At 53.8% G+C, this 107,005-nt stretch overlaps 7 protein-coding genes across 10 annotated transcripts in view; 5 read left to right on the top strand and 2 right to left on the bottom strand.

Moving 5' to 3' along the window:
• The first annotated feature begins 3,218 nt into the window (after positions 1-3,218).
• DVL3 (dishevelled segment polarity protein 3) lies at positions 3,219-37,214 on the top strand. Of its 2 annotated transcripts, XM_082486961.1 has the most exons (16): positions 3,219-3,407; positions 23,344-23,413; positions 28,913-29,034; positions 29,433-29,539; positions 30,121-30,256; positions 30,544-30,637; positions 31,040-31,109; positions 31,406-31,545; positions 31,743-31,819; positions 32,249-32,316; positions 32,677-32,727; positions 32,849-32,998; positions 33,828-33,959; positions 35,119-35,286; positions 35,905-36,117; positions 36,406-37,214. In XM_082486961.1, exons 1-16 carry the CDS (start codon positions 3,241-3,243, stop codon positions 36,828-36,830), a joined length of 2,190 nt encoding a protein of 729 aa, XP_082343087.1. In that variant the 5' UTR covers positions 3,219-3,240; the 3' UTR covers positions 36,831-37,214. The 2 variants fall into 2 exon arrangements, with proteins under 2 accessions (XP_082343087.1, XP_082343088.1); XM_082486962.1 differs by lacking the exon at positions 32,677-32,727.
• Positions 37,215-39,556: 2,342 nt separating this feature from the next.
• Positions 39,557-69,527, top strand: AP2M1 (adaptor related protein complex 2 subunit mu 1). Its single transcript, XM_082487250.1, has 11 exons — positions 39,557-39,608; positions 51,787-51,899; positions 57,396-57,661; positions 59,091-59,173; positions 63,442-63,577; positions 63,674-63,815; positions 66,183-66,302; positions 66,821-66,956; positions 67,719-67,816; positions 67,954-68,065; positions 68,410-69,527. The coding sequence occupies exons 2-11, from the start codon at positions 51,826-51,828 to the stop codon at positions 68,542-68,544; spliced, it is 1,302 nt and encodes a 433-aa protein (XP_082343376.1). The 5' UTR covers positions 39,557-39,608; positions 51,787-51,825; the 3' UTR covers positions 68,545-69,527.
• A 506-nt stretch (positions 69,528-70,033) lies between these two features.
• ABCF3 (ATP binding cassette subfamily F member 3) lies at positions 70,034-81,120 on the top strand. Of its 2 annotated transcripts, none has more exons than XM_082486965.1 (21): positions 70,034-70,170; positions 70,331-70,478; positions 70,561-70,640; positions 71,002-71,054; positions 72,847-72,944; positions 73,061-73,183; positions 73,456-73,722; positions 73,914-73,994; positions 74,538-74,597; positions 74,936-74,992; positions 75,187-75,209; positions 75,936-75,991; positions 76,141-76,341; positions 76,585-76,661; positions 76,887-76,931; positions 77,224-77,356; positions 77,934-78,022; positions 78,226-78,317; positions 78,944-79,076; positions 79,446-79,533; positions 80,199-81,120. In XM_082486965.1, the coding sequence occupies exons 1-21, from the start codon at positions 70,098-70,100 to the stop codon at positions 80,355-80,357; spliced, it is 2,136 nt and encodes a 711-aa protein (XP_082343091.1). In that variant the 5' UTR covers positions 70,034-70,097; the 3' UTR covers positions 80,358-81,120. The 2 variants fall into 2 exon arrangements, with proteins under 2 accessions (XP_082343091.1, XP_082343090.1); XM_082486964.1 differs by having other exon boundaries at positions 70,999-71,054.
• A 531-nt stretch (positions 81,121-81,651) lies between these two features.
• Positions 81,652-85,332, top strand: LOC309674933 (PHD finger protein 13-like; the record flags this gene model as incomplete). Its single annotated transcript, XM_082487123.1, has 5 exons — positions 81,652-81,795; positions 83,273-83,365; positions 83,532-84,144; positions 84,463-84,501; positions 84,613-85,332. The coding sequence occupies 5 exons, from the start codon at positions 81,652-81,654 to the stop codon at positions 84,837-84,839; spliced, it is 1,116 nt and encodes a 371-aa protein (XP_082343249.1). The 3' UTR covers positions 84,840-85,332.
• Positions 85,333-86,774: 1,442 nt separating this feature from the next.
• Positions 86,775-89,902, bottom strand: LOC309674879 (uncharacterized protein). Of its 2 annotated transcripts, none has more exons than XM_082487057.1 (2): positions 89,815-89,902; positions 86,775-88,663 (listed from the first exon to the last, which is right to left on the bottom strand). In XM_082487057.1, the coding sequence occupies exon 2, from the start codon at positions 88,637-88,639 to the stop codon at positions 87,506-87,508; it is 1,134 nt and encodes a 377-aa protein (XP_082343183.1). In that variant the 5' UTR covers positions 88,640-88,663; positions 89,815-89,902; the 3' UTR covers positions 86,775-87,505. The 2 variants fall into 2 exon arrangements, with proteins under 2 accessions (XP_082343183.1, XP_082343184.1); XM_082487058.1 differs by lacking the exon at positions 89,815-89,902 and adding an exon at positions 89,176-89,192.
• Positions 89,903-96,615: 6,713 nt separating this feature from the next.
• VWA5B2 (von Willebrand factor A domain containing 5B2) lies at positions 96,616-105,254 on the top strand (the record flags this gene model as incomplete). The annotated part of the gene is made up of 21 exons (XM_082487031.1): positions 96,616-96,754; positions 97,183-97,344; positions 97,709-97,934; positions 98,038-98,192; positions 98,647-98,778; positions 98,892-99,016; positions 99,151-99,327; positions 99,410-99,520; positions 99,649-99,851; positions 100,160-100,274; positions 100,350-100,535; positions 100,638-100,788; positions 100,865-101,154; positions 102,304-102,529; positions 102,618-102,962; positions 103,049-103,186; positions 103,274-103,393; positions 103,634-103,711; positions 103,931-104,000; positions 104,222-104,330; positions 104,646-105,254. The coding sequence occupies 21 exons, from the start codon at positions 96,616-96,618 to the stop codon at positions 105,252-105,254; spliced, it is 3,867 nt and encodes a 1,288-aa protein (XP_082343157.1).
• Positions 105,255-105,669: 415 nt separating this feature from the next.
• ALG3 (ALG3 alpha-1,3- mannosyltransferase) overlaps positions 105,670-107,005 on the bottom strand; it is a 2,405-nt gene continuing 1,069 nt past the window's right edge. Inside the window, 5 exon segments of the mRNA XM_082487215.1 lie at positions 105,670-106,045; positions 106,150-106,294; positions 106,483-106,559; positions 106,810-106,976; positions 106,978-107,001. Coding sequence (XP_082343341.1) covers positions 105,856-106,045; positions 106,150-106,294; positions 106,483-106,559; positions 106,810-106,976; positions 106,978-107,001 — 603 coding nt within the window. The 3' untranslated portion in view covers positions 105,670-105,855.

Raw genomic sequence — 107,005 nt, 5'->3', positions numbered from 1 at the left:
GGCTCTTGATTCTTTGTTCCAAGTAACTATTCCACTTTTGTTCTTTCCATGTGCCTTCTTCCTTTGCTCCATAGTAGCCGGCTTCATGGTGTGAGCTGCTTTCTTACCCAGGGGTTGAGATCCAAGGGGAGAATGTTGCCAAATATCCTTCAGGCCTCGGTGGGGTCTGTGGTGGGGTGGTTTTATGGGTGCTGAGAATAGAATAGCAAAAAGAAGACAAAGTGTAGGACACTTCATATTCTCCAGAGTGGAGTTCTGGCATGGTGCAGCATCCTTATGGGTGGGTAAGTGTATACTGTTTAAAGGAGCATTAATTGCATTGCTTAAGTATAGGGTGGGCTTGATGCTTCCTGTTGCTTTCAGTCAAGATTTGTATTTGTTTGGAAGACTAGAAATGCCTTTGAGAGCAACCTTGATTGCGCAATCATTGTTAGCCATCTTTCTGAGCAATGTAAGCAGCAAGTACTTTTATTTTTTCTAAGGCCATAGTAGTCTACTTGTCTGACTTCCCATCTGACATATGTGGATGGACAGATGTCACCTAGTGTTCCTGTATCAAACCCATAACTTCAGCTAACAACAGTGCACCTTTTAGAAAAAGGTAATAGTTTTGTGTTGCTTAAAGGTGTAAGTGATGGAAGTCCACCTCTGCTTTAGGCTGTTCCGAGATTCACTAAAATGCCTAGAGTCTGTATGCTCTGTAAGGGGAAGCAATGCTATCAATGTTGCAATTTTTAAATGTAGACATAAGCCAACAGGCTGTTCAGAAACCCTTTCTTGTGGAGCTAGAGTGCTCAACATAGTCCCCAACCGCTTATTTCTTCGTCTCTGTGTTCTTAATCTCTGTTCATTAAGAGTGAGTCATACTTCACAAGACCTCTGCAAGCAGTTAAGTCAACCTATCGATTGAGTCTATTCAACACTCACCCTGTTTTAAACAAAAAGGCAGTGATAACAATGAGATTTCACCTACTGCCACCCTGGGAGTGTGTGGCACCTCTCCTCTGGGCTGCATGTGCTCCCTTGAGTGCTCAGCACTTCAGAGAGTTGCCCTTTGGGTAACAAGGGTGTCTAACACCAACAATACAGGCTCCAAGCTGTATCCACAACTGTGCTGGGAGGTGGGCAAGAGAGCGGCCCTGTCAGAAGAAGACTATCACTCTTTCACATGGGCCCAGCTTTTGACACAGGGAAGCATTGCAAAAAGGCTTAAAGATTAGCTCTGTCAGGGTTGACACAATAAGAAGCAGCTTAAACTAAACTTTTCCTTTCCTGACCTGGATTCTTCTTTCCAGATGCGCCAGCTTTTACCACAGAGCTCCCAGCATGAGGAAGTGACAATCTTCCAAGAGCTGATGTGGAAACACGGGAGAGCCTCACGCCTCTTGCAACTTCTGCTTACTTGAGGTCATCCCTTGCTTTTTTTCTTTTTTAATTTAACATCAGGTTCTTCACCCAGTCTAGCAGTGCTGCCCAGATAATTGCTAGCAACGCCTACAGGGCTCTCTCATGCATGAGGAGGCTATTTAGCTCGCGCCTGCCAGCCAGCCGGAGGAGCTTGGCTCTGTTCCCTAGAAGATCTCTCTGGTTCCTCTTCCTGTGGCAGGTGAGTCTGGCGCTGAGGGCTGGTGATCTGGTCTCACACCCTGTGCAGGCCCACAGTGTGGTTCTCCCTCTGGATTTGTTCCTTCTAATCCAGGACGGTGCAAGGCGGTTCTTGCCCGTCCTGGTGGTGGGTGTTCCCCAAGCTCCATCCACCCCAGCTTTGCTCTCGGCTACAGCTCCAGGAAACTGCTGATGGAGACGGTTCCTCGGCACCCTTTGGGTGCTGGCGAGGTGTCCAGAGGGGAAGCCAGCCAGCCCGAGACTGCTGCAGCACAGAGGCAAGTCCTAGGGGCTGGGGTCACAGTGCTGATGACTGTAGGTAAGAGACTGATAGGGTCTGGGGAGGGAGAGGATGGGGAAGAAACCGCAGAGCCAAGGGACTCTGTAGGAGCTTATAGTGCACAGTTGAATAGGCCATGGTATGTGGAAAGGATGCTCATGAAGAGCAGAGGAGGGAGTCACTTGGTGAGGAAATGAGGGTGGGGAACTTGAAGGGACACTGCAGTGTCCAGTGCCTGTGTACTAGGGATGATTGCTGGATGGTGACAAGGCGTTTGGAGGGAAGCCACAGCTGGAGAGGAACTGGGGTGGGAGGTACTGTGCTTCTCTTGTGCAGCAGAGTCCCTGTGTGGGGTGACCATCAGAGACGGCGTACGGGGAGTTCAAAGGGGTCTGGACATGGGAGGACAGGGTAGAGTAGGGTATACCTCATGTTCTGTAAGCTGTGCTTAAGGAGTTGTGGATGTATGAGGAGCATGGGGAAGGCTGGGAGGTGTGTGGAGGAGGACCAGGGCTGCAGAGATGGAGGAGGAGGCCTGGGGTGTGTACATGAGAAGCAGCGGAGGTTGCGGGACGCAGGAGCACGCGTGGCACAGGAATGACCATGTGTGTGAAGCAGCATCAGGGGGTGCAAGAGGGGATAAAGCCGAATGGGGGGCTGGGGGGGCGCTGGGAGGGGTATACGGGCACACCCCAGCTGGGACGGGGATGTGGAAGCGTGGGGAGAAGGAGGCTGTGTGTAAGGGGACGTGGGTGTGAAGTAAAAATCCAAACCCACCCGTAGGCGCTGGGGCTGTGCATGGCAGCGGGGGGGGGGCATGCAGAGGGGGTGCAGCAGGAGCAGCCCCGGGGAGAGGGGTGGGGGTCAGCGCCCATTCCAGTGGGGGTGTGTGTCTCATATCAGTGCGGGATGTCGCCCGGGCGGGCGGGGGTCTGGGTCGGGAATGTGCCAGACCGTGCCCCTCACGGGGTGCCCATTGAGCCCCGGTCCATCGCGGGGTACCGGCTCCAGGCTGCCGGCTGGGGCTGTGTCCGCGGCGCGGTCCCCGCGGGGCGCCGGTTCCGGTTCCGGCGGAGCCGGGGCGGAGGGCGGGCGGGTGGGCGGGGGAGGAGCCGCCGGAGCCCGAGTTTGCGCTCTGGAGGCGGGCGGCGCTGGGACCCGGAGAACAAGGGGCGCGGGGGGACCGGGCGAGCGGAGGCCGCAGCCGGGCCGGGGCGCGGGCGGGGACCGGGTCGGGGCGGGCGAGAGCCGGGGCCGGGGCCGAGGCGGCGGCCGGGGGCGGCGGGCCGCGCCGGGCCGGGGTCGGAGGAGGCGAGGCGGAGGAGGCGGAGGCCTGGCGGCCGGGCAGGGGCGCCATGGCGGCGGCCGAGACGAAGATCATTTACCACCTGGACGAGCAGGAGACGCCGTACCTGGTGAAGCTGCCGATCCCGGCCGAGCGCGTCACCCTCGGCGACTTCAAGGGCCTCCTCAACCGCCCCAACTACAAGTTCTACTTCAAGTCCATGGACGACGACTTCGGGTGAGCGCCGACCCGGGCCCGGCCCGCCGGTCGCCGTGGGGGGGGGGGAGAGGGAGTCCGCCCCCACCGTCCCCGTCGCCGCGTGGGGAGCGGGCTCCCGTGGGCCTCCCGTGGGGGTTGTGGGGGGAGAGCTGGGGACATCCGCCCCGCAGACTGCTCGGGCTGGGGCTGGCTCCCCCCTCCGCACCCCTCTGTCTGCCGGAGGCACCTCGGAGGAGCCCATCGTCCCGTCCCAGGATCGCCCCCTCGCCGTGGTCGGGCAGCGCCCGAGCTTGGGGGTGGGGGGGGCATCTCCCAGCGCGGCCCACGATGGGGGTGTACAGGGGCGGCGTCCCCCCGTGTGTCCTACTCGGGGTTGTCATTCCCCACCGAAGGGGCCTGGGCAGCTCCGGCTGTGCCTGCCTGGGGAGGGTGCCCCTTCCTCCCGCCACCAAGAGGGTGCTGGGGCAGTGCCTTCTCCATCAGCCCTTCCCGGGGAGTGGATTTGGGGACAGTTTTGTTCTCCTACCATCCATTTTGGGGAGGGCCATCCATTTTGGCAGCTTTGTCCTCCACATCTTATCTTTGGGATGAATGGGTAAAGGGGACCAGTGGTGTTCTCCCCTGCCTCCATGGAGAAGGAGTGAGAGCTCTCCACGTGCTGCCCATCTCTGAGCAAGGGCTGCATGCAAGACCTGCTGTCCCCACGTACACGTCCCATCCTCAAGATAAGATGTCCCATGCCTGATCTCTGGGATGGGTCTGTATAGAAGAGGGGTGCAGCCCTGCCTCGCATCCCATCTCCTGCAGGGCGGCCGTCTTCCAACACTGGTATTTTCCTAACTTCTTTTGTGATGCCCTTTGGTTCCTTCCATCACATGTGGCTGTTTGGAAGTGAGGAGGAATATTCTGTCCCTTCTTTGGATGGTTGTACTGACTAATCTTCTGGGGAGCCCCTGCTGTCTCCTACCCTCGTAAAGTTGGTGACTGTTCTGGAGAGCAAGTACCATGTGAAGCAGACTGACTGTAAGACTCTTTGTCCCCACTCTGTTTTGTCCAGTATTCCTACATCTGACTCTCTTCTAGTCTTTTTGAGGACCTCCGTTTTCATCCTGGGAACGTAGCTTCTCTTGGCTTCCACAACATGTGACCTGTTACCATTCCTAGCACTTTGGTATTTGAAAGAGTTGCATGATCCTCCTTCCTCTGGATTTTCCCCCCGCCTCTGAAGATTTAGTGTTTACAGTAGGTCTTGTGTATGGAGGCTGGGACTGCAAAAAGCTTTCAGTTTTATAGTCTTCCTGGTGTCTTCTTATTGCGCCAAATACCTCCCTAGGCTGTGATCTTGGCTCGTACCCTGCGTTGAACAGGGCTGGGCCTGTTCGGGGCTTGGATGGAGATCGGTGTGGCTGCCTCGGCAGGAGGTGCTCTCCCCTCTGCAGCCAAATTATCCCAGTGCCCACGTTCCCGTTAGCTCCAGAGGTGCCAGCTTTCAGATGAGGCTTGAAATTTGGAGTCACTCCTTTGACCACAGTCTGGGATGCTTTGCCTCCCTAAATTCCTCCTGACCCAGTGGAGAGCTTGAGTGCTCTGAAGCTTCCCTGTTCTTTCCAGGCAAATAGAAGTCTCATTTTCCATAAATTTCCTCAGCAATATCAGTTGTCTGTGGATCGTTTCCTGTCCCTCGGCTGTTGAGTAGCGTTGGGTGCTACGAAACAGCTGCCTCTCCCCATCTCAGAGGGGACTGTGTTCATTGGTGGGAGAAGCGAATTCTCCATGCATGCTGTTTGTAAACAAATGCTTTGGGATCCTTTGAAATGTTGTTCTTGAAGTGAATTCAAACTTGTCTTGAATGAAACATTGCCATGTGGGTGGGAGAGTGTCTGCGTAACTATAAACAAAGTTTAGTAATAAATAGCAGTGTCTCGTGTTGGGAAGAGGGGTCTGGTGGCAGCAAAGTTCTATGCGGTGCCTCTTCATCCTCCTCTGTTTCTTTAAGGCTCCACAAGAGGAGGCAGATGGTAGATTAATGAAACTCAACGATAAAGCAGCATAGGGAGTTGTGGATGTTAACTGGGAGAGACGAAAATCACTCGGGAAGACACAGCGAGTTTAGTTGCATCAGCAAAGCATGGGATGGATTTTTTGTTGGGACCAATTCAGCTAATTCTTCTGGGAAAAACGAACCTTTCTGGAAGGGAAGGTGCAGCTGAGAGGGGTCAGAGGCTCCATCTGGGCAGCCTGTTCCTGCGTGATGAGTTGCTCAGTCGGAGCAGCACGCGACGAGGCCTTGTGTGGAACAGAGGGTAGAAAACCTCTCAAGGTGCCAGTATGGATGCCCCATCAGGAAAGCTGTCGTTTCTTCTTTCTGAAGAGCTGAAGAATGTGCTGGTGATTGGCTGGAGTACGGGGGGTGGGGTGGGTGGAAACAGACAGAGCAGTCCAGCCGCGGCCTCATCTCTGAGAAGCCCTGGAGCCCTAGGCACAACTTGAAATAGAATCATAGAATTGTAGAATCCTTTAGGTTGGAAAAGACCTTTAAGATCATCAAGTCCAACCAAAATGTTTTGTGATCCCTGGTAATTGGTGTTCCAGGAAAAAGCAAGCCATTGGTCTGCAGGGAGAGACAGAGATGGAAGGGCAGAAGGTACCTCAGCTGCTTGACTGGAAATGCATGGGCAATTAGTGAAAACCAGGAGGAGATTAACTGTGGCTGTATTCAGAAGCTGTGTGCCAAGGAAGGGCATTGCGCTGTCACACGTGTCCCTCTCAGCCCCTTCCCTCAAGATGCCCTCTGCCCAGTGTGGGGGATGGCCTGGCTTGTGCTGACAGTTGCTAAGCTGGGCTGGTTTTTGTCATTTGGGCAGTGTCCAGAAGTCCTACTCAGGGTAAATAAAGAGTCAAGCTATTAACAGTGGATGGCCTTATGGCAGCTGATCAACGAGGAGGAGACCTGCAGATCCGATGGCTCATGCTTTTCATCAGCAATTGGACCTTTTGCAACATTCCTGTGTCGTAAGACTAAGTTCTCCTCTCATCTCTTGTTGGGAACGGAGGCATCTCACCTTCCAGGGTCAACTGGGGCAAGATGTAGTCCAATGTTTCCTCTCACCTCTATTGCCCAGACTGAATCTGTTTCTCCCTCTTCCTCCTCTTTCCAGGCTGGGGATCTCCAGCCTGGCATTCCCTTCAGCTCACCCCATCCCCAAGGCAGTATTACAGCCGCAGTCTTGGTGTGTGGGATTTTTCATTCTTTTGTTTATCTTGTTAATATTTGTTTGCTCTGAGAATCAGGGCGGTGATGGAGCAGCTTCAGTGTTTACATCTCCTTGGAAATGTGAACTGAGGCTCCCCTGGGTGGCTGTGGAGTTGTCGGGTTACGCCAGGACCCTAGTCAGAGTGCTCAGCCCCAGATTAAGAAGACCTCAGAATGGTGTCAACTCTTGGTGGGAAGGAGGAGAAATGAGATTTCATGCATCTTCCTGTGGAGAGGAGCTGTGAGCAGCAGGAAGGCTCCAGGGTTTCATTGCCTGGTCTACCCAGCATGTAGTGGCCTACAGCCACAGATAGAGAATCCAACCCGAGCCCAGTGGTGCAGAGCAGTGACACAGGGAGCAGATATTTGCCCTTGTTGGCTTTGTGTATTGCTAATCCCAGAACTGGAGATGTGGAAGAGCTACTGGACTGATGGTGGACGTATGGCAGTTCAGAGATGTAGTACAGTCTTCTTGGGCCTGAGATTGAGATACTTTGTGTGGATGTGCCTCACTGTAAAGTGTGGAAATACACTTAGCCTGTTAACCTTGCCCTCATTAGACAATGAAGGTGTTGGGGTTTTTTGGTGTTTTTTACATCTTGAGTCTTTTTATTCAACATTCTACAGGTAAGATCTGTGTGGTCAGCAGGAGAAAGCCTTAGATCAGTGCAGTGCTATGACCGCTTGTGATATCCATGTTCTCCATCAAGCCATCTGCAGGTTTTTCATGGACTTTTCAGGGACTTTTAAACAGACTTTTTACTTTCTGTCTTTTTTTTATTCCTAATCTGTGAAATGGAAATTGTAACAGTGCTCTTGTGCCTTGTCTTGTCTGCTTGACACTGTGAGCTTCTTGGGCAAATATTTGTGTGGATCTCAGCATGACAGAGCTCTTGGTTCTGTAGAGGTGCTGCAAGGACAATACTGTAAATTCTTCTGGGGGCCTGTGTAGTTGGGATGGGAACAATCATGCTGATGGTGTGTGGTAGCTGGTAATTTGCTGGGATGTGGGTTTCAGTGATGTGTAAAGTGTTGCCTCCTGCGTAAGTCCATTGTGAGAAAGGTACCTGTCTCTGGGCAGTATGGATCTTCTCTCCAGCCAGATTGTGTGCATGTGTGCCCCAGCTGAACTACAGGTTTGACTTTTTGTCTGGCCAGGTGACCAGTACAACTCTGAGGATATTCTTATATCAATTGAAATGTGGTTTCTTTTGACTCATTCTTTGCTTGTGATTGGTGCTGCTCGTTTTCTGTCAATCGGAAGGTGTTCCCACAGGGGCATGCTAAAGTTTAATTTAAACTTTGCAAAGCAGTTTCAGTTAAATGAGTGCAATTTGTGCATCCGGGTAAGTCCTTAGCACCTGGCCTGAAGTTCCAGCTTGTCTTTCCATAAATTGTGGAATGCCTGAAAGTTTTAATTTCTTCTGCATGTGGAGAAAGCACGTGGGTTATCATTTTGCTTATCTTCACTTCATGCGGCCACCTCTCCTCTTCCTGCTGCTCCTGCTAAGGGACCATCCCTCCCTCCCTCATCTCACCTACTTGTTCTGCATTGTCGGGAGGACACCAGTGATTTGAGGTACAGTGGTGGGATGGTGCTACTCCTCCCACTGCTGCTGATTTCTCCCTCTTGCAGGTCTCCATTCCAATTTTAACTTCAGAGCTGTGGTGAGTGATTTCCTAGGTCTCAACTGTCAAGTGAAAATCAGTATCCCAACTAATCGCTAGCCCGGTATCTAATCCAGACCTGCTTAATTATCACCTGCTCCCCAAAGCTGGGTACAAGACAGCAATTAGGGCAACACTTTGGAGGCTGAACAAAGCGGGCGCTGCTGGAATTCCCAGCGCAGGGGTCAGATGCCGTTGGTATTTGGCGACCTCATCTCCTGCACACGTGCATGGGGAAATGCGTTGACGCTCACTGAAAGGCTGAGTGATTTATTTTTATTGCAGGATCTTTTTGAAATTGATGCCAGCAGTGACTGTCCTTCTGGCTGGAAGTGTTTGGAGCCAGGGAAGGGATCCTAAACTTAATAAGCAGTGTCAGTCCCTAAGCAGTGGTGAGCCGCTGGCATGGTGCCCCTGCCTTTCCTGCCAGCTCTTTGTAGCATGAGTTGGGGGAGTTTTTATTTTGATTTTTGGAACTTTATTTTTTGAATTTTGAGCTGGAAACTCTGCTTTCTGCAGAAGACCTTTGCTTGTCCCATGCCTCTGGTGGAGAGTGCTTCCATGTCAGTGTGGATTTCATGCAGGGAGAGGTTGGCAAGAGGTCTGTGAGAAAAAGGGCCTCCAAAACTGCGTGCAACTCTCTTGCATGCTAACATCCTTTGTGGTACTTCTGTCCGAGTGACAGCATTGGCTTGGCTGTGAGGTGGCCAATGCTTTTCTTCATCTTCTGGCTCGTCCCTGTCCTTTCTGTGCCACTTAAGGGCAGCACTTAACCGTGTGAGAAGCCACAGCACCCCATCTCTTGTGCTCCCCGCTCTGGAGGATGTATGATTCCCTCTCTGCTCACGTGGGATATGCTGCCCCGGTTAGCAAGGTTCTACCAGAGATTATTTTTTGGACGTTTTGCATGTAGGTTACTGCAGCCTGTGCCTCTGTCTTGTGGGCTGCTGAGGATTTGGCAGAGAGCTGCTAACCACTGTCTGCGCTTGTGGTGGGAAGTTCCTGTAATGCTGCCCGTGCTGGGGGGTGGCCCATCGACACTGGAGCTGATCCTGGCTGTAGCTGCTGCTGGAGGCTGTTTCCAAGTGTCGTGGCGGTGGTGGTGGGAGGCTGCAGCGGTTCCAGGGCTGGGGTGCAGATGGAGAGGGTTAGTTGATGGTATTCGCTCCTTCCCTGGGTTGTATTGTCTGCGCCTGGCAGCGTGTGTCCTGCTGTTCAGACCCAGCTATTACTGACTCCGTAGGTGTCCGACTTCATCTGTTGTGGTTGGAGCTGTGCTCCGAAGGCCACATTGAATGGCAGTTGTAGCCTGGTTTCTTTGCCCAGGGGTGGTGTTCGGAAAGCCAAGTTAGCCAAATCGGGCTGCAGACCAATTTCCCTAAGGCCTTGTCTGTACTATGCAAACAATGAAACTTTACAACAGCTATTGAACTTGTTTGCAGCTAGAGCTGGTCAGAATATATTTTTTTTTTTTGACTGAATGTATTTTCTCCCAAAATATGGTGTTATGTTGAAGCCAGCATTTTTCTTGGAGTGGTATTGTTTTCAATTATGTTTTTGATGAGAATGTCTCTTAATTTTAAGCCTCTCTTGTCATCTCTGAAAGGAAGGTCAAGAAACCTTTGCCCATCCATGAGAATGCAGCTGTTTTGATGCAGTTCTGTGTTTTGAAATAATCTGGAGGACTCTGGTCCTCCAAAGTCATGCACAGAGCGAAAACCTACCTTGACATCTCAGAAATTGCTGTGAAGTAAATCTGTGTGCCTTGACTGTCTGTGGTGCAGCTGTGCTCCAGCGTGGTTCAGTCTCTGAGGTCAAGGCCAAACACTGTTAAAAATGGCTCATAAACCACCATAATCTGGGTTGTGACCTGAGCGTTGTTCATTGTTGCGGGATGATACTGGTGGCCCCACTGCTCAGTCTTCTGGTTCCTGCTGAAATACATCTTTTGAGCATTTCATCTAGAACTTGGCTGTTCCCAAATCCCAGACCTTGGCTCAGCTGCAGAGTGGGTACTGGATCTTCTGGGTGGTGATGTGAGGAGTGATGTTCCTTTCTACACAGCTATGGTAAGAGCAGGATGGCAGGAGGGGAGACAGCGTTTCTTCCTGAGAAGGAAGGTGCTGGCTTGTATAGATGGAGGCAGACAGCCCATGAGCCCAAGACCAGTGTGCTCGGAGCACTGAGCCTTCAGTAAGTCTCTCTTCTCCAGCATGCTCCTGGTCTCCTTCACCTGTGATTTCCTCACCTGGTCTCCCAGCAGGCAGAGTCATCTGGGTCTGCAGCCTTGTGGCTTGAACTCTTGAAGGTGAAGGTAGTTACCCACCACCATGCGTTTGGGGATGCTCTGTGAGTATAAGCAAAGAAAATCTGGTTTCCCCTGCAGCTTTTCTGCTGCACAGATGTTTTTGGCTTGGATCCTCTCTCAGGACCTGATGCCCACCATCTAGACTTGAAGGCTGTATATGTAGAGGTGTATGGAGCATAGTTAAAATTCCTCGAGTCCTTTTTGAGCTCATGTACTTAAAGTGGTGGGAAGCCTCTTGCATGTCTGCATGGCGGTTCCTGAACTGTTCTGAGCCGAGGATATCTGCTGTAATGAAGTGCTACTCCTCCACCCTTGACTGTATCCAAATAGATATAACAATGTTGTGGTTTAGGATATTTGATCTGTGTGAAAGCTGATGAAGGAGAGCTGGGCTTACAGAACACAGCAGAGGCTGCGCCTGCAGGAAATTGCCTTCATGTTGTCGCACCAGCTCTGCATCGTGCTGCACATCTGATGAGGCAGCAGTCAGGGCTGTGTGGTTTTGGTGTTTCCTATTGATTTCCTCCTCTCTCCATCCCTTGTTTGTTATTCAGAGCCTGCCCTTCTGACCTGTGCTGGATGGATGGTGGTTTTCCAGAAGGGGGATGTGGCACCACGTGGCTGTGTTACTGTTTGTCCTGGTGATGCTGGCTTGTTAGGCAGCAGCTGGCAAGTTTAAGTAAAACTTAATCCTGCTGGTGGCTGTCATTGGAAATTTTTGGCCTAAATCCTTTTGTGAAGGCTTTTTGGAAGGCGTTGAAGTAAGGTACAAATCTGGGAATTAGTCTAATCTCTGTGACTTTCTCTGCTTTGTGTGCTTATCTGTGTAATGCCATGGTGGCCTTAGGAGAGTACATACATGAGCTCTTGGGCTGTGAATATCACTGTCTCCAAAGACTGCATTAGCTTGCAGAGCTGAAGTATTAGTATATCCCTAAGCCCCTGCTCTGAAGCTCTTGATTTCACTTGTTTCTATCACTGTGTTGTTGCTCCTGTAGCACAAATATTGAGCCTGCCCAGGAACAGGCTGAAATTCTCCAGAGGCTTTCACAGGCAGAGATGCCTGGTGCTGACCTTCCTGTGCTGTGTAATCCTGTATCGCAGTGGAGGGTTGGGACTGTTGTGGTGGTTGTATCAGTTATTTATTAAAGGACATGTGCCAGAGGCATTGTTTTTCCAGTCACAGCTCGCTACTGAAGGCAGCAGAAGCAGCATTTGGGTAGCCTGCTCCACTAAGTCCTCTGTGTTGGTTATCCCCTCACTGGGGCATCTCTCCGTGTCTCTTGTTGGCTAAAATTTTCTATCTTGCGAGAACTGGAGGAAAAAGAAGATACAGTAAGTGGTGACTGAATCGTTGCAGTGGGAGTCTGTCCTTCTGGTCCTGGCTGAAGATGTGAGCTGAAAGGGGGAAGGCTTCCTTGCATGACTTGGAGCAGAGATCTGTTTCTGGGAGAGCTGGCACCGGCTGCTGTGTGGGAAGGTCTTTCCTCTGCTGGTTTTTGACCTGCCCCTAGGGTTTGGAGAGGAATTTATTTGCTACGTGGCCCCTCTGATCGCTGGCAGCTGTCTCTGTGATAGGCTGGGAACTCAAGGTCTGGGTAGCAGGGGCGGTAGGCTTTTCCTTGTTTTCTGATGGCTGGCAGCTCCTACCATATACAGTCTGGTTCTGAGGACACTGAGGGTCTTCCAAATGGGTCTGTGTTTTGGGAGCTCTGTCTCCACATGGATTATCATAGCGGAGAAGCTGATGCTAGCATGTAGCCTGCCCACTCACTGGGCTTCAGCTTTTTCCCTCAGCATTGCTCTGACCTATTCTAACCTGCTTGAGATTCACAGACTTTTTGTGTCTCACCATCTGCGAGCAAATAGGTTATCCCCTGTACACTGCACTATGCCATGCCAGTGTTGTTGATGACCAGAGGAGTGTCAGAAGTGCAGTGACAGACCTGGCTTTGTGGCAGGGGGAAGGCTGCTGCTGTGCTGATGGCTGTTAGCTGGGTTGGCCCCAGGGCGCAGCAGCTTCTCAGACTGAAGCTTTCTCAGAAGCTGTGACGGATATGCAAACTCTGTATTTCTGTTTGCATGTGGCTAATGAGCTGTCCCAGTTCATTCAGCCCTGCCTAGCTCAACCAGTATTTTAGTGCCATTAGCAGAGAGACTTGCCTGTGGGCCCAGCTGAGGCTGCGCTATACTGGAAGCCCATATAGGGCCTTAATGCAGGAAGTTTTGCCATTGCATGGTGCTCATTTGAATTTTTTCTTACTGGCTTTTGTAGCTCTGAGGAGGGTGGATTTTCATGGATCTAGCTGCACAGCCGAGTCCCTTATGGCAGACCTCCCAGCTGTCTTAGACCCGGAGCTGGTAAATGCACCTTTAGGTCCTGAAGGGGTCCATCTCCTGTGAGATGGATTTTCCTTCCAGAGTTTTGTTTCAGCTGGTGCCAAAAGGTGAGTTGGTTTGGTAAAACTCTTAAGATTATTCCCTGCCCAGGCATCCTGGAAGTGGCAGAGGAGTTTCAGGGTGGCAGCATGTTCTTCAGCTTAGGATACACTCTGTCTGGGTTTCTTTGGGGCAGCTCCGATTTACTGCTGAGGTATGTAACATCTATACCAGGTGTGCATGTTGAGTCTGATGTGTCTGAGCTGGGTCGGACTTGCGTGGCATGTGTCTGTGCTTCTGAATCCCCCATGCAGAAACATGGGAGCCTACTGCAACAGTCTTTCTTGATGTGCTGATATTGCCTGTGTGAGACACTTCAAAAATCTTTTGGTGCCTTCGTACGATGTTGCTTTTGGTGCACTTGGTACCTGTGCTCTGGTGGGAAGTTGCATTCCCGTGTAGTGAGGTGCATAGACTTGAGGTGAGGACTGTGTCTGGCCACGTTATCTGTAGGGACCAGGTGAGCTCCTGGCTGGTCCACACATGGTGCTGGCACTAAGTGGTCGTGGTGACTTTACATGTGACTAAAGGAGAGATGCTTCATGGGATATTGGTACCACCATCATAGATGATTAGGAAGCTCAAAATCAGGATCTTGTTGTAACTTGACTAATCAGCAGATTCGCAGACATCGGAAACAGTCCTATTACAGTACTAATGTGTGACGAGTCTGGTGTTGGGAGTAATTAATGTGTAGAGTGACCAGTTCAACACAGTTACTGAGCTCACAGGATATTTACAGAATGCAGACAGCTTGTGCTGCCTTTTGCTGCACTTCATCCTTGAAGGACCTGGGAGTTGGCAGCTGTGGTTTTGAGATCCTCCACAAGAGGAACATTTCACATCACATGTGATGGTGACTTCTGGGGGTCACTGACTGTTATCCAGCCTTTGCAGTTGTCAGAGATGGCAGGTGGGAAGGTTTTGAATGGTATGTGACAGGGTCAGGCCTGGGAGTTCACAGTGTCAAAGAAAAGCATCAGCTCTGAGTTGGATTTGGTCCTACAGAGGTGGGGTGTGTTGCTGTAGTAATCCAAAGCACCATCCTCTTCTAAATTGTGTGGAAACTTACCCTCTTGTCGAAAAGGCTCCTGAGCCCTGGTGTACAAGTGAGTCCCAGCAGGATCTGGACTGAGTTCTGTACACGGCATCTCGTGCAGACTATGGACTAATGCCGGTCATCGCTTATAGGTGGGCTGCTGAAACAGAACAGCCTGGCTGCTTGCAGAAAACACTTTCCTTCCAGATCGAGACAATGGCTTGCCCCCTGTTTCAGTAGATCTCTGACACTCCTTTGGAGGACTCCTAGGCAGGTGATGGTCTCCCAATTGCCTAGATATTGCTTTGTCCAGTGGAACATCCATCAGGTGTCAGGAGGAGTCCTGTGGGCCAGGCCTGTCATAAAGGAAGGAAAAAGAAGTGAGTATTTTAGTTGCTGAGAGTAAACCAGCAGCTTGGTGGAGACAGGTCACATTTTCCCTGCTTCTTGGCTCATCAGATTCCTTTTAATTTACAGTAATTGATTGACTCCTGCTTTATGGCTCTCATCCACTTTCTGGACCTCTAGTTGAGTGAGTTGTGTACCAGCGCATGCTTGGTTTAGTTAGGACTGGAGCATCTTTCTTGTCTCTTTCTTCCAGCAGTTGAAGAGTATTTGCTTGCTTGCTTGCTGGGTGGTGGCTAGAGGGCAACCTTGGCTGGCCTGGTAAAGGATGCTTGGTAGGAGATTGCTCATTGTGTTGGTCAAGTGCTTGGCCCTGTGTCTGGAAAGGAGTTTGGTGAAGATGACTGGTATTAGCTGAAATAAATGAAGTATATAAAAAGCTACTAAAATGTGCTGTATTTGCTGTCTCTCTGTACAGGGAACTTCTTGTACCATCCCCTGCACCGACACCATCAAAAGCAGCAGACCAGGTGAAACAGCTAGCCTTCCTCTACCTCTGATTGGTTTTGTCTACTGGCAGAACTGTGTAGGAGCTCATCATTTAAACTGTTGTTTTTCTCCAAGTTCTTTCTGGCTTGCTGACAATTTCCTGAGAGTGAAGTGAATAGTTCAGGTTGCGCCACAAATTATCCAGGGCCCAAAGGTGAGGATGAAAAAGAACATGTGTCCCTGTTCTAGCGATGGTCAGAAATGGTTCTTACGAGCATTCAGACCCCTCATGCTGTCTGCTGCCTCCTGCATTTTAGGACCAGAGAGACACAGTATCACTGTTTGCCCTTTTTTTCAGAGTGCTGCAATAGCCTGGGATCGGGGACAAAGTTCTTTCTTTGCCACCATGCAGCTGTTGTAGCTCTGAAAGGCTCTTTTTTGCGTGATTCTTTCTCATTGTCTTTGGCAAATGTTTTGTGGTGGAACTTAGTTTTGAGCTTTATTAACTTGCTGTTGGTTTTATAGGGGTTCTCTGTATGTCTCACAGACCCAGTTAGCAGAAATGTTGCTGATGGTAGCCCAGCTGGATGTGAAGAGTAGGTGCAGTCATCTAGAGCCTGTTATCCTTCATGGCCCCTTCCCACCAGGTAGGAGGTTGGGCTGGTTTCCTTGGGAGACTCTTGCAAAGTTGTACTGGGAGAGAGTAATGTGAGCTGGTCAGTGCCTTGAGGGCAGGACAAGTGTGGAGGCTGCTTTGTCATCTCCTGGTGGAGATCTGTCATTATATACAAATTAATTGTTAACATGATGGGGGAAGCAAGCCTCACTCCTCCACCCAAGACATCTGCCTTGGTCTGTGCTTTCCCAGACCTGCTCTGGAGGTGGCTGGCCAGCAGAAAAGTGCTCTGAGAGCAGAGGGCTGGTGCTGGGCAGGGCTGCTGTGCTGGTAGCCTGGGACAAGGGGGTGCTGGCGAGCAAACTGCTCTGTGGCAGCTCCATGCTTCCCCAGGTGTGCAAGTCCAAGCTCTCAGACTTTGTTTCCCACCCTCCCCCTCTTCCCATTTTCCCCCTCTTCTCCTCTCCTTGCTCTCCCGCTGAGTTGATGCTTTTCCAGGAATGAGCTGTACTGCTGGCCCAGCACATTCCACAGCAGCAGCGCTTTCTTGGCAGGAGCCTCGCCTGCTGTTAAGAAAAAGCAGGACTGACTTGGCGTCCCTCAGCTGAGGGCCAGAAAAGGAAGGCCTGGTCCTACCTTCCTCACGGTGCGTGCAAAGCCTTCCCGGACATCGTGTCCCCTCTCCCTTGCCTGTTGTGTATGTGCTAATGTCCCCCCAGCAGTTGTCAGAGCCCTTTAGAGCTCCTCACTGTTGTCTTAAACAGCGTGAAGTCCTGGGTGGGTGACTTGTGTGGAGAATTGCATGGAATTCCAGGGCCCAGACACCTCTTCCACAAACTTCTAGATAAGGCATTGTTGTGCCCTTTATGTTTTGCTGCCTGCAGTAGCTGGGTAAACCCTTGTTCCACCTCTCAGGACAGTCCCTTTCTCTTTGTTGGCAGTAGCTGCTGTGTTGCAGCTCTGCATTGTGGGTTCTTCCCATCGTCTGTACCCAGACAGAGCTAAGTGCCACAGCAGACCAAGCCTCCTCTGGTTTGTTTGCTGTCTCTCAACATTAATATGAACCATAGCAACTGCATCAGGATTTTACCCTGTCTCATACACATGTCTTCGTTCAGCTGAGGTCTCTTTGGGCCTGTTTCTTATCTCACCTTGAATAAAAGCCCAGCTTTTGGTCACTGCTATGTCTGCGGGAATGCAGAAGGTTACTTCTGCAGACATTTAACCTCGTCTGTCGTTCTCATGATGAGTCTTTGCACTTGCGTCCTTGTGTTGGGCCACGCAAGCTCTTAGAGTTGTTGAGGAGCTGAAACTGAGCTACCAGGGTGAAGAACCTGGCTGGGCTTCTGCTGGGAGGTTCCCATTTGCCCTGATTTCCAATTCAAAGAGACTGGAAGTGTCACTGAACCTTCTGGGGCCTGCAGAATGCTTCCTTTGATGGTGTCTCTAAATCTCCTTCTGGGGGTTGGAAACATTGGTTGGGCAGGGCAGGATTAATTAGTGTGAAGGTGCCTCCTGCAGCCCCCGTGCAGCTTCCTCCTCCTCCTGGTCGGAGGACAGGCCTGTTGGGCTTGTTTGCAGAGCAGTGCTGCAGCCAGATGGTCACTCGAGATCAAGCCGGGAGGGGCATCCAGGGCTCTTGAGCTCCCTTCTAAATCAAAGTCTGTAGCTTTGCTTTGATAAGTGCTGCTCCTGGGCAGGCCTGTGAGCGTGGGTGGCTCGTTCCTAAATGCCATTCCTTTTCCAGCCTTTGGACTAGATGAACAGGAGGTCTGTCCTCTGTCATCACCTGCCCGGTGATGCCTGTAGGACTGAGCACAGGTCCAGCTGGGACCAAGCATCTCCTGGATGAGGCAGACTGTGGTTCTCCTTGTGTATGTCCAGTGGAGTGATTGCACATGTGTTGATGAGGTGTCCTTGGGGAAAACAGTTGCCATGTTAGATGTCTGTTCAGCCCCTGCCTGAATGACCCTGGGGGGAACAGCGCAGCAAGCTGTGGGGTGCATGGGGGGGCTGTGGGGCAGCAGTGGTGAGCACGGTTGAGGAGGGCTGTAGAGATTACAGCCTGAAAATGAAAGAGGCTGTTCCTGTGCTTTCACTTATGGGCACGATGTCCCCACTCCTGAGGAGAGTGGGTTGTAGCTTGAAATGGGGTGACCTGTTCCTCGAGGAATCCTTGTAAAGCTCCCTTGATGTGTTAGGAGAGCAGAGGTGGCCTCTCCTGCTCAAATGTAGAGCTGTGTTGTTGTTGTTTTAGCAGGACAGCTGGTTTGTGCTTCTTGATGGTTAAAAAAGACCCCAGGTAAAGACGGTGCTGCAAAGGAGCTCACATTCACATGGGGTGCAGGGACAGACAGGAGGACAGCAGCTCCTCTGGGGAGAAGGGTCTGACAGAGCTAAATGACCCCCAAATCTGTGTTTCCCTTTTCACTCTGTGCTACAGCACAGAGGAGCAGCGAAGAATACCCTGTGGGGGGGCTCGGGAGGAAATTAAATGGGAGAGTGATGGTCTTTGTTTACACTCAGACCGCGCTTCTCACCCCAGCAGTGCGCTGGGTGCAATTTGCACCCTGTGTATTCCTTCTCCTCATACAGGAGGTAAAAATACAGTGAGGAAGACCCAAAGAATGCCCTGGCTTACAGAGACAGACAATTCAAATCCTCTAATCCTGTTTGATGCACACTGTTTGCCTGCGAAGCCCAAGGTCTCACTGGTACACGTGTGTGCTCTTTGGTTGGGCCTATCGCCCTTGGGGGAATTATCCCCACGGGAAGCACACGTGTCATGTCTGGGCTTAATCTAATGAGTGAGTATTTCCCATCCGAAATCCCAACTCTGTTGGAGAATTGCCCCGTCCAATTTTCTCTTCTGGTGAAATGGCTGCAGAGCTTGTCCCCGTGAGCTTGTCCCCATGGCCCCAGCATTTGATCTTGCAGAAGGGAGGAGGATTTTGCTCTCGAGCTAGGAGATGCTCACAGTTTTGGATAGCATCACATGAAGGTGCTTCCCTTTGCTGTGCAACATTATTAATCTATACAATCATTTGGGGACAAGACATCCCTGCCGTAAGGGGTGCGTAGTAAAGGTCTTGAAAATGAGATCACATTTCTGGTGTGTAAATCCCTGAAGCTTGTGCTATTGGGTAGAAACGTCTTCTGATGTTTTTGTTTTGTTTTGTTTTTTTCTTCTTTTTTTCGTGGTGCTGCAACCTGTAGGAGATGGGGGCTGTTAAGGTCAGAGGAGTGATCTGCTTAATCTGTGCACTTTTGGGGGAGGGTTGTAATAGGCAATTAAGTTTAACATTGAATTTTTAGGGTTTGCAATGTTGGAAAAAATGCTGCTATTCTGTGAATGTCATTCCTCTCAATAATTGAACTAAATGAAGGAAGAGATCTTACTTCTTTTTGATCTGCTCTACTAGCTTTTCATCTTTGCAGTGTGAAATTGTCACTGCTCAATTGTCTTCTCAATCTTTGCACCTCCCCTAATAAGACACTCTTTCATCCTGGCCATCGAGCTGTCTAACATGCTAGAGGGGTCCCCTTCTTGCTAATGACACAGCCCACCCCCCCCACCCCCCCACCCGCAACTCCAGATTCAGCTTTTCTCGTCACCGCCACATCCCATGATTGCTTCTCTCTGAGTATCCTCCCCATTGTGAGCCCTTCGATAGACGAGTTGGGGAATGCCAGAGATGAGCAGCGATTGCTGCTGAGCTCCAGCCTGCATCCACATCCGACTTTCAAATCCTCCTGCCGCAGCCTTTGTCAATGCCTCTTGGATTTCTTCTTTCCCTGGGCTCGTGTTACTCCATTTGAGGAGTTCTCTGGGACCCCGCTGTGGTTAGCGAGTCCCGCTCAAGAGAGACCGGAGCTGGCTGAAGCTAGAAACTCCCAAAACTCCCTCGTATCCGCAGCCTCTCCCGGGCTGGAGGCCGCCGGGGGGAGGCTGGGAGCGCAGCAGCTGTGCAGCCCGGGGTCTCTGACACGGCGCAGCCGTCTCCGAGCCTTGAGTTTTATGGCCTCCTTTCTCTCCTGTGCACGCTCTCTTGTTTCCCCACTTTCCCTTCATTCCTAGGACATGACTCTGTGATATAAAATACCCTCTAATTTCCTGAGCTGGGCTGGGGCTCCCTGGAGAAGGCAGCGTCTGCCCGCCTGTCCCTCGCCCGCTTCTGCATCCTTGTTCTAGGCTGCCGGCCTGGGAAGTGGGAGGGAAGATGGGAGCATGGCATCTTCCCAGGCTGTGGGGAGAGAGGGGTCTGCCAGCTCTTCTGGAGGAGGTGGTGGGAGGATAGGGCTGGAGAGAGGACTGGAGCTGGGTTTCCTCTGCTTTCCCTCCATCCGGGGGCTGCCCCTTCCCCTCCCCCAGCTGCATGGGAGCAGATGTGCTACTTGTGTCAGCCCTGGCAGCCCCTTCTGCACACCCCAGCCAGGCTCCTGCGGCAGCCAGAGACTCGTCCCCTCCTGCTGCTCCTCCTCCTCCTCCTCTTCGCCCCCGGCTTGGCCCCGTGTCGCTGGGGATGGCAGCTGAATCATCCGCCCACTCGGCCTGCCTCCCCTGTAACCCTCCCTCTCCCCTTCCTCCCTCCTTCCTCCCTCCCGCAGGTCTCTTTGTTGGAAAATTCAAGGCAGATGAGTGCCGGGGAGCACTGGGCCTGCAGGCCAGGCGATGAGCGTTGCAGCTTGGCCGTAGCACGTCGGCCAGCCCTGGGGACAGGACGGGGGCTGGCAAGTGCCCATTCCACTGGGCGATTCTTCTCCATGTAGAGCAGCATTGCCGAGGGGGATGGACCCACGCTCTCCTGGGCAAGGCTGGGGCTGCCTCTCCATAGCAGAGGGGTTTCCCTGGGCACCATGCTCAGCCATGTTGTGCTCAGCCCCCAGCAGGACTTTAAACACTAAAAAATCTGCAACCAGGCTGCCCTGATGGATGGTAAACTAAAAGCAGTCCCTTTGAAATCAGCCTTGGGCAGATGTTTTCCCTGGACTGTGGTGACTCCTGCCAAAAGGAAAGGCTTTTAGGGAACTGAGAGAGCCTGAGCCTCATTGCGTCTGCTCTTTCGGGATTCCCGAGCTCAGACCCCATCAGGTGGCGGCTCTTTCTAGTGTTTCCACAGGATGGTTTTTCCTTCCAGCACTTCCACGGGATGGTTTCATCTCATGGCTGCCTCCCCATGCAGCTGGGGAGGAGAAACGTGGCACCACTCACAGCTCCCCCACAGGCTGCGCAGTTGGTGGCTTCTGACGTGAACCTGCGGTCTTGTTCGTGTGAGGAGTGTGACTTGAAGAGTGGTGAGAGGTGGGGGGAGGAAGGCTACAGCTCAGGGCTGAGGCTGGAGAGGAATGCAGGGCACGAATAGCTGGGACGGTGCGAGGGGTGACAGATGTGGGCAGGACTGCAGAGATATTCCTGCTCGGCATGTGCCAGACTCCCGCACTATCAGTTTTTGCTCTGTACAGTCTAAATATATAATCCATTGTGCTGCGGCATCTGGGCGATAAATAGTGATAAATAATGTAGTGGCTGGGGAAGGAGGGAGAAAACTGCTGCGGGGTGGAGCTGACCCCTGGGATGTCTGGGGCAGCAGCGGGGTAATGGGAGTGACGAGCTTTGGGGACAGAGGGAGCTTGTTCTCCATCGGACATTGCAGCTGAGGGTGGGCGGGGGGGTCTTGGGGGTTGGTTTCCTCTGTCCCCACTGGAAGTGGAATAGTTCGTTTGTGCTTAGCGGTTGGTCACCTTGACCCTGCAAATATATCACCCTGTCCCTTTGCCCGCAGGCAGGGCTCTGTGTCCCTGAGCAGGCAGCACGCAGCACTGAAAATTGGCTCTGCCTGAAGTTCTCTCTAGGAATTGGATGAAGTCCAAGCTGCTGGCGACAGTATGAATGGATGCTAGTGCAGCCAGGCCAGGGTGCGTGCGTGTGTGTGTGTGTGTGTGTGCTTGGAAGTGAGGAGACGACAACTTGCCTGCATTGGAAAGGATTGGCATGGGCACCAAAGGGGACGGATCCTGGGGAAGACTGCCTGTGTTTGACATTCATCCTGGGCTGCAGTGGCTTTGGGCAGAGGCTGGCATGGGGCACGTTGAAGAAACATTAAGCCAGCGGGTTTTTAATCCATCCTCACTGCTCCTTTCCTGCTTTTTCCTTCTTATCCATCTGTGCAAGAGGAATTAACGCACATCCTGGAAGTGGATTAGACTGCTCAAACCGTGACCTCCTCATCTGTGCCTTCTGGGGATGGGTAGCATTTGTCCAGTCCCTTTGCTGGCTCTCTAGTTTTGGCAGGGATTGTGAGTGCCAGCTGCCAGCAAAGATGTGGCAACGTGCTGCCTTTCAGTCTGTGAGACAGCCCTTTGCTGAGCATGTGTGACACCGGAGGAACCAGCACGGCTGGCAGGGTGGAGCAAGCCTGCTCCCCAGGTTTTGGTCTTCCAGCACTGTTCATTTGCCTTTTGCTGATGCCTGGCGACTGTTGGTGAGCCTTGCCATCCTATTTTCGGTGACAGTTTGGGCAGCTGTCAGCGCACCAGCGAGCACAGCTGAGAGCCCAGAGTACCTGTTTCTCTGCACCCCAGCGTGCTGCAACTCGATGGCAGTGCCTGGACTGCGCAGCAGTCTGGGGCAATGGGTCACAGCTCTGCATCCCACTCTTGCATCCTCTTCGATCCTCCATGAGTTGGGGACTGGCCGGGGGACCCTTCAGAGCCGTTGATGGGATCCCACCTCTGTGTATCTGCTAGTTACTTAGAAGCTATTTCTTTTTAATAGATAATTTCCCTTGGTTTCACATTTGTTCTTTTGTTCTTTTTCTGTTGGATTCTTTTTCCCCCAAACATAATTTATTCACTGTTTAGTTACTACGTTATTTTTTTAAGACAGTGTGTGTCAAGCTACCTTAGATATAGCTTGGAAGGGGAAATTAATATCACAAACTATTTGTAAGATGTCTTTGTATTAAATAAGAGTGCTTAAAATGTTGTCATTGAATAGAAAAGAAAATGAGCTTGTTAAAGCCTATTTTGCCATTAAATTTGATTTATCAAAGATGGTATTAATTGAATCTGGTGAATTTACAAGTTGTTTTGATTGCAGACTCACTGTGGAAAAACTATTTAAGTGCCCAGTGATATTAAAAGTAGAAAGAATACATTTTCTTTCCAAAGAAAACTGATGTTTTTGCTGTTGGGGAAAAAAAATTATCAGTGCTCCTTCCACTATGAAGACTGATGATAGTGTAGCTGTTTGCGTAATGCGGGAACATGACATTGTGGCACAACTATAAAGCTTGAAGTGATGTTGAAATATTATGTACCTAATTAAAAATCAACAGTAACATTTGGGAGGCAGCATGTTTAATGTATTTCGCTTTCATCTATTGGAAATCTCTGGCATAGGTTGTGATTCTTTCAGATCATTATCGAGAGGTTTAAATTATGTATTTCTTTAGAAAAAAGTGAACTGGTGGATTTCTTTAGAAATAAGCAAACTGGGGGAAATATGCATGTGAATTCTTTTGGGGGGCACTGATTAAAATGTGACTCTGGGGGCAAAACAGCTGGGTGCACACGGGAGAGCCTGTTCTGCCCTTGTTTTCTCCCCTCCAGCCTGCTCATCATGGCTGTGGGCATAGGAAGCCATAGCCTGGCAGCAGGATGGAGCTGCTGGTCCTCTCCCTGCCCCATCCCCAAGTCTGGGCTGCCTGTTGCTGGGTGCAAACACCCACCTGGGAAAGTCTCCTTTTCCTTGGAAATCCTGGACCCAGCTCTGACTACCTCCTCTCCCCTCTGTAGGGTGGTGAAAGAAGAAATCTCGGATGACAATGCCAAGCTTCCCTGCTTCAACGGCCGGGTGGTGTCCTGGGTAAGCAAGCTCCTTGCTTCAGTATCTTGCTGCCTGTTTCTGCCCTCTCTGAAAACCACCGTTGGGTTGCACAGTGCCAAGTAAGGCACGGGGACTGCTCCGTACTGTCGAAGTGCCGACTGCTAATGAAGATGATGAGCTGGATTACCATGCTCCAGTCCCTCAGCTGGAGAGGGGGCTGCATGGTGCTGGGTTCCCCATGCCGGGGAAGGTGTGGGATGCCTCTCTGGAGAGCTCACGGTCACTGAAGCCTGGCAGAGGTGGCGGTCCCAGCCTGTCTGCAGCTTAACCCATGTGCCCCTATGGCAGGGTCAGCTTTCCAAGGAAAGTCCTGCTCCGGTGACTGGCGCAAAGGGCTTAAGTGACTTTAGTGCTGGTGAAGCAGACTGGATTTGACTGCCCTGAAGACTAAAGGTACTGCCTGGGCAGCTGCAGGATGAGCTTTTCCCTTTGTGCCATGCCATGCACATGCTCTGTCCCCTGCCTGCATGCCTCCCTCTTCCCCCAGGGGCACCCTCTTTTTTTTTTTGGGGGGGGGGGTGGGTGGGGGGTGTATTCAGTCTCCGTAGCCAGCCATCCCTTTTCCCTTCTGCTGAGCTGCAGTTTGTGCTGATGGGGGTGCGTGGATCTATACCAGGAGCAGAACCAAGACCTAAGTGCCTTTTTCCAGAGGCCACCAAATAGCCCCTAAACAGTGAAAATTCTCAGCAAATCAGGTTAGGTCAGACCTAACGCGTCTTCTATCCCTGCACCAAACAGCCAGGCCTCAGCTGGGGAGCCATGAGGTGACTGTGTTTTGGGAGGGAGAGTGGAGGTAACAGGACCAGGCAGGCGCCCCACTGCTCATCTGGCTCCTGCTGGGGTGCTGATGGGGGGAGCAGCGCAGCGGCTGGGGTCCTGCCCGCACCGCAGGAGAGGGCACGCTGGACTCCCACACAAAGAACCTAGCGGGCCCAGCGGCCAGCTGCCGTCCATCCTCCCTCTAGCGGTGTGCTGAGTGCTTTGGAAAACAGTCTGTCCGGCTCTTGGCCACCATCCCTGCTGCTGCTGCATCTGCTCTGAGACATCTCCCCACCTATCCCTTTCCAGCTGCCTTTTCTTTTCACCTGCTTTGTGGGAGTCCCAGAGTCGCTGAACCCTTTCCATTGCTGTTTTTTTTTCTACCTGGCCTGCTTTTCCTTGTGTTTGTTATGGTTTGAAGAAGCCACAACAATTTATTGTCATTTAGACAATTGATTTATCACCCAGTGACCCCTTGCCACCTGGGAAGGGGAATTGGGGGAAAAAACAAGGAAACCCGAGGGCTGAAATATAAACAGATTTAATACAATGACTAAATGATTAACATCAATAATACTACAGAACCAACATTAATCCCAATATCAATATAAAATATACAAGGATTATACTTGGCCAATTCTATCATTTGGAAGCTGTGCACTCCCAGCAGTGGACAGCAAATGTCAGATGCTGTGAGCGCTATGGCTTTGGGAGGAAGGGAAGGGCTCAGGGGTCCGGCACCGGGGCAAGAAGTTCTCAGGATCACAGCCATTATGGAAGAGAGAGAACTTCTCAGCAAACTTTCTAATTTATTATTGAATGCGAGGTTCATGGTATGAAATAATCCTGTTGGCCAGTTCAGGTCAAGTGCCCGGGTCTCATTCCTCCTCGTCCCTGCACCTGGTGAGCTCGAAAACACTGAGACCTTGAAACCCGCATACCATAGCTGGCTATAAAGTAAATTTTCACAAATTCAGACACTAGAGTCTTTTAAAAATGCAGTTTTCCCAAGCATTAGAAGAGACCTTACTGAAAAGTAAAATTACTGAAAGATAAATTAATCCTGTGTTGCTCAAACCAGGACAGTGGTCCACACATCCCACGCAGGTGCTGGCTTTCCTCGTAGGGGCTCTCTGGTTGCTCAGAGTGAGTGGCATGGATCTGGTGTGGCTCTGTCTGATCTGACCAGGGCACTGTGCTGCTGCTTTGGTGTGCTGGCTCCTTGTGAGGAACTTGTACCTGGAGTTAGCAGCACTACCAGCTCTTGTGCACAAAGGTGACGGCAATCTCGGGGACCTTTATGCACAGTTGATGACTTCTTTTTCTATCCCTGCTGAGAGTCTTCTTGTCTGTGGGTGGTTTGGGGGCTGGGGGGAGCACTCGCTTTGCTGCTTCTGCCAGACAGGCTGGGATGAGGCTATTTTAGGAACTTGGTACTAATTTTAACTAGAGGGAAAGATGGGGGCTTGGATCCAAGTGAATATTTCCTGACAGTGCAAGAGGCAGGAAAAGTGCAGGGTGGTTATCAAAACCTTCCCTGGAGGAAATCCCAGCCCCGGGAGTGTTAGAGGAAGACAACATCAGTCCCCCTGCTTGGGAACACCCCCTTTCCTCTCCTCACTGCTGTTTGACATCCATCTGCAGCCAGTTCCCTCTGACCAGATCTATTTGCCTGGTCTTGCCTTGATATCTTCAAGCAGAGACACTTATATGGTGATGCTGGCCCCTTCCAGCATCTCTTCTCCCCTGTGCTCCCAGGCAGTGGCTGCCAGAGCAAGGATGTGGCCCTAAGAGAGTGGGATGTGTCCTGGGAAGACAACTCGCTGGGAAGGTGTGGGGAGCAGAGCGGAAACTGAGCCAAGTGAGCTGGTTAGACAGTTGCGAGAGCAGGAGCCGTTGGGCTTGTCCTGGGGCTTGTGGGACGGGCTCTGCAGCTTTTGACACCCCAGGGTGCTCTCTGCCCTGTCTGCTTCCTTGGCTGTGGATTTTTCAGGGCTGCTCTGTCTCTCTTGCCCTAGCTGCATCCCTGTCTCTCTTCACAGTGCCTCCCTGGCAGTAGACCTTTTTCCCCCTGCCCTAGTGATGATCTGTGAGGTCCATTGTCCCTTTTACCATGGTTTCCCCAGTTCACAAAGGTGGGCAGGGCACAGATCTGTCTTTTGTCAGTGATGCTGGGAAGAGCTCAAGACCTGTGTAAAGAGGTATCAGCTCCTGCCTCCATGCAGATGTGGTCCCCTCACCAGCAAGCAGCAGAGCTGCTTCTGCATTTACACTGGGCATTATGGTTTTGGCAGCAGCTATCAACTCCTTTCTAGCCCATGTTTCATGATCCTTCTGTCCTGACCCACAGTGGGGCATCCCTTGCCTCTGTTAGATCAGACCTCTCCTGTGATGGCTGATAACGTGGCACTTAGAATCATAGAATTAGTGAGGTTGGAAGGGACCTTTAAGATCATCAAGTCCAACCGTTAACCTACCCTGATAAAAACACCACCACTTCTAAACCATGTCCCTAAGCACCTCATCTACCCTTTTCTTAAACACCTCCAGGGATGGTGAATCCACCACCTCTCTGGGCAGCCTATTCCAATGTTTAATAACCCTTTCAGTGAAAAAATGCTTCCTAATATCCAATCTAAACCTGCCCTGACATAACTTGAACCCGTTTCCTCTTGTCCTATCACTTGTCACCAGGGAGAAGAGGTCAGCTCCCATCTCTCTAAAACCTCCTTTCAGGTAGTTGTAGAGGGTGATAAGGTCTCCCCTCAGCCTCCTCTTCTCCAGGCTAAACAACCCCAGATCCCTCAGTCGTTCCTCATAAGGTTTGTCCTCCAGACCCTTCACCAGCTTTGTAGCCCTTCTCTGGACACGCTCCAACACCTCAATGTCCTTCTTGTAGTGAGGGGCCCAAAACTGAACACAGTACTCAAGGTGAGGCCTCACCAGTGCCAAGCACAGGGGCATGATCACTTCCATAGTCTTCCTGGCCACACTGTTCCTGATACAGGCCAGGATGCTGTTGGCCTTCTTGGCTGCCTGGGCACACTGCTGGCTCATGCTCAGCCGGCTGTCCACCAACACCCCCAGGTCCTTTTCTGCCAGGCAGCTTTCGAGCCACTCCGCCCCCAGTCTGTAGCGCTGCATGGGGTTGTTGTGACCCAAGTGCAGGACCCGACACTTGGCCTTGTTGAACCTCATACCATTGGCCTCAGCCCATCTGTCCAGCCTGTCCAGATCCCTCTGCAGAGCCAATCTACCCTCAAGCAGATCAACAGTTTAGTGTCGTCTGCGAACTTACTGAGGGTGCATTCGATCCCCTCATCCAGATCGTTGATAAAGATATTAAAGAGAACGGGCCCCAGCACCGATCCCTGGGGGACACCAGGGATCTTGGTTCAAGTACTTGGTTCAAGTACACAGGCTGAGGCCTGACCCCTGTCCTGGTCTTCTCGCCTCCCTGGACTGGCTCCAGGCTGACCCACAGGCTGTTTTGTCTGGGGCAGATCAAGGCACTGGACCCTGCAGTTCTTCCCTGGCACTGGACCCTGCAGTTCTTCCCTGACACTGGGAGAGAGCCAACCCCCTGCTTGCCTGTATCATGCAGGGGACAGGCGTGAGGCAGATGTGAGAAGCACATTGGAATGTCCTTAAAGATGGAAATTGATCTTCCCTTGCTCGTGAACTCTAGCCTGTCCCTGGGGACTCCTTTCTGGGACCTGTCACTTCTACTCTGGGGGTTCCTGAATGTCTCTTACAAGGAAAAGCCTTTTTGTTGCTTTCTTGCCCAGCCGTATTTGAATTAGACCTGCTCAGTGCAGTTTGAAAGTGGGGAGAGCACAAACCTGGATAGGGAGTGATGTTTGGGGAAACCACTTTCCATTGAGCTCATTTGAGCTATCCTCTGTTTCATCCTACTGACAAGCCCATTCCTCCTGGGAGAGGCTCCACCTCATTCCCTGAGCCCTGAAATTGGTGGTTTATCTTAGAGCCAGAGGCACAGATGTAGGTGTGCTTGGGCTGCCCCAAAGCATGGCTGGTATAAAGAGTTCCTGGGGTTTGACCCTTTCTTGAATTTCTGCACTGGGGAAGCTGTTGAGCCTCACAGAGGTTGGCTGGAGGTTGTGCCCAAGCCAATGATCTGGGCACAACCTCAAAGTTTGCGGAGTATGTGTGGAAGCCAGAGAAAGAGCGTGTTGGAGTCTATTTCAAAGCCAGCCTCAGTCCTGAGCTCTATTACCCACAGCCTCTGTGGGCTGGGAAGGTGAAACCCCTGCTGGGTCCCAGAGCTTGAACACAGGTGTAGAGGCTGGTAAAATCAAGAAAAGGAATGGCTGGTAGCTGCCTTTTCTGATGTAAGAAGAACTAGGGGAATCCACTCCTTGCTATAGGACATGTGGTAAAGGTTACCTGAGTGTAAAAATTGCGCGGCGTGGGCGTGCAGATGATGTCAGAGTCTCCAAGCAGAGCTGTCAGCCACCCTGACTTCACCGCTGGGTCAGGAATTCCTGAGCCACAAATAGCCAGTGTCTGGGAAGGCATTGAAGGGGAATGTTGCTACATGCTTGGCCTGTTCCATACCCGCTCCTGGGCATCTGCTATTGTCCACCGTCAGAGATGAGATCTTGGGCCAGGCAGGCTTTTGGCCAGCTCATTTGGCCACTCTTGTAAACATTTTCCCAGTGCCTCAGCCATTTCATTCTCTGTCTCTCGTCCCTCCAGCTGGTGTCTGCAGAGGGTTCCCATTCAGATGCTGGCTCAGTCTGTGCCGATAATCAAACAGAGCTGCCGCCCTCCATGGAGCGTACGGGAGGAATTGGAGACTCCAGGCCCCCCTCTTTCCAGTAAGTTATCTGGACACCTATTTCCGAGGGACCCACAGTGACTTTGCTGTAAATCCAGACCAGGGGCTGAGACACTCCTACCCAAATTGGCAGGGATCGCAGCCAGCTAGAGGGTAGAAGGATGAGGCTGGGAGCAGATTCGAAGTGGAGCTGCATTGTTCAACAAGCAAGGGCATGCTGAAAATAGCGCAGGGAAGTTGGCAAAGAGCTGGCAGTTTCCCCCGGTCCCTTGCCCTGCACTCACAGATGTGCTGTGCTTGTTCCCCACCACCTCTGCTCCTGTCTCTCAAGAAGGAGACAGCTGATGGCTGGAAGCTTATGCTGGCCACCACAGAGGTAGAGAGAGCCTGCTTAAGTCGTTCCCTGTTGGACACATTTGTTCCTTTTACTCATTGCAGCCCTAACACTGGGGGGAGTCGGGAAAACTTGGACAATGAGACAGAGACAGACTCGGTGGTGTCGTCACAAAGGGAACGACCTCGTCGCAAAGATGGGCCTGAACATGGTGAGTGTTGGTCACATGGCAAGAGCTCTGCAGGGCATGGCTGTGGCACAGTGGAGACACCAGCTCCAGGCATGGGGCAGCTCTCTCTGCTCTGCAGAACTGTCCCAGCTTAGAAGGGCTGTTCAGTGATCTGAGGCCATAGCCTAATGTTGAAGGCAGGAGCTAACACCTGTGTTGCATCAGAGCTTGGTGTTGAAACCTTTAGGGCAAAGGAGATGTCTCCTGTAGAAGCCTCGACAGCAGAAGACAGCAGTGCCTCAGTCCTTAGTTGAAAAGCAGAGCATGCTGTAGCCTTGCCACTGCCGTGCTGCTCTTTGCTCTGCCAAGGAACCAGCTACAGGTTTTCCACGAGTTTAGCAGCACTGTTCCTAGTGGCCCACCAGCCCCTTCCCCATCTTGTAGTGATAGAAGACCCACAGAAGATGGGTCTGATCCCCGGGTGGACTCAGAGCCAACTCGCTCTAGATGGGATTGTCTGATGGCCAGATTCATTCTGAGAAGGTTTCTGTGAACCCTGCATTGGGGAATGGGTTGTTTCCTTGTGGCCTGTCTCAAGCACGCTGAGTCTTGTCTTTTCATAGCACCCAGGGTGAATGGGACAGTCAAGGGAGAGCGACGCCGAGACCTGGGCGGGTACGAGAGCTCCTCCACGCTCATGAGCAGTGAGCTGGAGACCACCAGCTTCTTCGATTCAGATGAAGATGACTCCACCAGCAGGTAGGAGAGCTTAGGTCCTGGAGGCTTCCCCCTGCCTCCCAGCACAGAGAGATGTCTTTGCAGGGCACAGTAATCCTGGGCTCCAGTGTCCTTGCTCAGACCCGCCTCTGTCTTAAGTCTCACCCAGCAGCCCCCTCTGCTATTGTCTGTCTCGCACATATGTGTTCTGCCCCTCTGCCCCTGCAATCTTCTAAATCCTCTATTCCTTGTGCCATTTCTGTGCCTCTGTTGCTGACAAGAGCCACCACCCTGGCAGCAGAAGAGCTGACTCTCGCTTTTGCCTCTAGGTTTAGCAGTTCAACAGAGCAAAGCAGTGCTTCCCGTCTAATGAGGAGGCACAAGCGACGCCGGCGGAAACAGAAGGCTCCACGCATTGAGCGGGTATGCAGGGGCTGGGTGTCATGAGGAGGGCAAGGTGGGCTGTCTGGTGGATCTCTCCGCTCAGTGCTCTAGGGCTGATCAGGGATTTAGCTGTGTTTGCTGTGGGCACAGATGAGGACAGGTGGTGTCCAAGTGCTGAGGACTTCATAAAGTGCTGTAAACCCTTCTGAAGCCAATGTAGCCTCAAAAGCTGGGACCGCAGACCTTGTCCTGGCTGTGGAGAGGTCATAAGGAATGTGGCTGATGCCCTCTGGCTCTGCGCAAAGCTCCCAGCATAAGGCTGGAGTTGTGGGTCGTGGCTGTGGTGCCACAGGGAGTGGCAGGTAGCACAAATGGAGGGAGCTGGGGCTGGGAATGTTACTGAGGCACGGGAGGACATCTCATGTTTCACTTATGTTGCAGTCATCGTCCTTCAGCAGCATCACAGACTCCACCATGTCCCTGAACATCATCACGGTCACGCTGAACATGGGTGAGTGGGAGGTGTGCGTGGAGCCTACAGTCCTTCCAGTGCGAGATTGGGTGGCGGAGAGGGAACTGGGGAGGGGGCAAAGAGAACACATGTGGGGAGGAGTGAGGAGATGGATTCTGTAGGAAGGTGGCTTGTCTTGAAGCACTGGTCTCTCAAGAGCTTCTCTGCGTCCCAGGACATCCATTTGGGACAGGGGTGGAGGCAACCATCATTAGCATGTGGTTTTGTCTCAGATTAGAGCTGCTTGTGCCTGCTGCTTTATGGCGTCTTACTTCTTTCTCTTTCCAACCCTGCAGAGAAATACAACTTCCTGGGCATTTCTATTGTGGGACAGAGCAATGAGCGTGGGGATGGAGGCATTTACATTGGCTCTATCATGAAGGGCGGTGCTGTGGCAGCTGATGGCAGGATTGAGCCAGGAGACATGCTTTTGCAGGTACTTCACGCCCACATACCTCCATCTTTGGGCCTGGGAAAGCAGTAAGAAAAGACCCAGAAGCCTCCCTGCGCACTTTGTCAGGCTAAACCCAGGAAGCTGTGCTTGGAGGAGGGAAGCTGAGTCACTGCTGAGCTGAGTGGGGAGCTCAGCCTCTGGTCACATCTCTGGGACTCACCTCTTTGCATTGTTTGCAGGTAAATGACATCAACTTTGAGAACATGAGCAACGATGATGCTGTGCGGGTGCTGAGGGAGATTGTGCACAAGCCGGGGTAAGTACTCGAGTTGTTTCTTACCTCCATGGGCAGCTGTACGGTGTGTGCTAAGGGCGTGTGAGTCGTGTCTTTCAGCCACCTCTGCCAGTGGCTCTGCAGAAGCTCAGAACTTAAGTTTTTGGTGTTGTTTCAATTCCTGGGTTTTCATGCCCAAAGCAAGAATTGCAGCCAACAGGATGGTGGTGTATTGGGGTCTGTGCCCCCTTTTTGTGGGGATGCCATGTCATTAAGGTCATCAGCAACCCTCAGCAGGGTCACATCATTTTGTCCATGCCACTAAGGAAATCCACAGCGGGAAGGGGATAAGGGCACTTTACTGGCAGCTTCTCCCTGTCTCGCAGGAGAGAGCCAGCATACAGCATCTGCCCATCACACAAGGGTTTGTGCCGCTGGGCTCTTGTTCTAACTCTCTCCTTTTTGTTGCAGGCCCATCACCCTGACGGTGGCCAAGTGCTGGGACCCCAGCCCCCGGGGCTGCTTCTCGTTACCCAGGAGTAAGTGGATAGCTGACCCACCCTTAACGCTGGTGCCCAGCTCATGTGAGAGCCCTGCCTTAAGCACTTACTTGGTTGTTGTCTTGTTCCTCCCATGTGTGTGTGACTTTATGTGGCACTGAATCGGGGTTTGATGGGATCTAAGCTCTCCTGTTAGGAGGCTGCTATGTCCTATTCCCAGACCAAAATGCCCATAAGCCCAGCCCTCCTTCCCACATCACGCTGGGGACGCGTTTCACTGGGGCAGGGGGGTCACTTGCTCGGGGCGCCAGAGGAAAGAGAAACCCCCCCTTGAGCCATAGGGGGATCTCTCCCTCTGCACCTCTCCTGCTGACCCTCCCTCTCTTCTTTCTCTCCCAGTTGCTCCCCAGCGGATCTGGGCTGGGCCAGACTCTCCATGCTCCGATCCGGGTGAGTCCCGGCAGATACTGGGGATGGAATGGGCTGTGCTGAATCCCTGTCCCTCCCCAGAGGTTGATTTGATGAGGGGATAATTTCTTATAGCTACTGACTGACTCTTTCTTCACTGCAGGTGAGCCCATCCGGCCCATTGACCCGGCAGCCTGGGTGTCTCACACGGCAGCGATGACTGGCACCTACCCAGCGTACGGTATGAGTCCATCCATGAGCACAATCACTTCCACCAGCTCCTCCATCACCAGCTCCATCCCAGAGACCGAACGTAAGTCCTTGTGCCTCCGTGCTCCACCCGCTGCACGGCTTCCTCACCTTCACTGTGCTGTAAAGGGAGCAATACATCTGCTGGGGAAAAGCTGGGATGGGCAAGGTCTGCCCTGCCAGGGGACTAAGTTCTCACCAGGCAGGCGCTGGGATGAGTGGGAGTTCTGGCTGGGTGAATTAATGCCACCTTTTTCAGCCTTCTACATAAGGAGGGTAGAAGAGCCTGGGTGCAATCCAGGAGCTGTGGCAGGTGCAGAAGAAAGGTTCAGAGCAGTCAGGGGTTACCAGCTGAGAGTGCCAGACCAGAGGGAGTCAGTTTGTCCCTGGAGCAATTGCCCTCCCAGGCAGCAGATAGATCAGGATGGAGACAACTGGGAGCAAAGAGCCTTGCAGTGGGGCAGGGTCCTGCTGAGCACAGGGCTCTTTTGGTTGCTTTCTGAAGGTTTTGGGTAATTGTAGTATATAGAGCCCTGAAGCAAGGGTATAGAGAGCCAGGGCAAAAAGCCAGGAGTTTGTTGTAAGTTTGTGAGGAGCAGAGAATTCCCTTGCTGGGCTCTGTGGGCTCACTTGGCAGCTTTTGGATCTCAGCTGCTTGGGACTGGTTGGAAGGAAGGAGACTGTAGCCTGGGTTTTGCACAAAGTGAAATGGCGGACATGGAAACGATAACATCGGAAGGCTGGAAGGGGGGATTACACAGCATGTGCCCCAAGACTGTCTGCGATGTATTGTTCTCTGGCCCATTCCTCCTGTGTGTGATGCTTCCATGTAGCCCTGTTGTCTTTTCTGTCCCCTCTCATCTCTGCCTCCCTTCCCTTCGTCCACACCACAGGCCTCGATGACTTTCACCTGTCCATCCACAGTGACATGGCCACTATTGTCAAAGCCATGGCCTCACCAGAGTCAGGCCTGGAGGTGCGTGACCGCATGTGGCTGAAGATCACCATCCCCAATGCCTTCATTGGTAAGAGACTGTGCTGCCTGCAGCAGTGGCGGGGAGTGGGGAATGCATCCTCAGTAAGTTCGCAGATGACACTAAGTTAGGCGGGAATGTTGACCTGCTTGAGGGTAGGATGGCTCTACAGGGGGATCTGGACAGGCTGGACCAATGGGCCGAGACCAATGGTATGAGGTTCAACAAGGCCAAGTGCCAGGTCCTGCACTTGGGTCACAACAACCCCATGCAGTGCTGCAGGCTCAGGGAAGTGTGGCTGGAAGGCTGCCCAGCTAAGAAGGACCTGGGGGTGTTGGTTGACAGCCAGCTGAGTATGAGCCCGCAGTGTGCCCAGGTGGCCAAGAAGGCCAACAGCATCCTGGCCTGTATCAGGAACAGTGTGGCCAGGAAGACTATGGAAGTGATCATGCCCCTGTGCTTGGCACTGGTGAGGCCCCACCTCGAGTACTGTGTTCAGTTTTGGGCCTCTCACTACAAGAAAGACATTGAGATTCTGGAGCGTGTCCAGAGAAGGGCAATGAAGCTGGTGAGGGGTCTGGAGAACAAGTCTTATGAGGAGCGGCTGAGGGAACTGGGGTTGTTTAGCCTGGAGAAAAGGAGGCTGAGGGGAGACCTTATTGTTCTCTACAACTACCTGAAAGGAGGTTGTAGAGAGGTGGGGGTCAACCTCTTCTCACTAGTAACAAATGATAGGACAAGAGGAAATGGCCTCAAGTTATGCCAGGGTAGGTTTAGATTGGATATTAGGAAAAATTTCTTCACAGAAAGGGTTGTTAAGCATTGGAATAGGCTGCCCAGGGAGGTGGTGGAATTGCCATCCCTGGAGGTATTTAAAAGAGAGGTAGATGTGGTGCTTAGAGACATGGTTTAGTGGTGGTTTTGGCAGTGTTAGGTTGATGGTTGGACTTGATGATCTTAAAGGTCCCTTCCAACCTAGACAATTCTATGATTCTATGAATGGGTGGCCTGTTTTCCAAGTGGATGCCCCAAGGGAGCACCTCTGTCACTGTAAACAGTTGACCAGGCCAGAGTCACAAATTGAACCTTTGGCTCTGCAGTCCATTTTCACCTTTTGGCCCACTTTATCTTGGCTCCAGTGTGGCCCACTGCCTCAACAGCTACTGTCTTCCTCTCTGTTGCTGTATTTAACTCTGATGTTTGGTGGCAGGTTCGGATGTGGTGGATTGGCTGTATCACCATGTGGAGGGCTTTACAGACCGTCGTGAATCCCGCAAATATGCCAGCAACCTGCTGAAGGCTGGCTACATTCGACACACCGTGAACAAGATCACCTTCTCGGAGCAATGCTATTACATCTTCGGGGACCTCTGTGGAAGTACGACACTTAGCATGGGTGGGAGGGAGAGAATGGAGGGAGGTTGAGGTCCTGCAGAGCCCTGCTAACACTGTGGGGACATAGCTACTGCCATTGCCATCAGGCTGGGCCCCTTGTTCTAAAAACCCTGTTAGACAGTGAGGAAGAATACCCCAGCTCCCTTGTCATGCTGCTGGGGTGGTGAAGTTGGAAGATGGCACTGTCACCTGCTATGTGATCTTTTCTCCTGGGCAACCATAACAGAGTCTTAGTCTTCACTGACTTTGTCTCCAGGCTCTGAGCTTCCGATGCTGGCAAAGGCGTGGTGCTCAGACAAGTGGCTTCTGCTCAGATTAGAGGGGTTGGGGACATAATTGGCAGGGTGAGCTGTAACTCTGATGTGGTCCTTTCCCACGAAGCTGGTCTCTGTATTAGAGTGGCAGCTCTGACTTGCACAGCCTGGCTATTGTCCAGCCAGGAAGCACAAATGATTGCATTGACTGGCAGAGAGAGTGTCGCCTTCTTGCATCTCCTTGTGTACCCCATCCTCGTCCATCCGCAAGGGTGGACAGGGAGCTGCTTCATCACACGTGGCTGTCTTTCTGCTTGGATTAACCCCTCTCCTCTGCTTTCTTGCAGACATGGCTAATCTGTCTCTTCACGATCATGATGGTTCCAGTGGTGCCTCTGATCAGGACACTTTGGCTCCACTCCCCCACCCAGGAGCTGCACCCTGGCCTATGGCTTTCCCATATCAGTATCCACCACCTCATCCATACAACCCCCACCCCGGCTTCCCTGACCCAGGCTACAGCTATGGAGGGGGCAGTGCAGGCAGCCAGCACAGTGAAGGTGAGTGAAAAGGACTAAAATATGCCTGCAGGTGGGCAGATGCCCCGTTCGGTACAGGGAAGCAGCAGGAAAAGGCTGCTTAGGCAAGACCCTATGTGTGTGGGGAGCCAGGGCAAAAGCCGTCTCAGAAGGGTTGTGGGAGTCAGAGTGGAAAGGAGACTGAGAGCACGGTGTGCGCTGGCGGACGGCTGCGCTGCAGCGTGCTGTAGTCCTCTCTTGGCTAGAGGAGCATCCTTTCTTCCTGGCTCATCTGAGCTGTCACCTAACCTTGCCTTGTGCGCTTCGCAGGGAGCCGGAGTAGCGGTTCCAATCGCAGCGGCAGCGAGAGGAGGAAGGAGAGAGAGAAGACTGGGGAGTCCAAGTCAGGCGGCAGTGGGAGCGAGTCGGACCACACCACGAGGAGCAGCATGCGGCGTGAGCGCGCGGCCAGCGAGCGCTCGGTGCCAGCCAGCCAGCACAGCCAGCGTAGCCAGCACTCCCTGGCTCACAGCATCCGCAGCCACCACAGCCAGCAGTCGTACGGGCCACCCGGCCTCCCCCCTCTCTTCAGCCCCCCCATGTTGCTGATGCCTCCACCGCCTTCAGCCATGGGCCCCCCTGGGGCACCGCCGGGCCGTGACCTGGCCTCTGTGCCCCCCGAACTGACAGCCAGTAGACAGTCCTTCCGAATGGCCATGGGCAACCCCAGTGAGTTCTTTGTGGATGTAATGTGAAGCGCCCGTCCCCTGTCTGTCTGCTGCCCTTTCCTTCCCCCCTCCATCCCTGTCGTTTGTCTCCTAGGACCAGCCCTGGCTTCACCCCTTGTTTTTGGGGTTTTGTTTTTTTGGTTTGGTTATTTTTTTTTTCGGTCTTGATAACGAAAAGAAAAAAAGGGAAAAAAAAATAATAAATGGAACTAAACCTTGATTCTAATCCCTCCTCGAGCGGGGTGGTCGGGCCTGGCAGGCCCGGTGGGTGCTGCCAGCCCATCCCACCACCAGACTTGTGTATTGCTGATGGTAATTCCCTCCTGCCATCCTCTCTAACCCCATTAATCCGCATCCGTCCCAGCGCCCTGTGCTGCTTGCCCGTGTGTCGCTGCTGCCTCGGTCCTTCCACCCTAAACATCTCTTCTTTCTTTTCACCCTTTTGTGTTTCTTCTATCAAGCAGCAAAGAATTACGGGGTGTTTGACTTTCTCTGAGCCTGCCGCCCATGGGGGGGAGAGCTGGAGCGTGGCGTGGCCCGACAGGAGGACACGGAGCTCCAAGGGCGCTGGGCACGCGTGGCGCTGAAGATGGCTTCTTTCCTCCCCCTTGCGGAAGACTCCCTGCCCTTCCCACAGCCCTGAGAGGGGAGCAGGGACCAGCCTTATATATGCGTTTTAAATCCCGTTGTAGTTGCCTTTTGGCTAATGCATGAATGTTCCAGGGCTTCAGTGCCTCCAGGGAGTGGAGAGATGCTGCCACTTCCCTCTTGCCTCCCTCCTCTTGCCCACACATTGATCCAGGTCCAAGCCTGGCTTTGCCCCGTGGCAGAACCCTCCTTCATTTTGCCCAAGTCTCAGAGCTGGGGCTGTACCTCTGTGTTCAGCCCAGAGCGGCGGTGGGTTCCTGCGCAGTCTTGCGCGACTTGGGGCCCTGCATCTGCCCTAGGGTACTCGGCAGGGAATTTAAGGGCAGAGTTCTGCTCCCTCTGTCCTCCCCTTTGCCCTCCTGCTTGCGACACGCTGCTGCCTGTCCTGATTGTAGGGGCTGTCCCATGCCTGGGGCTGGCAGCTGTGGCCTCCCTCCTGCCATCACGTTGCTGTTCAACAATGTGGCATCTTCCGAGGGCCTGGAAGGAGTTAGAAGGTGAGGGAGGGGGTACAAATGGTTCGTTTTCACGCCCTGGGGAAAGGTGGCGGTCCCCTGTATTTGCCCTATGAAGGGTCCGAGTCTGCCTCCCCCTCTGCCCAGTGCCACCTGCACTGCTGGCCTGGCTGCCGGGAGGGATGAGGCTCTGCGACGTAGCTGAGATGGCCTCGCTCCCTCTGGGCTGTGAACAGTGGCAACACAAGCTCTCTGGGGAGGGAGGCTGAGACCTGAACGGTGGCCTCTGGACTTGGTGCCTGCAGATGTGTCAGGACAGTTGAGTCCGTTTGCTCCGGCGTTCCCTGCCCTTTTTTCCTCCCTCTTCTGGGTACTCAGAGACGTACCTTGGGCTGGGGACAGCCCCTTCCCCATGCCCGGGGCCAAGCACGGTACAGTACAGACACGCTCAACCCTGCTCCCCTCGGTGCTGGCGCGCCGTGGCTTTCTCTGCGAGCGTCGCTGTCTTTCCTCTGTTTTCTTTGCAATTTTTATACGCTGGAGATGAAATCTGTTTTGCTTCTCGAGGGGGCGGGGGGAGGTCTGCGTTGCCCCTGCAGCCCCTCCACCAGCTCTCGCGTGCCATTCATCTCCCCGTGACCCCCTAAAGCCTCTCCTTCCCCTCTGCCCGCTCTCTGCCACCCGCCTGGGCACCAGCAAGCTGCCGCCTGTCCCCCCCCCCTCCTGATGCCACCCAGCAGCCTCCCTGGCCACTGCTCACGCCCTTGTCCTACCCTGCCCGCTGGGTTTTATAAAAACAAAACCAATCTCCTTGTTTTTATTTATAAACATAGTTTTATTGGACTCCTGCCTTGTGTTGTTTGGTTGTTGATTTTTTTTTTTCCTTATTTTTTTTTCAGCCTCCTTTTCTACCCTCCCGCCTTTAACAGCGGGACGAGGGCACCCTGTGCCTGAGCCTGTTTTCCAACCCACCCTTCCCTTCCCGGAGTACCGAGGGCTGCTGCGGCCCCAACCGGCGCCGTTCCCGGTCTCCCGCTGCCGCCGCCCCCGGCCGCGGTGCCGTCCCGCGGGCGCCCGGTGCTCCCCGGTTCTCCCGTTTCCAGCGGGCGCACTGGAGGGGGGGGGGGGGGAGAACCGGGGACGGGTCTGACAGCGGGCGCTGGGTGCAGCCCCCCCCCCCCCGCCCCCGGCCGCGGTGGGAGGAGCGGGGGAGCCCCGGGCAGTGCTGGGGCCGTGGGAGACAGCAGCCCACGGTGGCTTCGGGCCTCTACGGGGGGAGAAGCAGCCTCCCTGCCCAGGCGCGGCCCTGTGCCCCACAGGCGGTCCCCACGGAGGAGGGGGAGCCCCCACGCCCCGGCGCTCGCCCTTCGCGTGGGCACGGCGGACACACCGTCTTCTTGCTCCTCCCGCCCAACCTCTCCGGACTACAACTCCCAGCGCACCCCGCGCCGCAGGACTACAACTCCCGGCAGGCACCGCGCGGGACTCTCCCTCTCTCCCCCACCTAGCGGCGCCGCCGGACGCCCATTCCCGCCCGCGCCCCCCCCACCTCCCTCGGTGGCGCATGCGCGGCGGCGGCGGGGCGCGGGCGGGGCATGCGCGGCGGCGGCTCTGCAGTGATAGGGGGGGCGCGGAGAGAAGGGGGGGCGGCGGCCGCCATCTTGGGCGCTGGGCAGCGAGCGGCGGCGGCGGGCATCGGCAGGTGAGGTGCCCGGGGTTGTCTTCTCTCTTCTCAGCGGGGCGTGCGGCTCGCTTCCCTTCTCTGGGCGGCTTCCTGCAGCGGGGTTGGCTCTGCGACCGCGCCCGGGCGCCGGCCGAGCTGCCGCCGGTGGCGGCTCCCTCGGCGTTCGCCCGGGGTGGGGGTCCGCGGGCCTACCCAGCGGGGCGCGGCGCGGCCCTGACAGGCTCGGGGGATGCCCTCCTGTAGGGCGAGGTCCCCTGCCGGCTGCCCTTGAGGAGGGTCGCGGGGTGCCCCCCGGAGCCGTGTGGGAGGGAAGCGGGACTCCCCCGGGAGGGCCTTTCCTTAGTCCCCTGTGAGGGGGAGTGGGGGTGCTGGGTGACTCCAGCCCCACGGAGGCTGGCTCATCCGCTCGCACGTCGCTTGGGGTTGAGGGGGTTTATTGATTGATTCTGTTAATTAGCTGTCTGTCTGGAATGCCTGGGGTGGCAGCCCTGCGGTGCTGAACCGGGTGAGGGTGGGGACAGAGTCAAGCTCCGTGTGGCACAGGACGCCTAGGGAAGGCCTGCACCGGTGTGCTAGGTCAGCCTGAGCAAAGGTCTTGCAATCAGATCGGGCAGGAACTTCCCCTAAAATTATTTGCCTGTACTACCGATACGAATGTGAATTAGCTAGGTCATGGCTCGCACCCTCTAGCTTCCACCCTGGAAAGCCTGCTGAGGCAGAATGCAGCGCTGCTGATGCTAAACTGTGCTTGTTCTGAGGCTTAACACGGGCTTTTATCCAACAGCTCTTCTGGATGCGTTTCCACTTCCATTCTTCCCTGGGCTAGGCTTTTGGATTCAGTAAAGCTGCAGGAAATGCAGCCTCTGCTTATCATCCAGTGCAGTTGACTTCTCTTCCCCACTAGGAAATGACTTGCTTTTGATCTAGTCTTCTCCCCATAAGCTGTGTGATTCCATGATCTGTTTTCTGCTTGCTTTAGTATGACAAAGCTGCTATCAAGTTTTAGCCTCAGGCTGCCAAAATCCGAGCCTGGAACTTTCCCAGATAGGTGAGTCTGGATGGCTTCTGCGGCTCAGAAGTCTAGGTATTGCAGGTTTCTAACTGCATACGGATTCACGTGTCTTGTTGGGCAATGGTTGCTTGAATGCTATCAGAGCTATAGCTACTATTTTTTCCTATAGTAAAAGCTGTGCTTTTCCCTGTGAGTTTTGCTTGGAGGGACAATCTCTAATCTGAAGAGATGCTGCCAAACTGCCTACTGCCATATTTTCCCTGTCAGAAGGGAGGCATCTCTTCTCTCTGTAGGAAATGCCATGTTACTGACATCTAGTGACAAAGATACCTGGTGTTCTTTGGGCTACAAACTAGCCATGTTTTCTTTCAGGGAGAGCATTTGAGGTATCCTTGAAGGGCATTATGGCTGGCTTCTTCCTCCTCCTGAGAGAGCGCAATTCTGGCCTTTGAAGAGTTGAGTCTTGAGGCTGTGAAGGGTTACATCTTGAGTTCTTTGAAGCACAGATGACTGGAAATGCTGTCCAGTTTGATAGTATCTTTTTTTTTTTTTTTATGGAATGGGAACAATCGTTAAACAAAATGAGCTTTGTAAAGAAACTTCCTGTGACCCTAGTTACACTTTTCTTGTCTCATCCACACATAAAGAAATTATAAAGCCAAGATTGTCTTTTGCAGCACATCTTGCACTGTTTTTCTAAGCTTATGCTACTAAAGACCATTAGGGTATTTAGAGGCTGTTCTTAGGATTAACTGGAGGATGGACAGAAGTATAGCCTGGGGTGCCAAAATATAAATGGTCTGTATGGCAAAGTCAGCTTCTCTTCTTTAGTGAATGACCTACAGAGTCAAAAGTTGCTAGCACGCCATGTATTAGTTTGATCTCATCAGGAGGTTGGCAGCTCAGCTAAAAGGTCTGCAGAATATAAGCTGTTAAACTGCAGTCTGCAACTGTAACCTCTTCTTTTGGAAGATGAATAGAATGCAAGTCACTCTTCAGGTTTCTAGCTCAAGAGTAAAAAGCAAGTAGAAGTTGCTTCAGACTGACTTTAAAACTGCCTTGGAAGAACTGGTAGAAGGCATTGGGGCTGTTCAGATAAGGTTGGACTCAAAATAAGGTGGAGAGGTGTTTTAAACACTGTTCCTGTGATGTTTTACCAGAGTAAGGGAGCTTCCCATGTTTCCCTGTGTCAGTATTTATCTTTTGTTACTCTTCAGACTGGCTGCGTGCAGTATGGCATGCAGAAGTAGACTGTAGGAGGACAGCCTGGTAAGAGTTGAACACGCTCCTCTTCCTGCCCACTGGTTATGGGGATTTATGGGATTGGGTTTAAAATAGGAACGGTTTCTCTGAAACTGATGGGTTTATCTCTGTTGCTCTTCAGCTCACGGTATGCCTTTTAATTAAATTATGTAGCCTGTCTTCCCCAGGATGAAGTGATTGCAGCTACTCTTGTTTAAAACCAAGTGCAGCTCATGGCCTCCTGGAAAGTGGCTAATGCAGCCCTCTAAGCAAAGCTTAGATGGTCGGATTAGCTGATGGGGTGATGACATTGTTGTAAGCCTTAAGCCTTTTGGTTTGATAATGGCTAGCGCTAGCCTGAAAGGACTGGTTTTCTGAAAAACTCCAGTTTGCCAGACCAGCCTTACTAATCTCCCTCCTGCTTCAAGTGTTGTCGCTTGTCCAAGATCATACTGATTTCTGGAATGCTGAAATTGCTACAGTTGGTGATTTACCCTCCACCCTCCGGGTGAGAGCTGCAGTACCTCTCCTGGTCTCTTCCTGGATGAGAACTCTAGCAGCTAATGTACCTTGAACTGCTTAGTTAGATAAGCTCATTAATGCACAGAAGTCTTACTTACTGTTAAGTCAGAACCCAAACTTTCTTTTAATAGACTACTAAGTGGGTTGGTTGCTTTACACCAGCTTATTAACTGACTTGTGACTGCTGTTTTCTACATGTGTTATGTAGATTAGAGAAATGAACATTCCTGTTTTCATTCAAGATAAGTGATGTCTGTGCTGTGGGAAACCTCGAGCCCCTTAACAGGAGAGACAAAGCCCAGAGTAGCTGGGTCTTGGGCTCACTACTGATTGTCTTGTGTTTATTTGTACTCTGTACTTAATGGCACAGGAAACCTGAAGCTAACAGCTTGTCTCACAGTAGGGCTGTGGGCAAAGTGGCTTTGCAGAGGAGCAGGAGTCTCCTCAGCTCTGCTGATCAAGCCCCAGTGGCTTGTTCTGTCAGTGGCAAACCATGTCACGTGCTTATTTTCACCACCTGTAGTGCTAGACTCATTTCTGGAGAGGTATCTCTGTAGTGAGAATAGCACCTGCAGAGTTGGCTTAGTAAAATACAGCTGCTCCCAAAGATGTGTTCTAAAATGAATGGATGAATGCACTCGGCGCTATCAGGGTGCTGCCAGTGCTTGCCAAATCGTGAGGCTGTTGGTGTTTGGGTAGTAATGTGAAACTCTAGTTACATTGTTAGGGGCAGCTTAAGAACTCCTGGCCCTGCTGTCAGGCTGCTCTTGAGCATTTATTTTTTTGAGCTGCTGTGTTACCACAGCACCTCCAAAGAGAGAACACAGGGTTTGCTGAGCAGGCCTGCCATGCTAATGGCCAGACCTGACTCAAGAGTTCAGCAGCTTCTGCCTGCACTGAATTTAAACTGTTGTGGGAGGGTACAGACAACTGCATTTGCTCTTTCCTGAGGAAGAAATATGGATATACACCCCAGTTTATGGTGGCTCCAGTACCATTAGGCTGTAGGGACATTGCTAATGACAAGTTTCCTCCAGACAGTACCTCTTTCTTTTAGAGCTAGAACAAGCATCTCTTGCCTGGATATGAAGCTGCAGTTACTGCAGCCATGTTGCCTTGTACCACTGTGGAAAACAGACTAACAACTCACTATTTTTCCTAAGCAATGAACTTGAGCAGATCGGCGTTTTGTTTTGTTTTCATTTGTGCAAATGCAGTTACGAAAGGCAGACAACTGTGCTCCAAAGTTTGTGGTGTAGGTTGAAGCTAGCACTGTTCCTGCTGGTGCAAGGAAAGATTAATGGTCCACGTGGTGTCACCTGAAAGACTTCAGGTTATGGGTTGAATGTATTGCAGAAAATCAGTTGTTTGAATGTCTGCATATCTGGGATTTAGGCTAGAATTCAGCTTTGTCTTTCATACCATAATGAACAGATGACTGTGGTGCTACAGTGGTGTCTTGTTACTGGTGTGATGTTATGGCTTCTCAAGTAGTGAGACCATGGGAGGCTAATGCACTGGACAAAGACTGGAGAGTTGGTATTGTTCACTGTGGTGTTTCTGGAAGAGTTGCTGCAGATACAAATCAACTGCTGCAGAGGGAACAAACTATACTTGTTAGTCCGTTCCTTATGTCTGCCTTCTTTAGTCTAAGAAAGCTCTGTGCTTTATGTTGTTCACTTTTCTACAGCTGTTCTAGGTCAGAAGCCACAAAAAGGCAATGGAAGTAGAAGGCTGGGCTCTTACATGCTGCAGGAGGGAGCTGCTGAATCCTCACTTGCTAAATGCAGGTTTAGTGTATCATCTCGCTAGGTAGCTCCCAGTTCAGCCAGTTGTTACATCCCAGAATGAGAAGCTGCTGATAGCCCAGCAACAGGATCCGGCTGCCTGAGCCTGTGCTCCTGACTGCACCCACACATTCCAAGTGTGTGGCACAATGTAGGTCTGATGGCTTTTGCAGAACCACCTGTCTTTAGGTCAGACCTAATAAATGGAGCATTTTCTGTCTGTGATAGAATCAGTGGACAAAAGCAGATTTTGAGATACTGTACTTTATTGTGTCCTTATCTTTCTCTGGGCTCCCCTGGTGATGGTCTGCAGCTGACCTGCTGCAGCCTGGCTCCTGGGGCTTTCTCTAATGTGTCATGATGATTTGAGAGAGGGATGCTCCTTAATGCACATCTCCTCCACAGCATGAGTGGTGACATAATTTGAGATGGGTATGTCCGAGTCTTTTAAGAAGGTGCATGTTACCCTGTCAGTCATTGTAGGTCCAGCTAATCCTGCTGCTTTTCAGTTATGTAACTCCTGAAATGCATTCAAATCCACATCCCAGCATTTTGTTTTTAGATATGTTCTTTTTTTGTAGCTGGCTGTCTTAATGTTGTAACTTTGCAACAGTTGCTATAAAGGTGTATCTTAATGCTCTCATTTTCACTTGAGTGAATAGGTGTTCTGGAAAGGCATTTCTGTGTCGCCTTAAGTCCTCTTGGGTATATAAGCATGTATAAGTGTGTGGTCTGTCTGTGATAGTCTTTCATGATCCTTCTCCTTTCTATTTATGGGTTGAAATAGAAGTATATGGGAATGCAAATACTTGACAGCAGAATAGGAAGTGTACTGGCCTTAGGTATTTGTAGGAGCAGCATTCAGATGTTGGATTTCACTCCCACCCCAGTAGCTAGCTGCTTGAAGAATGCAAAGTGTATTGGGAGAGGTCTGTTGTTCCTAAATTAAGGCGATTAGTCACCAACTGGTGTGAGTTTCACATACATGTGGATCTTCTCTGTACCTTAACTAGAATAAATGCATCCATACTGTAACTAGAAAACAGGGGTGTAGCTAGCAGTGCGGAGCGGGTCGCCATATGCTCAAGCTAGTGAGACAGAAGGAGCAGAGCTGCAAAGCTCTGAAAATGCAGTTGATAAACCATTAACCCAAAGGCTTCAGCTAGAGTCAACTGGGTTTCCAGGCACTTAATGATAAACAGTTGAAGAAGTGACGGGCATTGCTCTTAAACTGTGTCTTGCAATGAGCTGTTAGCCTGAGGAAACTCAAAAAACAGTGCAGGGCAAGCTCCTTAGAAAAGGCTGACTGTGGAGAGGAGCAGAATGAGTCATTGAAAGCTGATTGAGCAATGCTGGGAAGCTTTCTGAGTCATGTCGCTTATGCACAGTGAGCAGATGAACCCATCTCCTGTGGTGGATTTCTTGTTCTGGGGCCTTCTGATTCCAGCAGCTGTGAGTCACTGAATGTCAGTCTCAAATTAATTTGAGCCCTGTTCCCTGCAGTTCTTAACCATTGCAAGCACTAGGATCTTTCGTTTTCAAAGCTGATCTGAAAAGTATTCATTATTTAAAAATGTGTAGAAGATCATACCAAGTTTGAACTGTAGCACTAAAAACCTCATTCTAGTCGCAGCGTAACCTTGAAATATTTGAAACAAGTATCTGTGAAACTTGTACCGAAACACAAATGAGGATCAAAACAAAGCAGGCTTATTTTCACTGGAGCCACTTAAAGGAGAGCCATTGTCATCTTAAAGAGCCATTCTTCTTGCTAAGCTTTAAGCAACTTTCTTTTGCATGCTGCCCTTTGTATAGCTTTCCTCTCATCTGTTCATATATCTCTGGGCTAGTCATTCTACCTCTTGAGTTTCCAGCTGTGTGGACATGCTCCCTTAGCTGATGGAAGTAACTCTGTGGTGAGGAGGGAGTGTGGTCACTCTCATCTTGTGTCTGGGAGGGATGTAATGCAAGGCTTGAGCAAAAGACTGAAATGTTGTCAGTGTTCCCTGAACTTCCATTGTGTGCAAACCTGGTGAAGGCTGAGTGAGAGAACAACACTGCACTAAACCGAACTTGCAATAAGCTGTGTTGATGCAGTTTTTCTACCAATGCTTGTGATGCTTGGAATTCTTCTATGTGCTGGGCTGCAGAAGTCAAGCAGAGCAAGGAAGATCTACTTATAATTGTGTTAAATACCTTGTGCACTTGAGACCTCTTTGGTTCCTGATCTTGTTAGATGACAGTGGAGCAAGAGGTTTATATTGTGTGTGTCCTTCGGCTGCTGCAGGGACCTGATGGATAGCTGGTACACTTGGGTTAGTAATCTAAAACAGTTTCCTATATTCATTGCCCTTAGCCCATGTGACTTTGCTTGGTACCTGGAAACATGTTACCAATGTCTGACACAGATAGGTAAATTGCACTTAAGTGGGAATTTGGGTTTAATCTGTGGAGCTGTAGAATTGAGGGTTTTTCAGGCTTGAGGAGACTTATAACTGGCATGGAGGCAAGCTGCTACTACATGTGAAATAATGCTCATGGCTGTCTCCCTGGTATGTTTATGCTGGTAGGCTGCCATCATAAAACAAACTGGCAGAATGGTCCCGATTCTGTGGCTAAATCTGTAATAAGTGAACTTGCCGCCTTAAGTGTTAACCAGGGGTTCACACAGCACAAAGCCAGTCCCTTTCTGACTTCAAGCAAGTTGCTCAGTATTGAGTTGCATTACCAATGTAGCCTGGCTAGTACGCATCAGCTGGTTGACAGCAAATCTCTCTGCATGCTCTGATTTCATAGCAAATGAGGATTGGGAATAAGAGCAGTCCTGGACAGTAGTCGGAGTGGGGTGTAGATATGAGGGTATTCAGAATAGTAAGGGCAAAGTAGGCCAAAAATGGCAGAGGGGTGCAGTGGTGGGAGTATAAAATGGCATGCTAATTTCAAGGTACATAAAGGTACAATAGTGCATATAGCAGGTAGGTGGATTAGGGAGCAAAGGCAATTATAGCTTCACCTGTAATGTGGTTAATCACCTTGAAGACAGAATTCAATGTGATCTTGGAGTTACGATAGTTGATTAAATCATTAGCTTCTTGCTGAGTGGTGGTTTAAAAACTTAAGTCAAACATTGAGAACCATTAGGAAAAGATCAAAGCAGGAAATGTATGATTGTCATATTGTCTATACATGGTTTGCTTATATCTTGAATAAGGCGCAGTTTTGCATTCACTTCCAGAAGGAGAATGTTTAGAGGAGGGCACTGAGAAAGACCAAAGCATAAAGCAGTTTCCTTGTGAAGGGTGACTGAGTAAGGTGGGGAGCATCTCTTTCTGGTAAAGGCGCAATGAAGGCAGTGGAGAATATCTGCAAAATCCCGAGCGGGCTGGAGATAGATTATGGGGGCTAGTTCTTAATTGCTTCTTCCTGCACTTGAACTGGAGGCCATTAAACAAAGCTGAGGGAAGGAAGAAAAAGTGGGCTTAAAGAGGGTGTTTTATACAGTGGTTATAAAATCGTAGACTTTTTTTTCTGCCATGGGATGCTGCTGATGCAGAGATTTGAGAGGAAAATGGGAAAATGCTTTAAAGAGATCCATTGAGACTTCTAAAATAAACAAGCCATTGCAAGAGGATCTCCTGGGGAGTGTTTTCTTGACCTGTCCTTACTGTTACCTGACTGTCCCTTCATTGCTGATGTCAGAGACAAGACACTGAGGTAACAGATCTGCAGTATGAACCATTGTGTCTCTTAAATGTGCAAATGAAGCTAGTTAGGTTAGGAGCTAACTGTGCCTAGAAAGTTTTAAGTCTGAACTTGGCTCCCAGTATATCTGTATAAGGGAGAAGTCTAGCATTTCTTTGCATTGACAAATAGTTTTTTAAAGACTAGAAGTACTTTAATCGTGCTGTATCTACTCTCCATCTAACATGTTTTTACTAACATATAAGATAGGCAGCAGTCACCTGCTTGCTTCATGTTGTAATGCAATTAAAAATGCTGATATTTTTGCCTGTAACTCAAGTGAAGCTATTGCAGAATATGATTCTCTAACATATGAGAAATCATAGCCTCATTATTTCAATCAACACTTAAAGTTTGTAGATCTTTCTAAGAGAAGGCTTTTAATTTCCATCTTAAAGCTTGGTCTGCAGTCTCCTACATGTTTTCTAGAAATGTAGTAAATATTCAGATCAGCACTTTTTTTTGGAAAGCAATTGGCTTGTCATGCTAGCAAGAGGCTTTGTCTTATATATGCTGTGTGTCTGATCCTGTTGGTCATCAAAGCAGATGTTTCCTTTATGCTTAAAATAGTGAAACAAATAACTTAAGCAGCATTAAAACCCAAGAGGGAGATTATTTTTTTTTTTTTTTTTTTAAGATGAGGATGTGCTTTCTAGGAATCTTCTGGAAAGGGTTTGTGGGATTCATATGATCCAGCTTTGCCAGTTGCATAAGCTTCCAGGAAACTATTCTGTGCAATGTAAGTCTCAAAGAGGGTGCAGGAACTCTTCTTCACCTTTGGTAGCAGTTGTCAGTCTCTGAATGTGGAAGTTAGCACTGTAGCAGTCTGAAAACACATCCTTGTCTCTTATCTGGAATGAAAAAGTACTAATTAGGAAAGAATTTCCTAGAGCGGGTAACAAGTTGCTTTCATTGTCATAATGGTACTCTTTTCTTTCTCTTTTTTTCCCCATCATTTGGCCTGTGTGAATGACCTTTCAAATGTTTGCTGAATTGACTTCAGCATCTGCCAGACTTACTTGTTGAGCAACTATATTCAAACATATATTCTCCATGTTTTGAGTTCTAGCCCTGCATGTTAACTTTCAGTGGCCTCCTGCATGCCTGTTAGGGCTGTGTGTGTTTCATGTAAGTAGTCATGAGTTTGTGATACAGCCAGTTCCTTAAATTCAAGAACCTAGTTTTGTTCTGTTGACCAACAGGATTGTCTCTGTCTTCTGGCATGGGGATGCTGGCCTTGCTGCCAGCTATACTGTATAGCCTTGGTCCCCTTATGTGGGGCTTTTTCCACTCTGTGACCACATGGGAATCTCAGACTGTATCCTGCCTGTGTCTTAATAGGTTTGGTTACAGAGACTTATCCTGGAAGTAAGTGAAGTACTTGCGTCCTGAAGTTATAAAGTGTCACTAATGGGGAATGGAAGAAAAACATACTTGAAAACTTACTTTGTGCTAGATGGAGTCTCAGACATCAAAAAAATGTTGATGACAGTGCCACATGAAGCCACTGACAAGTGGCAGGAGGCAGCCTGTTAATAGCTAGAGACACTCAACCATCAGAATGTGGGAGTAAAAGCCAGGAAGCTCACTATTGAGCTTTGGGAAAACTGCTCGTCTGTCTGTTTCTCGCTATTTTGACTTAACAACTGACTTCTTGATTCTTTTTTTTTCCTTTCTTTTTCCTTTTAATGAGCAGAAGCAGCCATCTGGTAGCTGAAGACCCATAGAAGAGAAATATGTGTAATGTTACTCTCTGAGGACTCACTAGGTGTAGCTAAAAATGTTGATGTAAAGGATTACGAAATTTAAAGCTTCTTTTTTGTCTTTCTGAAATTAAAAGTAGAGGCTGCATTTTATAAGTGTTTTTCCAGCACAGAGCTCACTTCTGCAGTAGTCCCTTCAAATAGACAGCTACTTTAGTTTCTTGAATGTAACTTCTGGAGGATACGTTACTGTTAATACTTCAGACTTCTATCTTGGAAGTCCTTTTGTCCCTGAGATGTGTTTTGCTTCTGGGTTGTTTTTTTTTCCTGACCTTTGAGATGATCTGAGGCTAGGTCACTCTAACTTCATTTTTGCTGTGTTCCTGAGCAAACACATATCGGTTCGCTGTCAGCATCTGTCTCTAGGCTAGCCTCTCCCTATCCTTTCCACCCATCCCAGACAAGTGGGTGTAGGCTAACCCACCCTAACAGCAGTGTGGAGATGGTTGGTTATCTAATGCTCTGCAGTGCCAAAGCTGAGAAATGTCTATGTGATCATCCCAAGACCTAGTCACAAGGCTTGCCCTATCGAAGTTGTAGTGCTTTTCTCTGGTCAAAGCCAACCAAGCAGCTGCTAGAGTGGGTATCATGACTTGGACTTCAGTGAGTAGGAGTGCATAGGACTACAGAAAGGGGATCTGTGAAGTAGCTGTGTACTTAAAAAAAAAAAAAAAATCTTCTACGTCAATAATGTCTACCAGCTTTATAGCTCTCTTCAAAACAATCTTCCTTTGAAGAAACAGAAGATGAGGAGTTTAAGAGGGTAACTTCTGAGGCACTAACCCCCAGTTAAAGTAGGTTATGGTTGAGATTTCCGACTCCAATGGCACCTTGTAGCCAGACTGCTTCTCAGTTTGGACTCTGAAGTGTTATTCAGTACTGCTGCTAGTGATCAGGAAAGGCTGTAACGTGGCTGTAGAAAAATTATGTAAAAGCGGTAATAAGCCAAGGTGCGCTTGCTGCTGAGAACCCCCTGCTGTACAGTGATAGCCTTGGTGACATCTCAAACACTTGAGTGAACTGCGTGTAAAAAGACTTAACTGTGAATTGCAGCTGACTTGTATATTGGTCACTGGGCAGATAGACACTTTACAGTAGAGATAAAGGGTCTTTGATTTGCTTGTAGTTCCAGGCCTGTGTTTTTTCTCGCATTGAAGCAATAGGCCAGGTACTACTAATACTTGAGGCTTGATCCATCCGTGCTGATGAATGGAATGAGAAGTAAGCCTGTGTCTACTTCAGTGCTAATTTTTTAAGCTTCAGTCCTAGTTACAAATTGCAGTTGCATGTGTTATAGGCTGCATGGTAGCTGTATGTATGCACTTAGACCTAAGCTCTCAAGTTGCTTCAGACAAGCTCAGGAGTTGCTCAGGAGTTACTCAGCTGGGTCTCTGTCAGGATTCCTGCCATGGCTCCTTAGGTCTGGAATAAGGCAGTTGGTTCCCAGTGGGCTTCCTCGTTGTGTCCTTGTTATGGTGTGCCCCTGAGGAGCAGTTCTGCAGCAAACGAGGCAGTGCTGATCTGGAGAGACTGGCATGTAGTTAGGGCTTAGGTCCACTGTGGTACATACAGTCTATACTGTGCATTGGGAACACGTGCTTTTCCATATAAAACCCCAGCAGATCAAAAGGTATAATCTATAATTGCAGTAGTAAGGCTGCTTCCCTCTTCAAAGCAAAACACTGGTTCTAATAGTCCTTTGTAAGTAAGGTGCTCTGAACATTCCCCTCCATGATGTAAGCATGAGGCAGGCAGCAACTTTCATCATCCAGGCTGCTCCCAAGTCTCTGTCTGCCCTACTGGACCTCAGCCATGTGCTACCCTAGCCAGATGTAACAAGATAAATTAAATGAAGTAGCCCACACCATCAGACTTCCAGGAACATCTCTGAGCATGCCCTCCACTTGTCCCTCCCTGCAAGCTGCTGGAGTTCATTACTCCTGTGGCATCAAGATGTGTGCTATCAGGTCCTTATCCCCACAGGTATTGTAAGAATTGTCTTCTGGTCGAGCATATGTGTGACAAAAGGTGTCTGTGCCCTGGCTAATAGCCAGCAGGTGTCAAAGTCTATGCATGCTGTAGTGCTTGTTGCCATGCAGCCTACTGATGTATGCCCTCTCTTGCTTCAGGTCTTAAGCAACATGGGAAGAGAAGACTAAAGTTCCATCATGATCGGAGGCTTATTCATCTATAATCATAAAGGAGAGGTTTTAATCTCTCGAGTCTACAGGGATGACATTGGGTAAGTGCTTCTGTTGCATCCCTGGTCTTTGCATTTCTGTCTCATTTTGGTGCGAACAACAACCCAGAGCTGCTTTCTTCTGCATTAGCTGTGCATGCATGTAAGACTGCAACTCAACTTGCTTCTCTAGGCTTAGTTCAGGGGAAAAAAAAATTGTTAAACCCTGGTCACCTACAGATGGTAATAAAGGATGACCTGCAGGCAAACCTGAGACTTTCTTTTAGAGGGTAGAGATCTGGCTGTTATTTCAAATGCTTCAGCAGCATGGACTGCCGCTGCGGGAGTCTACCAGCTTCACTGCAATCGTTAAAACTTTATGGGAGCAGTAATGTGGGAGCTGTCTGCCCCATACTACAACCAGGGCTCTGAATTAGTTTCAAATACAGATGTCTAGCATCAAGTACAGGCACGCAGAAGACTGTCTATGGTCTTGGAAAGCTATGTCTGCAAGCAGTCTCATAGTAACCACGGCTGTACACTTTAAGCTGGCATTCTGTCCCCCAACTTTGTATGGCAGCCTTGTATGTGAAAAGCTTTCATTCATTGGGTAATTAAAGTTGTGGGAAGCACTGAAAGCCTTCAGTAGCTTGTAGGCGTCTTGTTGTACTTTACGCAAGTATTAGGATGCTTTCTTAGGCTGGATCTGTACAATCCTAAGGCTGCTAGTTCCCAGAAGGGACCTTACTGAAAATTTGGTGTCTTAAAGGCTGTGGATAGTGCTATAAAGAACCCGATACTGAGTGATGCTGCTGCTTGTATGGAAAACCTTAACTGGCTTTCTTGCACAACGCTGCTCTGGCTAGTGAGTTTTCATTAGTGTTAGGCATTAGGTGGAAGTTAGTAATTGAAGTTAACAGAGTTAAGACATAGCTAATGGAAGCAGGGCTGTGGTAGGTGGTAATTCAAAGTCCAATGAGAGAGATCCTTCTGGACAGTTTAGGAAAAAATTGTTTGTACCAGGTCTCCACAATGAATAGTGGTAGGATGTGCAGTGAATTACTTTTTGCCATGAATTACAAAAAGTTGTCAAGCCAGTCTGCGTTCAGACTGCTGTAGTCTGAAGAGTGTATCCCTTCTGGTTCTGGATTGTGTAGTGGGGGTCAAGTTGAGGTAGAACTAGTAGCTAGTCAAGGCTTGCACTGTTTCATCGATGGAGTAGCAGTCAACACAGTGTCTGTAATAAGGTTTCACCTAGTGAGCTTTAAATCTCTTGACTTGTTCTCAGTCAACTAAGGCAGAATAAAGTAGCTGTTCTAAGGTTGACTGTTATTCCAGGACTTCCATGCAGAGTTGAGCCAAGGAAGCATTGTATTTCTGAGGCAGAAAACTGCTGGCTACAAAGTTTTGTCTCTCTTTTGCTGTACTAACTCATCTCAGTCTTGAATACTTGTTAGCTGAAGCTCTTCAGAGCAATTTGTATGCCAGATCTGACTTTGTAAAGTTCCGCTAATGAATAGGTGTCACAGTGACTGGGCCAAGCCAGTCTGGATTATAGATAAATTTTGAGAATATGCTGTGTGGGGGGCTAGGGACACTGTTACTGCAGTTTCTGGCAAAGCTATCTTTTTTGTGGCTTGCAACCTTAAAGTGCTTAAAGATAGTACTGTGCTTGAAGTGATACTTATCCAAGAAGGCCTTTTAATTTAAAGGGCATTTGACTGTGGAGATGTAAACTGGGGAGCGAAGTAGTTATTTTTAATGTAGTGACCTTTTATAGCTTTTTATCTTGGCTCATTCCTCTTGTAAAGTGAGTGACTTGTGTTCAGTATGTGATAAAGTACTTCCTGCCAGCTGGCCAGGCAAAACTAGAAAATGGGATTTCCTGCCTCATCCTATCTTAACTTTTTCATTTGGCAAAAGGTGCCAAAAAATGCAAGTGTGTTCTCTAGGACTTCAGGAGTCAGTGTTCCCTTGAGTGGAAATTCTCCATTCAGTTCCCATGACAGTGTCATTCTTGTGACTTACATGGAGCTGGTGGTGTCTATTAACCAAGCTTGCTCCTGAAGGTGTTGGATTCCTTCTGAAACAGGCCTTCAAACCTAGTTTGGATTTTTTTTAGATGTGTAACCTTATAAAACAAGTTGTCTTACAATGGCTGTGTCTCATCTTGTGGTATAATCAAGTAATTGAGAATCTTCAGCCATGTAGCAAGCAAGTGGAGTTGGATATCTGCCATTTCCTATTCTGAACACTACCATTAATACCAGGTCTGCTTAAAATCTTTTAGTATCCTAACCTTCAGAGGGAGGTAGAGAAAGGAATAGACATAATACTGTAGCTTATACTCAACCATGTAGGAGTTCTGTCTGTAATCAACCAACCAGGTGATAGATTTCTAGAACACTGTACAATTAATTCCTAAATGATAGATCTGAAGTGCTGATGGCTGAGCCCATCCAGCTTGTTGGGAGGTAGGTTGAATGGGAAACAAGCATAGCTGCTGCCTGTCTTCATGTGGGCTCTGAGTGACTGATCCTTAAGACTCCTTGGTCTTGGAACTTGCCTTTGGCATTCTGAAGCCTAGCCTCTGTGTTGGGGGAGAGATTAAAGGTTAGCTGTGGTTATAAGCCCTCTCCTTGCATAGTTTAAGGGTCTAAATAAGCACATGCTAGCTCAAATGTTAATGAGCAAAGTGACGGTCAATGAAGAAACCCTTCCCTTGACTTTGTTAAAGGCAGAAGTACCACAAAACTTACTTTCTTTGCTTGCAACTTAGAATGGCTTTAGTGCATGTAGTGCATTTATCCATATAGCAGCTAGCTGCATGCATAAGCAGCCTCTTAAAAAAAAAAAAAAAAGCGCTAAGTATTTAATTCAGGATACCATGGAAGGCTCTACTGTGATCTACAAGCGCCTTGTTCTTCAGTGACATAGTCATTGGGAGAACCTACCTGCATTTAAGAACGTAGCTATTTAATGAAAAAAAGCTATTTGAAACTAAGCAGCTTACATGACAAACTGCATGCACTTTAAATGTAACAGGCATTTGGTTTCTGAGCTTCTAATACATCACTTTGGCTTCATGGCTCTTGATCCTTAAGGAAAAAGTGCAAGCTGGATAGAGCAGCATCTGAATCTGCAGGATGTGCTGTATCTCTCCAGATGTGCTCCAGCTCTATCAAACTTGCTGTATTTTCTGTTGGCTGGGCCAAGCCAGAAAGCATCAACCCAAACAGCTTCAAAGGAGAAGTACTGTCATAGAAATGCCCGCTCAGACTTGCAGTCCTGTTCTGAGGCAGACTGGGAAGAAGATACCTGATACTCTGCAGTCCCCAGGCAATGCCTCAGATTGAGGCTTGGGGGTTTTCCCCCTCCAAGGCCTGCTACATGTATTAGCGGAGCAGATTGGGTATCACTGATGTGATACGGATATGGTTCCTCTGGACTAAATGCCCAGTTAGCCCTAAAATTCAGCCAAACACAAGTCTGTCCATGCTGGCAGCGTGACCATGGCATGTCAGTGTTGTACCTTGTGAGGGCTTCATTGCTGCCACAGCTTGTTACTGTCCATCCAATACCACCTTGGCCTTTGTGCCCAGGAGCAGGGGTGGGGGGGTGCTGTTTGGTCTCTCCTTATCTCTTTGGATTCATTGTGCCTTGTGTGTGTGTTTCTAACCCTTTCTCTTGTTGCTGTCACTCCTCCTTTCTCCGCTGGCGCCATTTCTGTCCATCCCATCTCATTGGCTGCTGTAGCAATAGGTAAGAGACGCGTGGTAGGCCATGACTGGCACTGCAGAGTGGGCAATTGGTGTACTAGAAAAGCTTCACTGACCTGAGGCTTTTCCTCTAGCATGCACCATTCTCGTTGCTGGTTCTGATACTAGTTCTAGTGGGTTAGAACTCGAGGCTGGGAGGGCTAATGCTCTGGAAAAAGCTGAGCTTTCCTTACAAGACTTACAGAAAGGGGAAAAATGGGGCTTTTAGGTATTGTTATTTTATAGCAGATTAAATTACTTTCTTATGGAAAAACTAAGGTAGTAATGAAATACTAATTTAACTCAAACTTGCAAACCTTATGGAGCAATAAAACCTGAAAAGTATTTGAAGGCCAGAATTTTGCTTATGAGGGAGTGTGTTTATTGATGAAGCTTCTACATATGTACTCAGACCTTCAAGGAGCAAGTGCCTGCTGTGGTAGCATGTGTTCCTTTGAATATCCTTTGTTTTCAAACTTGGAACCATCTTCTGGATTGTCGACAATCCTCAATGCTTATAAGCATTTGTATGCCTGTATCCTTGTTTGCAAGGATATTATTACTGTCTTCTCTCAAACATGATTCTACATAATCAGTACCATGGCCTTGATGCTGCAGTCAGAAGACCTCCTGTTCTACATACTGTCTAAGAGTACGAGTAATAAAGCACAACTAGATGAGTTTTGGCTTGGTGTGTAGACTATTGCTTTATGTCTCAGTCCTGTCATATAAAGCACTCGGGCTTCCTTCCTGTGTTCTTAGGATTGGTGGACTTCAACTTAATTTGGGAAGTTTATCCTGACTTATAGCTACAGGGTAAGGAAACTCTAGTGTGGAAGAGCTGGCATCCAGAATGCCACTCAGACATCCTTCTTTACCCAGGAGGGATTTGTTCCCTGTCACTAGGTATATAGACAGTTTGGATTAAAGATGGCAGCACTTAGGGGAAGCTTGCACAGCGCTTGCACAGCACTTCCTCAGCACTGTGCAGAACCTCTTTACTGTAAATGAGACTGGACCATCCAGTGCACGTAATGCAGTGCTGCTAGCACATTGCGCTGTGGGGACCCTAAGTCCATGTGCAAGAGACCTATTCTGAAGCCTAGCAGGCTTGAGAGGACATGTGTAACTGGAAAGCCAAAAATGTTCCTAATCCTGCTTGCTGCTTTGAGCCTGTCCTCTGTGGTGCCTGGGGTATGGAGGTGAGGTGGCTCTGGGAACTAAAGCTCCCTTTCATTGCCTACCTGGGTGCTGACTTCTGTCAGGTGACCTGGGTAGGTTTTGCTGGTTTTTTTGTTTTTTTTTTTTTTTTTTCCTCAGTGGTATGTCTGGGAGGAACTGACATTGACAGATATCTTGGGAGACTACAGCTTGCTTTGGGGCAAAAGTACAAAGGACTGGGCATGCAGAGTAGACAGTAACTGTTAGTCAAAACTGGGCTGCTCTTTGAGCTATAGCTGCTACTGTGTTTGTTCCCAGCTACGGCAATCAATCGGGAGTGCTAACAAAATTAATTGAAAGGAAGGTTCCTTTGCCATCTGATTCCAGATGGAGGTCAGCCTCTCCAGAGCTCCTTAGAGACCAGTAGTGCTCTGTCTCTCCTTTAGTTTGTGCAGAATTAAATGACTAACTCTGCTCAGAGCCTTCACTTACCTCTCTCAGGAAGGGTGCCTGGGGATGTCTCTAAGTGAGCTTGGTGTATGTAGTTCAGTGTCTGACTGTAATCACATAAGCAGAACTATGCAGCCAGCTTGTTTTCACGTATGCTGTGCTAACTTATCTTTTGGTGATGATCTCGTAGGCGGAATGCCGTTGACGCCTTCCGTGTCAATGTCATCCATGCACGGCAGCAGGTACGCTCGCCTGTCACCAACATCGCCCGCACGAGTTTCTTCCATGTCAAGCGTTCCAACATCTGGCTGGCTGCTGTCACCAAGCAGAATGTCAACGCTGCCATGGTATTCGAGTTTCTTTACAAGATGTGTGACGTGATGACTGCCTACTTCGGGAAGATCAGTGAGGAGAACATAAAGAACAACTTCGTGCTGATTTATGAGCTACTGGATGGTGAGATGTTTCCCTTATTTTTTTATGTGATAGTGCACTTGGTTGGTCTAAAAACATTAGCTTGGTTTGATGTAGTAATAATCCTTGAAGTATTCTTAACATGTGTGACTGAGTTCAGAATTACTTGTTCTGCTTTCTAATGCCACCTGTACTGTAACTGTAGGTAACATCTCAAGCCCGTAGCCTTCTGTTGAAGGCTTTCTGAAGTGTTAAGGGCTGCACACTTGTATAAATGAGGCAGCTGCTATTGGACTACAGCTTCTGAGTGGATCCTGTGTAGATGTAGGGCTATCATTACACTGAGGTATATAAAGAGGGCTATCATTAGCACCTCTAAGGCCAGCCATCCTAGCTAGTGCCCAGATGGCTCTATGTATGTATGGTAGCAGTCACCCCACACTACAGTTGGTTGCCACTTTTGGGTTGCCTCTTGGGGGCAGTTCTGAGACAAAAGGAAATTGATAAAACCCAAACTGCTCTATCCCAGCCCTACCTCCCCCAGTGATACAGCTCCAAATTTCACCATAAAATAATAACACAGTGTCGCTTCAGCTGCTCATGATAGCAGCCTGTCTGTGGAGATTGCCCTTGAGCTGTCCCTGTTTCACATAACATGAGCGCTTTGTATTAGTTATGGTTCAATTTGTTTTCCAGACAAGGCGCCACATGTGTTGTGTCCTGGGAATCTTAGCCAAGGGTCACAGTGACTGATGGTTTCTCTCTTTCCCTCTGGCCAGATCAAGAGACTGCTGTTTCTCTGCTTTGGTCAGTCACTGCTGTCTCCTGGTAGGCACAGTGATACCAAAACCTGTCAGTGTGCCATTACTCAGTATTCATGTTAGTGGTCGTCTTTCTCCTCTAGATCTCTTCTGGGTTGTTCCCTTCCTCTTTGAGTGGAATGGGTGTTAAGTGCACTAGCTGTCTGTAGCTAACATCTGTTTCTCTCCCACACTGATCATCTTGCTGTGCCACTCCTCTGCTGGTTGTTTTTTTTTGAGGTTTTGATTTTTATTACATCTTCATATGAAAATCAAAACCTAAAGAAAATGCTGTGAAGATAGATTTGTTATGTTGTTGGATTGTCTCTTTATTGTCCTCTGGATGTTTTTGGAAAAAATCATCAATGTACCCTGTGGATATGGCTAGACTAGGTGATATTTAGTCCTGAAGTGCAGTTGTATTTAAACAGCAAATTCATCAGTTGAACAGTTTTTCCATCACCTCTCCTCTCCAAAATACTGAACAGGGAAGTCAATTTATCAAGCTGTTTCTTTTCCCTTGGTAAGGTACGCTCCAGCAACTTATCCAGAAATTTAATGTGTAAGCAGTGTCTGTGCACTAATTGGCGCTCTCCTGATAGGATTTGTTAGCATGGTTGGCATGTTTATACCTTGCAGCTCTGAATTAACCTTCTTTTACCCTTCTGTAGAAATCCTGGACTTTGGCTATCCTCAGAACTCTGAAACAGGGGCCCTGAAGACCTTCATCACTCAGCAAGGCATCAAGAGTCAGGTAACCAGAAGAATCCGGGGTACAGCACTGTTCTGCAGTTCATTTTCTGGAAGCCTGTTCAAGAAAGTGCAATCTTAATTACCAGCTAACCATTTGACCTGTGCTGAGTGGAGGTGCCTGAGTAGACTGAAAACACCCTGGCAGGGATGTAGTTAAGTGGCATCTTGTTCTACATGTCTGTGCTTGTGTGACCTCATGTTCCCTGGTGCATGGTAAGATACGGGAGGAAGGGTCCTGAGCTAGCATAATGCCAGTCTCTTGCATGTAAATGATTGCTGGCTTCAGGCTTTGCTCTGTGTCAGCCTCTGACAGAGGGTAAACAAATCTACCTGTGGAACCAGAAATAGTTCTTCTGTGTGTGAATCTTGCTGAGCAGGTGTGTTTTCCAGCAGCCTTCAGTGCTTTGAGCTGTCAGGCTTGTAACGAAGTATTCTTCATCCTTATGAATCTTGCTGTCAGTCAGGATGCTGATGATATTCTGTCGCTGCATGTAACATCGTTGCAAATCAGCATCGGTACAGTCTGAGCTTTCTCATGTTAGAAATGAGAATCTCTGCTGTGCACAGTATTAACCCTTGCAACAAAGTTTACATGGAGGTAGAAGATAAAGGGCACTTGAGTAAAAAGACACTTAAATTGGACCGTTCTTGGGAAAGTGTTTTAAACTAGCTCTAATTCTACTCCGGGCTATGGTCCTCAAAACTAGGCTTACCATCTTGGACAGCTCATGCTTAACCTCTGAAACCAAAAGACTGTTACAGTTGCTGTTTCTCATGTCCCCAGGGAACATTGCTCACCTTGTCCATCTAACGCAGCTATGCAACTCATAATGAGCACTTAGCTTAGAACTCGGTCCTCTCTACTGTGTAGCAGGTGAGTCAGGAAAAGAGCTGGGAATCAGTTCGTACTGAAGCTGTCTGCAGCAGAGATCTCGGTGAAGCTTCAGCCCCAAGGTACGAACAGGAGTGAAGTGTTAAACAAGAACGTGCCTGGCGACTGTTCTTGTTAAGGATAAGCAGAGGTCAAAGTCTCTGGAGGCTCTGTTTCAACTCTTCATCAGCACTGACTTTCTAATAACTCTGTTTTAAACTTTTAATCTACTAGTACCAAGGCTAGCTGCATGTCTCAAGAAGGAGGTGAGAGAGAAGCTGCCTCTGAGCAACATGTTTCCTGCTAGAACAGCAAACAGGCTTTTGCAAGAGGGTGTGCATGTTTCAGTGGCCAGATGTGAGTGCATCCGGTCTCAGTCCCCCATCCCGTGCCCTAGCGTAAATCACTTCGGCCTTCTGCAGTCTGGCATTTTGGGCAGTCAGCACTCAAGATAACTGAGTCAGCTCCTATTCCTAGGAAAACTCAAAACTAACCACCACCCTCACTTCCTTCCGTAGCTCTCTTTTTTTTTTTTTTTTTTTTTTTTTTTTTTGTTTTAACAAACTTCTATGCGATTTTGTGCAAACCAGTCACAACATCTTGCTGCTTTCAACAACAGGTTTATTCCTTCCCTTATAAAGAGTTTTGGACTACAGCTTTTCATAAGTAAGCAGTTATTCTGCTCTGTTGGAAGTTTCTTCAGCCCAGTTCAAAAAGCAGAAATAATCCTTTCCAGGCACAGTATGTCGGGGCAACAATTGAAACGGTACTTGCCATATTTCCTTGTCTGCTCTCTAGTCTGGTACATAGAGCCTCCAACTCCTCCTGCACTTATGGACAGCTTCTGGCAGGTATCTTGGGCCAAAATCTGGGACTGGGTAGTCCATCATCTGTGGTCCCTTATCCCTGCTTAGTTTGTGATGGTGCTTTCCTTGGGCTTGTGTCCTGCTGAATTTAAGGAGCAAAATCCACAGTTATGGCAGACTTTACAAGCTCAACTTTTTGTCTTTGTTCTCAATGAAAGATTTGAGGCTTATTGAGCTGCTGCCCTCTGAATGTCTGCCTTGTATGGCTGCAGTGGTCTTTCCAGGGCTGGTGATCTTGGAACACAAAATCTGCTTCTTTCTTTTTTTTTTTTTTTTTTTTTTTTTTTTTTTTTTTTTTGAAAGTGCTGATATTGCTGCATTGCTTGCCACAGGAAGTACCACTGTGCCTCTGAGAATGGGGTGGTGTAGCACAGGGACCTTAAGTTGCTGGTGTACAACATGATTTTATTTCTGGTCCCTACCTATGAAGTAGCCCACTACTCAAATAGCAGGACTGCAGGCCATACTGATGTCCTGTATCAAAACTGATGCCAGCATTGGCTCAAATATCTTCCTCCAGCAGAAGCTAAACCTGCTTTTAGAGCCCAAGGTGGAGCTGTGCTCCGTGTGCTCTGTTTGGACTCTTCAGATTTTGTCCATCTCTCTCCAGACTTCATTAGCTAGCTGAATGCAGTAATTTTCTTCCTCTCCAAGTGCTTTCTGGGAGTGTGAGTTTGTCAACTCTTAGTGTTACCCGGAACCTTAGACGTCCTGTAGTGCTAAAATGCTAGTATTACTTTTAAAAAGTGAGGACAGGGCTGCCACCAGCTGCCAGAGCCTAGGAAAGCTGCTGGTAGCTGTCTGCCTTTAACCTAATCAACATGCTGGCAACTGCGTACAACAAGTTGGATGTTCTTGTCCCATTTTAGCTGACTTGCTCATCCTCAGGGAAGCTCTTGATCCTGAGACATTTTGGACCTGAGTGCCTTCAGTCCCTCCCTTAGGGAACACTCATACTGCTGGGTGATCCCAGCTTCAGTACTCCCCAGGCATCTGCTTCCAGATCCACCTAGTCACTTTCTGTAGCAACTAGTAGAGATTCGTGGCACTAATCCTGTTGCAGGAGATGGGAATGTCAGCGCATGATCAGTGTTCCTTTGCCAGAGAACTGGGTATTACATCTAAGTGTGCCTCTTTTATTCCTCTTAAGCCTGAACAAAGCATTGAACAAGGCAGATAAGGAGGCTTTTTTGGGGAAGGAGACAGACAGGGGAGGTACTTTGTAATGCATTGAGCACTCATCTAAGCAGTTCTCAGGGGAATATAAAACTCTCTGCCTCTTAGATGTTATAATGGCTTTGCTTGCTCAAGGAGTGACCAGGTCTGTGGTAAGAGCATGTGTGAAACCATGTGTGTGTTTTGTTTTTTTTTTTTTTTTTTTTTAAAGCTGAGACCATGTACTGCCAGCAACCCTGTGGGCCCAGTACAAGGCTGCTGGGGTAGGACCCACTTCTGTGTTCTGTAGTCATTCTGGTGGAAGAGGCAGAATTAACAAGGATATAACTTCATATGGGACTTAAGGTGCCTGCACTGCTGGGTGCCCTGTACGTCTTATAGTCTGGGCATCTGTGCTGTGATAAATGTCATGGGCTTACTTTAAGAACAGCAATGTGAGGAGTCTGCTCTGTGTAGGAACATTACTGGCAGTGGTATTTGGCTTGTCTGTCACTCCCTCTGCTCTCCCTTGTATTTGGGTGATAATTATGGGCCAAGTCTGAAAAGCCATTTCACTGCTAGGAGTGCTGGGTTTCCTGAGAGGAGTTAAAGATCAAAGCCCTTCATCTTGTTTGTGCTAATTAGCTGCCTAATTAATGACAAGCTGGCCTGCTTTGTTCCTGTCCTGAGGTAGCCTTAAGCCTAACCTGCCTCTTTCTCCCTCCCTTTTCTTGCTATTGACCTGCTTGCCTGTTAACCCTGTGTGCACCACACTTGCTGCTATACATCTACTTCTTGACTTTCTGCGTGTGACTGGACCCCGCCTGTAGCATCAGGTAGGAAACCTCCCAGTGCCTCTCAATGCAATCCTTAGTGCTCTTAGGAGGCTTAGAGCCTGGATGCTGTTAGATGCATGTTAGGTTAGTGTTGGTGTGTAACTCTAATGACTGCAGTTATTAAGAAGCAGTCCTTGGGGACCAGCTGTCTTGTGGCCCTAGGGTTTCATGTTGGATAAGGGTGTGAACTGGCCTGTCGGCCGCTTCTCTGCTTAACGTGGACTGATGTGACAGCCTAAGACATGACTTGATTGTCATTGGCAGAGCCCATGCATCCCTCTACTTAGATGTAGCCTAATGGACTAGCTAACAAAACAGAAGAACATTTCCTGCTGTCGTTATGACCAGTTTTTAATTAGGCATAAGACTTGCTGTACTGAGGAGAGAATGACTAAATCATGGGGGGTATGACAGTACCCATATCCAAGTGTCAAAAGCAGTTGTGTGTAATAAATTTTAAGCACTTGCTCTTAGATTTAGAGCAAGCTTTCTTAGTCTTTGAGTTTATCTAGAGGTCTAAGATGTCACTTCTTCCTTTCAGACTAAGGAAGAGCAGTCCCAGATCACCAGCCAGGTGACTGGACAGATTGGATGGAGACGTGAAGGGATCAAATATCGGCGCAACGAACTGTTTCTTGATGTGCTGGAGAGTGTGAATCTCTTGATGTCTCCCCAGGGTAAGTAGGAGTTGTAGAGCTGGCATCCTTCTCACCTTCAAGGTTTGTGAGTGGGACATGCATAAGTTTTCTGAACTGTGCTCCTCTCTACACCAGGTCAGGTTTTGAGTGCCCATGTCTCTGGCAGAGTGGTGATGAAGAGTTATCTGAGTGGAATGCCAGAGTGCAAGTTTGGCATGAATGACAAGATTGTCATTGAAAAACAGGGCAAAGGGACTGCGGATGAAACGGGGAAAAGGTAAGAGGCGTTGAGGTAAAAGCCACTTGCCACCAGAGACTCATGAAAGGGCAGCACTGAGTAGTTTTTCTGATCTGACAGATGAAGCTAATCTTTTCTTCCCTTCAGATGTTATTGCTAACTTTTCTCTGGTTAGGTCAGCTGTCATGCAGGCTACCAGCCTGAGGGCTTCAATGCAGAGGGCTTCTCTACAGCTTTTCAAGTATTAAGATTCAAACATATTAAGTGTGGAGGTTTTGCAGCTGGAAACACTTCCCCAAGATGTTTTTTTCCCAGAACTTGCATCTGTAGCAGTTCTAGTCAGTGCAGAGACTCTTATTTGTAGGATGCGGTAGTAGCGCTCCCAAAGAACAATGAAGGAACCCCTCTGACCATAGCCTGCTCTACCTGGGCTGTTCCTGCAAACTGGAACAGCTGGCAGACGGACACTGGGTAAGCCCCTCCTGCTGACATACAGGTGGTCAGTGTGGACTGGAGGCTCATCACTTCTGGGAGCCCAGCTACCTTCCTTCCCAGCTGCACCTCAGCCAGTACACACACTGAAGTTGAAAACGGGTCTTAGGGCTTTTCCAGCCTTCCTGCTTGGGGTGAAGAGATAAAAGGAAAGAGACTACCACTTTTCTCTCACTAACCATTTGCAACTCAACTGTGTTTCTCTTGGTTGTTTGTTTTTTGTTTTTGTTTTTTTTTTTTTTGCTGACACCCAGTGAATTGGGAAGGTAGATAAACTGCTTCAGCTGTGTGTGTGCACTCTGCTGTTCCCCCTTGTCTCTTGCTTCATGTGACTTGTGCATGTAACTTGGATCTCAGACACTTTCCACAATGGTTCCTGTAAACAGAGCTGAGCTGCTATTTGCCTTTTCTCTCAGAGCCAAGCCAAGACCTATCACTTCACTGTCACCTTTAAGCCATCTTTCCTGTACCTGAATCTAGCTAGTGAAATGGATGAGCCTCAGGTGGCTGCCAAGTGGGGATATATCCTAGTTGGAAATGTCATCTGTGTAGGCCTCTGAAGAGTCAGTAACACTGTCCCAAAGCTTCTGTGTTGTTAGTGCCTTTGCCTGTAAATGTACTGTTTTCTTGAGTTACAGAAGCAAGGTGGACAGGGACTCTTGCTGGGTAGTTCTCCGTAGCTGTGGTTCTCTGGTGGGCAAGAGCTTGGAGATGTCACTCTCCAGAAGCACTTAGTTACAAGGTGACCAAAAGGGACAGCTGCTGCTAACTGTTGCTTTTTGGCATCTAGCATATGGCAATGCCAAACCCCGGGTAATGCTGCCTGGGACCTGGAGTGGTGTTAGGCAGCAGGGCTTTCCCAGCAGTGTTCCAAAGAAACAGGAACTAGTCAACTAATGTTGGCTGTCATCTGGGCAACAGATTAGGAAAGACTAATTCCCACTTATGAAGCACAAACTACACTGCTGGGTTGTGTAACTAAATAGCCAGTCAGGCTAAGGTCGGTCTGCTTCCCGTTCGTGCAGGTAGTGGTGGTTCCTAGGACAGCTGAACCTGCTGGTAGTGCTTATACTATCTCGGCACACTTGTGTGGTTGTCCTGTTGCTCCCAGCAGTTGTGGCAGCCTAGATATCACAATGCTATATTGCTGCACTTTTGCTAAACTGCTGCCTTGTCTGTTGCTGCTGCCTTCTCATTTTCTAGTCCCTCAGTAGCTGAGAGGAGTTCTTGGCTGACTTCAGGAGCAAGGAAGGTATTCTCAGAGACTAGAACTTGGCACAAGCAGAGTGTTGGCAGGTTAGGCTGATGCACCTAGATGGGGACAGATGGTAGCTGTATAGATTTTTAGAAGTGAGAGGTATAACTTTTATGGCATAATATTGTGGTCTTTGTGAATTGCTTCAGAGTCAAACCACCTGCTAGTGGTGTGGAAATCAACAGCTGTGAAGAGATTTCTGACCAGGAAACCCCCGAACCTGGCATCTCCTGGCTGTGTGGCAGTGGGATAGCTTTGTGGACAGGAAAGTGTTTTCTCTCCTTTGAAGTATGCTGCAAGAAGACTTAGCCTAGCAGAGTTGCCCTTGCAGTACTGAGGTGCTGCTGGCTGGCAGACCTGAGCATTGTGGTGTTGGCTGTGACAGAAGGGTGCTACTCTAATCTCTCTCCTCTCTGGGGAGAGGAGGGAGAGAATTCTTTTAAACAAGCTTCCTGAAGTGTGATCTTTGTGGTGGTGAAACAAGAAAAGTTTGAGCCAAGAGCCTGCTGTCCCTTAAATCTCTCCCTGCCTCCCCATTTCCTGGACACCTGCGATGGCCACACGCTCTGTAGAGTAGTTTCTGCCTGGGCAGACTTGAACTGCACTACGATACCAGGGCTGCAGCTTGCACTTGTTTAACTGTCTTGGATTTGTTTTAGTGGCAAACAGTCAATTGCCATCGACGACTGCACTTTCCACCAGTGCGTGAGGCTCAGCAAGTTTGATTCTGAGAGGAGCATCAGCTTCATTCCACCAGATGGAGAGTTTGAGCTCATGAGGTAAGGTGGTGGGGGATGAACAGGCTGGTGTTGGCCCCTGCTTGCTGCTACAGTAGCGTTACTGCTCTCAGGCAGACTTGCAGCCCTTGAACATCTAACAGATAAGCACTTGCCTCCTTTCTTTTAGGAGTGGACTCTGTAGGGTGTCTCACAAATCTGTCTGTTACAGATGTGGTAAAAGCCCAGCTGCGTGATTCTCTTTGCCACACCATAGTGTTGGCTGTGGGTTTCCTTACCCTTTAGCTTGCTGTATCTGGGGTTTTAGTGCTTAAAACTGGTGTTCTTGAACAGGGCCATTGGCAGGAACCAGATATAAAACTTAGGACTCAAGAAACCATCACTACCCTAGGGCAGCATATATCTTACTGCTGCTTCTTTCTGGGATGGCTCCCTTTATGGCTGATGGTTTTAAGCTGTTCTGTGCATGCGAAGCCTGCCTGTTTAGGAAGGTGATACAATTTGAGACCGTAAGGGAGTTAACTCCTTCTCAGAGTTCACTGTTGCTTGTGTCCCTGCAGATACCGAACCACTAAGGACATTATCCTTCCCTTCCGTGTGATCCCACTGGTGCGGGAGGTGGGTCGGACCAAGCTGGAAGTGAAGGTGGTGATCAAATCAAATTTCAAACCTTCCTTGCTAGCCCAGAAGATTGAGGTAAGAGAATAAAACTCTATGGCCTCTTGTGCCTGGGATTTGTGCCTCTATTTTGAAGCCTGCTGTGGAGTCCTCACAGATGAGTTCACAAGCTTGTACAGGACTAAGAGTGAACTGAATGCCCTGCAGATGTGTGGTGCTGCTGTGCTGTGGAAGGGAACTGACATAGAGTAGGGAGGTGGAAGCTGTTTTCAATTCCACAGCCACCTTGGCAGAGGCCTCACTCCCTGCAGCAACTGTTCACTTAATGTCTTTGCCACTGTGAAAAGTTCACGTTCTTCTGTCTGCATGATCTCATGGTATGTCAGACAGGCAGCAGGCTATGAGCTGTGTAAGACAGGCTAAGGGTGGCTTTGCAGCTTAGTCCCCTTCTGGGAAAGGCTTACTGCTGCAAAGCTAGGCTGTCGGGAGCCTAGTGCAACCACACCTCCCTGGCCAGCCTGGTGTCCTGTCTGAGCTCATCTATCCAACACTAGCCATGTTTCCTGCAGCCTGAACTGGAGAGCTCTGCCCTGTTGGTCACTGACCATTGTGGAGTCTGAAAATGTGTTTGAACCTTTACTTCAAAGCAAGAAATTGGAGAGCTAGGCTAGGATGCCTTGTGGTAGCTATTGTTCTCTGGGCCCTGAGATGGGAGTGGGAAGGTCAAGAGGTCTGGGATAGCAGTTGTGCTCTCCTGGGAGTAGGTGGTCTTCCCTGAGACTGCACAGAGTGCCCAGGCTGCAGTCTCCTTGCCCCTGCTCACCAGACTCTGCCTTCCAGGTCCGGATCCCAACGCCCCTCAATACCAGTGGAGTGCAAGTCATCTGTATGAAAGGGAAAGCAAAGTACAAGGCCAGTGAGAATGCCATTGTCTGGAAGTAAGTGAGCGTGTTGGGTCTGGGGTGCTGCAGGGGCAAAGCTTGGGGTCTGTTCAGTGCTCCTGTCTGACCTGAGCATGTGTAGTGAAAGGGAGATAAACTTGAGCACCTCCTCACTTCTGTGCTTTCTCTGATAGGATAAAACGTATGGCTGGAATGAAGGAATCCCAGATCAGTGCGGAGATCGAGCTGCTGCCCACCAATGACAAGAAGAAGTGGGCTCGGCCCCCGATCTCCATGAACTTTGAGGTGAGTCCTGGTCTGCCTTCCAGGGTGCAGCTAACCTTGGCAAAGCTTTGTCATTCCAGTCCCTTCTGCCCTCGGGGAACTGCATGTGTTTGAGTGCTCCCTGTCCCAAGCTGCCTTGTGACTCTTCCTAACATGAGGCCAGCCAGGTGGCAAACCTAACAGAAGAAAATTGTCCTTAAAGCCACTAGAATCTGTCACCATGCATGCAGGGACTCAGGAAGGGAACAGTGGCTCATGGTGTCTGTTTCTAGATGTGTAGTCAAGGGGTGCTCTGGCTTTTGTGTACGGAGAGCATCTTACACCTCCATTCCAATGCTGTCCGTTGCCTTTTCCTTTCTCAATAGGTCCCATTTGCACCCTCTGGGCTGAAGGTGCGCTACCTGAAAGTCTTTGAGCCAAAGCTGAACTACAGTGACCATGATGTGATAAAATGGGTGAGGTACATCGGCAGGAGCGGGATCTATGAGACCAGATGCTAGCCCCAGCAGGCTGGCGGGCTCCCTCTTCTCCAAGCCATCCTCTGCCTCTCCTCAGTCTTCAACTACATTCAGAGAAAACATCTGCCTGGCCCCTCTACGCAGATTGAAAGACCCTGTGGCTCACCCTGGGAGCAGACTCGCCTGCCTGTGCTCAGTTACCACCCACGCTGCAGATGAAGTTCAGAACCCAGTTGTGCGCAGGGGTGCAGTCAGCCTCCTGCTCCCCGTCCCAGGGTGGGGAAGGGCTAGTCTAACTCCCATCCTCTCGTGATCTTTCTAGGGAACGTCCACCATTAAACTCTTCTGTTGGTGTCTCACTACTTGCATCATATCCTAGTATTTTTGAAGTTCTTGTGCATATGTACTCGTAGAATAGACCTAAACATAGACTGGACAAATCTGAGTTGAAGTTACCCTGGCTTCTGTACTAGCTATTGCTGTTGTGGTAGATGTTGCTGACCAGTCAGATGCCTGGGGTGGTGAGTTTGTCGGGCCTTTGCCAGGGGAGATGGTGGGCTCACTGCATCTCACCACCACCTTATATTTCTTGCAAAGTCGTCAGTATAGAGTCCTGCCGCAGGAAGGTTTGTGACCAAAAAGGATGAGGGTTTAGACTCTTGCTGGTGTGTATGTGGGTGGCACAGCATTTCAGGTTCTTAGAGCACTTACCCCCCACCTGCTGCTGGCTCGAGCCAGTCTGTCCTTTCCAAACCAATTGGAAGCGTGGCCCCTCTGTCCCAGGGAGCGCGGGTCAGCTGAGCTCTGTCAGGATGAGAACAGGGTCTGTCCTCGGGAATTGAAAATGCAGTTGGCAGCAAGAGCCCCCGGCCCCAGCCCGCCCTCTCCACACTGCTATCAAACGCTTCTGGGCCATAGGAATGCTGCTGCTACCCACAATCCTGCTTCTGGTAGTGTGGTCTCCATTTTGTACACTTTGTGATTTGTCCAGCTCTGAATCTAATAAAAGTATGTAGAACGGAGAAGGCTGCCCGTGCTGCTCTTTGGGGCTTGTGGTGCAAGAGGCCACTGGGCTTGTGTCAGAGTATCTTGGGAGGGTGGGGGTGGTGCTTTTGTTGGTCCCCCGGCCTTGGGGGTTAGCAGGTTGAGAAGAACAAGTGATGCTTTTGCTTCCAGCGGTGCTGGTTCTCTGTTCCAGCTGCTGCAGCTCCCGGCAGGATGGAGGGTGCTCTGGGCTTCCCACCTGCAGCTGGGCTGCCCTCACCCTTGCTGCTCTCTCAGTAAGGCATGCCCGCGGGCCTGGATCTTCTGCCGAGTGAGCCTTGGTGCTTTTTTCGCAGTTTTTTTTTTTTTTTTTTTCCCCCCCTTGCCTCGCCTGCCGGAGGCGGCGGCGCCGGGCAGCCGGCGGACGGCGCAGGCGTGCCCCGCCCCGGACCACACTTCCCGGCGTCCCCCGCGCCCATGGCGGCCGCCCGCCTCCTTCCCGGCAGCCCCCGCGGCCTCGCCCTCCCTTCCGCCTGCGCCGCGGTGCCGGGCTGCGTGCGGCGGCGGCGGCACCGGGCCGCACGGCGGCCGGGCCCCGCTCCGCCTCCGCCATGGCGTCCTGCGCCGACATCCTCCGCAGCGAGTTCCCCGACCTGGACGGCGAGGTCTTCGCTTACGTGACGGGTGAGGGGTGACGTGACGGGCCTTCCCGCCCCGCCGCATGTCGCGACAGGCGGCCGGGGAGGGGGAGCGGGCGGGTGACCCCTGTCGGCCGCGTCGCGACTAGGCGGCCGTCCATCGCGACAGCGGCGGGGTGTGCATCGCCCTGGCTGTGTGCCCGCAGGGATCCTGCACGGCAGCGGGGGCGACTTCGAGTCGGTGGACGAGCTGGTGGAGGCGGTGGGGGAGCTGCTGCGGGAGGTGTCGCAGGACGCCAAGGACGAGGGCGCCATCCGGGAGATCTGCCAGCGCCTCTTCAACACCCTGCAGCTGTAAGGGCTACCCCCCCTCAGCCCCCCGCGCTCCCCTCAATCCCCTCACCCTCCTCCTCCTCCTCCTCCTCCTCTCTTGCAGGGACGAGGGTCGTGCCCAAAGCTGCAGCCAGGTGCTGCTGGATGCCCCCATCCAGCTCTCCCAGATCACAGATGGATATGGTGAGTGGCACCCACCAGAGACCTCCAGCTGCACGTCGTCCTGTCCCGTTCCCCCCCCCCCAGCTCCCATCCCGCTCTTGAGGTGCAGGATGGGCTCAGGGTGTTGTGCGTGCGCTCTCCTGACCTTAGGGAGCGCTTCCCTGTGCGCTTCATGCTCCCCCTCGCAGGTGCACCCCTCTTTCTCTTCCTGCTGCTGAGCTGTGGCCAGCAGCACTTGGCTGCCCACAGGGCAAGCTGGGGTGGAAGGAGAGGAGCCACCCTTTGGTCCCCTCATCCTGTCGGAGAGGGGACAGTCCTGTCTGGTTGTGGGCAGCTGTTAAGGCAGCACATGCTCACCAACCTAACTGTCTTGTTGCAGCAGATACCAGCGTGGACCTGCTGCCGGGGCTGTTGCTGAAGAGAGGCCAGACCTCGGTAAGCGGGGGGCCATGCCCTTGTTTGTAAGCCAGCGGACCTGGCGGGAGCAGCTAACATGTGGAGCCGCAGGTGTCCTACCCTGCTCTGGTCACCTTGCCCTCAGAGGACAGCCAGTTGTTGTGGTTAGGGACACAGCTCCGGGGTGTACTGCTCCTCCTCGTCATGTTCACTGTAGTTTGTGAAACTCTTGAGCTTGGTCTGGTGAAGAGGCTCAACAGAAGTTAACAGCTTATTAATTTGACAAGTTCTATTTTGCCGTAACTTCTTAGTGAGCTTCAAAGTGTGGTTGATGTGGTGGTGGTGCTCAGAATACAGCTTCTCTGACTTTCATGAGGACCTTTGTCCTCAACAGCAAGGCCTTTGATTGAGGAATTAGGGTGTACCAGGATGACGTCTTACCATATGCAATGAGAGATAAAATCTGCAATGGTTAGATGTTGGATGTTGCAGTTGGGGAAGTAGCATGGAGCAGCTGTTTTCCAGAGAGTTGCTGTTGGGAGGTTGTAAGCCCAGCTTTAGAAATGGCTGTGGGTTGTTGTAGTTTGAGAATTAAGATCAGGAGTGGAGAAGTTTGGAAGCAGTTATGCTCTGTGACCTGCAGGAAATCGGAACATCTTTGCCAATGACACACGTAGTTGCTTTGGAGAGACACGGCTTGCCCTGTGCGTTGGGTGTGCCAAAGTCTGAGTATGGGGAGAGGAGGTTGTGCATCTGCAAAGCAAGGACAACAGTCACTGTAGAGGATGGGCAGTCTCTCTGCCAGGCTAGTCTCTTGTAGAGCTTTCCCTTCCTGGGGTAACATGTTGAGGATGAGAACCCCTCACTTGGATGCTGAGACCTAACGTGATCCCCACGTGTCTGAATGGGATTCTGAAGTGAAAGCTGGCAGCTGTTGCTGGTTTTGGCACTGGAGTTGTTGCTGCTGGGTTTGCTCTCTGGCTCCTGTGTCTGCAACTCAAAAAGGATCTTCAGAAAAATTGGAGACGATTCAGAGGAGGCCTCAGGAGGCCTCTCAAGTTCTGGAGGACATGTCTTACTGGGAGATTCAGGGAGCTCGGTATAGTTTACAGAGTGACTCAATCTGTCTGTAGGTATGGGGTCACAGCTCCAGTAACAAGATGCTCTTCAGTCTAGCATGCAGGTCTGTAACATGCTCCAGTGGCTGTAGATTTGCCTAGGAATATCTAGGAGTGTTCTTGGTCAGCCACAAATATTTGACGTGACGCAGGAATAGGCTGGAGTGGGCTGAGAGCCTGGCCAAGACCAGAGGACAGATTAAAACGCTTGGCTCCTCCTTGCCTTCAGATTTAATTAAATGCTTTTTGTCTCTGTCTTGATTGATCCTCTGTGTAAGCTGAGTTTGTTCCAAACTGGCTAAAGTTTAACATGCCTCATGGTCTAGAACAAGGGTGGGCATAGGGTACAGTGGAGGAGGCATTGGGATAGCAGGTTGCTGCTGTTGAAGTGACCTGGCTGACCCAGGTCCCTGGAACTAGAGAAACTGGCCATACATTAGGGGCAACCAAACCCTTTGCCTTGCTGAGGCAGAACTGTTGTGTATGAGCAATTGATTTAGGACTTCATTCCTGAAGTAATTTTCTGGCCTGATTAGCTTCCTCAAAATGTGCTTGAATCTGTCCCAGTTCCCCTGTCCTACCTCTGTCCTGCCCTCCCTCCCTCCCTTCCTTCCAGGCATGAGGGATTGATTGATCTATCTTCTCCTGGAGTTGGGCTTTTGGGGCTTTTGCTGAAGATGCTCTCTCTATAAACACTCTGCTTTGTGCCCTAGATGGTGGATGCCAAGAAACTGGAGAAGGCAGAAGCCAGGCTGAAAGCCAAGCAGGACAAGAGGATGGAGCGGGATTCCCTGAAGTCGTCTGGCCCTCTGTGAGTATGGAGGGCGCCTCAAACATCCCCATCCCGCTCTGCTGAGCGTGGCTGGGATCTGGCTGTACCAGAGCTTTACTGTTGAGCCACCTTCTCTGTTTTCTGCCTGCCTGCAGGGTCCTTGAGGAGGCGTCTGCCAGCCAAGCTGCCAGCAAGAAGGAGACTCGCATGGAGTCATCAGGCAAGAACAAGTCGTATGATGTGCGCATCGAGAACTTCGATGTGTCCTTCGGTGAGCGGTGAGTGCAGGTGGGGAGCTGGGACACGTCTTGGCTGGGCTTTGGACTATGGGTCGTTGAGACTGGATTGCAGAGTGGTTGGGAAATGACAGAGGGAAGGATGAGGAAGCAAGGTGGGCTTGTGGCCCTTTTGGCTTTGGGCAGGAGAAGTCTGTGATGATTGCTCAGCACCAGCACAGCCTGAAACATGCTTGGGGCAGGTGGCTGCTGGTTATCTCCCTCTCCATGGGGCAGTCTGACCAGGTACTGACCTGCCTGTTCTCTTGCTTTAGTGTCCTACTGGCAGGAGCAGACCTGAACCTGGCATTTGGACGGCGCTACGGGCTGGTAGGCAGGAACGGGCTGGGGAAGACCACGCTGCTGAAGATGATCGCCAGCCGGAGCCTGCGCATCCCCTCGCACATCAGCATCCTCCATGTGGAGCAGGAGGTGGCAGGGGACGAGACGCCGGCGCTGCAGAGTGTGCTGGAGTGCGATACCACTCGTGAGAGCCTGCTGCGGGAGGAGAAGGATCTGACAGCTAAGATTAATGCCGGCAGGTGAGACGTTGCCACTGCGTTTCCAGCCCTTCTGTGGCTTCTTGACCATGAGGTCTTGTTCTGAAGTCTCTCCCTTCAAATGGAGGGCTCCAGCAGGGCTGGGCTATGTCTTGCTTGGGGAGATCAGCCTCCACCAGCACCCAAACCCTAACCCTGGTCAGTCCCATACACTCCTGTTTGTCCTGCCCTAGGGGAGAAGGGACAGAAGGTGCCAGGCTGTCAGAGATCTACGCAAAGCTGGAGGAGATTGAGGCAGACAAGGCCCCAGCAAGGTGAGGCAGCCCTGTGGGCACCACTTTTTGTTGTCCTGGGCAGTGGTATGGGGCATGGAAGGGTGATGCTGTGGCCCTGGGATCCAGCTTGTGGGGACAGGGGGCTCTCCCTACTGCTCTTCTTGTCTCTTCTTCTGTCACAGCTCTGTTGAGTTAGTAGTCGAGCTCCCCTGTGAAGCTGGAGGGATTTTTTTTTTTTTTTTGTCCCAAATGGCTAGCATTGTTGCTGCTGTTTCTCTCAGACCTCAGGTTCCTGGTGGTCTGGGGAACTTTTCTGGGATGTTGGTGGTAGCGACTCTCTTCTTGGCCAAAGAGCTGAAAGCTTCTTGCAAATCTCCTAGGACTTCATGTGGATGCTGTGCCCTGTTGGGCTGCATTTCCCAGCCAAGCGCTGCTCTTGGGCGTGCAGGGAAGTTTTCCTGTGCCAGAATGGCCCTAAACCATGCAGGAGGGTCCCCATGGTGACCATGGGTCCAGGACCTCAGACTGTGCTCTGCGGCTGGATGCTGTAGCTGGGTTCCAGTTCTCTCTCCTTTTCCCCAGGGCATCCGTCATTCTTGCTGGGCTGGGCTTTAATGCAAAGATGCAACAACAGACAACCAAGTAAGTCTTCAGGTTCTGGGCATCGAGACAGAAATGGGTCTGGAGCGATGCTGCTGCTAGCGAGCCCCAGGCCTTGCTGTGGCTGTAAGGGAGGGGACCCCTGTGGGAGGGTGAGGGTCTGTTCCTGCCCTTCCCATGGGGTCTCCTGCCCTGAGGGACCCAAGCCACCTGCCTGCTGGACCATGGATCTTGTGCTGTGCCCGAGGTCTCCATAGGGACACACTCTCTGTGGGTTACAGCAGAGTCAAAACGGTAGCAGGGAGCAGCCCGTCAGGCAGGCAAACACAGAGTTGTTCTGCATTAAACAGTAACCCCTCTGCAACCTCTTCTTTCCTCAGAGAGTTTTCCGGAGGCTGGAGAATGAGACTGGCTTTAGCCAGAGCCCTGTTTGCCAGGTTGGTGTCCAGCCCTTCATGCCATGGGATTAACCCTCCTTGCTGTCCATGCTGTGAGGTGCAGGGGTGCTGCCTGGGGGTCCTCTTGACTCAGGCTCTCGGGGTGCATCGCAGCTCTGTATGTGTGGTGAAACGCGCTCTGCACTGACCCTGTGCTCTTTTTGCTTCTGATACCCATGTCTTGTTTTTCCTAGGCCAGATCTTCTTCTGCTGGATGGTAAGTCGATACTGTGAGTCCCCTCCGACTCCACCGCTGGGCCTGCCTCTGCCCTTGCTGGGGTTGGGAACATGCCGTGGCCTTTAGCTGCCTGCTCAAAATAGCCCTGCGTGACAGGGCCGGGCTGGCAGGGCTGTCGGTGCTCCCCTGGCACGGCGGGCAGAGCTGGTGGTGATGTGGGGGAGTCTGCTTGGGCGGCCGTTGTCGCTGCGCTCAGCAGAGCTCTGCCCCGTGCCCCAGCTGGGTGGTCTGCATGTCATCGTGCCCCAAGCAGTCCCTTTCCCTCTTCTGACCCTGTGATGGGCCCTGGCTGCCAGCCCACTCTGGGGAGTGTCCCTTCACCGCAGGGGGTGAGCCCAGCGCTGGGCTGGCTCCCTGGGGCAGTGCCCACCTTGGCTGGGGGGGGTTGGGCAAGGTGCTGCTGCTGGGCACCAGGGCCCAGGTACCAGTATGGAGTGGGGGGAGCATCCCTAGCTGAGCCTCAGCCCCCGTGCCCGCTTGCCTCAGCACACCCTGCACGCGTTAGTCCCCTGAACTGTTGAGTCAGGTCCCCACGCAGGGTCTCTTCCTCCACGATGCTGATCGCTAGTCTTTCCTGTGTAAAAAAAAAAAACAAACAAACAAAAAAAAAAAAAAAAACAAAAAACCAACCAAACAAACAAAAATAAAGTGTAATACAGCTATCCTCATCCCTCCTGACCTCATTTCCTCTTTCCCTTCCCTCAGAGCCAACGAACATGCTGGACGTGAGGGCCATTTTATGGCTTGAGACCTACCTGCAGGTAGGGGGGTGGCAGGAAGCCCTGGGACAGAGTGAGGGCAAGGGACAGAGGCATCCTTCAGGCTGGTGTCTCGCCTTGCTGGGTGGTGGGACCAAGCACTGCGCTCTGGCTTGAAGATGCTCAGATCTCCCTCTTGCTGTCTCCTCCAGACCTGGCAGTCGACCATCCTCGTGGTGTCCCATGACAGGAACTTCCTGAACGCAGTGGCCACGGACATCATCCACCTGCACTCGCAGCGGCTGGATACATACCGCGGGGACTTTGAGAACTTCATGAAGATCAAGGAGGAACGGCTGAAGAACCAGCAGCGAGAGTATGAAGCCCAACAGCAGTACCGTGAGCACATCCAGGTACTGGGAGGAGCCAGTAGTGCTGGGCCAGTCTTCTCCCAGCCTTGTCCCTCTCTTCATACTTCTAGTGAACCTCCCAAGCTTCCCTGCTTCCAGTAATTTCTACTTTTGGAGTTTTTGCTGCTTTTTGGTCTTGCAATGACCCATGGATGTGGCTCTGTTGTTGCAGGAGGTTTGGCAGCAGAGCAGGGTGACTGGGGCTGAAGAGAACCTGCAGTGCTCTGATGCTTTTCTCTTTTGTAGGTTTTCATTGACCGCTTTCGCTACAACGCCAACCGGGCATCCCAAGTGCAGAGCAAGCTCAAGCTGTTGGAGAAGCTGTGAGTGCCTGGGGGGTGGGGAGGGGGCAGTGCTCATGGGAAGAAATGGGTTCCCAAGATGCCTGGGTGATACCAGGGTGGTTTGGGCTTTGGGTGCTCTGTCTGTGGTCCAGAGGCTTTGGCTAGGATGGGGCATCACAGAACTGAAGACTCTGTCTGGGCTTCTGGTGTGGGAACAGACCTCCAGTGCAAGGCACCTGGGTTACCTATTTCCTCTTTTTGCAGGCCAGAACTGAAACCTGTGGACAAGGAGTCTGAGGTGATCATGAAGTAAGTGTCTGCTGAAACCTTGCTTGGAGGGTGCCTGGCTCCATTTCTGACATGAGCTCCTCCTGGGTCCTGTCCCAGCTGACAGGGAGCCCAGACAGGCCCCTATGTTTCTGTTGGGTTCCCTCCTAGGGTCAAGGCTGCAGATCCATGTTCTCTTCTTGTGGCCATCCTTCCCAGAGGCCCTGCTTGATAGGGAGTTGCCAGCTGGGGGGTTGCAGCAGTTGTCCCAGGGGGGCTGGGAGCAGGGTCTCTGAAATTCCTGGCCATCTCTCACCTCTTCCTGCCTTCCTAGGTTCCCCGATGGCTTTGAGAAGTTCTCCCCCCCTATCCTGCAGCTAGACGAAGTAGACTTCTATTACGACCCGAGTCACTACATCTTCCGTTCTCTCTCCGTTTCTGCTGACCTGGAGTCCCGCATCTGTGTGGTATGTGGGATTGCAGAATAACAGTGGCTACAAGGGACCTTGGGAGATCCTTGCTCAAAGCTTTGACGTTAGGTCAGGTTTTTCAGTGGAATTTTGGGTGTCTTCAGGGAGGAATATTTCTCCCGTTCCTCTGGATCCCATTGCAACATTTGATCATCCTCGTTATGAGGAACATTTTCCCTAATACCAATTCACATTTGTGACTTGTGCCTGTTGCCCTTCATCTGTTCACTGGGCAACTCTTGAGAAGAGACTGGGTCTGTCTTCTCCGTAACTGTCAGCTGACGACAGCAGCACATAGCGGGAGCTCCTGGTACATTGGATGGGGCAGCAGAGAGATGCTATTTGGTTGCAAATGAGGCTAGGACCAGGTCATCCTTAGGCTCGAGGGTTGGGGAGGGAACATCTTCCAGCACTGCTGTCTGTGGTGCTCCTCAGTGACAGAAATGCAGCTTCCATTCTGACCCCATCCGCTGCGTGATCGTCCAAGCAAGCTGAAATTCCCTGATCACTGCCCCCCCTCTCCAAAGTACCTTCATGGGTTTCACATTCTCCAATGCTGCTGCTGCTTCTCTAGGTTGGGGAAAACGGAGCTGGCAAGTCGACCATGCTAAAGATCTTAATGGGGGAGCTGGCACCAGTCAGAGGGATCAGACATGCTCACAGGTACCTGGTAGGAAGGGCTGGGGGACTGGGAGGAGTGGTGTAGCTGGAGGGCTTCTGGGCTGTGCTTTGGAGTGATGGCTACCCAAGTGATGGGGATGGGTCCTGCACACCCACACATATGCCCCCCTTCCTGTAGCTGCAGCTGTGAGTGCTGTGGTCACAGGGCCTGGTACCAGCTGCCGGTCTCTCTTCTCATTCTGCAGAAACCTCAAGATTGGTTATTTCAGCCAGCACCATGTGGATCAACTGGACTTGAACATCAGTGCTGTGGAGTTGCTGGCAAGAAAGTTCCCAGGTGAGTTTTGGAGATCCCAAGAGATGTGGGCCATTGAGGTCTCCTTTGGTACGCACGGAGCAGCGTTGATGTGTTCTGTGGCCCTGGGCAGAAGGCTGTGTCACCTCAGTCCTTAAGGGACACCACCTGCTCTGGCTTCAATCCCCACATCCAGCACAAGTTCAGGACACCAGCCTTGAGAACCTGAGCTGGTTGTGCAGGGGCAGTAGGCAGTCTGTAGACCTCAGGCTGGTGCTCCACCATGGCTGGGTTTTGGGGGCAGATGACCCTCTTTCCTGCTAGGCACAGAACGAGCACGGGCTCCCCCTTTCCCAGCTGCCAAAACCTGCTGCTCCCTTCTCCACTTAACATTACGTAAGGTGCTAGTGACAAGGAATTGGGGCAGCATCGCTTGGAGTCAGTCACCAGCCCTGCAGCCCCTGTCCTGATTGTGTCAATCAGGTTTTCCCCGCAAACCCCTGGCTTGGGAGGGAATTGCCTGGAAGCAGCTGCTGAATTCCCCCTCCTCCCAGTGCCGTGCTGGCCTGTCACAGGCTTCCTGGCTGTGGTGCCCACCGAGCTCAGGGCACTGGGGGGTGTGTGTCATGCCGGGTGTGCCATAGCTGTGTTGTGACATGCTCCTGCAGGGAAGACGGAAGAGGAGTACCGGCATCACCTGGGGAGCTACGGTGTCTCGGGTGAGCTGGCTGTGCGTCCTGTGGCCAGCCTGTCTGGAGGTCAGAAGAGTCGCGTGGCCTTTGCCCAGATGACTATGTCCTGGTAATTTTCTCCCAGATGCTGTTAATTTTTGCACTGCTCCATCCCTGGAGCCTGCTTCACCGGGAGGAAGGTGGGCATCCAGGGACTTTCTGATGCCCCGCGGAAGCCTTGTCCTTGGAACTTTTGTGGGGAGGGAGGTTGTCACCCTGGTGGGGTGGAAGGAGGGAGGTGGCTTTTTCCTACTGCTTTGTGCTCAAAGGAATAAGAGGTGTCCCTGGAGCTGGGCAACGCCAATCTTGGGGCAAATGCCAGTGGCTGTGGTTTTTCATGGCTACCGCAGCAGCCTGGTGGAGGTGCCTGTAGTGCAAAGGGGTGTGGACCCAGCCAGGGCCTGTTCCAGTGCATGCTCAGAGCTATCTTCTCTTCCAGTCCAAACTTCTACATCCTGGATGAGCCAACAAATCACCTGGACATGGAGACCATTGAGGCGCTGGCAAAGGCACTGAATAAGTTCCGGGTAAGGCTCCCTCGGTGAGATCTCCTGTTCTAATACTCTCTGCAGCCTCCAGCTCGGGTTACTTGCTATGTCAGCCAGAGGTGGACAGTTGAATGCCAGTGATAGCTTCAAGTCCAGGACAGATGTTGGGAAGAGTCAGTCACGTTTCTGCCTTAGCTGTCCATCCTGGTGTTTTGTTTCCCTTGCTGGCTTTGGCTAACGGTGTCTGAGAGAGGCAACAGCAGACCGCAGAGCACCTTGTCCCCCATCTTGGCCAGTTACCTACACGCTGTGACTCCTCATGTGCTCAATGCGGTGCTCAGCCCTGCCTTGGGGTCTCTCTGCTCTTCCTTAGGCACAATTTACAGCTGATCTCCAGAGGCTCAGCCTGTAATCAGCCTGGTTCTCGCTCTTCTATAGTTGCCTGGGTTGGGGCAGTTTTCCTGTGAGAGAAAAGCTTAATTGATGTTGTGTGGGGCCTTGTCTAGCCGCCTTTTGGCTGTCATTGGTTCCTCCTGGGATCTCCTTCCTTGTACTTGTCAGAGACCTGGAGAGCCAGTAGCAGACCCTGCGCTTGCCCTCCAAGAGGGACAGTTAATTACATTATTCCTCACGTGCCACCAGGGCCGGGCCTGGGCTTGTGCTCCACTGAGTTCCCTCTTTTTTCCCCCCTTGTGTGTTGGCAGGGTGGTCTAATTCTGGTGTCCCACGATGAGCGCTTCATCCGCCTGGTGTGCCAGGAGCTGTGGGTGTGCGAGAATGCCACCGTGACCCGCATCGAGGGCGGCTTCGACCAGTACAGAGATATCCTGAAGGAGCAGTTCCGGAAGGAGGGTTTCCTATAAGGGAGGCAGGAACCGGACTGTACCGGGGGCTGGAGCGAGAAGCTTGGCCACCTCGGCATCCATCCCAACTGTGCCTGGCAGAGCGCCGAGGAGGATGCTGCTGCCCGCATGGACCGTCAGCCATGCCATCAACCTGCCACCTGAACCGCTCTCCCCTCCCGGGGCTGGGTGGAAGGACAGCGAGGGAGCAGGAGCCCGGTGCTGCGCGTGGCCGGGGACGTGCGGGGGGCTCTGCTGCCGGCCGGGGCTGTGCCTGGAGCTGCTGCTCTGCCAGTGTCACGTCCTGACACCTTCTGTTTAACTCCACGCTGTGGAGGGCAGGAGAGGAGCTGTTCTCCATGTTTCTTCGCTTCCCCCTCTGCCTTTTTCTTTTTTTTTTTTTTTTTTTTCCTTTTTGTGTTTAACTGGCCAAACACTAGTCAGGCTCCATCACATCCCACCGTCCCCTCTGTCACCCTGGAGGGAAAAAAGGCCTTTGCTGCTAAAAGTGACCCCTGCCTCTTCCCCCCCAGCCCCTGGCAGCAGGGGCTCGCTTCGTCTCTCCTCCCCAGGGCCTTGCGGCTGTAGTGCCGAGGGAGCCAGGGCCCGGCTCTGCCTGGGACCCCCCTTCCCTGCTCCCATCCCTGCGCTGCTGCCGCTCTCCCCTCGCCTCGCTGCCTTGCCTTTCCGCGGGGGGGGGGTTGCTGCTGGGGGTGGGGGGCTGCTCGGCACCCCCTCCCTGCCCGCCTGCGCACAGGGTGCGGTGTAAATAAACCCAGGATGCAGTGGGTGCAGCGCTCTTCTTTACTTGGGGGGGGGTACTGAGGAGGGGGGGGGGGGGCACGGAGGGCAAGGCTGCTTTTTTGGGTCTCAGCAAATTAAATGGCTCCCCTGTGCGGGGGGGGCACACAGGGTGGGTTGTGTTCCACTGGGGGCTGTGGGCCCCTCAGGAGGGATGGGGGGGAGGCGGTGAACGGGACGCGGAGCCGGCGTTGGGTGTCACCTCGGATCCGGTTGTGGTTTGGGGGCTGCGAGGAGGGGGGGGGGGGATATGGGGAGGGGGGGGTGACCGGGTTGGGGTGTTGGGATACGGGTGCCCACCGGCGGGGGGAGGGGAGTCTCCCGGTGCTGTACCGCCAGTGGGGACACCGCCCCCCCAAGCGGGGCGGCTGGCGCGAGGCCCCGCCCCCGCCTTCCCCGCCACCAGGTGGTCCCGCCCCTGCGGCCGGGGCGGCGCTCGAGCCTCGCTCCGACCGGCGGCGGGCACCCACCGCGCACCGGGCAGGGAAGGGCAGGGCCGGGCCCGGCGGGCGGCATGAGCAACGGCGGGGAGGCGGCAGGTGAGGGGCGCGGGGCCGCCGCCGCCCCGTCCCCCCCCGGAGGACCGTACCCCCGCGGCGGGCCGCGCTCGGCGGGGAGCAGCCCCGTGCCCAGCCCCGGCTCCCCCGTGCCCGAGGAGGTGAGCGGGGGGGGGGGAGGGGGGGCTGTGTGCGGGGCTGCCCCGGGCTGCGGGAGTGCCCGCGGGGGGGGGTTCGTGCTCGCGTGTGTGTGCGGGGGCGGGGGGTGCTCGTGTGTCCGTGTGTGTGAGCGGGGGGGGGGGGGGGGGGGGGGGCTCCTCTGTGTGTGTGCGTGTGCGGGGGGGGGGTCGTGTCTTTTTACACCGGGGAAGTCGTGCGTGTGCGCTGGGGGGGGTCGCGTATGTGTGTTCTCGGGGGGGGGGGGTGGTCGTGTGTCGAGGAGGGCTTTGGGGGACGGCGGTCTGCGCGTGGGGGGGGGTTGTGGCTGAGGGAGGCTTTGGGGGGGGCCGCTGCGTGTGGTGTGGGGGGACTCTGTGTGTGTGGGGGGGACTCAGTGTATGTGTGTGTGTGTGTGTGTGTGTGCGCCTGGGAGGGGGTCTGTGTGTGCGAGCAGCCCTCGGGGGGCGGCCGTGGGTGCGGGCGGGGGATGGTGCCCCGCGTGGGAAGGGGGGGGTTGGGTTCGCGGGGTGGGGGGGTGGATCGGCGGCGCGGCCGGGTTGTGCCGGTGCGGGCCCGGGGCTGGGGGCTGCGGGGGTGCCGGGCTGTGTGTGCGTGAACGGAGGCGGGGGGGGGGGCTGCGGAGGTGCGGGTGTTGCTCGTGCAGGGGGTGTCCGTGTGCGGGGGGGGGGTGGTGTCGCCGTCACCCGTTGCCCCCCACCCCGTTCCGTCCGTCCCCCCCCTCACCCCCCCCGGCGGCCGGTCGGGGCAGGACCGGGTGCGCGGCGCCATCTTGGGAGCCATCAGGTGCCCGGCGCGGGGACGGGCGGCGGCAGCGGTGGCGGAGGGGGGGTGGGGTCCGGGGGGGACCGCCCCATCCCCATCCCCTTCTCTCCCCGGCGGCGGCCGCCTTCCCGCGGGGGGAGCTGTGCGGCCCCAGGGTCTCCCCCCGGTCCCTGGTGCGGGGGGGGAATGTCTGCCCCTCGGGCTCGGGGGGCGCCGCCGCCGCGGGCTCCCGGCGCTCCATCCCCGGGACCGTGTGCCGAGCGGCGCCGGGTTCTTCGGGCTGACCCGGGGAAGCCCAAATCGCCGGGCGGCCGCCCTTCTTTCTCCCTCCTTTCTCCCTCTGGGCCTGAGTCAGCCGGCGGGGGGCGGGCGGACATCCCCGGCAGCGGCACCGGCACCGGGCGCTCCCGAGCTCTGACTCACCCTCCGCCGGGCGCTCGGGGTGTCCCACGGTGTCGTCACTGCGTCCCCGTCCCGTCCCCCACCCGTGGTGGGTTTTAAAGGGAAGGGCTGCATCTGTCGAGCCAGACGATGCAGGTGGGTGCCGGGGAAGAAGGAAGGACGGATGGATGGATGGATGGATGGATGGATGTCGGGGTGCCCGGCAGTGTGGGGCTGCCGGCCGGGGCCGGTTGTGGTACTCGGCTCAGGTAGGGCTATCTGAGGAGTTTAAATGACACGTGGCGTTTGTTGCAGCCGTTGCAGAAACGACAGAGAACTGTGGAGGACTTCAACCAATTCTGCACCTTCGTTTTGGCCTACGCGGGCTACATCCCCTACCCTGAAGAGGTGAGCGGGTTTGCGGGGTGTTCCTCTGGGCTCCCTGCCATGGGCAGACCCAGCTCGTAATTCTTCTCCTGGAGAGTCATTTTCCATCCCCAGCCCCTTCCTCCTTACCCCAAATGTCCGCGCTGCCGTTTCCCATGCTAGCCCTGCCTTCTCCCCCTTCTCGCAGAATGAGCCCTGGACCCACGGGGGCAGCATGAGTCCCCAGAACAGCACGGGGAGCACTCAGGACAGCGATAGCTGGGCATCGTCACACTCCTCCGACTGCCACGTCCTGACAGATGACGGAAGGAGCAGGAACGTGATGGCCAGGGGGGCTGTGGACAACAGCGTGCTCGTGAGCTGCCCTGCCTTCCCCACCAGCTTCTACGATGTCCGGCCCCAGCAAACCAAACGGAAGAAACCACCAGCAAAGAAACTCATTTTGGAGCAGGAGGTGAAGAGGGTGCCGCTGGGCGCTGGGAAGGGCTTCGGGGCAGAGCAGGATGGGGTGAAGGAGCTGGCTGCGCTGGAGGGACAGGTGCCTCCTGTGAAAGAGCAGCTCTTGGAGCCTTCCCTCAACCCAGCTGGGGACCCCCAACCCACCTCCCTCCTGGAGGAGCTGATGAAGGAGGAGAAGGACTGGATGCACGGAGTGCAGGGGACCGAGAAGCCAGCAGGAGATGATCCTCAGCTACAGGAGCACGAACCCTGCTCCGGAGGGAGGAAAAGCCCCAGTTCTTGTAGTACCTTGGACCAAAGCGAAGGGGACGACGCGAGCAGAGGGAGCTCCCAGCTCAGCGGTGAGTGTCTGAGGGAGCGCAGAGGGCCCTGTTGTGCTGTGGCCAGTGCCAAGTATTGTCCCTCTCTCAGCTGAAGCCACCCGTGCTGGCTGCAGGGAGGGCTGGTCGATGGCCCAAGCCTGTCCCAGCAAGGGGAGTGCCCTCGGGACCTGGGAGGACCGAAAAGCAGCGGGCAGGGAACTGGCCTGCCCTATGGAAGCTCTGTTCTGCAGAGTGAGCAGTACAGACCTGAAACATGTCTGAAGTGGGGTGTAGGGTCACCTTGCTCATCTGGTCTTGTCTTTTTTTTTTTTTTTTCCCCCCCTTTTGCAACTTTAGCAGTTGATTTCACAGCAGCTTCCAACACCAAAGCAGAAGGTGAGTGGGGGGCTCTCCCGTTTAACACCAGTGGAACTGGCTAGTCCGGCCACAGCCGGACCAGCAACTGGTAAGGTGGTTTCTGACCAGTGTCTGTCTCTCCCTGACCAGACGACGATGCCTGGGATCTGATTACCTGCTTCTGCTTGAAGCCCTTCGCAGGGAGGCCCATGATCGAATGTAACGAATGTGCTACCTGGATCCACCTCTCTTGTGCCAAGATCCGCAAATCCAACGTGCCTGAGGTTTTCATCTGCCAGCGATGCCGTGACGCCAAGCAGGAGATTCGCCGCTCGAACCGAGCTCGGACGGTGCCCCGCAAGCGCTTCTGTGACTGAAGCTCCTCCAGAGCAGGGAGGACAAGGCTCCCCTTTTTAAACTGAAGACTGTAGCCCGGTTTGGGTAGACAATCAATGCACAGTAATGGGGGGGGGGGGGGGCTGGGCCACGGGGCTGGACTGTCCCCCTTGCACTTCTGACTCCTGGAAGCTGCCATGCACGTCCTCCCTGGGGATTGCGTTGGCCATGGAGCTCGGTTACCCCAGAGGTGTGGGGGGGGAAGAGGAAGGTGGTCCAGCTGCCCACTAGGTCACTCTGAAACATCTCTGTCCTTGCACAAAGCTGGCTCAGTGCCTTTTCCCCAGGGCAGCCAAGGAGAACCTGGTCCTAGTAGTTTTTCTGTGGTGTGGTGGAAGCTTACACTTATCCCGAGATGTGACTCCCCTTCTTCCTTTTATCTCACTGTTTTCCTTTCCTTGCCTTGGACCTTCAGGTGGGCTGTAGTGGCAAAGCCCCAGTGACCCAAGTTCTTATCCAGCAAGTAGGTGCAGACCAGGCGAGCGAGCTCCATGTAGTGTGCTGCTCTCCAGGGTGGGAGGGGAAAGGGCATTGGTCCTGCTGACGCCTGCAGCAGAGTGGGGCTCTGCATCTTGGGGGCATTGGGGGAGCCATCCATCTCTGGTTCATCAGCCTTGTAGGCTGCACAGGGGAGGTCCTTCCCCTGGCCCATGGTGCTCCTGGTTTCGTTTGCTGTGCCCATGGCCCCCGGGTGGTTCTGTTGGGTCAGGAGCAGCAAAGGCATCCTCTAGTAGATGATTACCAAGGCTGTTCTTGCTGAGCAGCCCTTCTTGATTCATGTTCTCCAGTTGCACTGAGGTCTTGTGTGAAGTGGGGGTGGGATTCCTGGTAGGAGACTGAAGTTATCCTCAGAGTTGGCCACGGCAGGGCTGGGAGCCCTTTGGAAGGGGAACAGGAGAGTGCTCTGGTTAGCTTTCCATGTTTTCCACTTCCAGTTTAAAACAATTGAAGCTTGTACCCTGCGGCCATCTCCTGCCTGCAGGGCTGTCTGGTGGAGCACCTGCTTCAACACAGCTGGATGCTGAGACCTGGGCTCAGATGGAGCAAGGAGCACGTTGCTTCCCAGCACTCTCTCCATCACAGAAGTTGGGGTTCTTTTTCCTGGACACAAAGAGTTGAAACCTAGTGACTTGTCAAGGGTGGGCCCTGAGCCCCTTTTGCTATGCAACTGCTTCTCTGGAGACATGGGATGTGCCCTCTCCAGGTCCCTGGTTAAGTTTGGCAGTGGAAGGCTTTCCCCCCCCCTCCGTGTCCCCTGTGCACAGTGTGTGTGTGTGTGATCTCCTGGGGCCCCGTGTGCACTAACCATTGGATCCCACCTCCAAAGCCCCTCCAAAGAGCCTGGCCCATGTGCCTTCTGCACTTTCCCTGGGGGATGCAGACCCCACGCCCGTCCTGGTGACACTCGGCTCGGCCCCCAGCGTGCCACTGCCCACAGCAGGGAGTGGGACAGCCCCCACTGGCCAGTCCCAATGACTATTATTTCTTAAATGGGTTCTTTCCTATACTTGCACATCTGGTTACTGTGGGACCACAGCTGGGGGAGGGTGTGGGGCAGCCCCTTGTCACTCAGCAGCCCCCAGGCTTGTCCCTGTGCCTCTCTCCTCCTGTGGAAAGCCTGGACCCCAAAAGTGCTTTATGTTTTTATAGTTACTTTGTATTGATATGTAAAATAGCGAATTCTGGTCCTTGCCCTGTGGAGTGTGGCTGGAGTCTTATGTATATAATAAAGTACTTTTGCCATAACAGTGGTGGCTTTGGCATAGTTTGGTGGCCTCAGGTCTCACACCCCGCTGGGACCCAAGTGCTCCCCTTCTGCTGGGGCTGGAAGGGGACCTGGTGTAGGGATCCCACCCAGCCCTGTTCCCCCCCACCCACCCCCCCCAAGTAAACACCAAGCTGCACAAACAACAGGGAACGAGCAGACCAGTGCATCTTGTATTTAACAGAGCAATGCCCACCTCCCCACCCTGCTGCAGTGCATGGAGGTGCTCCACAGGAACCCTCTGGACTTGGAGACAACTTCTTCAATGGGTGCCATCTTCCCAAGGCTGCAGCCAACTCATCATTAGCATCATGGGTTACTCCAAAGGAACAGCAGGTCTCATGGCTGGGGGGGGGGCAGGGGGTGGCATCCCCACACCCTTGCTGTGACTCTTAAGGTACATCACGATTTAGCTCAAAAGCTGTATTTTGCTCCTGAGCATCGATAAACCTTCTCTGGCTCTGTCTCCACTCCAAAGTGGGGTTATGGTTTAGTCCTGACAGCAGTTGAGGTGTCAAAGGATCCAGTTTTCTCCCCAAAATACATCTTATTCCAGCACAGAGGCATCACTGGCTTCCCCTGCAGATCTGGAGGTGTGCCAGCTTCCATCAGGCAGTGCCGTCAGGTCAAATGAGGGATGCAGTGAGGGGGGCAGGACAAAAGGCACCTGGGGCAGGAAGAAGTCACTGTTTAAGGGGACCCTTACCAGAGTAGGGTCCTGCTGGTGTGTCATTTCAGTCCCGAGGCAGTTGCATTGGGGCAGAGGCAGTGGACGGTCCAAGAGCAGCAGCAAAACCAGGCATAATTTCTATGCTAGGAGCCAAAGCTGGGTTTGTGGGGCCAAGCGAGCATCCTGGCGACCAAGGCGCAGGGAGGGAGGGTCTACTCTTCCTTGGCCCAGGCAGAGCCCCCTGCCTTCTCCTCCAGGTGCGGAATCACCGCCTCGGTGTAAAACTTCTCCAGCTTGGGCACCGTCTGCCCCCAGAACTTGTCATCGAACTCCACGGGGACCACGGCTGTCTCCTTGGTGGTGTGCACCACGAAGTCAGCCTGCTGGAAGCCGGTGGCTGCCAGCTGGCACTGGACCTGGGTGAAGTAGGAATGATCCCTCTTCAGGGCGTAGGAGTCACCATCCACCTCCAGGCAGAAGTCCTTGTCCTTGCAGGCCTCGCGCACCGTCCTATTCCTGTGCTTGTAGGGACACTTCACCTCCAGCAGCCCCAGGGTCTTCCCTGTGGCCGCCTCCTTGATGATGCCATCCGGGCTGGCGGCGATCCACTTCTTCTCCTGGTGAATGAAGAGCCCACAGTCATCCACCCGCACTGGCTTGCCCACCGCCTGCGACTTCAGCTGCTCGTAGGCCTGCACAGCCGCCTTCTCGTTACGGACTCCCCAGGACATGGCCGGCGTCTGCACCCTGGGGCCGGAGTTCACCACCGCTTTCAGATAGGACTGGGGCACCTCAGATGTCTTGCCATTGGCAAACTTGCTGTTGGCGATCCGGGGGGCCACGGAGGCAGTGATGCGATTCTCCCGCCACTCGTACCACTTGGGGTTGCTCCACTGGCCCCGGGTCTCCTTCTCCACCCAGGGGATGTCCTCGTTCTCCAGGGGGGGCAGGAACCGGCCCGAGGCCCTGCTCGGATCAGCCCCAGGCTGCTTCTTCTGCGGACGCGGGTCAGTTCTGGCCGGACCGGCAGCTCCTTTGGCATCAGGCGATTTCTTCTGGGTTGCAGAGCAACTCCCGGTGGATGCTCTGTGCTGGTCCTCGGCATCTCCTCGGGCTCCACGGGATGTTGTGGTTCTCGGCTGAGAGGACCTTGGCTTTACCCCCTGCCCCCGGCTGGGGCCGGCAGCCCCGCCAGCCGGAGCACCTCTGGATCGGCTTCCCGCAGCCGTGGCCTTGGCCTGGGTGGCCGAGGCGGAAGGCGGCGGTGTGGCGGGGGTGGTTTTGGAAGCGGCTGTGGCCGGCCGAGGGGACGATGTGCCAGCAGGCTCCTTCCTGGGTCTCCCCATCGCTGCGTGTCAGCAGGTCTGGTGCTGCGGGTATTGAATAAAATTGAACACACTTCCCCAAAACACGCGTTTCCCTTCCTTTGGCGCAGGGCCTCTCTGTCCCCACGCCTTTTCTCGGGTGACGCACCACAGTGGCACGCCGGCTGGTTTAGCGGTTCTGGGGGTGCTTGTACACACACACACACACACACACACACACACACACCCAACCCAGCCCTGCGTGGGGCGGGGGCTGCCCGTGGCAGCCTGTGTTCCTGCCCCGTGGCAGGGGGGACACGGGACACCGCGGGGTCCCCCCGGGGCCACCTCGGCAGGGAGGAGGGAGCCGCGCATGGCGACCAGGCGGGTTCCCCCAGGTCCCACCACCCCGCGACCGCGTGGGGGCCAGACACGCGGGGGGGGGGACGGGGGACGACGACACCCCCCCACCGCGCAGCTCTGGGGCCGGGTCGCGGTGGGGGCGGGGGGTGGTCCACAGCTCCCCCCACCCCCCCGGCCCTCAGCGGCCGGTCCCCGGGGCCGCCGCCCGCTCTCACCAATCCGCCGCCGCTCCGGAAACGCGCCCCGCCCGCACCACGTGCCCGCGGGGGCGGCGGCGGCCCCGGGAGGCGGGAGGGCGGGCGGCGGCGGCCCCGGGAGGGGGATGGGGATGGGGGGGGGGTGTCAGGGGCCGTGGCTGGGGAGCGGGGCTGGGTGCAGGGTGCCCATCCGGGCCCCCCCCGCCGCTCCCCGCTAGAGGGAAGCAGCCGCTCGCCCATCCCCGCCCGCCACCGGGGATTTGCCCGGACCTGCCCGGTCCCTTTCCTGCCACCATCTCCCCGCTCGTCTCTCCCCTTTTTCCCCCTCCGCTTCCTTTCCGCGTCACCCCTACAGCCCCCCACCCACCCCCCCCGGCTGCCCCCAGCCCCGCGAACAGCATTGCGCTCAGCGCTGGGGACAAGCCCCTGCAGCTCCCCCCCGCCCCCCGCCCGGGGCCCTTTCGGGATAGTTTCTCTCCCAGCTCCTCTTCTCCTGGTCCCTCTCCCTTCTCCCGGCCCCATCTCCCTAGCCTGACTCCTCCGGGGAGGGGGGGCCCAGCCCCGCGTACCCCCTCGGGCAGGGAAGGAGGCCAGCGGGGGCCCTGCCTGGCCACCCCGGCTTCGCCCTGGGGCTCCCGTGACAGGGGGCATCCTGACCTGACGGGACCCCACCGCTCTGCTGAGCCCCGATGGCTGCTGTGCCCCGGCCCCGGCCTGAGCCGATCCGAACCGCCGCCGTCCCGCCAACAGACCCCACGCAGCAAAGCTGGCCTCAGGGGCGTGGGAGTTTCAGCTTCCCGAAAACCCACGGAGTTTCGCTTCCAGCGGCGAGCCCGGCCCCGCAGCGAACCAGCCCGCCCGCCAGCCACCGCCTCAGCCCGGCCGTCCCCCAGGGGGTTGAGCTGCTGGGAGGTCCCCACGGCTGCGAGCCCCCCGCTATTTTCGGCTGACGGAAAGGAAACCCAGCAGCCACCGGCGTGTGTCCGGGGGCTGCCTGCGCCAGCATCCTTGGGAGGGTTTCCATTAAGTCTGGGCAGGACGAGCGCTGGCAGCTTTCCCAGCTCCTCTCCCCAGGGCTCCCTGATGTCTCCATGAGCCATCTCTCTCCATCTCAGCTGCTGTTTCATTTCCTGCTGCTTGCCCCCTTCCAGCCCCTCTCTAACTCCCTGCAGCTGGGCAGGCCGGTATTACACAGGTTAAACCCAGATGTACCTGATTTTGACCTGGGATTCCCCTCCTCCATGGCTATCCATCCTCAGGATCTCGTTTAATTCAGGCTGATTACCGAGCAGCGGACAGCTGAACGGGATGCCCCTGCCCCTCTCCCTGCAGGCAGAGCTCCCCTCCGCGGCTTTGCAGCCCTCATGTGGGTCTGAGGAGCCACAGATGCATCCGGTGTGGTCACTCCCAGCCTGACACCGGCCGGTGTCTCCTCAGGCTTCAGGTTATTTCCTCCCATAGCACTAAATTTGTGGGGCTTATCAGTGACTCAGGACATGAGGGCATCTGGAAGAACTTTGGGGTCCATGCTCCCTCCAGCCAGCCCCTATCTGTGGGTGCTTATTCAGCTTAATAAACCCACGACAAGGTACAGGTGATTTGGGGATAAATACGCAGATTGTGACCAGTCCCTTGGGTGGTATGGCAGCCTCTGGTGAGGTCTGTATGGGGTTCCTGGGGTGCACGGGTACTTAATGGAGCTGTTGGGCTGAGCTGGGCCTGTGTTTGTCGGATTTAACACGTGCCTTAGCTCAGCGCTCTGCCGAAAAGCAATGCTGAGCTCTCTGTGGGTTTATTTGTGGCTACAATGAGCTGTGGGAAACTGTGACGGTGCAGAGCGGGGACACGCATGCCTGTTGTCTGATGCTGGTGTGAGCGCTGTACAGAGCGGGATGGAGCTATCTGCGGCTCCTCAGGGCTGCTGCGGATCGCTGGCAGGCTGGGGGAGGCTCGGCCGCGTCCCCGTCACTGTGCACACTGTGGTTATTCACCTGCTGTAACACTGGTGCCGCAGACAGTGTCTGATGCCGTGGACCGGCTGAGCCCTGTCACCCTGGCTGGTGGCACTGACCCAGCACTCACATTTGGAAGCTTTTCTTTGCCTCAGCTTGGCCTAGAAACAACATCTCAGAGAAAAATCAAAGCTTGTGGGTTTCGGTTTTGGGTTGTTTTTTGTTTTTTTGTTTTTTTTTTTTTTCTGGGACTGGAGCAGCCGCAGCACTTGCAGTGATGATGGGAGCAGGAGCCCCGTGCATGCTGCAGGGATGTGCTGTGGTGCACACTGTGCCTCCAGCAGCTCACAGAGCTGGAGTCTGTCATGTGTGTATGGGGGGGTAATATATGGGTTAGCATCCTTGTCCTGCGGTCATAAATGAGAGGGAAGGAGAGCAGCTGCACGCTTTAGCTCTCCTCCCTCCCCATGCAGCACAAGGCGGGGAAGTGGCATGCCGTGGGGCATCCAGCAGGGGAGAGGGAATGGCTCGGCATGCTCTTGCAAGCACCCCGGGGACATGCAGAGTGCCTCTCTGCCAGATAATTGTGTTGGCTGAAGCACAGGGTAAGGGTTCGGGAGGGGGGAGTGTGACCCATGCTACTGCGCTGAGATTTTCCTCTTTTGCTCCTGCCATCACCTCTGAAACCCGTGCCGAGGAGCCGAAGCTGTAGCGGCCCATGGGTAAGCTTAGAAGTGAGATCTGGCAGGGAGATGCTGCTTTGCTGGGCCTCCTCCAAAATCATCTGCCGAGGACCGGGGACTGCTCACCTGCCAGCACTGCCTGTCCTTTCTGCCCCGGTTGGTGCCTGCATGGCTGGGCTGGTTTCAGGTTTGGCGCAGCTGCGACGGTGGGTTTTGCGGTGGATGGGAAGGTGGGAGCTACCCTCTTCGTGCTCTATAAAAAGATTGGCGGCAGCACAGCCCTATCTATAGCACAGCGAGGGAGCTGCCTGGGAGAGGCAAGGCAGGGATTAGCCCCAAATCTGGTGGTTTTCTCCAGTCCTGCTGGGGAATGCCAGGCTGGTAGTGGCGGCTGAGGGATTCCCAGTGCACCCCAGGTCGTGAGATCTCCCTGCCAGCAGACGTGTCCTGGCTTTGCTGGGATTTCCTGACTGTCTGCATCCTCCCCAAGGGGGCTTCTTGTCACACTTGTCACCTAAAGGCTGGGCTCTCCCCAAATCCCCCCTTTTCTGCTCTTCAGGGCTGAGGATTTCACTGCAGCACATGGATGCTGATGGGGATGGCCCCAGTGGGACCTCAGGGCACCTGTGTTTGGGGCAGATGCTCAGCATCCACCTGTGCCTGGTCCACTTTCAGAGGTTTCAGGGCAGCTAAGACCTTTCCTAGCAAAGCTGGTTGTGACACTTGTGTCCCACGGTATTTGTACTGGAGAGTTCAGCCAGCTGATTGCGTTTTGCCCTGTGCTTTGTTTGGGGGGGACAGCGGGTGGCTGCGTGTCCTGGGCAGCCAAACCCCGTGTTTGTTGGTGCCACAGCATCACCCTGGGGGTCTCACCAGCACCCAAGTCTGGCTGGACATTGCCACACTGAGGGTGCAGAGCAGCCCACAGCGGTGGGCTTTGCTCGTGGCTGCTGCCTGTCATCCTCTGAGGGTGCTGGCTGTCCCCGGAGACCCCCAGCGCCACCCGTGAGAGCATCCCCCAGCCCTCCCCGGGGCGGCGGTACCAGGGCGTGTGTCTCTTTAATGAGGCTGGGCTTGGAGCAGCTCTGCTGCTGGCACAGGGAGCGAGGGATGGAGCGAGGGCGGTGAAGGAGCCAGTGCCAGAGAGGGAGCCTGCAGCAGGGAGAGGCGGGGAAGGACCGCTCATCCCCCCTGGGTACCGCAGCCCCCCAGCCCGAGGGGCAGGGAAACCCTCCCCCGGGGCAGAGGGCTTTGAGGAGGGCAGGGACCCGGCCGGTGCTGAGCCGAGCCCGCAGCCCCTGTGTCATCCTCCTCCTCCTCCAGGTAAGGGCCGGGATGGGGGGGGGGGGGAGGGGGGGAGTCTGGGGCCGCGTGGGCCCGGGACCCTGGGGGTATCCTGAGGTTCCCGGGTGCCCCAGGGTGGCACACCCGCTGTCGGGGCAGCCCCGGATGGCAGAAGGGGCAAGAGATGGGAGATGAGGCAGCAGCGCCACGAAAGTGCTGAAATCACCGTCCGGCATGAACCCGGCAGGGCTGGCTTTAATAACTGCTGGGAACATGCCCCGGGGCGTCAGCAACCGGTCCCTGGCCCGCACCACAAATGTCCCGTGGATGGAGGAGCAGTGGGACCCTTTTGCAGGGCTGCCCTGCCAGGACGTGCCTGTGTCGGGGGGAACCCAGGGGGGCTGGGACATTTTTTTGGGGGGTGTGTGCCTGTGTTAGGGTGCATAGAGGGCAAGTAACTCCTATTCCTTGGCATGGGGCTGAGGTTTTCCAGGGGTTTTAGCGGCTCTTGGGAGGTGAGTGCAGCAGCGCAGGTCGTGGACATGGTGGTCCTGGATGCGGTGCGTGTGCCAGGGCGTGTGTGCATGCATGCACACACGTACATGTGTGTGCACAGCAGACTCTGCTCTCTGTTTTGACTTCCCAGCAGACAAAGCAGCAGTGCCAGCCAGGGGACAGCACTGGAGGGTCGGGTTGGGGATAGCCCTTCGCCCAGTTCCCTTCACCTGCAGCTGCTGGGGAAATCCCTTTCCCCTCCATTCCTCCTCTTTGGGCTCTGCGCAAAGCAGCGTGCCCCACAGGCGCTGGGCAGCAACGCTGTCACCTCCTGCCTCCGTGGCCTCCTCCCTGCTCCAGGAGTTGGGACGGATCCTGCTCTCCTGCCCTTGTGCCCCATCCCAGCAGAGCGATGTGGGGATGTCCTGCAGGGAGGGGAGATGAGGGAAGCAGGGGGTAACGCAGGCGAGCAGGAGGGGCAGCGATGCCTCCTCGCTCCAGGCGCTGCCACAGAGGCTTGGGCTCCTCTCCTTCCATCCTTCTCTTGTACCTGCCTGTGCATTTGTCACCAGTGGAAATTTCCGCTGGGTTTGCCTGTGCTGGGGCTGGCCTCATCCTTTTGCAGGACCACGCTGCAGCCCGGCACGGGCGGCTGTTTCTGCAGCAGGTGAAACTCTAACAACTTCACATGCAGCTAAGGAGGGTCCACTGGGCTCAGGCGCCCGGCTTGCTGCAGCAGCCGCGCTAGAAAACTCAACCTGCCCACGGGTGAGAAGAGAAATGTTAAGTTATTCTGACCTAGAGAAAAGTTAGCTCCGTCTGTCTTCACTGAGGGCTTTTTGCTGCCGGCATGGTGAGCCACCCCCAGCTCTGCTCTTGCTGGTGCCCCCTCTGTATTGGGGATGCTGCTGGTTAAACCAGCTCCTGTGGGCAGCCGGTGTGGAGGGAGGAAGAGGAGGGGGCTGCGGAGGCACTGATGACCATGCTGGGGATGAGGAGAGGACCTGTTGGTGATGCCACGCTGGCACCTGGGGATGATTTGCTGCCCCAGGGGAAGAGGACGCAGAGGCCAGGTTGAGGACCATCGGGTCTGGTTTTATTCATTACCACGGGGCTTAGAGCAGGCAGCACGAAGCGCGGCAGGGCCAGATGGGCCCTGTTTACTCTGCGAGGGTAAATGTAAAGAGAAGTGATAAAAAGCAGCCGGGACAGCTTCTCCAGTAAGTCCCTGGTAAACAAGCCGGCGGTGTCCCGGCCAATGGGCAGCATGGCAAATAGCAGGCGCGTTGCTGAGCATTAAGCCGGGCTCCTTGGGAACAAATGGAAGGGCTTTGGGGTGAAATCCATCTTTAATGGCTCGGTGTGGCTGGGCTGGGGGAGTCCCAGCTAGGTGCTGTGGTCAGGGCAGGACCCGGCTGATGGTGTTCCTGGTAGTGGCATGGCCAGTGTGGAGGAAGACCAGGCTGTGCCGGGACCCTGTGCCGCCTTGTGTGATAGGAGAACAGTTTGGGGGGGCTCAGCAGGGTGTGCAGCATCCTGCACATGGGGATGAGGAACTGGAGATGGTAGGGGTGGCTGTGTGGCCAGGATCTGCCAGCATAACCCTGTGATGCCAATCGAGCAGATAAACAGCTCCTCTCTGGCGTAATGGGCTTATTTTCCTGGGATTCAGCCACGTTGCTAATGCACTTCTGTGCTTCTCTGGGGCTCCCTGCCTTGCGCCAGCCACGGGCTCGGTCCTGGCGCTGCCTCTGAGGATGTAGCCCTGCTCCGTGTTCAAGGATGCTCTGGGAGAGGCACCCTGTGACCGCGTGCCGAGGGCACCCCGAGCCTCCCGTTACTGATGCTCATACGAGCCGTTCCTAGGACGAAGGTCACCAGAGCGGGGGGACCAGATGGTTCCCTTGTACCTGGCCTTGTCCTTGCCTTAGGCATGTAGCACGCTGGAGCACCGGCACATGGAATGATGTGGGGACCTCGCTGCTGTTGGGTCACAGGAGCTTGGGGATGGGCAGGGGATACAGTGTGGAGGTGCAGACCCACACCTGGAGGGGGACCCAGGCACACTATCCATGGAGAGGCAGGACTAAGGCTGTCCCAAATATTTCACATGAATATTTGACGGCATGGGGTGGGGTGATGTTAGAGAGATGCTTTGGTTCTGGGCAATTGTTTGAGATGCTACTCCCAGGTCGTTTGCCCAAGGGGAAGAGGTGAGGAGTGGGTTGGTGTGGGAAGGTATCCCCAGCCACTGCTCTTCCCACAGTGGAAGACGGACGCATCCATCTCTGGGCAGACTGTTACTCACCCAGATGCAGAGAGCATCGTCCCTCGAGCCAGGCAGCCAGGCTCACCCCCTGCAGTGCATTCCCCTCTGTACCGCTCTTCAGTGCAGTGCTGACCTTGTTGTTAATTATTAAACCCCCAGCAAACACTGCTCACTGTTTTGTCCTAGTTACGCTGTGGGCTTCTTGCTCTTTTTTTTTTTTTTTTTTTTTTTAAACAAATTACCCTGGTAACCTTTGTGGGTGGATGGAGATGGGAGCAGCAGATGCCTCTCTCCCAGCCAGTGCAGGAGATGGTCTGGGGAGGCTGTGGAGCCACCGAGCTGCTGTGGGGTGGCTGAGAGATGGGCTGTGTGTGGCTGGCCATTATCCAGCCTGTCTAGGAGTCCCTGCCTCTCTGCTGGGGCTTGCGTGTAACTGCTGTTGCGTGCGGCAGAAGTGGTTTTGCTGCCCTGCAGTGCCAGGTCTATTAACCTGTGGGGTGGAAGAGCTTTCCGCGGGCTCCTGTGGCTTCAGACCCGCTGTGCAGGTGGGCTGGAGTCCGAGCAGAGCCCTGGGTCCAGGTCCATGTGTTTTGTGGCTGCTGCAGAGCAGTGTCCCCGGGACGGGGAGGGCTGGGGACCTGCTGGGGACCTGCTCCCCCCCTGCAGGCTGGGCAGGTGGAAGCAACTTGTGTGCACAAGCCCCTTCGGGGCAGACCCCATCCCCGAGCACCCAGCGCCTGCCTCCCCTCTGCCCGCAGCTGCCCACTGAGGGACCATGCCGGGCCTGTACGCCCTCTCCTCCTGGGAGGCTCTGCCCCTGAAGAGCTCCAGGGTGAAGGCTTGTGCCAACGGGTACTCCCTGAGCATCACCGCTCACCTCGTATATACCAACCCCCACGAGGAGCCCGTGGAAGGTAAGGGGGAGTTACTGGGGCTGGCAGGGACCGGGGCTGCTTGCATGGCCTCCTGAAAGCACCTGTGCTGGGGAACATCCCATCTCCAGCCCACCTGTGTCCCAGCCCCCAAACCTTGCTCAATTTGGGTAGCAAAGGCAGAGGCCAGTGGTGGTGGGGGCACTGCTGACACCCAGCATTGCCCTGCGGCCGAGAGAAGATTGAGGCCAAGCAAAAACACTTCGATTACTGAGGAAGAGGGGGATTTCATCCTCCCTGCCCTCCTCCAGGCTAGCGAGGCTCTGGGTCTTTTTTGTGTGCTGCCCCGCTCTCCTGCATCTCAATCGCCCTGGTTGTCAGACCGGCTCTTAGCGGTGCGGCCATGGGCTATACTGTGCCATGGCGGTGTCTGTGCCGGGATCTGCCTTGGGGCTCTCTTCCACCTGTAGGCATCTTCATCTACCCTCTGGAGGAGTCGGAGGTGGTGACTGGCTTCGAGGCGGTGGCGGGCAGCCGGCGGGTGACGTTCCAGGTCCAGAACCGGCACCGGGCACAGGACTGCTGCCTCCAGTGCGGCCCCAGCCCAGACCGGCCGCGCCGCTGTGCTGGCGGTAAGTGCTGTGGCACGAGTGATCCTGTTGGGTCCTCCTGGCTGGGAGGCTCAGAACGAGCAGGGATGAAGCATGGGGGGATACCAGGGGCTGAGAGCCCCTGCAAGGTCACCCCGGTGCTTTGGGGGTCTCTGGGGGTGGAGATATCAGCCTCTCCTTTCCCTCCCTCTGCCTCTCCCGGGGCTTTACCCATCCCTTTGCATGGCCCTCATTACACCTGTGCTCTGTTGTCCCCTTGGAGAATAATTAGTGCAATTAACCCCCCTCCTTTCCCCAACCTCTCACACCCTGTGGGTGGTGGGGGCACTGCCAACCCCCAGCATTGCCTTGCGTGACCCCCCCTCGCCATCCTTCCCCTGCCCAGGCCACCTCGTCCTGGATGAAGATGCAGAGCGCTCCACCTTCGTCATCGTCACAGGCACGCTGTGCCCAGCAGAGAGCCTGGCTGTCACCCTGAACGCGGCGCAGGAGCTGGCCACGCTGCCGGACGGAGCCCTGCGCCTCCTCCTCCCCCCCATCCTCACGCCCCGCGTCCCCACCGTCCCCGAGAGCGAGCCGGCAAGCTTGTGTGACGACAGGTTGGCCCTATGGTGATTTTCATGGCTTCCTCAGTCTCCGTCATCCCGGGGGGGGGATGCCGATGCTGGGCGAGTGGGGAGGGGGCGGGAGCCATCACCACCTCTCCCCTCACAGCCCCACCAGCTGTTTCGGGGGGCCGGGAGCCCGGAGCCAGCCGTCCCCCACAGCGCCCGTGGAGAGCGTGGATGTCTTTCGGGGACGGCCCTGCAACCCTTTTCCTTACGAGTTTGCCTTCGAGCTGCTGGTGAAGAGCCCCTGCTTGCTGGCAGGTAGGGGGGCGGCTCGCGTGTTGTTGGTTTGTTGGGCAAAACCTCCCGAAATATGGGTGATGTCCCCTGGGATGGCATCCCCTTGGTCCCTCTGTGCAGCCCTCCTTCCCTGGGCATCCTCTTGTGTTCCCTCCCTGCAAAGAAGCCATTTTCCCATCCCACCCTCAGCGCTTGGAGCTGGGACCCTCCCCAAAGTCTCCCCATGCATGGCTTTGGGCAGCTCTGGGTCAGCAGCCTCCTGTCCTGGGAAGACATGACGGATGGGTGAGGAGGAGATGCAGGGTTGTGGGGACACGCTCCTGGCTGCTGGCCCAGTTAATCCCATTAGAGCTGGCAGGGAGCAGCCACCACCACGGCGCCGGGTCCAGCACAGGCATGGAGCCCAGCAGGTGGGGGGGCCGAGGCGGGGGGTGCAAGGGGCTGCTCCACCACCACCTTCTCCTCCTCCTTGCAGGGCTGGAGAGTCCGTCCCATGCCCTGCGAGCCGATGCCGATCCCTGGGCTAGTTCTGCCGCCACCACCCGTGTCACCCTGGCTGAGCCCCACTGCTATGACAGGGACCTGGAGATCATCCTCTACCCCTGCGGTGAGGGGGGACGATGCCCTCGGCGGGTTTGGGGGACACCCCAAAAGTACCCAGAGCATCCCCCAGCCCCCTGTGGTATGGGGTGGCTCCAAACCCCTCTGTGCACCCCCCAGAGCCCCACCACCCCCACCTGGTGATGGAGGATGGCACCATGACGTACCCCGAGTACGAGGCCCATGTCCGGAGCCGCCGGGATTACGCACGGATCTCCAGGAAGGACAACAGCGGCGAGAGACAGGTGACAGGGCATGCCCACACTGGCCCAGCAGGGGGGAGGAAGAGGAGGAAGGGGGAAGGCAGTGGGATGGGGTGAAGAAGACCTCAGCATGGGCCAGGGGTTGTGAGAAAGCCCCTGGTCTGCCTGGCTCGCAGGTGGCTTTTGTGCAGAAGCGTTTCCACAAAGACATCTTCCCCAACCCCGTGTTGATGCTGAACTTCTGCCCGGCGGCGGAGGGTGTCCCTGGGGACCTGCAGAGCATCACCCGTGAGGTCCTTTTCCTCATCGACCGCAGCAGCACCATGAGTGGCCCTGACCTCGACAAGGTCAAGGTGAGGCACGGCCATGGGGCCAGGGATGCTTCATGGGTGGCCAGTCCTTAGCAGCCCTCCCCGGTCCCTGCTGTCACCCCAGGAGGCTTTGCTGGTGGCCCTGAAGAGCCTCCCGTCGAGGACGCTACTCAACATCGCTGGCTTCGGCGCCGATGTCAAGCCGCTCTTCCCATCCAGCCGCCTCTGCAGCAATGTGAGTGCTGTCAGGAAAAGCCCCCCACCAGCCCCTCTCCATCCCCCATGCCTCCTGTGGCTCCCCGGCGTGGGGTCAGGGCTGGTAAACCGGGGGACCGCTGCGAGGCCGGCTCTCCGTGTGGGCAGGAGACGCTGCGGAGAGCCTGTGAGCATCTTGGCGGGCTGCGAGCAGACCTGGGTGGCACCAACCTGCTGGCAGCCCTGGGCTGGGTGCTGGCGCAGCCCCTCCACCACGGCTACCCCCGCCAGCTCTTCCTCTTCACCGACGCGGCGTCAGGCAACACGGGCAGGATCCTCCGGCTGGTGCGCAGGCAGGCCAGCACCCTCAGGTATGGCACCAGCACTGCGGCTGAGTCACAGTCCTCTCTCCGTGTCCCTTGGGCTGTTCCCACTGATTTATCCATCTGCAGCCCCAAATCTCACCTCAACCAGCCCCAAGGGTGTCCTTCACCCACCAAATCCCCCAACCCCACTGGCTCAGCTTCCGCCGGGGTGCTCTGACCCGGCACGCAGCCAGGGCGGCATCTCTGGCTATCAAACACCCCTGCCCATCCCTACCGCAGGGCTCGCCACTGGGCTGCCCAGCCACTGGCACTGGCCCGGCCATGGCTTTTCATCACCTGGCTCTCTCCTGCAGGTGCTTCAGCTTCGGCATGGGCCCGCGGGCATGCCGGCGGCTGCTTAAGGGCATGGCCAGGGTGAGCCGGGGCCACGCCGAGTTCCTGAGCCCGGCCGAGAGGCTGCAGCCCAAGGTAACGCCTGGGTGGGGACAGGGGGGGCACAGGGGCCACCACAGTGTCTGACACTGGCTCCTCTCCCCACCCCAGCTGATAAAGTCCCTGAAGAAGGCGATCGAGCCGGCCGTCAGCGACATCACCATCGACTGGTACGTCCCTGACAGCATGGAGGCTCTGCTCTCGCCCACCGAGCTCCCAGCCCTCTACCCCGGCGACCGCCTCGTCAGCTACTGCGTCCTCTACAGCATTGCCCGCTTCCGCGACAGGCGCCCGCCGGTACGACTGGCACTGCCCTGGCGTGGGGACAGTGGCACGTTCCTGGTGCCACCGGCTTCTCCCCATGCTGTGTGGCTGATGGCACTGCCCTCTCTCCCCCAGGGCCGAGAAGGGGCTCGCCGGGGCTCAGCCTTCCCGTCCCAGGAGGAGGTGCCCAGTCCCAGGGAGAGCCGCCAGCCACCCCAGAGCACCCCAGGATCTGGGGATGTCTCCCTGGAGCTCTCTGCCGGGGGCACAGAGGTGTCAGAGCGGAGTGAGTGGGGCTGTGGCCAGGGCGGGGGGACAGGCATGGGACCCCTGGGCTGATGGGGTGTGCGCTTGCCGGGCAGGTGTGGATCCTGTTTCGGGGGGAGACATCTGGAAGCGGATTTACCAGCCCTCCTACATCCAGGAGCAGTATGTCCTGACGCACTGCTCGGTCAGCACCGACCGCAGCCAGGGGCTGCTCTCCCGCAGCTCCACCAGCAGCGAGTCCACCGGCTCCCGCGACGTGGCCCCTGAGGGTGGCTCCTCAGCCCCCGGTGCCGATGCCACCTCCCAGCAGGGCCAGAAGAGCCTGTCCCTCTGCGAGTCCTCCACAAAATCCGCCCCACTGCCCTCTGCTCCGGCTGGCACCAAGGTAAGGATGCCAACGGGGTGCAAGGGCTCGTGCATGGCGGGGGGGTTGCTCCTGGCTTAGCTGGGGTCTCGCTGCCCCATTATGCCCAGACATGTGGCTGCTGGAGTAGAAACCAGAGTGTTGTAGCCTGGATTTTAAGGAAGGATCAGCCATGGATGCCATGAGGAGGCTCCTTGGCTGGTTTTGTCCAACTGGAACAGGACAGCTGGGGACCAAGCAGCTGGTCCCCCAGCTCCCCGGGTCAGTAGTCAGCTGGGTGGCTAACAAAGCCCCTAGCCAGCTCAGATCCTCGTTGATGCTGCAGAAATTAAGTGAAAATAGCTGGGCTGCCATCACATAAAGAACCTGCCAAGCTGGAGAGGAGGGGGTGGGCTGGCTGAGCTCCTGCCTGGCTCCTTCAGCCCTCAGCCAACACTTCCCAATGCTTCATTAACGACGGACCACGTCCCTGCTGCTTCATACCTGGGTTTAAAACCCAGCCAGGTCCCTGCGATGGGGAGAGGCAGCTCCCCGGTGACAGTGGCCCCAAGGCCAGGTGAGGCCAGCTGTCACCCAGCTCCAGGACATGCTCCTTCCCGGTGGCACAGGTTAGGTAACCCACTCCCACTGCACAACAGCACAGCTGGTGACCTTTGCTGCCGAAATGTCAAGCGTAAGTGATTTCTCTGCACCGTAAATGATCCTCCCCTGGCTCCCTGCTGCCGGCGTGAGAGGTGGCATGGGTGCCGCTGCCCTGCCATAGCTTTTAAGTGAAGCATCACAGTGCGGGGACATCACTCAGCGTTGGGGACTGCATCCCACCGTAGCATCATCCAGCCTGAGCGACTGAGCTAAGCCCCTCCTGCACTCACAAAAATCCTTGCCAACCCCTCCTGCCTCGGCATCAGCCTGAGTCAGCCCCCAGAGGTGTTTGCAAACTCCTGTCTTGATGCTGTTGGTCCTTCCCACATGTATGAGGAGCCTGGCGAGCATCGCCGGTCGCCTCGGGGAGGCTGCCAGGTGCCAGCCTGCAGACCGACGGCACTGGGCGTCAGCCAGTGGCTCCAGCCAACAGCCAGCTGGAGCCGCAGGTGCCCCATCACAGTTTGGCGCAGTCTGGGCTCCGTGCCGCTGCCTTTGCCAGGCTCGCTGTCAGCCTCCCCCCCGCAGGTGACGGTGGCCCTGAGCACGGAGGAGCTGGCACGGCGCAAGAAGGTGCTGGCACGCGCCGCCCTGGCCGGCCGCAGCTTTTCCTCGCCGCACGGGGAGCTGGATGCCCACCGGCTCTGCCAGGCCCTGGAGAAGGTGTCGCAGAAGAGGAACCAGTCCCTGGAGGGGCAGCTGGACAAGCTGGGACCCCAGGCACGACGGCTGCAGCCCAGTGCGGTGGAGTCAAGTGCGTGCTGGCTCCTGGGGGATAAGGGCGGTGGGGATGGAGCTGGGTGCCCCCCGCATCACTGAGCCCACCTCTTGCCATTGCCCAGATAACCTTCTCTCACCCACCCACCTGGACTGGGACATGCTGGTGGAGCCCTCCTACCTCTTCAGTGCCTCACCGGTGCCTGAGTCAGGGGAGCCCAGCCTGGGTGAAGCCAGCCTGCCGCTGCGCTGCCAGGTGGTGATCCACGCATTACGAGCCGGCAAGCCGGTGTCCTGGGAAGTGACGGCCTCGCTGGAGCCGCTGCTGCAGCCCCGGGAGGGGCCGGGCAGGGAGGACCCCCCACGACGGGCAGGAAAGGTCTGGGATAAGCCCCTGCACCGCTTGGCAGCACGCTCCGTCATCCGGGACAACGAGAACGCAGCGCAGCGGGAAGCTGAGCTGGAGCAGGGTGTGTACCACTGTGTGTGTCCCCCACCCCAGTGCAGCCCCAGCATCCCCCCCCCCCCCCCCCACTAACCACCCCACTGCTGGCAGGTTTCGCCCGCCGGTTTCGCCTGAAAGCTGTACAAACCAGCAAAGCCTGCAACGTGCCTTCCCTCTACACCCGCCTGGTGCCCGTGGATGGTGCCACGCAGGCAGCTCTGCCCACAGCCCCTGAGGTGTGGGGCACAGGTACAGCTGGGGGGGGGGGCGGCACCCAGGGTGCTGGGGAGGGGACAGTGAGGGGACAGAGGTCTGAGGTGGCACTGTCCCTTGCAGCCGGCTCGGCCAGCCGGCCACGAGCCACTGCGGCAGGGAGCTGGCACCACAGGAGTTCCTCGGCGGGTTTGGGCCAGCAGCGGGATGTGGAGGAGCAGGATGAGGTCCCCATTGCTGCAGGTACTGATCCGGCACCTTACATGTGCTTACACTCCCCAGGGACCTGCCTGAGTATTGGGGTCCCTCAGCTCGTGGGTAGTCCCAGCTGGAGTGCTGTGGGTGCCTGGGAAGAGCCACCGGTCTCTGCCCTGCACTGTGGAGGGGGGGACATGGAGGGCAGCGTGGCAGCCCCTGGCAGCAGGTCTGGGCTGTGAGGGTCCCAGGAGCCCAGGTACCCTCAGGGCTTTGCTCTTTTTGCAGACCGAGACGAGACCCCCGGGTCTCCGGCCAGCATCTCCTCTGCCACCTACGGCTGGGAGAAGCAGAACTGTTCAAACGGTGCGTCATGGGTGGAGGGGCCGAGGGCTGGATGGTGGGGGACAGGAGGTGCCCCTGGCACCACATTACTGGCAGCTGAGAGCTGGAGGCTCTGCTGTGCCCCAAGTCTGCCCAGGGCACATGGGCTGAACTGCTCTCGCAGGTGCTGGGGACCAGGAGGCACCTGTGGGTGCATCACGGGTCCCCACTCCATGCTCAGCTCTCCATCCCGCCTTGCAGGACCTCCAACCAGCCCCTCCACCACTTCTATGGCCTCCCAGAAATCCACAGAGAGCATCACTGGCTCCAGGTGAGGCTGCGGGGCAGGGGGATGCAGGGGCCCCAAAAAAGGCACATCGCACGGGGTGGGGGGCAGTGCCACCTTGGGTGGTGTGGGTTACACGTCCCCTGACAGCTCCTGTAGCATGAGGGGGGGTGTTTTGGTGTTCCAGCCCCTTCCCTGCAGGAGGCTGGGGTCCGGCTGCCCCCCCAGCATTGCCCTCCCTGTTAACTTGCCTGTTTGCCCCCCAGGTTTAGCCTGAGCAGGCGCAGGGGTCCCAACCTGGCGCTGCGCCCACACTGCCTCAGCCCGGGAAGCGAGGTCTCCAGCAACCACGCCAGCCACGACTACCTCCCACTGGTAAAGACCCCATCCCTGCCCCAGCCAGGGCTGGGGACACACACTGAGCAATCACCTTCCCTGCCGGGTCACAGCTGAGCCACCCAGGTGATGCCCGATGGCACCAGCAGCAGCATCCAGCTGAGGGTGCAAACCCTGTGGGTGCCCCGTTGCAACCTTGAATGGCCCTGGGGGCCTTTGCTGGCTTTTGGGAGGGGTGCATTGGCCAGTCCCTGTGCCCCAGGGACACTCCTGCAGCCCCACCACTGAGTGCTGGTGGCCGTGGTGGGCCTGCACACCTGCCTGACCCCCCAGTCGCCTGTCTCTCCATTGCAGGTGCAGCTGCAGCAAGCCCAGGGGCCGTTCCAGCTCAGCGAGAGCTTCTCCGAAGTGGTGCAGATCCCCCTGGAGCGCCTGTGCCGAGCCTCCCCCTACGCCTCCCACCGAGCCAGCCTCAGCCCCACGTCCCCCGGAGCCAGGAGCAGCCCCAATGCAGGGCCCTGCGGCGAGGATGGTGAGGAGCCTGCTGCAGCCCCGCAACCTGGCTCGCCCCCATCCCGCAGCACTTGCTCCGAGGTGCCCAGTGCAGCCGTGTGGGCGCAGGCAGACAGCGGGCACGGCTCCGAGTCTGACACCGGCCCCCACTCAGCCGCCCCCTCTGAGAACGGTGTGAGCTTGCAGGATGTGGGGCCGGAGGACCTGGAGAGTGCCAGTTGGGCCACAGCAGTGGCCTTGGCCTGGCTGGAGCATCGCTGCGCTGGCTTCTTCGAGGAATGGGAGCTGGTGGCGGCCAAGGCAGACGCGTGGCTGCAGGCGCAGCAGCTGCCCGAGGGGGTGGATGTGGGCTGCCTCAAAGGGGCGGCCAGGCACTTGTTCCTGCTGCTTCGTCACTGGGACGAGAACATCAAGCTGAACATGCTGTGCTACAACCCCAACAATGTCTGACGGCTACTGGAGGGGCCAATAAAGCTGCCTGGTTCTACGCTGCCTGCACAGGTGTCTCTATTACGGGCAAGGAGCCATCAGCCCCATTCAGTACATGCTGGGGCTCACCAGAACCCTGAGGGGAGGGATCACCCCCTTGAAAGCCATTTCCCGTTGGAGGGAGCAGACAAGGGACTAGGAAAAGCCACGCTGGAGGGATCCCTGGGGTTCATCAAGGCAATTCAAACCTTCAGGTAAAGTGGTTTTGCAGATCCTGTCTTAACTTCACCCCAGAAGCTGCTCCCCTGCCCTGGGCAGCACTCTCCCAGGACTGGGAAGGGAGCTCACATGGCCCCGATGGCCGCTCTGCCTCCTCACAGGTGGGGCAGGCTGAGGCACAACCGCCCTGACACTGTCACAGCATGAGGACGCTGTGGACAGGAAAGGGCACACAAAGCCCCCTTTATTGCGGAAGTCCTGCCCATTGGGGGCTCCCCACGCTGCCCCCTTTGCACAGTTCCAGGGCTCACGGCCCTCCCGGGATGGCCAGGGCAGCCCAGGAGCCGGGTGGGGAAAGGGGAAGTCCCAGAGGCCAGTTCCCATCATCCGGCCAGTCCCACTCTCACTGGACCTTCTTGGAGACGGCTGCAGGCCTCCTGCCTGTCGGGGGGGTGTGCAGTGCCGGTGGAGGGGCCGTGCCGTACCAGAGCTGGAGCAGGACAAGTCCGTGGCAGATGTGGAGGGAGAGGGAGCTGCAGACCGTGGAGGGGTAGGTGTTCCAGCAGAGCTCGATTACACCCAGCAGCAGCACCCTGCAGGGGGAAAACCGTGGGTCAGCATGGGGGGACACACAGCAGCCCCCCTCGGTCCCAGACCCCCCAGCAGACGGGTGGTCCCCCTCCCTGGCAGCACATACTTGGGCATGTGGGCGAGCTTGGCGGTAGGGGTGCACCAGAGTAAGTAGGGCAGTGTGTGGAAATACCAGACGTAGAACTGGTAGTGCAGGGAGCGGCTGCAGCAGACACCCAAGAAGTTGGAGGAGAAGAGGACAAAGACGATCTCTGCGGTGGCATTAAGGGGACAAACAGCACGCTGCAGGTGCGATCCAGCCATACAGCACAACTCCTTCCCCCAGCACAGGCTGGTCCTGACAGAACGGCAGGACCAGGAGCCTACGAATGCTGATCCCAAGGTCTCCCCTGCCCTGCCTTCTCCCCTCCTCCTTGCTGCCCACCCTGCCAAAGGATATTGTTGACTGTCAAGGGAGGGGGTGGGTGTTTCCTTTCAGCAGGATCCTTCAGCAGACCTAGGATGCTCTCTTTGGACCTGAGGGGGAAGCACAAACATCAATTTCAGATGCTGGAAGTCCTTCCGACCCTGACCTTCCCTTGTGAACCATGATGCCTGGGCAGCATGCTCCCCAAAACAGAACAGTAACTCCCCCCCCACTCCTGCCCGCAACCCCAGAACTGCAGCACTGTGGGGGCAGGGGAGTCATGGACCGTATCCTGCACCATGGGGGCTGATGGGGATTGGCTGATGGGGACCAGCACCCATGGGGAACCACGTGTCTCACCTGTGCCACCGGTGCAGTGCAAAGAGCCCCAGGCCAGCCAGATGAGCCAGGAGCAGCGTGGCATGGAAAGCCCGATTCTGGAAAACCTCTTCTGGGAGGAAGCGCCAGTTCACTGTCCATTTGAACTGGAACTGGCGCCCATGGTCGAAGGAGCGGGTCAGGTACCCCCACGGGGTTCACCAGCAGGAAAGGCAGC

The sequence above is a fragment of the Vanellus vanellus genome (genome assembly GCF_965231255.1).
Source record: "Vanellus vanellus genome assembly, chromosome: 8".
Taxonomy (NCBI): domain Eukaryota; kingdom Metazoa; phylum Chordata; class Aves; order Charadriiformes; family Charadriidae; genus Vanellus; species Vanellus vanellus.
The sequence above is the reverse complement of the archived record's forward strand: the minus strand, read 5'-3'. Positions and strand labels throughout refer to the sequence as shown.

What these genes read in the sequence shown, in the direction of transcription:
- AP2M1 (XM_082487250.1), top strand. Translation starts at nt 51,826, where the DNA reads ATGATCGGAGGCTTATTCATCTATAATCATAAAGGAGAGGTTTTAATC. An exon ending in TCTCTTGATGTCTCCCCAGG is followed by an intron (nt 63,578 to 63,673) that starts GTAAGTAGGAGT and finishes TCTCTACACCAG; the next exon opens with GTCAGGTTTTGAGTGCCCAT. An exon ending in TGCTAGCCCAGAAGATTGAG is followed by an intron (nt 66,957 to 67,718) that starts GTAAGAGAATAA and finishes TCTGCCTTCCAG; the next exon opens with GTCCGGATCCCAACGCCCCT.
- DVL3 (XM_082486961.1), top strand. Translation starts at nt 3,241, where the DNA reads ATGGCGGCGGCCGAGACGAAGATCATTTACCACCTGGACGAGCAGGAG. An exon ending in CAAAGATGGGCCTGAACATG is followed by an intron (nt 29,540 to 30,120) that starts GTGAGTGTTGGT and finishes GTCTTTTCATAG; the next exon opens with CACCCAGGGTGAATGGGACA. An exon ending in GAGATTGTGCACAAGCCGGG is followed by an intron (nt 31,820 to 32,248) that starts GTAAGTACTCGA and finishes TTTTTGTTGCAG; the next exon opens with GCCCATCACCCTGACGGTGG.
- LOC309674879 (XM_082487057.1), bottom strand. Translation starts at nt 88,639, where the DNA reads ATGGGGAGACCCAGGAAGGAGCCTGCTGGCACATCGTCCCCTCGGCCG.
- ABCF3 (XM_082486964.1), top strand. Translation starts at nt 70,098, where the DNA reads ATGGCGTCCTGCGCCGACATCCTCCGCAGCGAGTTCCCCGACCTGGAC. An exon ending in AGATCTTCTTCTGCTGGATG is followed by an intron (nt 75,210 to 75,935) that starts GTAAGTCGATAC and finishes CCCTTCCCTCAG; the next exon opens with AGCCAACGAACATGCTGGAC. An exon ending in GCTGGCAAGAAAGTTCCCAG is followed by an intron (nt 78,318 to 78,943) that starts GTGAGTTTTGGA and finishes ATGCTCCTGCAG; the next exon opens with GGAAGACGGAAGAGGAGTAC.